The sequence below is a fragment of the Arachis ipaensis genome, chromosome B10 (genome assembly GCF_059453495.1).
Source record: "Arachis ipaensis isolate K30076 ecotype BB chromosome B10, ASM5945349v1, whole genome shotgun sequence".
NCBI classification, from domain to species: Eukaryota; Viridiplantae; Streptophyta; class Magnoliopsida; order Fabales; family Fabaceae; genus Arachis; species Arachis ipaensis.
In genome coordinates this window covers 150,835,702-150,957,597 of record NC_142435.1, presented here as the reverse complement: position 1 = coordinate 150,957,597, position 121,896 = coordinate 150,835,702, and the positions used below count along the sequence as shown (strand labels likewise).

General features: G+C 31.5%; 10 protein-coding genes and 3 pseudogenes across 21 annotated transcripts; 4 read left to right on the top strand and 9 right to left on the bottom strand.

The window, feature by feature from the left end:
- Positions 1 to 7,919: 7,919 nt before the first annotated feature.
- Positions 7,920 to 9,188, bottom strand: LOC107634037 (uncharacterized; annotated as a pseudogene).
- A 711-nt stretch (positions 9,189 to 9,899) lies between these two features.
- Positions 9,900 to 11,043, bottom strand: LOC107634038 (bidirectional sugar transporter SWEET2a-like; annotated as a pseudogene).
- A 1,008-nt stretch (positions 11,044 to 12,051) lies between these two features.
- LOC107632148 (Translation elongation factor EF1A/initiation factor IF2gamma family protein) lies at positions 12,052 to 17,570 on the bottom strand. Of its 2 annotated transcripts, XM_088487652.1 has the most exons (12): positions 17,184 to 17,570; positions 16,964 to 17,074; positions 16,468 to 16,629; positions 15,596 to 15,814; positions 15,287 to 15,364; positions 14,743 to 15,191; positions 14,544 to 14,654; positions 13,973 to 14,460; positions 13,201 to 13,369; positions 12,792 to 13,031; positions 12,549 to 12,683; positions 12,052 to 12,454 (listed from the first exon to the last, which is right to left on the bottom strand). In XM_088487652.1, exons 2-12 carry the CDS (start codon positions 17,049 to 17,051, stop codon positions 12,323 to 12,325), a joined length of 2,271 nt encoding a protein of 756 aa, XP_088343778.1. In that variant the 5' UTR covers positions 17,052 to 17,074; positions 17,184 to 17,570; the 3' UTR covers positions 12,052 to 12,322. The 2 variants fall into 2 exon arrangements, with proteins under 2 accessions (XP_088343778.1, XP_088343782.1); XM_088487656.1 differs by lacking the exon at positions 15,596 to 15,814 and having other exon boundaries at positions 17,184 to 17,569.
- Positions 17,571 to 18,311: 741 nt separating this feature from the next.
- On the top strand, positions 18,312 to 22,542 carry LOC107634826 (5'-3' exonuclease family protein). Its single transcript, XM_016338240.3, has 14 exons — positions 18,312 to 18,625; positions 18,712 to 18,831; positions 18,916 to 19,039; positions 19,117 to 19,254; positions 19,347 to 19,556; positions 19,722 to 19,897; positions 20,005 to 20,077; positions 20,309 to 20,432; positions 20,747 to 20,958; positions 21,071 to 21,125; positions 21,229 to 21,587; positions 21,677 to 21,728; positions 21,920 to 22,139; positions 22,205 to 22,542. Exons 1-14 carry the CDS (start codon positions 18,465 to 18,467, stop codon positions 22,278 to 22,280), a joined length of 2,100 nt encoding a protein of 699 aa, XP_016193726.2. The 5' UTR covers positions 18,312 to 18,464; the 3' UTR covers positions 22,281 to 22,542.
- On the bottom strand, positions 22,501 to 31,267 carry LOC107632149 (alpha,alpha-trehalose-phosphate synthase [UDP-forming] 1-like). The gene is made up of 20 exons (XM_088487598.1): positions 31,076 to 31,267; positions 30,915 to 30,967; positions 30,291 to 30,594; positions 29,357 to 29,747; positions 29,060 to 29,157; positions 28,465 to 28,853; positions 28,154 to 28,268; positions 27,884 to 27,985; positions 27,612 to 27,762; positions 26,889 to 26,977; positions 26,535 to 26,583; positions 25,804 to 25,904; positions 25,270 to 25,457; positions 24,804 to 24,921; positions 24,368 to 24,541; positions 24,166 to 24,288; positions 24,000 to 24,087; positions 23,715 to 23,845; positions 23,515 to 23,613; positions 22,501 to 23,219 (listed from the first exon to the last, which is right to left on the bottom strand). Exons 3-20 carry the CDS (start codon positions 30,291 to 30,293, stop codon positions 22,821 to 22,823), a joined length of 2,808 nt encoding a protein of 935 aa, XP_088343724.1. The 5' UTR covers positions 30,294 to 30,594; positions 30,915 to 30,967; positions 31,076 to 31,267; the 3' UTR covers positions 22,501 to 22,820.
- A 17,145-nt stretch (positions 31,268 to 48,412) lies between these two features.
- Positions 48,413 to 50,555, top strand: LOC107632150 (GDSL esterase/lipase At5g45670). The gene is made up of 5 exons (XM_016335818.3): positions 48,413 to 48,712; positions 49,248 to 49,372; positions 49,452 to 49,697; positions 49,785 to 50,040; positions 50,120 to 50,555. Exons 1-5 carry the CDS (start codon positions 48,472 to 48,474, stop codon positions 50,341 to 50,343), a joined length of 1,092 nt encoding a protein of 363 aa, XP_016191304.1. The 5' UTR covers positions 48,413 to 48,471; the 3' UTR covers positions 50,344 to 50,555.
- Positions 50,556 to 52,393: 1,838 nt separating this feature from the next.
- On the top strand, positions 52,394 to 54,628 carry LOC107634827 (GDSL esterase/lipase At1g29660-like). Its single transcript, XM_088500929.1, has 4 exons — positions 52,394 to 52,628; positions 53,626 to 53,750; positions 53,840 to 54,360; positions 54,436 to 54,628. The coding sequence occupies exons 1-4, from the start codon at positions 52,394 to 52,396 to the stop codon at positions 54,626 to 54,628; spliced, it is 1,074 nt and encodes a 357-aa protein (XP_088357055.1).
- Positions 54,629 to 55,005: 377 nt separating this feature from the next.
- On the bottom strand, positions 55,006 to 59,466 carry LOC107632151 (floral homeotic protein AGAMOUS-like). 2 transcript variants are annotated; one of them, XM_088487575.1, is made up of 7 exons: positions 58,994 to 59,466; positions 56,634 to 56,715; positions 56,482 to 56,543; positions 56,310 to 56,409; positions 56,166 to 56,207; positions 56,023 to 56,064; positions 55,012 to 55,655 (listed from the first exon to the last, which is right to left on the bottom strand). In XM_088487575.1, exons 1-7 carry the CDS (start codon positions 59,245 to 59,247, stop codon positions 55,434 to 55,436), a joined length of 804 nt encoding a protein of 267 aa, XP_088343701.1. In that variant the 5' UTR covers positions 59,248 to 59,466; the 3' UTR covers positions 55,012 to 55,433. The 2 variants fall into 2 exon arrangements, with proteins under 2 accessions (XP_088343698.1, XP_088343701.1); XM_088487572.1 differs by having other exon boundaries at positions 55,006 to 55,655; positions 56,166 to 56,409.
- Positions 59,467 to 76,407: 16,941 nt separating this feature from the next.
- On the bottom strand, positions 76,408 to 78,234 carry LOC107632153 (cyclic phosphodiesterase). Its single transcript, XM_016335821.3, has 3 exons — positions 77,765 to 78,234; positions 77,610 to 77,664; positions 76,408 to 76,816 (listed from the first exon to the last, which is right to left on the bottom strand). The coding sequence occupies exons 1-3, from the start codon at positions 78,044 to 78,046 to the stop codon at positions 76,611 to 76,613; spliced, it is 543 nt and encodes a 180-aa protein (XP_016191307.1). The 5' UTR covers positions 78,047 to 78,234; the 3' UTR covers positions 76,408 to 76,610.
- A 393-nt stretch (positions 78,235 to 78,627) lies between these two features.
- Positions 78,628 to 80,708, bottom strand: LOC107634040 (protein NRT1/ PTR FAMILY 4.5-like). The gene is made up of 3 exons (XM_016337625.3): positions 80,591 to 80,708; positions 79,724 to 80,513; positions 78,628 to 79,652 (listed from the first exon to the last, which is right to left on the bottom strand). The coding sequence occupies exons 1-3, from the start codon at positions 80,706 to 80,708 to the stop codon at positions 78,770 to 78,772; spliced, it is 1,791 nt and encodes a 596-aa protein (XP_016193111.3). The 3' UTR covers positions 78,628 to 78,769.
- Positions 80,709 to 82,883: 2,175 nt separating this feature from the next.
- Positions 82,884 to 86,476, bottom strand: LOC107632152 (MACPF domain-containing protein CAD1). The gene is made up of 6 exons (XM_016335820.3): positions 86,102 to 86,476; positions 85,156 to 85,394; positions 84,683 to 84,878; positions 84,295 to 84,478; positions 83,817 to 83,971; positions 82,884 to 83,639 (listed from the first exon to the last, which is right to left on the bottom strand). Exons 1-6 carry the CDS (start codon positions 86,369 to 86,371, stop codon positions 83,022 to 83,024), a joined length of 1,662 nt encoding a protein of 553 aa, XP_016191306.1. The 5' UTR covers positions 86,372 to 86,476; the 3' UTR covers positions 82,884 to 83,021.
- Positions 86,477 to 96,794: 10,318 nt separating this feature from the next.
- LOC107634041 (dynamin-related protein 4C pseudogene) lies at positions 96,795 to 98,816 on the top strand (annotated as a pseudogene).
- Positions 98,817 to 98,922: 106 nt separating this feature from the next.
- On the bottom strand, positions 98,923 to 105,763 carry LOC107632155 (putative LRR receptor-like serine/threonine-protein kinase RFK1). 10 transcript variants are annotated; one of them, XM_016335825.3, is made up of 25 exons: positions 105,611 to 105,763; positions 105,311 to 105,351; positions 104,952 to 105,120; positions 104,680 to 104,751; positions 104,500 to 104,568; positions 104,349 to 104,420; positions 104,157 to 104,228; positions 103,998 to 104,069; positions 103,845 to 103,916; positions 103,676 to 103,747; positions 103,520 to 103,591; positions 103,357 to 103,428; positions 102,537 to 102,605; positions 102,398 to 102,463; positions 102,206 to 102,268; positions 102,057 to 102,104; positions 101,915 to 101,958; positions 101,392 to 101,777; positions 101,123 to 101,321; positions 100,816 to 100,965; positions 100,430 to 100,548; positions 100,127 to 100,337; positions 99,811 to 100,045; positions 99,576 to 99,726; positions 98,923 to 99,446 (listed from the first exon to the last, which is right to left on the bottom strand). In XM_016335825.3, the coding sequence occupies exons 1-25, from the start codon at positions 105,658 to 105,660 to the stop codon at positions 99,078 to 99,080; spliced, it is 3,015 nt and encodes a 1,004-aa protein (XP_016191311.1). In that variant the 5' UTR covers positions 105,661 to 105,763; the 3' UTR covers positions 98,923 to 99,077. The 10 variants fall into 10 exon arrangements, with proteins under 10 accessions (XP_016191311.1, XP_088343660.1, XP_088343663.1 ...); XM_088487534.1 differs by having other exon boundaries at positions 99,811 to 100,337; XM_088487537.1 differs by having other exon boundaries at positions 99,811 to 100,337; positions 105,550 to 105,621.
- Between the last annotated feature and the right edge of the window lie 16,133 nt (positions 105,764 to 121,896).

The window sequence follows — 121,896 nt, the reverse complement described above, 5'->3', positions numbered from 1 at the left end:
GCCTCCTTCTCCACCTTCTTCTCCCTCTCCATCACCAATCTCAACCCTTTCTCCATTGACGTTGGCCTCACCTTCCTCATCTCCCACAACGACCACTTTCTCGGTGATCCTAGCCTCTCCTTAGCCCTCAATGACAACCATGTCTGCATCGACTTCAACGGCGTCATTTCAGTTCTAGCCACCGCCATCAGATCGTTCTCCATCACTGTCATTCCTATCCTCAGCCATAGTTGCGACAGCGCCAGCAGCAGTAGCTTCCCACACCATCGTTCCTCCTCTTTCCCTCAACCGCGACGGCGACGGACGGCAGCAACACCACCCCTCTTCTTTGAGTTTTCCTCTTCTCTCTTCTCTCTTTTCTGCGTTCTTCTCTCTTAAATTTTCTGTCTTGAATTTGAATTGGTGTTATTGTTGTTAATGGATTTTTGAATCTAAATATATTGTTGTTGTTGATTCTGTGTTAGCTTTGTTTAATTTTTTTAAATTAAAAAAAAAATAGTTGTTGCTGTTGAAGATTTGGGTGGAATCTGAATATATTGTTGTTGATGCTGCGTTATTTTGTGGTAGTTTTGCTTGATTTTTTTGAAATAAAAAAAAATAGTTGTTGCTGTTGAAGATTTGGGTGGAATATGAATATATTATTGTTAATGCTGCATTAGCTTTGTCTAATTTTTTGAAATTAAAAAAAATAGTTGTTGTTGAAGATTTGGTTGAAGAGAGTGGAGCAGGGAAGAGAAGAGGAAAGAGGGAGGAGGGAGGAACCCAGGAGGTAAACAGAGGAGAGTAAAGGGGAGAGATGATGATAAAGGGTAATTTAGTCCAAAAATTTAAAAAATGACGATTTTATAACGTTTTGTAATGTTGATGATGATTTTAATAAAAAAAAAAAAGTCGGTGACGATTTTGATTTTCACCCAAGAAGTTAGGGACGGAAAAAATACTTAACCCTAAAAAGAATTATGAAGATGATGAAATACGCGAAGAAGAAGAAGGAACGCGCTGAAGAAGAAGGAGGAAAGCAAAAGAAAAAGGAGAAGAAGAAGAAGGAGAAAGAGGAGGAGGAATGACGTAATTTCATACGTTCGTCGATCATGTAAGTGGGTTTTGTTGAATTAGGATTTACTTGTTTGAAGTTATTTGTCTAAAAAATTTGTATGTGTACCAGGATTGTACTTAATTTTAGTTTAATTTTATTTTAGATTTTATAAAATACTATATAAGTATTTATGAGATTAGTGCTTATTTGGGCGTCATTAAAGTAATAAAAAATAATTTTTTCAGTGAAAAATACATTTTTAATGTATTTGGTAGTTTTTAATAATAAAAATAAAAATATTTAAAAAATAAAAAAATATTTTTTTTTGATAAATTATTTTTTTTTTAAAATATTTTTCACATAATAAATATACAAAAAGTACTTTTATACTGTTATACTCAAACATAATTAATAGATAAAAATTTTTTTTTATATGAGATATCCAATCATAAAATTACTTTTATTTTTCTATAAGATCTTTAAAAAAAAGATAATTAAAGAAAAATCTTTCTTAAAAACTTATTCACACAAACCTTTGATATTATTATAAAAATTGATTTAAGATTTAATATGAAATTTGCCACTTCAATTTTTAATCTCATTTCAATTTAAATTTTAAATTATTTGTAATTATTTAAAATAATTTTAATTAAATTATAAACATTTAATTAAAATAAAAAATAAAGTTACAAAATTAATAATTATATACTATATTTAAAAATAAAAATGGACTTTAAACATTAACTAATTAAGAACAACAATATTAAAAAAATACATATTTAAAAATAAAACACATTATATATTTAAAATATTACATAAATAAAATAATAACAAAGATAACGTAATAGAAAAATTAAAACTTTATGGATGTGAAGATTGAAAATTTTATACATTTGGATTGAAAAAATATAGGAGTACAAATTGAGTGTAGCTTATTTATTTAAGTATATTTTAATTGAGTCTTATTATAATATTAATGTTACGACATTTATTTAATGAATTTAATGTATTAATAAAATAATATAATTTTTTTATTGATATTAATATTATTTTAAAATTAATATTCAGTACAAAATTTAATTTTAAATTAATTTAATTACTGTAAAAGTTAAAAATAATATCTAAAAAGTATTATACTCTAATGATTATGACTTTATTTGACAACTATTACTCACTTACGTTTTTTTTTACCTTTTGTCGCTAAATATTGTGATATCTAATTTTTATACATACTTTTGTTAATATTTTTGTGGACATTTTAATAATTTAATATGAAAAACAGAAAAAATAAAGGTATGCATTTTTAAGTTTCTGAACAAATATTTTCATTAGAGGTCTTTAAAAATATAATCTCATCTAAAATTAGTTTCAAATGGCAAACTTTTAATTGAATTGGAATGGATAGTAATTTTTACAAGCATGTTGGTTGAATTGATTATGGATTTACCTTTTAAAAAGATGAAATCAAATTTAAACCACAAATTATGCAATCAAAACTGGTTAACAATAATAACTGTCCATAAAAAAAAATATACAACGACTAAATTGTTTTTTTTTTAAATTTATAACCGGCTCAAACATTTTTTAACTTAAAGATTTAAAAAAAAACAGAAATACTTTGAATTTAAGTAATTTCATTAATCAAGTCTAATCAAGTGATTTAGAGTCACGCGTTATTTATAACAGATTTTTAATGTAAAACTTTTCATGTTCGTTCCTCTTTAACATAAACCTTCCTTTTGTTTTTTATTTTTCTGTGTTTTTGTTTGATTATTGTCTCTTTCTCTTTAGATTTTCGTTTTTTTTTTTAATTTCCTTGTATTCTTCTCGGATTTTATTCTCTTTCTTTTCAGATTTTCGATCTGCATTTGCTTTTTTAAAATCGAACAGTGTAATTAAAATTGTTTAGGTTTTTGCGTGTTCCAAAACAATGAATGATTTAAGTTTAAGTCAGTTGAATGAGGACAATTTGAATTATTCTTCTGAATCGAATTAAGTGGACAAAGTTTGGATCATTCTTAATTTTATCTAGTTTCATTCTTCAACAATTTTGAATTGAATGGAATGAAATGGAATCTCATTCAATTGAATAAAGTGATAATGAATAATTTCATTCTTCTTTGTTAAAATCAGTGTTGTTTATGAATTTGAATTTGGATAGAATGCATAAGTTTCTGAATTTATAAAATGCACAGTTTTCAGTTCACTTGTTATTACACAATGGTGTTGTTATAATAATATTTCAATTCATTTATAATCCAGGTGTGTTGTCGATGAACAATTTGTCCCAAAGGTTGGGATGACTTTCAAGAGAAATTGAATAGAATGGAATCTAATACAATTGAATAAAGTGATAATGAATAATTTTATTTTTCTTTGCTAAAATCAGTGTTGTTTATGAATTTGAATTTAGATAGAATACAGGAGTTTTTGAATTTATAGAATGCACAAATTTCGGTTCATTTGTTATTATACAATGGTGTTATACTGTTATTATAATAATATTTCGGTTCATTTGTAGTTCAGGTATGTTATCGATGAACAATGTGTCCCAAGTTGGGATGACTTTCAAGACAAATTGAATTTAAGGCAGTGCATTTTTTTTATCTTGGTAGGGATTATGTAGATTTTCTCATAGCCTATCTCCAAGAATCCTTTAGAGTTCGAAGGAAAGTATCAATTCCCTCAAGAAGAGCTTGTGCGAAACATTCAATGATGGGATATGTCTCAATGCACCAAATTTCATTTCCTCGATGATAGCTTTCTTTCGATCATTCATGTTGGCGAATACGTTAGCTATCATTCTCGTTGAACATCTCAAATCGTGAGTTTTCTGCAAGAATTTGAAAAATTATGTTATATGATATATTTATAATACAAAAATAGAGTTGATTTAATGGGTATATTCTTACATAGTAAAGTGGCTTTTCTTTTTTTGAGATGGTCTTTTTTGTCATTTTGATTGTAAGGAATAAAAAATTTGGTCAATATTTAACAGTAGTATTAAGTGAACCTCAATTAATTCACAAATGAACTGAAATTAGTTCAAATTTAAACAAGTAGTAAAAAAAAACTCAATCATCAACAAAAACGCATCAAATTCATTTCTAAATCCAAATGAAGTTCAAATAAGCTAAAAAATGAACCAAAATTATTTAATGATGGCACCAGAAAAAATTAGAAAGAAAAAGGTGAACAAAATATTACAATAAAAAAAAGTTTTATATCCTAACATTCATTAAAAAAAGAACAAAAATAGTTACCAAGTATTAAACATATCACTTAACAAGAATTGTGCATTATACACAAATCATGCTTCTCTGCCGTTATATGAAGCATAACAGGACTACAATGAAAAATAAAGTTCACTAAGACCATCACAAAAAGGTATAGTACTTAATTGACAATGAACATTAAAATGATCCCAAAGCTTTCACTAAAATATACTCACATAATTAGCAACTATTAGTAAATTCGATTAAAAATAATTTGTATCTAATTGGCTATTCATGTTGTCTTTTGTAGCTGCATTTACATAGTTACATTCAGCTATTGTGTAACATAGTACAAAATTAAATCAATGAAAGAATATAAAATTAAAATAAAGTATGCATTCACAGTGTATGGGAGTAGTAGTGAATCTGTAAGTAAAATACTCACAACTTAATTGGTCCTAAGATTCTTTACTCACATAAATAATACTATTATATTTTTAATTTTTTAGATTCACTAACACTCATGATACTCATGAAACAAAACACTTTTTATAATCATATTTTCATTTCAAGGAACACAAATTATAAAACTATGATGCCACCTATTTATAGATGTTTATAGGAAGTGATTTTATAATACAAAAGTACTTTCTAACATAATAAACTATTCTAAGTATTAGTCGCAAGAAACTTATGGATATACCACTTGCATGCCTTCTTCAATTTGAACTTTAGTTTTTTTTTTTTTTTTACTTTTTCAAACTTTTCAGCATATATATTTGGACTCATGTTTTTTAGTTGTTTCTTAATTCTCGTATCCATGCAACTCTAGCTAATTCATGATAATTCCAATGGCGGTAATATAGTGCAAGTTGATTTAAATATCTAATATTGCCTCTCTTAAATCAAGCTTGTAGAGTTTATCATTCCAAGCATTTTCTTCAACTTGTAAAATAACTCGGTTTTCAATGGCTTTGTAAATATATCTACAACTTGTTCTTCAGTTGGACAGTATTCGATCACAACTTCTTTTTCATTCACTAACTCTCTGATTTTGTGAACCCGAATATCAATATGCTTCGATCTTCCATGGAATACTAGATTTTTACAAACTGCAATAGCTGACTTGTTATCGCAAAATATTGTTGTTGGAGTACTTTGTTTCTCGTTCAACTCCTCAAGAATTCTTCTAAGCCAAACTGCTTGAGTTGCACAACTTGCTGCTGCTATATTTTGCTTCTGCAGTAGAGAGAGCAACTACTGGTTGTTTCTTTGATGACCATGAAATTACACCAGAACCAAGATGAAATACAAATCCTGAAGTACTTTTTCTTGTTTCTATATCTCCAGCCCAATCACTATCAGTATAACCGACAAGATTCACTTCAATAGTATTTTCATAATAAATACCGTCATTTAAAGTACCTTTGATATATCGAAAAAAAAAAATTTTGCCGCTTGCAAATGGTTGGTACAAGGTTCCTCCATAAATCTGCTAAGTAAACCTACTCCAAACACAATATCTGGTCTAGTCGCAGTTAAGTATCTCAGACTTCCAATCAAGCTTTTGTAGTATGTGGGATTTACTTCTCTTCCTTTATCTTCTCTTAGCAACTTGAACTTCTCTTCGACAGGAGTAGGAACTGGTCTTGAATGTTCCATCTGAAATTTCTTCAAAATATCATTTGCATATTTCTTCTGAGAAATGAAAATACCATCATCTCTTTGAACCACCTCAATACCAAGAAAGTAAGACATCAAGCCCATATCTGTCATTTCAAAGTGCTTTATCATAGCCTCCCTACATTCTGCAATTATCTTCAAATTGTTGCCAGTAAAGATTAAATCATCAACATAAAGACACACGATCAAGATATCTCCAGGTTCAATGAACTTGATATACAGCGTATGTTCAAACAGATATCTTCTAAAACCATTCTGAATAAAATAAGAATCAATCTTCTTGTACCACACTCTTGGTGCTTGTTTTAACCCGTAAAAGGCTTTTTTCAACTTGTAAACTTTATCTTCTTCTCTAAGAACTTCATATCCTGCAGGTTGCTTGACATACACTTCTTCTTCTTCTAAAGTGCCATTTAGAAATGCAGATATAACATCTATTTGATGTATCTTCCACTTATTTTGAGTCGAGAGTGAAATAATCATACGAATAGTGTCTAATCTTGCAACAGGAGAAAATACTTCAAAATAATCAATACCTGGCTTTTGCTTGTATCCCTTAGCAACTAATCTTGCTTTGAAACGATCAACTTCACCGTTGGGTTTGTACTTAGTTTTGTAAACCTACCTTACTCCAATCGGCTTCTTATCTGCTGGTAAATCTGTCAGCTCCCATGTGTCATTCTTCTCAATGGCATGAATCTCCTCATCCATTGCTTTCTTCCAATTGTTGTCTTTAGAGGCTTCTTCAAAGTTCAACGGCTCACAATCTGAAAATAGAACAAAGTTTATGATTTTTTCATCGGACGGATCGTTGTCATTGCCAACTTCATAATCTGCTAATCTAGCAGGTAGTCTTCGCTCTCTTTGAGGTCTTCTAGATGATTCTGGTTATTCAGTTGTGTTAGGTTGCCTTTCTTTTACTTCATCACATGTATTTGGAATTATAGTCAGCTGCTTTTCTGTCTTTATGTTCCAATTCCACATGTCTTTCTCGTCGAACGTCACGTCTCTGCTGATGATTACTTTCTTTGTTTCTGGATTGTACAACTTGTATGATTTTGAGTCTGTGTTATAGCCAATAAAGATACACTTCTCGCTTTTGTCATCTAACTTTTTCCTTAATTGATCTGGTACATGGGCATAAGCAATACACCCAAAGACTCTAAAATAATGGATGGAAGGCCGCTTTCCACTCCAAGCTTCCTCTGGAGTTTTATCACGAACACTTTTTGTTGGACACCTGTTTAAAATATGAACTGCTGTTGCGACTGCTTCTGCCCAAAACTCTTTAGGCATTTGTTTTGACTTGAGCATGCATCTGACCATATCCATGATGGTTCTATTCTTTCTTTCAGCAACTCCATTTTGTTGAGGAGTGTATCTAGTTGTTAGTTGGTGTTGAATTTCTTGTTGCTTAAAGTATTCTAAACACGCAAGATATTCTGTTCCTTAGTCTGTTCTGAGAATTTTGATTTTACAACCACTTTGATTTTCGACAAACGCCTTGAATGTCTTAAAGACATCACATGCTTCTGATTTCTGCTTCAAAAAGTATACCCATGTATATCTACTAAAATCATCAATAAAAGTGATAAAGTACCTGCTACCACCATTGCTTAGAATTTCTACATAACAGAGATCTGAATGCACAATTTCAAGTAATCTTCTAGCTCTCCATGACTTTCCTGTAGGGAATGGATCTCTGTACTTTTTTTCCAGTTGACAAATCTCACAAACATAATTGGGAATATGAATCTGTGTTAGGCCAGAAACAAGTCCTTTTCTTGACAGGTAGTTTAGGCCAGAAAAATAAAAATGTCCAAACCGCATATGCCACAACTAATTATCATCAAGTATCATAGAACTCATGCAAGAGGGATTAATATGTTGAATTTTTAATGGAAACATTCTATTTGAAGTCATCTTTGCTTTATCTATAAACCTTCCGTTGTTGTCAAACACAGTGCAATATCCATGATAAGTTATCATCTTATATCCTTTTCAGATAATTGCCCCATACTCAGTAAATTGTAGTCAAGTTCAGGAGCATAAAAAATATCATAAATATAACTCAGAGAACCATCCTTCAATCTAATTGGTATGTGCCCTTTTCCTTCAATAGGGGTCTTTGTACTGTTATCAAACTTCAATAATAATTTAATTGAATCATCTAGAGAAGAAAATAACTCCTTTCTACCAGACATATGATTACTGCAAGCATTATCCAAGTACCATATATTTTCATCTTCAGCACATGAATTACTTGTAAAAAATAAAGTTTGAGTACCCGAATTATTATCAATATTATGATGCTGATTTTCTGCAACGTGTGCTTGATTGTTATTCACCATTTTGAATCTACAATCTGCTGCTTTATGTCCATACTTTCCACAATAAAAGCAATTGAAATTGGTTCTTTCTTGATAAAAATTGCCTCGACCTCTTCCTCGGTTGACAGGCCTGAAATTCGTTCCACCTCTTCCTTGATTAGGTGGTGTAAAATTATTATAACTTCCTTGGTTGTAATTGCCACGACCTCTACCTCTGAAACTTCCTCTGCCTCTACTTTGAAAATTAAAACCACGACCTCGTCCTACTTGTGTATGACTTGATTCTGCAACATTGTTTAAATTCACTCGACTTTTCAGGGCTTCCTTAGTTGATTTTTCTGACTTCTCCAATATTCTGCTGATGTGGCTTTCCATGGTTCCTTGCAACTCTGCAATCGTCATGGTGTCCATATCGTGGGACTCTAGTATCGTAGTCACCACATGGTCATACTTCATCGGCATGGTGCGAAGAATTTTCTCCATCACTTTGCTATCGGGCATATCTTCTCCATAGACTCTCATCTTATTGACAAGGTCTGTAACACGAGTAAAATATTGCTCAACAGTTTCTGAGCTAGACATCTCGTACCTTTCATATTCTCTTCTCAAAGACTGTAGCTTTGTTTTCTGAGATTTATCTACGCCTTTGTATGACAGTTTCAACGTGTTCCATGCTTCTTTTGCATTTTTGACATTTGCTATTTTGTCAAACACCATATAATCTACTCCTTGATGAATTTGAGATAGCGCCAATTGATCTCTCCTCTGTTGGGCAGCATCTGCTCCTTCTTGCAAATTCGGTTCAATAAAATTTCACAGGTTCTGGGCCTTCAAATGGGTAGACATCAAAGTCTCCCAATAACTATAATCAAGTTTTCCATCTAACTTGGGACCGGACCACACAATATTGAAGGTGTTTGTCATACCGACTCTATGAACAAACAACTATGTGAGAACTCTCCCACACCTCATAAACTCTCAAACACCAAGCACTGGATTAACTAGCTCTAATACCAAATGTAAGTAAAATACCCACAACTTAATTGGCCCCAAGATCCATTACTTACATAAATAACACTATCATATTTTCAATCTTTTAGACTCACTAACACTCATGATACTCATGGAACAAAACACTTCTTATAATCATATTTTCATTTCAAGGAATACAAATTACAAAACTATGATACCACCTATTTATAGATGTTTATAGGCAGTGATTTTATAATACAAAAGCACTTTCTAACATAATAAACTATCCTAAGTATTGGCGGCAGGAAGCTTGTGGATATACCACTTGCATGCCTTCTTCAATTTGAACTCTAGTTTTTTTTTTTTTTGGTGAATGCTATGGTGCCTAAAAGGTGGTGCCTATTTACTAAAAAGAGTTAAAAGATTAATATTTAATTTAAAAGATATAAAAGTAAATAATTTTTAAAAATTCAAAACTTACTACAAAAAGAAAGTTAGGCAAAATTTAGGCACCATAGAATTGGCCTTTTTTTTTTCAAACTTTTCAGCATATATATTTAGACTCATGTATTCTAGTTGTTTCTTGATTCTCGTATCCATGCAACTCTAACTAATTCATGATAATTCCAATGGCAGTGATATAGTGCAAGTTGATTTAAATATCTAACAGAATCTTCTCAACTTCCAATCATAACAATATAAAACTATTCCCAAGAATGTTCCAATGCCATTTGGGATCTGTTAAGAGATTCAAATGCAACAACAATGTTTTGTAAGTATGAGTTTAGGATATATTGTGCTGATTCAAAATTCAGTTTTTCCTTTTTTTTTTTTATTGTGATTTTCCTATATATGATAATAACAAGGGTATAAAAAAAAATGGATTAATTTCATATGACTTTGTCAATGTGTCAAGTTTTGATATTTTAGTTAAGGTGGTACCAAACACAAAACACAAAAATATCTATACATTAATGTGATAAAATCATGTGAAATTTTTATACGAAATAATCTACTTTCTAATAAATATTTGACTCGACTGTTTTCTTGTCTTAACCTTAGAAATTATATAGTTACTCTCTATCTAAAAGTTCAAACTGCTGCAAGTACATATGAAGTTAATGATTTAGATGATTCTAAACTTTTAATTTCAAGAAACAAAAAGCTTACATAAATGAAAGGATCATCCTTGAGCACTCCATAGGCAGAAAATGAGAGGCTCATTAAGAAGGATGCAAGAGGCAGATAAAATGGCATGTATTCAACGCTACTTGTTTTGATAACCAGATTCTGTCATGCATCAACCATAAAAGATAAGATTGCAATACCTTGGAATATTTGCTAAGCAGCAAGTTAATAAACATTGGAGATGATTGGACTTATGAGCATAAGCAATGAATATGGAAATATAAATAAGCTGGAAGAGAGCACCAATGGAGTTGACAGAAGCAACCAATATGATTCCAGGTGTCACAAATGGCAATCCATACCATAAACAAATCAAGCAAATCAAGAAGCCATATACATAAGGCAATCCTGAGAATTGTTCTGTTGAAGCATTTCTGATAATTCTCTTGAAAGTTGGTCTGAACATAATCAAGAAAATGATATAAACACTTGATTCTCTCATGTCAAACAATGCTTCTCATTAAAGTTTTGAGTTCTAGCTAGGCAACTTACAAAGGGGAAACAAATAATGCAAAAGCAAAGATGTTTCCTGCAATATAGAAACAATATAAATTATTGTACCTGCAATTCCAGCTACAACACCTGCAACTTCATAGACACTCACAGGGAACAATAACATCTTGATCAAACCCGAGAAAAGCCAAAAAGCATAGAAGAATTTCGAAATCTTCTGCACTTCTCCCTTGTCCTCATGTGTATAGCAAGTGTTTGGTTCATCCAAATTATGAGTTGTTACTGAAAAGGGATAATTATGAAACCATTCATTTGTCTTCTAAACTAAAGATGTCTAATCATTCGAGAGTCTGTCACTATTACTTTGTTTTTTCTTGTAATATTTGGACTTTGGTTGATTACTTGGTTTTTTTTTTTAATTTGATTAATTAAGTCTAGATTGTACCCGTCAAAAGAGAATTAGATTATATATGTTAATATTTTAAAAAAAATTAAGCTTAATTACAAGTGACTAAAGAGTACATTAAACTGTTTGTAAATAGTCACAAAAAAAAAACTGTTTGTAAATAGAAAATTTCTATTTTCATGGTCCCGTTAATTGATTGACTGTGGATCTATTCTTTAGGTCCATAACCATAAATAGTAATGGTTGGGCCAAGCTTGAATTATCTTACAGCTGATTTACTAATAGTTATTTAATCAAATTTATAATTTAGATCATTTTTTAAATAATAAATTTAAAAATTAATTATTTTTACTAATATGACAATAAACAACAATTAAATTCTTATTTACAGCTGTTTTCAAAAAACAAAATTTCTTATTTACAGCTTTATTCAATCAGCACTTGAGAAAAAGGAAGAAAAAACCACAATTTTGGCTTCGATCCCACATTCACACATATCATCAAATAGTCAAATAATATAAAGTAAATGCCCTTTTCGGTCCCTAACCATTTGCCCGATAGACTTTTCACCCCCTAAAAAATCTAAACACCCAAATCGATCCCTAATAATATATGTTTGCTGCTATGATTTTACTGTTAAATTCAAAATTTGAGTATACCTCTATAACACGCTACTTTGTTTATGCCTGTATGCTTTTTTGTGTATAATCCAAAATGCTGAATAAATCAGAAAAATCACGGGAAATATAACTAGATGAAGAATAAGAATGAAAGCTAATACATCCAACTTCATTATAATTAGATTGCTATTGTACACAAGTCTAAAAGTATTCAAGAGCGAGCCGCTATCATATGATACATTATCTGGTGAAAAGCATGAAAAACTTCACCATTCTTGCATAACTTCTATATAGTTTCCCGTTGTCTGCCAGCATAACATAATCTAGATTAGATGGCAAACAAATACGTAGTTTCCTGTCATTGGAACAGTGTATTTAGTATGCTGCTGAGTACTATAATGCGAAGAACCCTACACCAACTAGTGTAGCTCTTCAATTATTCTCGTCACAAGTCCCACAGCGATTGTTCTACCTGAAGATCTTAGGGATACCCTGCCAAGAGCTTTACAAATTGAGACATCTACTACACAAACTGGCTCCTGCAAAGTTACCTGAAATAAGAAACAAGCAAAGTCATTCAAGTTTTCTGAGTCCCTGAAGTGATTGACACCAACAGAATTAGGAAGTTCTCTGTTATTTATTCACCTCAATTACTGCACTTTGCTTTGCAGTGAGACAGCGAGGTGACTTTTTGGTCACCTTACCAGTCTTTGGATCAAGTATTGATGATATTCTTGAAACCCTTGCAGGCTCCTTTGCATGGTGTATATGAAACTCCAACTGCATATATGGAAAAGGATGGTTCACTTTTTTTCCCCACGAAAAACAGAAGTTGGATAATAAAGTGCAAGGATATGCCATATCACTAATCATTATTATAGCACACACCTGAGAACCCATCAATACAGGGCTTGCACCATCCAAAACAAGCACTTTCAACTCCAAATGATTAGAAACTGCAACAGGAAAGTCAGGATGGCATAACACACCTCCTGCAATCACATTACTTCCATCAACACCTTGCAATGTTACAGATACATTATCTCCGGCCCTTGCAACACTGCAGGCATTAGAGTCACGCTCCAATGAGCGTACTGTTCCCATGACGGCTGCAGGCATAACTAAGACCTACAATTTATAAAATAGTTACAGAAAGGAACATTGTTTAAATTCATGTCATCCTAGCAGAAATTCAGTGTGTTTCAGATAACTACAAAATACTTCTGATTTAGAGATAATTAGATGTGTTCGTTCAATTTTTTTCCGCTGAGGTCCATAACACTACCCAATTTTATACCTTTGATCCACTCCGAAGAGCTCCTGCTTCCAGTTTACCACAAGCAGACACCTGTCCAAGTGTGGGTGATTTGATGACATCACATATTGGCATTAGCAGAGGTTTCAAGTATTCTCTAGTAGGTGGTGGAAGTGAGTCAATTGCATCTAACAAATATGGTCCGTTATACCTGTTTCACAATTGACACAACATAATTTCTTAGAACTAAGGCATACAATTGAAAAAATAAAATCAAAGTAGCGTGCTAAGAAAAGGTTATCACACCAAATACAAGCCTAGATTGTGAGGAATGGAAGTATCCAAATTACACCAAGGATGCTACCAAGCTATGGCAGTATTCATAAGCCTTCTGACTAAATTAAATAAATAAAATACAATACCAGAGTATCTATTTGATTGATCACTTACTTTTTCTCGTCTCAACTTCTTGCTTTTTCATTATTCTCATTAAAGGTTAATGCTAAATTCACAAAATCATGCCAATCAGCTTAATTTCATATGGCATTTGATATTTTTGCCGTATTAATCTATCATTATATTTTCAGCGCTAAAATTTGCATAATATCAAGGAGAGGGAATAGATTTAAAAAAAAAAGTATTACAGAGAAAAACTTGGTGCTTAATCATTTTTTTTTTGGGTGTACAGGTGTTTAATCATTTATTTATTTGAGCAAGTATTGCTGCTTCAGTGCCTGTCAGCATTTTATTTTCATACTCAATTTGTTGCCTGCCAAGACAAATCAAGATCAGACAGAGTAATCAGAAGGCGTACCAGCTTTTAAAACTAGCGTCAGAAGGGGATGCGACCAAATTTTGATTTTCCATTGCACTCATAGGAATCCATGACACACAAGAATCTTTGAAACCACAAGTGCGCAGAAACATTCCCAACTGCTGTCTTATATAATCAAATCGATCTTTGGCATACGCTACTGTATCCATCTTATTCACTGCAACTATAACCTGGTCAACACCAAAGCTTCTAATAAGTTGTGCATGCTCCCTAGTTTGTCCCTTGCCACCATCCATACCAGCTTCAAATGAACCACGTGAAGCATCTATGACAAGAATTGCAGCATCAGCCTGTGTTGCTCCAGAAATCATGTTTGGCACAAAATCTTTATGCCCAGGGGAGTCAAGAACCACAACATGATATTTCTTAGTGTCAAAATAAGCAACAGCCACTGTCATAGTTATTCCCCTTTCCCTTTCTTCAGAGCTTTCATCAAGTGCCCAAGCATAAGCAAAGGATCCTTTGCCCTGATCAACAAAATAAGGGAACAGATGCTGGTGCATCAGTAACAAGCTTTATGACTACAAAATGAAGCTCACCATGACCTTACCTGTATTTTGGCCTCCTTTTCAAATTTGTGCATTTGTTTTTGGGAAATCCGTCCCAATAGGTGAAGTAACCTACCTGAGAGTGTTGATTTCCCAGAATCAACATGTCCAACCTAAAATTGACAAATTTAACCATGAGATATTGGTTCCCACAAATATTATTTTTCCTAAAACATACAAAAGAATAGTCCATTGACATACAATTGCAAGATTCAGCTGAGTCAACGTATCTTCAGCTTGTTGAGGTAGCATCCATTTTTCAGGTTTGTAAGAAACTTGTGGACGAGATCCCTTAGAGTTAGTATTATCTGAACTCCCAGATCTTACGTCCACAGCTATTTTGTTGAAACTGCTGGAAAGACTTTCGGATTTTCCGTCTTTGATAGAAGAGAAATTAATTGCATCACTACCTTTGACTTCAGGCATTGCAGATGAACTACCAGCCTTTCCTTTGCTTGAGCGAATATCAAGTGTACCATTTTTCTTATTCACATTTGAAGTTTTATCACTAGTTTCCAGATGAACTGCTGGCTTCTTTGAAAGTTTGCTCTCAGCTGACCTATCCTGCCTACCCTTTTGCATTAGTGATGTTAAATTCTCTAAACTTTCAACATTTGATTGAACAGAATGGTCATTATTCATAATTTTGTCTGCAAGCATAAGAGGAAGACGAATGACTAAATATAACACTTATGAACAAGAAACTAAAATGTTAACAGAAGAAACCTGGTTGAAGGATGGATACCTTTTGAAGCTGTTTTGGAAGAACGTAGACCAGTATACACTACATCATCAGGGGATGGAACATCAAACTTGAAAGGAGCTGCATATAAAGAAAAAAGAGCTATATAACTGCTACTTAGAGAAAAGGGGTAAAAAATAATGTTTGCTCTCATGATAGGAGATGCAAGAAGTAAACATAGCATGAATCATCAAACAAATACTATACTTCAAATAATAAAATTTCTTTTATTTTAGTTCTATTACTTAACACCCAAATATCATAGAAACTGTTCTAACTCTACACACATCCTGAATCAAGACTTGGGAAGACCTATGTTTAAATGGGAATGGCTTTTAGTATTAAAAGCCTTATGACATTCATGAAATTCTCCTTGAACATTCCCATGCTTGCACAAGTTACTGGCATCTGTCTGAAAACCATCATCCTGCTTGGGAAGTAATACAACCTCTTTTGGATTCTGTTTTGGTAATGAAGCAAAAAGAGACCTGGCCAACTTGGATGCTCCAGATGTTTTGCTTATGTCTTCAACTGCATCACAGAGATTGTTCAATGGGTTATAGGTATATCATGGCCATTGTGGAAAACCTAGCACTATGCAATCAGGGGTGTATAGAGGAAGGCATGAGTTATATTCTATGGCTCTCCCCCCCCCCCCCCCCCCCCTTTTCTTTCCCCCAAAAACCACAAATGAAAGGCAACTCCTTTATCAGAGAGGCATCCTCCTTAAGGTACTTAGACATGGCCATACAATGGGAGTTTCCTTTTCTAATTAACAAAAACAGGAAACCCTTGATCATTCATGGTTTAATTTCTCCATACATCTAATCCTACCATCCTAGATAGTTGAGAGGAAAGAAACAAATTTAACCACTCCAATTTTTCGTCATCCACTAGCATGCTTGGTCTTCAAGGTTCACATATTAACTTGTTTTTCAAAGTGATAAAAAGCTAAAAATTTTAAACTTCAAGATATTCCGATTCTTCTTTGAATATAAAAACAGCATGAAGCTAGGCATTTTTGTCGTCACCCATACTATGTCATACAGGAGAGGGGAACAGACAATAACTTAGGCTGTGTAAAAGAATTGTTCATCATACCAAAAGACATTAAAAAAACAAAATAAAAAACCTGGCTGTAAACTAAACTATTCTATTCTTCAATTGTCGGAATACCGAATTACCTGTTTGTTTAATATTGGATGTACCAGTGTTAACAAAGTCACGGCGTATAACACCACAAATATCACAAGATGTCATACTCTCATCATTGTCATACGTGCAAATGGTGCATCGCCAAACCCCAGGAGGTCTCGGTGTCTCTTGCTTTGTTTCAGGTACCTCTCCTGTTGGAGAAGAAAAACATTAGGACTTCTGCAAACCCAAAATAATTCAACAAACCACTCCAGAAACCAATCTATAGATCTTAACCGGAACTAATTGCTTAATTCATGCCACCCTTCCTTTAGTTTGATTTTTTCTCCTTGTTAATTATTATAAGTCATATGATATAACACATTAAAGTCGCTGCCACCAACAGCATTGAACATGCAGGGAAAAAAATGTGGAAATGTCAAATAATTACAACTAAATAGTTACTAGCTGAACCCAACATACTCAAATTGCAAGAACATGCATAATACGCCAAAACAAACCGAAAGAAAATATATATGAACTAACCATAGTCTTCATAATAATCATCATAGTCGTCATATTCATCGCCATAATCATCGTCGTAATCGAGTCCGTAGTTTACCTTACGAGGCATGGTTCCAGGATATAATACTATTACTGACCACAAAACCACACAGAACATCAATTAGAAAATAAACAAATTTGAGAAACCTTGAAATTCAAATAAAAAAATCTTGCTTTCAACGTAACTAAGCTCGCTTTGTACCTGTATTAGTAGGTAAGAAAAGAGGGAGGGAGGGTCAATAAAGAGTTAAGAGTTCGAGGGAGTAAAAAGAGCCATGTGAAAAGGCAAGGCTTTAGAGGTTATGACGGCAGCTAAGGCCGCATTAACGGAAAGGAGAAGAAATTATACGAAGGATAGAGGAATTGATGTCTCGGAAACCCTTAAAAGGGGAATGAAGATGAAGAAGAAGAGTTGTGGAGTGAAGGAAACAGACAAGGGAAAGTGGTACAGAGAAAGAGATAGAGAGAGGGTGGTGGTGTTCCGTGGATCGGAGCAACCACGCTATGCGGCGAGCGAGATAGAGCTGTTAATCTCTGGTTCCCATATCACTCTTCCTCTTGCCTTATTTTTTATCTGCTTTTTCGCTTTTATACAACTCTTAAATTTACACTTAAAAATATATTTTGTTTAACAAAAATATTATTTTTAGTTTTAACGGACTGAGTGTAAAAACTTTGTATACAGTTTAATTATATGTTTTTTTTATAATTATTTATGCAGAGATATAAAAAATAATTATTTTTATTAATGTGAAATTATATAATTAAAGACATATTTAAAATTATTTTATACTAAATTTTTATCTATTATTTTTATTAAAATATATTTTTATTTATACTTTGTTTGGATTAAGAGAATATAAAAATATGTAAAAAAAAGATAAAAATATAAATTTTTCATTGTTTGAATGAAAAAAGAAAATGAACTGAAAAAAAAAATAATGTGAGATTCATCAAAATATTTTTTCTAAAAAATGAGATAAAAATGAAAAAAAAAAGTGTAAATAAGTATAAAATTATTAATTTATCTTTTGATTAATTAAAAAAATAAGACATAAAGGTTTTTTTTTCTCTTATTTTTTTTATTTAAACAAATTTTTTTTTTCTTCTTATTTCCTTTTTTTTATTTTTTTCTTTCATTTTTTATTATTTATCCAAACAAAGTGTTAAATATTTTTTTCTCAATGACGAATGAGCTCTTAAAGTAAAGAATCAAATTTGATTGCATTAGAAGTCACCAAAAAAAAAATTGATTGCATTAGGGAAAAACATGTGTGAATTTTTTGTTCGAGATTTTTTTCTTTTAAAAAAATAAGAAGGGCATAAGAGTAATTACAGATTTGAAAAAGAATGAAAGTTGGAGAAAATGGAGAGGCAAAAGCAAAGAACGTTCACGTTCCCGCCTAATTTGCTCCCTCACAGTGGCTCTCGCTCTCTCTCGCATTTTCTGTTCTGTGTCGCTGGAAGTGGAAGGTAGGGCAAAATGGGAATACAGGGTTTGTTGCCGCAGTTGAAATCGATAATGGCTCCGATTCACATAAAGGAGCTTGAGGGGTGCTGTGTTGCGGTGGACACTTATTCATGGCTCCACAAAGGCGCACTCTCTTGCAGCACCCACCTCTGCAAAAACATTCCCACAACCAGGTCGCTCACTCACTTACTTCACTTTCTGTACGGCTTCTGCCATTTATTTATTGATATGGTTTCACTCAGATTCTTATCTATATCAGGCACATTGACTATTGCATGCATAGAGTGAATTTGCTGCGCCATTTTGGTATTAACCCCATTCTTGTATTTGACGGTGGACTTCTACCCATGAAGGCCGAACAAGAGAATAAGCGTGCCAGGTACCTTTCATATCTCTACTACTTAGGAACCTCACATTTCCATTATCCTATTCCTAATTTGCCACTGCAACTATACAAGCACAGGGTAAGAAAGGAAAATTTTGCGCGAGCTGTTGAACATGAGTCAAATGGAAATAACACTGCTGCTTTTGAGTGCTACCAGAAAGCTGTTGATATTTCACCTCTCATTGCGCGCGACCTAATTCAGGTAGTTGCCTGTTATATTGCGTTTGGTTAACATAACAGAAACAATTACATTCTTGTCCTGAATGTTTTATGCCATAGGTATTGAGGCAGGAGAATGTGCAATATATTGTAGCTCCTTATGAGGCTGATGCTCAGATGGCTTTCTTGGCCATTAGTGGACAGGTTGATGCAGTTATAACTGAAGATTCTGATCTTATACCATTTGGATGCCCAAGGGTCAGTATATTATCCTTTGATTTATTTAACATTATATGTGTTACTGATTTCTTTTTCTTCCTACTTTGATATGCTTACTTGTTTTTATTTAGATTATCTTCAAAATGGACAAGTTTGGACAAGGAGTTGAGTTTCGGTACTCCATGTTACAGAAGAATAAGGAGCTTTGTTTTGAAGGATTTGACAGGCAAATGCTTCTCGAAATGTGTATCTTGAGTGGCTGCGACTATCTTCAGTCCCTGCCAGGTATGGGCCTGAAAAGAGCTCATGCAATCATTAAAAGATTTAAAACTTATGACAAGGTAAGTCCGGCTCATGCACTTGACAGCATAATTATTCATTGGGAAGGCAAAAAAAAAGAACAAAGAAAAGTATGTTCTGGTTTCCCCATGTTTACAGTTTAGACCCTCCTAGCCAGTCAAGCCTAACTACTTAAATTCTACATGAATCTGATGACAATATTTCAGGTTCTTAAGCACTTGAGATACAGTGGTGTTTCTGTGCCTCCCTTATACGAAGAGTCATTCAGGAAGGCTATATTGACTTTCCACTTTCAACGGGTGTATGATCCAATTAATGAAAATGTTATTCATTTGTCGAATATACCTGATGATATTTGCGACGAGTTAGATTTTTTAGGCCCATATCCTTCAATTTTAAGGGGTTCTGTTACCATGTTATATCTGTATAGCACTGCTCTGTTATATTCAATTATCTGATACACTGAAATCATACCTTAACCTGGTATACATCACTGCCAAAAGATATAGCACAAGGCATAGCAAAAGGAGATCTCGATCCATTTACCAAAATGCCATTTGAGGTACTCCTTAGTTTCTTCCTTATCTGATGTTTCCTGACTTTATACTACAAGGGAGGCAAATCATTACCTTATATGTTTTCCATGAGAAAAAATGATGTTACTTTCAGCCGATATTATCACTCAGCATATTCAGTCAATATACTGTGATGAACATTGTTATGGGCACAAAAAGTGTTAAACAGAAAGAATTGTTTGGAGGTCCTTTTGGCTGATATTTATTTCCTATGGCAGGGGGCGATTCTTAATCCCGGATTAGCAACTGCTGGAACTTCACAATTTAAAACTATTCATTCTGAAAGTGTGAAGAAAAAGATTGATCTGCCTGTGCAAAAGAATCTCTTGACTAAGTATTTTTGTATCCTCCTATCTGAAGTATCTTTCTTTGTGAATTTCAATCGATTTAGCATATTTCAAACAGTTGGAAGCAAGGTGTCATTCCATAGCTCACAGGCATACTGCCTGATGATTTAGCTTCCAATTAAAAAAAAAAATAGATGAGAATACATAACATTCAATTCAAAGTAGTTGTGATGGGGCGACAAAGTTTATATAAACTACAAAAAACTGGTGGAATTTAAGCTCAAATATTTTTTTTACCCCGACATAATGCTAATGTTTTCTACCCTGTTTCTTTTACTCCTTAAGTTGTTTTTCCTTAACCTTGAAAAGGTTTTGCATCTGTTGAAGCAAAAAGGAATTTCAGAGCACCTCGGGTACAACCCACCCCTGCTAATCATGGTACATTTGATTCCTCTTTTATCAATTCTATGGATCATGAAACTTCAGAGGCTACAGCTAGCAAGACAAAGAACTCCACTGCCACTTTAGTTGACTCCGAGAATTCGGACCCTGACAGTAGCCCTCCTCCTGCAAATGACTTTGTAAGTTGCCTGACCTAACTATAAACCTGTGTTCATATGTAGCCTGTAGTTATTTCTTTTAAATATATATACTTATCACTTCCTTTCTTTCTTTCTTTCTTTCTTTCTTTAGATTGAAAACAGCTTAGCAACCAATTTTTCTGAGTATATGAAATCTCCATCTCATGGTATGTATATAGACTTGTTAATTTCCTTTAGATGCAAAAATGTTATCCGTTATGCCTCTCCATGTGTTAGTTGATACTCATTTCATTTTCTGGGTGTTTTAAGTTTCTATGGTGGATGAAAGAAACAGAAGTCCTGAAAATACAGCACTACGACAAGTTAGGCAGCCAATTCATAAACCCTGTGTGGGGTTGCATAAGGAGCATGAGCGTACACTTGTTCAAGACACGATTGAGTCAAAAACCAAGGAGGTTACAAGAAAGGTAATTGTAAGGAGTGCTTATTTTCAGCACAACAAAGTAGAAAAGAATGATTATGATGATAAACAAGCTCACCCGTCTGAAGCTGGCACTTTAATTGGTGAGGAAAAAAATTCCATATCCGACGGTGATTCAAGTGGCAATCTTGTGAAGAATAATAAAGACTTGAAGAGGAAAACCTCCCCTAATGACAACATTCAAAATGTATAGTTTTCGCATTTTGAACTTTATTTTGTTTCCTTTTATTAGAGTTTGCTATTATATTAATATACTGGTTGTTCTAATTCATCCAGGAAAATTTGCTGCCGAGGTCTATTTGTCCTACATCACCCCCTCATGATAATGGTAACTTTCACCTTTATTTTGCCAACTATATATTCTTTACGCTGTGAATTGTTTCCTGAATTTCAATGAGATCCTGTCTTATGTGATTGTTACCATTGTATATTTAATTATTTATTATGAGGTAGTATTGATTATCACGCTATTTCAGCAATTAATTTTTTGCCTCTATATATATATGTACATCTTTTTAGGTTACTCTGATCACAATGTTGATACATCACATGGAAAAAATAATAACGGTGAAGAGAAATTCGGTGTAAACATTTCCCATCTAGGCCATTATTCAGAAATAGCTGAGAAATCTGTAGAAAGATTTGCCTCCGTGATCTCATCCTTCAGATGCTCTTCTGGCTCTCGTGCCAGTGGTCTCCGTGCTCCTCTAAGAGATGTTCGGAACAGTTGCAATAACAGGTAACGTATGAATTAATTGTCCCTTTGACTTTTGTACTTTATGCTGATATACCTGCTGACCTCAGGCCAACAAATGTGGATTTCGGACAATATGCATACGTGTCAAAACAAAGGAAGACCAGCAGAATTAAACTTGATTGAAGATCATGTTATCCTTTCAACACCATCCTACCTTGCCCAGGCCCTGTATTGAATTGATTTTCATCGGGAACTGTAAATTGTATTCCTGATTTAATCACCCGTTTTTTCTTTTCTTTTGGATTGTTTGCATTGTATTCCTTCATTTAGTATATGACGGAGTATATCACTCTGTCCATCATTTTCATTTATTCATACCAACTATGGAATACAAATGTTAACCTTTTCTGTTTCGTATTCATAGTCATACTCTTGATCTTATTAAGTTCACTATTCACGTACAATTGCCAATCTTAAATCTGACTGTCATCTACAATTTGTAGAATGCTGTACTTAGCTTTAAATTTATTGGTCCCTTGCCTCCTTTAAATTGGGTAAACAGTTCAGGTTACAAGTTGAAGACTTAACTGATACATACAGTAGGTATTAGCAGACAATTATGGTAGTATGGCAATCACCTGAAAAACATAATATCAATATCAAGACAAGAGCTTCCAAAACTTTCTGGCCTACAAATAGTTAAAGGTGAGAGAAGGGTATCAGTTAAGTTGATCGTGTTGATGAATGATCTGCCATGTTACTTAAGAGATTGACAACATCATCTGAGGTTTTGAGTAAGTAGCGTGCACTTGATCTCTTGCGTGCAACAGCACAAGAGAAGTAATTATCGCCTTGAAGATCGAGCACTGAAGAGCCCTCATGTAGTGATGTTCTATCATGATAAGTTGGTATCCATGGATCGCCCCTTGCATGATCGATTTCTAACTTTTCTATGGTTGACATTGAACGTTGCTTCTTATAGCGAGCTGCCTTGGACCCATTTTTGCTGACTGGAAATTTTGTCAGAGGTGATGACCTTAAAGAATTGGAAGGCATAGCTCTTGCTAATGGTGATGATTCACAAGGAAGCTCTGGTTCAAAAAATTTATAGACATCTTCATCCTGAAAATAGTTATTTCCAGCAATAAATTTGTAAATCATCAATTTTCTTTCAAGGATTGTAATTCATCACTTTAATCTTCTAGATTAGCTATAACACATGTCATTTTATCTCAAAACAATATTTCCCTAGAGATTCTCATTTCAAGAATAACAAACAGTTTCATGGAAAATGTTAGATTTCTGATTATGGCAACCAATCTGCAGTCAAGATTTTTCATCTTCTCAATTATTAACCCTAATAGATCCCAAAAACACAATGTCACAACTAATGACAGAAACATCAAATAACAAGCACCTTTGCTAGAAAGTGCCCGATGCATAAGACATAATCAATTGGAGCCTTCATTCCTTTATCATGAACGATCTCTCCTAAGATGCGATCAATAGCTGCTCCCTATATCAAAGTTGGAAAGCAAAAAATGAGTGCCGAGAGAAATAAGGCCTCTGAACAGAGAAAGCTAGAAGGGAGTCCCACTAGCCAACGGAATTTTGTACCTTTGAGACACCAATTGCCCTGACCTCAACAGATCGACCACCTTGGACAACGTCAAGAGATGCATTGGATATCGGTCCTGTCCAAAGATGCTGAAGCAGATCTCTTGCTTGAAGCCTTCCAAACTCAATATCTGACATTCATAAGAAATTAGAAATTTAACCATTAGAGGCTCTCAATCTCCACGGAAGGGGTAGAGAGATGATTCTTGTCAGCATAAATATATTGTTTGAAGAAAATCAGTAAGTTGAAATTGAAAAGGGAAGAAGGCCAAGTTACTGACATACCTGCATACTTGTAATTCCATACAACTGAAGTCTCACGAAGCTCAAAATGAGACCGCGGAGTTCTTTCGGTAAAATACTCAAAAACATGCTGCATTTTTTTATATAGTTATGAAAAATCAAACTTGGAATAAAAAATATAAAATTTAAGTGTTGTGATACAATATACCTTTACGCTATCAACCCAATCCATATGTAAATTTTCAGGCATGGTTGTCATCCATTCACCTGACGTATGTCGTAGAAACATCCCATTTTCTGCTGCTAACCACATATTGTATTCCCTGAAATTCTGTAGAAAAATGTAGTTAGTCCACAAACAAATGTTGCTGCCGATAATCCTAAAACAGATGAAATATTCTGGAGAATACTTTGTCCAGGACAGTTCGATCACTCCCACTCAGAACAACAATTGTTGTCTTTGGATCATCAGACAACTTCTTTAAAGGCTTCTTTATATTTGGGTGCAATTTAAGTTCCATTTCTCTAATTTGACCACCCCTTCCAAGGGCATCCACTGGTTCTGTCAAAGTGGCATTGAAACCCTGCAGTAAAGCAAAATGGTATGCTGCTGAAAAGTATTTCACAAGGATATCAAAAATAACTTATCAAAAGCAAGTTTTCTCAACTTTACAAAAGACAAGTGGAAGCAGATGTGTCTTGATGTCTGTATCTCTTAACATATGCAGTGCACTTATATTTGTGAAATCAAGTTGATTTCTATAGCAAATTCAAGCATAAAATATATTGCACAAAATAGGGTGAAAATTCTGGAAGAGATTAGTGTTGGGTGATCTAACAGACTACCAGTATAATTAATCGGTTATTGGATTTTGAGTAACAATCAACTGCCACTTCCTTGGGAAGTAATGGTGGAACTTGTCTTGTCCTAAGCTGCGCTTCGACAATCGTATCATTCAGTTCACTGAGTAAAGAAAAAATGAGCTAGGATGAATAAAGATTCAATGCAAAAGAAGTGGTCTTGAACACTAGTTCAGGTCAAATACTTCCAACTTATTTACTTCTTACATTTAATAATGCATGTATCTAAAAATAAGAAACTTTCAACTTTTGCTGTAATGCATTAGACCATTGTCCTCATCAAAACAGTATAGAAAGTAGGTTATTAGCAACTTCAAGGTATCAAATGTTGGCATCTGTGACTTTTCCACTTCATTTTTTCTATTGCGGGTAGGAAAGCGGATTTAGAAGGAAAATGAAGAACAAAAGAGAATTGATTCAAGAAAATAAATGCATTGTTAAAGGTTAAAACCTCACAAAAGTTGCTGCCCATTCTTGTGAAGTGTGAGTCGTCACGTGCTTGAAGTTAACTAGATGCCGTTTTTCTCTTTCATCGGCTGGCATATCCAGTGCATAACCAATAGAAGCAGCAACCTCTGTGACATTCCATGGATTTACCAAGATAGCACCAGCACCAAGAGACTGTGCAGCACCTGCAAACTGATAACCAATAAAGAATTCAAAATTATTTGAATGGTACTGAAGGATTAGTGACCTAATTATGTTATAATAAAAATGAAATAAACCCTTCTTTATGAAATGTTTCCAGATAGACACTAATTGTAAAGAAGATAAGGTGTTCTTATTTGATCCATCAAGAAGCTGAGCATCAACTCTGTTCTTAGTTCATACCCATCTGTCAACGCCCATTTATCACATATGTACATATCAACACTCAGTGGTCTACATGGAAACTACTAATGACAATATATATATATATATAATTGAGAGGTTGATAATTCACATAGGACAAGTGTGTCATGCTTCATTTAAAAACATAAATTACCTCACTTAAAATGAGAACCCCTTTCTTAGAAGCTTGACATGCAACGAATTCATAGCTGACAAGATTCATTCCATCCCTTAGAGATGTAACAAGTGCTACATCTATACCACATGTTAGTTAGAGTGATACTGATACATATCATTGATGCTCAATCCTTATATTAAACTAATTAGGATAACCGTCACTACATAATAGTGATTGAAAAATGTCAAAACCATCTTTTAAGTAGAGAAACATGAATAAATTTCAAATATAACATATATACACTGAACCTGATTCAATATAGAACCCAAATTCTTAAATGCATAAATAAAGAAAAAGGAGAACCAAAAATCCTTGCATTTGTATGACAGGAAGTATATTATGTGATCCCTTTGTACAAATTTTTATTCTTTTTCCTTTCTATTTACCATGCATTTATTGCCTTAGTTTTAGGGGTCTTGTTCAAAATATTTCAAGCAAATATGAACTTCTTGCACTGAAGTTATCCTTTATTCTTGATGAATTCAGTACAAAAAATATTAAATATTAATAGATTCTATGTGTTAGCGAGAAGATACAATATATTATGAGCAGAGAAAGAGTTTCTCAAGATAATGAAATTTATTTTCAAATTTGGATCTTTTACCATCTAGATATCATACTGCTTGCTAAAATAAATAAATAAATAACTTAGAAAAAATAAGGACAACATGGGATAAATCTTGTATGTTATTGCAGAAAATGAGTACCAGTAACAGCATAAAGTGCACATAATGCATAAAAGTCAAGCGATCGATCCTGTAACAACAGAAATAGATGGTTCAGAAATCTTCACATGATCTGCTAAATAACAGCAGCTTTATGTTCTCAAAAAAAGAAAATGCAAGACTTTGCTATAACTAGTGTGTGCAAATAAAGAGAAGAAAGCAAGTCAAAATGCATGAGCAGAGTGTGCAAATAACAGCTAGAATAATTGTTTGAAAATTGTCCAATAAATTATATTTGAATTTTAAGGAAGAGTGGTTTTCTAGTGATGGAATTGTAAAAAGACTAATTGATCGCGTACTATAAAATCTTGTAAGAAGAGATCTCATAAGACTAACCAGATGGTGTATTGGAACAGCCGTAAGGGTTCCAAATCTTCCATTGATGCGGCCAACAATCTCATGCACCTGACTTGTAAGCTTTTGATCTGTCAAAGCATTCAGTAAACAAATCTTAATTAATACAGATAAAGAAGATACTGGTATGCCAAGAAGAAGAAGATACAAGAGGAAAAAGAAAGGAAAATAGAAGGACTTTTTGTTCATTTCCAGTTTACATTTACTGTATCACATGTCTTCATAATTTTGTGAAGGAAAACTGATAACAGGAAACAAGAAAGGTAGAATGGAAAGAAGAATGATAAACAACAACCAAATAGGCCCAATATGTGAAAACAGGAAATAACATAATTTTAGACAGAAAAATTGTAACCAATTAAGATCACAAAAGTGACCATAGAGAGCAATGCCTTTTAAAGAAATAAAGAATTATTTGTTGTTAATGTTTATTAAAAACCATACGGTATGATAGGCAACATTTGCCTCAGCCTACAGAAGTTGAATCCAATTCTTACTCTTTTAGAGAATATGACAAAATGTCCTAAAGAAACTCCAAATATGAACGGTATCTGAACCATAAAATATAAGTGGCAACAAATAAAATAAGATGACAAGCAAATTAAGACAAAAATGCATGTATATATGTATCTAAAGAGTAAAAATATAAATTAATTGATAAATACGATTCAAGTAATAACTAACATGCCTAAAGAAGAAACATACAATCAGGAACATCTGTCCTAGTTGGTACAGCAATTTGCAACAAGACAACTTTATCACGCCAGCGTGGGTTCTCCTCAAGGAACTTTTCAAATGCCAATATCTTCTGCGGAATTCCTTTTATCATATCAAGACGATCAACGCCCAACATTACCTGATTATTAGATTATAACATAAAGTTATTCAAATTATGCACATTTATCAGCAAAGCAAACATGGAAATCAAGGAATGGTTGCAACAACTCCAAACTATTTTTGGCATATAAAGCTCTCACCTTTCTGCCTGCAAATCTTTCTTTCAGTTCTTTCATGTGCTCCTGGACTTCAGGGAGTTCAAGGGCTCGAATAAATCGATCAGAATCAATCCCAATAGGAAACTGAATTTCCAAACTCCCAAAAAATAAAAAAGTTCATCATGAGAAGGAAATTAGTGAGTACATATTCATTTGTATTTATTTAATGCAGGTGAACATTCTGCAGAATAGATGATATTCTAGCTATGCTGTGAGATGTATAGAAAAGATAGAAAACATAAGAATTTTTACCGCAGCCACACGAGTTAGCTTCCCTTGATCTTCTACTCCTTCAGGTGTCCCTTCAAGCCCAAGAATGCGAGTACAAGCACTTACAAAATGTCTGGCATAATCATAAGTATGGAATCTGGGATGCAGGCAGATGCAAATATTAAAATCACAATAGAAAGACATGGGTCTTGAAAGTCATAAGATACACAGCCTCAAATAATAAATAGATAAGAAAGTTTAATTAATTTTATTTTGACAGTTTTGCTTAATTGCCTTCAGAAAACTAGTAAATAACAAAAATTTGACAACACTGAGATGCAAAAATAACTTACCCCACCAAGTCAGCAGCAAGTACAGATCTCAATAGCTCTGTTCTTGATGGCAGAGTCCTATGTATTTCCGAGGAAGGAAAAGGAGTATGAAGAAACCAGCCAACTTTCATTTTGTCATTGTATTCTTTTAAACATTTTGGAAGGAACATTAGATGGTAATCATGGCACCAAACAACATCTCCCTCCTTATAGTACCTATTTACTACATCAGCAAACATCTGGTTTGCCTTCTTATATGCATCAAATTGAGATTGGAAGCTGCGAGTGGTAGCAAGTCTGTCTTCTTGTGGAAGCCCAAGATAATGAAAAAGAGGCCATAAGATGTTGTTGCAGTAACCGTTATAGTATTGATTCACAATCTGCTCATCAAGAAAAACTGGAATGCATCTCTGCAGTTGACAATGCATAATTAGGAGGAGGATGACACATTAAGATATCGAGTATTTTCTTATCTTTGAGAATTATAAATTTAAGAAAAATTCAATGTGTGTGTGTGTGTGTGTGTGTGTGTGTGTGTGTGTGTGTGTGAGAGAGAGAGAGAGAGAGAGAGAGAGAGAGAGAGAGAGAGAGAGAGAGAGAGAGAGAAATTCATTACCATTTCAGCTAAAGCTTTAGTCAATGCTTTCTGCCCAACACCATCAGATACATTCACACCAGCCCACCCAATCCATCTAGTTTCAAACTCCTTTACACCTTCAACAGAGAAAAAGACAAAAAGCTTCATATATAACCTTCACGTTGACAATAGAAAGTTAGAAAGATTCTTATCATTGTTATGACCTGTATGAGATCATCAACAAAGGCAATTAAGCTGTAGGAAGTAAATACATAATAAAAGAATTAATTAACCACACTAAAACAATTAACGCAGAGATGACAAACTTTTTCTTGCCTAAAAGTGCACTGACTAGGCCGCCAACACTGATCTCAAGGTGGAATGAGTCCTCACCCTCCCTAACAGCTGAGACAGGCAACCTATTAGCTACCACCAACAACCGTTGTTTGCGTGGCCGCTCATCCGGCCTTTGACTTCTATCTGGAAATACTCTCGCAACAGCAAGTGCTTCAGAAATGTCTTCCTCATTGAGAGAATTAAAACTGTCACTCTCTGTTAACGAGTCACTATAAACTTGTTCCGCTTCTTTGTTGCCATCTCTTGTCTCCTCAAAATACTTGTTCGACTTTCTTAGCTCTCTCTCCCTCAGTAGCCTCTCTAATCTCGATCTGGGTGTTATAGGAATGCAGTTATAATTGTTCCCCCGCATATGCTTGGCCTGGAAGTTCTTCAAATTAAGGCATTTAGTCAAGTGATTTCCACAAAGCAATACAGTCATTTTAAAGTAAAATAGTAATTTTCCTACACAATATATCAAACAATTGACAGTGCTCAATCACATACTCAAACAAATCTGTTGCATTTTGATTTCAAACACAATGACATTCTAGTTATTTATCAAATGGGGAAGTCTCACTCAAAGGAACTAACAAGCATGCTGTTATAGTGTGATCCACGTATAATGCATTCAGTGAAACAAATAGCCTTTTTCATTATGCAATGAAAGAAATGATAAAAGAAAAATTACTGTTCAATAACTGAATGTGTACAAACAACCGATCCAAACTGACATAAATATAGAAATTTCGGGTTCTGCATTTAAAAGTCATAACTCGTAACAAACTAATGAGGACCAAAAAATAACGCTGTTTCCAAACAACATCCATTGTCACAAGAATAAACTAGCAGAGGCATGGAATGAAATGAAATGACAAGGTAAAAAAATGGAAATTCATTGTGAAATTGAAGGGGACAAAAACGAAAGCTTTACCATGGCCCATGTATCGGGAAGGTGTAACCTGATGAAATGCAAAGTGGCGATCTCTTAAGATGATATCACATGAATATCCGTTCCACAAGTGATGGAAATACGTGATGACCATAATAACGGAACATGAAGCTTATCCATCATAGTGTATGAATGTGATAAAAGGCATGCATGAGTCAAAGGAATTGAAACGAAAAAAGGAAAGCATCTAAATAAACTCCTGAGGCTTGCAAATGAAAACACTTGAGATGCATTGCCATTGACAATGCTCCTTTGTGGACTTTGAAATCAGACACCTCGCTTACACCTGTTTACGGCCAAAAAAGAATCATTGATATTGAAACAGAAACAATGGGTTACAAGCGCTGCATAATAATTAATAAACAATGATATGGACCCCACCAAGATACGATATTCTTGTTTCTTCTTCCCCTTTTCTTGGCCCGACTTCAGCAACTTCATTAATTAATAAATTAATTATATAACTATTGAACAGCGTGGAAATATGTATCAATTTTTTAATTACCAAAAAAAAATGTAGCGTTTCATAAAATATATATTATATAAAAAATAACAATAATTATAATATATAAAGTCTATAAGAGTAGGAAAAGATTGAGAAGTTACCCAGTTGGAGAGTTTTCAAAAGCATCAGCTATAAAGTGGAGGAAGTGACGAATCTTGATCACCGAACCAAAAGAAAAAAAAAACGGATGAATCTTGATGATATCTTAAAATATGAATAATTAATTTATAGCTAATTAAAAGTCTGCGAGGAAACGCATTACTTGATTTCTGTTTTCCTGGCAACAGTTCTGGTTCAAGAAATTGAATAGTGGATTTTCCATGATCTTCATGACACCGTTCTGCTTATGGCTATGTTGCAGCTACTTTCTGAAGTCTGAAGCGTGAAGGAATCTACGAGCGCAATATGTGAATTGAAGTAATCGCATAATGGAAATGTAGAGAAAACGAAGAACCCTAATAGCATTGATGTTGAGACTTGAGAATGCAACTACGCTATGCTCTGCTATGCTTTATGCTTATGCATGCAGAAAGCAGAACTATGGAGACCGAAATAGTAACTGAAATTCTCTCTCTATCTCTTTTTTTTTTTTGTCGTAATAGAAAATAAACGTGTGCAAGGGCCAGAAATGAGAGGCCCATATATAGGTTCTGAATGTTGGATATTGGGCTTAAATTGAATGCTAAATCTAAGCCCATTTAATGTTAGCCCAAGTCGGTAGGTAGGCCTAGATACCTTATAATTTAAGCTTGGGAAAAATAGAAAATCATAAAGGGCTTACTTCTGCCCAAAAATAAAAAAATAAAGGGTAAAGTATATTTTTTCTCCCTAAAGTTTGGCAAAAGTTTTAAAAATATGCCTAAGTTTTATTTTGTTTTAATTTTGTCCCAAAAGTTTTAGATTTGCATCAAATATATCCGTGACGGCTAAATGTTCAAAAAATTTAAGACCAATCTAACAATAATATATGAAAAATATGCTTGATTTGCTTGTGTTGAGGGTTGTTCTTATGAAATTGTTGTTAATCGGTCTTAAATTTTTTTGAAAAATTAGCCGTCAGGGGTATATTTGACGCAAATCGAAAATTTTTGGGACAAAATTGAAACAAAATAAAACTTAGGTGTACTTTTAAAACTTTTGTCAAACTTTAAGGACAAAAAATATACTTTACCCAAAAAAAAAGCGCTTATTAATCACGTGTCCTATGCTAAATAAAATAAAAATTAATTGGACCTAAAAACGAAAATTGACTGCAGGAATATTATATCTTTTTTTTGTACAAAGGAGACTTAAAGTTGAAAAAGGAAAAAACTAGCAAGCTCTAGGAAAATACGTTCCACAACAATCAACTAAAAGCAGCAAGAAATTTGACAGGGGGATTGTTCATAATAGGTTTTTTATTGACTTAAGTTCAGAATGAGGTTGGCTAACCCATCAGCTATTTGATTGGCTTCCCGGTAGACATGTCTCAGCTCCACTTTCTAGTTACGACTAAGGAGATTAGATATCCATCTAATAATACGCGTTAGAGTAAGATGCTTATCAGAGGAGTTTCTAATCATCTCAATAACACCTTTGGAATCAGAATCAACAATAAGCTTCTTGATCCCCCTCTTCCAAGCTATTTCCAGGCCTCGAAACATAGTAATAATCTCTGTTTCAATAGCCGTAACCTTATCCTTTTCACAGAAAACCCATAGATCCATCCTCCAACCTCGTTCCTCATTACACCAGCACAATTGTCGGACCAGGATTACCTTTAGACGCTCCATCAGTGTTCAGCTTGTACCAATTTTTAGGCAGAGGTGTCCAAACCATATTCATAGTATGGTAAAATCGGTCCTCCTTTGAATCACTCCAAACAACAGCCATATCAAGCAAAAACTTATTAATATTTTTCACCAAAATTCATTTCTATACTTCCAAATCATCCAAGTTGTGATCATGAAAACATCCTACCATCTCATATCATCGTTCTTCCCAAGATCCTTCTCAAAATTAACTTTTATCCAGTCCTTTAAGTTTAGAATAAAAAATAGGTTTGTGGCCTGGGGATTTAGAAATTGCATCCAAAGCTAGATGCTCTGGGCAATCCCTGATAGCATGCAGAGGTGTCTCGGTTTCATTGTTGTAGCAAAAGCAGGACGGGTCACTACCATTGTTCCACCTGGAATCTCTGGACATGGTTAAGAGATTATTATGGCACAGCTGCTACATACAAATCTTAGTCCTTTGAATTCCTTTTCAATGACAAATCTTTTTCCCAAAGAGAGTTATTTTGGAATTGATTCACAAACAAATGGTTATAGGTGTGTTTGATAGTGAACTCACCTTTAGGGTTAGGTCTCCAAAAAAGGACATCAACACCATCAGTAGGATTCGGCAGGAAAAAGTTAGAAAGCTTGCCTATCATGATGTCGGGAAGCACATGATTCAGCTAACGGATGTTCCACTTTCCATTATCTTTAACATATCAGTTCAGGTTTTTTTTCAAGTCTTCATTAGTAACTAAAGTAGAAGCAAAAATATCAAGCTTGACTCCCTATTCCAATCACTCATCTTTCCAAAAGTGAATTTTAGCTACATCTCTAACAATGAAACTTGTGTTGCAAAGGATCTTAGGCCACCATTTAACAATATCCTTCCAATGTGTCGAGTCCCCATTTTTGCACATGATTCCCTGGAGAGGGTTGACTAAGGTTGTTGACTAAGGTGTGATAATTTGTCCATACAGATCACAAAATATATAAGGGGAGAGGGGTCCCCTTGCCGAATTTCTCGGGATGCCGTAAACCACTCAGAATTGTTGCCATTCCACAAAACAGAGAATTGCGAAGAGTTGATACAGTGCATTACGATGTTAGTAAGATGCCAAAAAACACCAAACTCCTTCAAAGTATTCTCAATAAACTTCCAATTAATCCTATCATAAGCCTTCATCAAAACTTTAATAAACATAAAGCTTCTATTACCTTTGATCCTTTTTCATAGAGTGAACCATCTCCTGCACAGTCATAATATTGTCGTGAATATTTCTATGGGAGACAAAGCTAGAGTGGAAGGGGGAGATGCGCTCCTTCAAGTACGGCTTCAGCCTATTAATGAGAATCTTAGAAAATTCCTTGTTTATGACATTGCACAAGGAGATCGGCCTGAATTAACTAAGGAATTCTGGCTTTTTCTATTTTTGGTATCAACACTATCAATGTTTTCTTCACCTCCTTAATCATCTCAGCTGTCTCCAGAATTGATGTATGATCTCCTCAACTTCTTTATGCACCATATTCCAATTATTATGATAAAAAGCACTAGACATACCATCTTTACCAGGGGCCTTTAGCGCTCCAATGCAAAAAAAAAGGATTTTTTAATCTCCTCAGGCCTAATATGGTCAATCGAACTTTGCACAATTCCTTCATTCATAGGTGGAAAGGAGATGTTACTTTCAATCACTGCTCTACTTATTCTGTCTTCTTGAAAAATCTCTCTGAAATAGTTTTCAACCATTTGCTTCAATTTTTCAAAGTCTTCTACCCAGTTACCTGCTTCATTTCTAAGGCTAAGAATTTTATTCCTCCTCATCCTAATAATCATCTTAACATGCTAGTAACGTGTGTTTCTGTCTCCATCCTTAATCCACGTTGCTCTAGATTTTTGAAGCGAGAGCCTTTCTTCATGGTCTAAGGCTTGGGCCAATTGATCCTATAAATCCTTTTTCAAAGCATCCAATCTCCTGGCCATAGGAGGTGCACTTTTGAATACCATCTATTTTAGCTATAAATCTTTTTTTCCTTCTAAAAGTATCCCCAAACACTTCTATCTTCCAACTTTCTAAATTAAATTTTAACTTTTGCAATTTGTAGAAGTATTTGTTATGACCTTCCCAGCTCTGATTGAGTATTCTTTTGAAGTTTTCATGTTGTATTCAGAATGTTTCAAACCTGTAAGGTCAAGCACTGGATGATGGTCATAGTGAGTTCTTGTAAAGCACGAAATGGTTGCCGCCAGAAAATTGATTCTCCACTCAGAGACTTTTATCTAATCTCTCAAGCACTCTATCCCTGCCATCCATCACAACTCCTTTCCAAGTGAATTTTGATCCCTTCACTCCTACATCAATAAGCTTACAACGAAATATCCAAGTAGCAAACTCTAAGCACTTCCTCACATCCGTAGGGACCCCGCTCTTCTTCTCTGAAGGATCCGCAATGGCATTGAAGTCTCCAATGAAAAACCAAAAAATTCTAGTTTGATTAGCTATATTTTTCAATTCTTTCCAACCATCTTTTTTTTCTGCCTCTCTAGGGTTACTATACACAATGACGAAGAGCCAGGGAGTTTTATTAGGTTCTTCCTCCACAGTGTGAACATATCGATCCTAGAGAGATATGGACCTAATTTTAAGGTTCATTTTATTCCAAAGGAGCCATATGCCCCCACTGAAGCCTCTAGCATGGACAATAATAAAGTTTTTATACCCTAACTCCTTAATAACCTTATCAGCAGAATTTCTGTTGCACCTGGTCTCTAAAAGAGCCATAATGTCGTGTTTATGCCTTCTAATATATTCTTTGTAGGCCTTTTTGAAAGGTTGCCCTGCTGCATCTCTTGTGTTCCAAACAAAAATTATCATAAGGATTAAAAATGGGATCTTAGGATTGCATCAAAATTTTCTCCTTGGAGGAGTCCACACACATATCTTCTCCTGGACCTTGCAAGATGATCTACTTGTCCTCATTTGGCACATTAGATAATGGGCCCTTACATGCACTACAACCCATCATATTATTTCCAAGGTCAGGAGGTTTGAGCTCCTTGCTAGGTCCACCAAGCAGTAGCGTATTAGCATCTTGGCCTCCTTTCGCCACATGTGCCTCTCCATTCTCAATGCTTGTGGGTCCATTTCCAATTATTGGATGCATCTGTGCCATATTCCTCATGTTGCCCTCATTCTTAAAAATTTGTGTGATTCTCCTCATACTATTGAAAAGTTCTGGCTGTGTCTCTGGTACACACGTAACAGAAGATTGAGAATCATTGTGGCCACCACTAGAATTGCTGCTTTCTCCCACTACTTTTTCACGTTCCTGCCTCGTTTGGATCCCTGTTAAAAACACTCTCTTTTCTTTCACGCCATCTCCCCTATTGGAATTTTCTTGGACCGTAGGATCCTTCATCTGATGATTGCCATTAGGCACATCTTCCTCACTTTCTTGCAAAGTAGTGAATCTTGATCACTTCTAAGCTTTTTCTCCTTCGCTCTCATTCTCTTTTCAGGTAATAGCTTTTTTACCCTTATCCGATTTTTGTACAGTCATCCATTCTTCATACAACCCTTGGACATTCTGGCTACCCCCCGGTGGCTCTCTCCCCTCGGTTTTGCCTTCTCCTTCCCTATCCATACATCTTCCATTCTTACTTTGCACCACTTTCATGCAGTATTTCTTCGTGTGCCCACTTCTATCACATTGAAAGCATATAGTATGCAATCCTTCATACTATATGAATAACATCCTTCCTTTGATTCTAAATTTTGACCTCAGTGGTTTAGTGAGATCCAGCTCCACGCACAGCCTTGCAAATCTACCCCTTGCTTGTTCTGCTGTGTTATAGTCAATTTTCAGCGTCTTGCCGATGAAGTCTCCTATTGTCTTTAAGACAAATTTGTCGTAGTTTTCAATAGGCAAGTTTGGGAGACGCACCCATGCTGTAATCTTGGTAAGCTCCTCTGCGATTGGATTAAAATTTGACCTCAACCATTGAGCTGATAGGTAATTATAAAAAATTAACCATGGCCCTCCCTTTAATGCTAGATCAAAGTCAACTCTCGCCGTAAACCTAACCAGGAAAACATCATTTCGAACATCAGTGAGACTGATTAGTTCTTCTTTGTTCCACATCCCCTCCAACCTCTTCTTCAACATATTATATCCTATTTTGCATTTGAGCAACTTGACTATGAGTGTGTTACTCCACATTTTATTTAACCTTTCATGCTCAGCTTTATTGGGTATCAAGTCGGGATAGTCATCTTCATCCCAGATAAACTTTCTTCTTGGCAGCTCCCTCTTAGCTTTCCAATTTTCACTTCCTGATACTTCACCCTCTCTGTCCGAGTACTCATATTCTGAGTCCTCGTCCGAGCTATCCTCCTCAGTCATGGGATCCTCCTGTGTATCTGACTCATAGATAAAATCAGGTCCCTTCACTATACTTGTATAAGACTTCCTTACTAATGTGGCTTCTTTTCCTAGCCCTTGCTCTATTGCTACCATCTTGTTTGTCGCTCTTCTAACCATATTTGATCCTTTAGTATCATCGTTGCGCAACTTTCTCTTGCTATGCCTCAGGTTGTCCTCTTCCTCCACCGAGAGTGGTTCCTGAAGCCTTTCCCCTCCCACTGCAATACTTGAAAGCATTTTTTTTTCGGTATGGATGTTTTTTAGTATTTTCAATGTGCAGGAATATTATATTAATCATTTCATTTTTTCCTTTTATTTTTCATGGTGGATCCTTGGTTTTAACTTCTAGGGTTCAAAGTAAATTGCACTAATCAATCAACATTTTGGTTTTAATTTTTTTAAAAGATATACTTTTAAATTAAAATATATTAATAGTTTGTATAAAATATTATGCTGAAAATATATTATTTTTACAACTTTATCTGTTTAGATACCATGCTAAGTTGTTAGGATTTTTTAATAACTATTTTAAATATTTTATTTATTAATATAGGTAATTTTGATACAATTTATTACTTATCTCATTTACAATATAAACAAATTAATTATCACAAATTTTTAAGCAAATAAAACGGGTACACTCATGATACATAGGAGTTGATGTATTTAACATATATCATTTACAATGTAAACGAGATATATTTACAATAAATTTGTTTACATTATAAATGAAATAAGTAATAGTACACAAAAACATAAATGGTATTGAAATCACCTATATCGGTGAAAAAGAATATTTAAAATATTTATTTAAAGAAATTCCTAAGTTGCTGACATAAATAAAAGCTAAGCTAAATGAAATAGATTGTTATTTTTCAAGAAAAAACAAAAAACATAATATAATTATCGTGACTTTAACATACTTTTTAGCTCTTGTGAAAATTATAAAATGAGTAAACTAAACGACAAAAATTTAACTTATTATTGGAGATGAATTAATTTAACTTTTTTCCCTCAATAGTAGTAGCTAATATATTGTAGTGACTAATCGTAAGCTTAGGCATATTGAAGCTGTTCATGAAGAGAGCAATGTGAATGCGTATGAATTTGGCTCTTTAATTGGGAAGGCAGAGTTAGTTACAAAAGTAGAACATGTGGCAAATAAATTCGTATAATTAGGGACCAAGGCATAGTAATAGTGAGAGAATTACAAATAAGAGATTGGAGGAATATGTCTGCAAGCTTTGAGTGGAATATTCTTCTTCCTGTTTCTCAGAAATTCCCTCTCTCCTTCTCCTTGAGTCTCAGTTCTTTTCTTTTGTCTTTTTCAACCCTTCACTTCTCTTTTTCTCAGGTGCTTATAGCAAGTTAGATAACCCAGCTGCCTTGCCAATTCTTCGTGCATTTCCAATCTGTTTCTATCCCTTATACCATTTTGTGTTTACTGAACTTGTGTTTTGTAATTTTTACTATTTCATTGTAATTGGTTATTTTTTCCGTATAAAACTGTACTACAATTTATCATATAATATATATATATATATATCAGAGCATCACCCGTTCATTTGGTACTTTCATTGTTCCACGGCAGTGGCTGATAACACCTGTATGAAAGATCTAGAAGCCCATATCAAACGGCTTTATCAGCTGCTAGAGTCGGTGACAAAGGAGAACCGGTCTGAATATGCTTGAGCTTCTAAAGCATCGAATCTAAAGTTTGATGGCCTTCAAGCTTCCATCACTCAACTACTTTAAAATAAAACTATAGGTAATTCTCCTTCCCGCAATTTCTCTCATGGATCGAACTCAGAGATCGAGTAGCCTCGTTTTGGCCAGCAGTATCGAAAGGTGAATTTCGACTTGCCGAAGTTTGACAGGTTAGATGTGTTAGGCTGGATTTTCTCTATGGACCAATATTTTGATTTTTTCGATTGCCTAAAGATAAACAGATTGCTATTGCTACTATACACATGACTAGGTCGATGATTCTTTAGTTTCAAATGTCTCAGAGAGGAGCACACTTTCGTTATTGGACGCAATTGAAGCTGGCGATTGAGATCGAGTTTGGGCCATCCCTTTTTGAGTTTCCTCGTGAAATCTTATTCAAGCTGCAACAAATTGATTCGGTGTGTGCCTATTATGCTAAATTCATGGCGTTGGCCAACCGCACCAGCATCGATCTACCGGATGCACTTCGAGATTGTTTCATTAGTAGACTACAACAGGACATTCGTCGTGAAGTTAGGGCTCAATGCTCTCTGAGATTCATGCAGTTTGTCACTTTGGCTCGCCTATATGAGGATAAGTTTGCTTTTTCTCCAAGGCACACATCTGGTTGGGCTAGCCACCATTCACAATTCTTGCCTCTAACCAACAATACTACTCCGTGAATTGTTAATCATGCCAACTTACTCCCCATTGCTACTGACTCCAACTCAGCAGCCATCCTCTAACCTCACCAGAAATCCAATTCATCTCTTCACACTTGTTCTTATTCAGAACAAAAGGGAGAAGGGGTTATGCTATTGGTGTGGTAAGAAATTTTTAGCCACTAACTATTGCACTAATAAGCAATTTATAAATTTATAGTTGGAAATTGATGATGCATCAGAGCAAGAGCCTAGTATTGAAGAACATCCATCAAAGGAGAAGTATCTTCACCAACTGGAACAACAAGTAGTCCAACACGACCTCTCATTTAACGCCATGTTTGGCATTAATAGTCTTGCCACTATCTGTATTCGAGCTCTAATTGATGGCCTAGAGGTACAAGCATTGATTGAGGGGGGGGAGGGGAGATCCGATAGTTTCATCCAATCTCGAATCACTTAGTTTATGAACCTCCCTGTGGAGCTAGTACCGGGTAGTAAAGTAATGGTTGGTGACTTTGCCATATTAACTACTAAGGGTCATATTCCATCTTTAGATGTTAATTTTAATGGCTGCATTGTTAAAATCCATGATATTTTTATCTTACATGTTGCTGGGGGGATTTAGTCATGAGGACTATTTGGTTATAGACGTTGAAACCCCATATAGTAGATTATGATTTTTCTTTTCTTCATTTCTTGCATGAGGGCAAGTTCAACATAGTACATGGTGACAAATCTCTGCCGACTGCTCAAGCCCAATATCACGTTATTTGAAGATTAGCGAGTACAGACGCTATCGAGGAAGCTTATACACTTGGGGTTCAAAAGGCTGACGATGGGTTGTTGCCACAGTTGCAGTTCCCTAACACAACGGAACCTGCACTGGTTATACTCCTTCAAAATCATGTTGGGGTTTTTGCTCAACCGTCTGGTCTTTCTCCAACCAAAACTCATGACCACATCATACCTTTAATTGCTGGTGCAGCATCAGTCAAGGCTCAATCTTATCGTTACCCTCTCTGCCAAAAGACACAAATCGAGATGATGGTTTAAAACATGCTAAAGGAGGGCATCATTCAGCCTAGAAAGAATTCTTTCTCTTCTCCTATTCTTTTGGTTAAGAAAAATGATGGAACATGGCATTTCTACACGGACTATCGCGCACTGAACAACATCATAGTAAAGGACAATTTTCCTATTCCCACAGTGTATGAGCTCTTAGATGAGTTATTTAGAATGAGAGTATTTTCTAAGCTTGATCGTAGGTCAGGTTATCAACAGATTTTGGTGCAGTTAGAAGACCGTTGCAAGACAGCCTTTCGAACACATCAAGGACTTTACGAGTGGTTGGTGATGCCATTTGATTTAACGAATGCTCCAGCGAATTTTTAGAGCCTCATGAATGATGTTTCCAAACTTTACTTGTGAAAATTTGTCTTGGTATTTTTTTATGACATCCTAGTTTATAGCACTTCTTGGACACTTCACTTGGAGCATCTTGAAGTTGTTCTGCAGATTTTGCAGTAGGGACAACTATTCGCTAAACTCTCTAAATGCTTATTTGGGACCCATGAAATTGATTATTTGGGATACACAATTAGTGAGAATGGAGTGCACATGGAGACCGATAAGGTGCATGTTGTGCAAGAATGGCAGCGACCCCAAAATCTTAAGCAACTTCGCGACTTTCTTAGCTTAATCAGTTATTACAAATAGTTTATTAAGGGCTATGCTTCCTTGGCTGCGCCTCTCATCGAAACTCAGGAAAGACGCCTTTGTTTGGGCCCTCAAGCTGATTCTGCATTTCAGCAACTTAAGGATGCCATTTCGTCCAAACAAGTTCTAGTAATGCCAAATTTTTCACTGCCGTTTGAAGTGAAAACTGTCGCTTCGGGTTCAGCCATTGGTGTGGTTTTATCACAAGCCAAACACCCTATTTCCTACTTCTCAAAGAAATTTTCCCTCACCATGCAAAAGCAATCAGCTTACACTTGTGAATTCTATGCAATCACATATGCAATTGCCAAATTTTGGCATTACTTCTTAGGTAAAAAGTTCATTCTCCGCACCGATCAGCAAAGTTTGAAAGCTTTACTCGAGCAGAATCTGCATACTCTGGAGCAACATAAATGGTTGCACAAGCTTTTGGGCTATGATTTTGAGATCCGCTATAAGCCTAGCCCTGAAAATGTTCCTGCGGTGCACTATCCTTACCGTATTTCACAGCTTGGTCCTCCTAAAAATTGGATTGGTTTGTTATTTTTAGGGAGGATATAGAGAAAGATGCCTCACTTAGGGACATAGTTCAACAACGCCGCAGCAATGGTGCAGCGGACCCGAGTTATTCTTTTAGGAGCGGACTCCTACTCTGACGTGACAAGATCATTATTCCTCAACAAAGCGGTCTCATTCGATTAATTCTTAAAGAATTTCATGACAGTGCTGTGGGGGATAATACAGGTATTACAAAGACAGTTCAGCGAATTTGCTCAACTTTTTTTATTGGCATAATATGTAGAAGCAAATTAGAAGTTACGTTTTGTCGTGTTGCACTTGCCAGCAAGCAAAGGTAGAAACCAAGCTACCTGTAGGTTTATTACAACCACTTTCAATTCCTACAAAGGACTTTAGTAGCAAGAGTGTGGCTTAGGCTTCTGTAAGAGATGTGGTGAAGTTACACGGATTTTGAAGGTCGATTGTATCATATCGAGATAAGATTTTTGTCAGCAAGTTTTGGCAGCACCTCTTCAAGCTTCAAGGTACTACGTTAGCCATGAGCTCAGCTTACCACCCATAAACAAATGGCTAGAGTGAACTCTTTAACAAGACTTTAGAGATCTACTTGCACTATTTCTATTTTGATAGTCCGAGAAAGTGGTTTAAGATGTTTCCGTCGGCAGAATTTTGGTACAACACATCGTGGCACAACATCATAAAAATATCCCCTTTAAGGCTTTGTATAGCACGGATCCTCCAGTTTTGTTGAAATATGAAGTCTTCCAAAAGGATGAGTCATTCTTACAAGGGATGTTATTGTCCAGGGATCACCTTCTTGAACAACTAAAGCACAATTTGCAGCATTCTCAGGAAAATGTGAAGCATTTTGTGGATAAGCACAGACACCACGTTGAATTCAAAGAAGGTGATTTGGTTTTGGTGAAACTTCAATCCTATCGCTAACACTCGGTTGCCTTGAGAAAAAATCAGAAGCTGAAAATGCGCTATTTTAGACCGTTTCGAATCAGCTACAAACTCAATGATGTTGCTTACAAGCTAGCTCTTCCATTGGAGGCCAAAATCCATGATTTATTTCATATATCTGCCTTGAAGAAATTTTGTGATGAGCATGTTGATCACTATTTACCTCTGTCATTCCGCATTATCAAGTTTGGGCCAATTTTGGAACCACACAAGATCATTCAAGACCGTACCATTCTTAAAGATGGGAGGGAGATTCACCAGTAGCAAATTCACCCCAACCACGAAGAGCAGGCTAAGAGTACATAGGAGGTAGCCAATCATTTTCGGTGAGCTTATCCCCATTTCAACTTTGAGGACAAGGTTGTAGCTGAAGGGAAGGGTAATATAATGACTAATTATGAGCTTAGGTAAATTGAATTGTTCATGAAGAGAGTAACAGGAATGAGCATGAAATGGGCTCCTCAATTGAGAAGACAGAATTAGTTACAAAAATAGAATAGGTGGCAAATGATCCGTATAATTAAGGACCAAGGTGCGGCATAGCAATAAAGAGAGGATTACAAATAAGAGATCGAAGGACTATATTCGCAAGCTTTGAGTGGTATGTTTTTCTTCCTATTTCTCTCTCTGAAATTCTCTCTCTCCTTTTTCTTGTGTCTCAATTCTTTTCTTTCGTCTTTCTCAATCTTTTACTTTTTTTTTTCTCAGGTATTTATAGCAAGTTGGATGACTCTACTCAGTTGTTAATTCTTCATATATTTCTAACCTATTTTTATCCCTTATACCATTTTGTGTTTACTAAACTCGTATTTTACAATTTTTACTGTTTCATTTTAATTGGTTGTTCTTTTCATATAATATTTCACCGCATATATATATATATATATATATATATATATGAGAGATCACCCTTCCATATATATTTGCCTTGTTTGCTTAAACTGTGAAGCTGAAATCTTAACATTTGCGTTGATATTCAACATTATTTAAATTGAACCACTTTAGAGTATTATCTAGAATGTAGGTGAAACTTATCAAGTATGAATTAGAGTAGGACCTGAAAAGCATTTACAGGTTACAAGACAAAATTCGAAGGTAACAGGCTAGCATGGTGGAAGAACACAGTTCTCAAGTTGCAACAAATTTTCCCTCATAAATACCACCATGTGGTGGGTGTTCAAATCAGATTCAATTCCTTCATTTGTTCTTTTATATATCTATTTTATTCTTTTCCGATAATAATTCGTTCACTTGTTTTTTATATATATATTTTTTATTCTTTCGGTATAACATTAAATAATTCCTTCACAAAATTAAAACGACGGCCTAACTTTTTTCACCCTTATTTTAAGAATCTCCTTAAATATATATGACCATTATTCACTACCTTTTACATGGATCGGATATTTGTATTGACAAAGTAGAGTTTAACAAGAGTAATAATCAAATTTCATATATAAAAATTTTCTCAAACGAGAAAAAAAATAGTGATATTTTAGTTTTGCAGAGTATTTTTCTGTCGGCAAGCCAAGACTAATCTGTCGTGAATTTGAACTCCATTTAAATGTTTATTGTTGGTTAATGAGTAACCTCATGTAAAAGACAGAATTAAAATTTTTGACACTTATTTAATTAAACTAGTGAATTTTACGCTAAATCAACTTAAGTTGGCTAAAAAAATAGTGATATTAGTAGTTGTTAATTGTGAAGCCATATATATGTTATTATTGCTTGGTAACATCATTTTCAGTATCTACTACTACTTTGATAGAACAAACTTACTTCAAGTTTTATTTTTCTTTGACGTTGACCAGCATATCCTAGCTTCCATATTCAGTTATAGTTCGATCCAGAATGAGTAATCTAAATACAAATTGTCAACGACAACTTGACAAGAAAACTAATCTTGTATACCATCCATTAATACTAATTAATTAGTACTAACCCAACTACTAATAATAAATGTAAGGATTTATCTATTTTATTTCCTAAAGATACATGTTTAGATTATAAAATTTGAAAAAAAATATTGAAAATACAAAAAATTTAAAATATTTTATCAATAATAAATTTATGATGTGTCGAACACATATTAGCTAAATGCTAAATGTAAAACTACTGTTTTAGTAGAGTTTTGTTAATCGAATTGTTTAAGGACAGTACTATGTATAAAAGAGTTTAGCTAATTTATGTCCTACATATATATATTAAAATTACAAATTGAAGCTTTTTTTATTGAAAATACAAAAAAAGATTTTTAATATATTTATTTTGTATTTATTAAAAAAATATTTAAAAATTTTATTAGCAGTAGTCTTATCATATATTTTTAGGACATATATTAGTTAAATTTTTATACAAATGAATTTTTCCGTAAAACACTTGTTAAGAATTTAAAAATAAAAATATTTAAAAAAATGAATTTTAATGCATTTGAATACCACTAGAAACTTTAAAATCTAGTATTTTTTTTTTCTAAAAACGTTTTAGAAATTTGTTCAAAACCCCTTTAAAAATATAAATTTAAGATTCCCATGCATTCATCGATCAATTATCAATGTTTTTCATTTTAACTTTCATTACTATAATAATTTGTAGGTATTATATTGTAAATATTACAGTAGACAACATACATTATAAAATATTTGAATTAAAAAGTTATTACGACTTTCTAACCTAATAAATCGTTATGGACAACATTTTAAGAAGGTTTTAAAAGCACTAGATAGCGGTTAGGAAGTTAATGAGTTTTTATGAAGATTGAGGAGAGTGAGAAGTGTGGACTTTATGCTTTAAATGCACAACAATGGAGTACTCAAAACCAAGCATGTTACTCGGTTACGATTTGGGCAAAAGCATTGAATTTTTCTACCAACTCATATTAATGATCTTTGCATGGCGACTTCATCAAAAATAATAAAGAAAATTAATTAAAATAATCAAAATTTATCTTAGTTTCTTTAATATTTATTAGTTAATTATCGTTATAATTAATAAATATTAAATAAAATAAATTTTGACGATTTTTTTTTTCTTTCAAACGTTACCAATATTATTAAGCCTATATATAGGCTATATATGGAGCACTTGTCTTACTCTTAGGCTTTCTAGTTAGCTTCAAATTATGTTGTCCATCGCTGGAATCATAAAATGTTTTCGTGTCAAACCAGCTGTTTACATGCCAACGTTTTGTTTTGTCAATTTTGTTATCCAAATTAAAGTATTTGTAATAATAATAAAAACACATTTAGTTGTTAGAAATTAGAAATACAAAACATTAGTCTTTAATTTAAAAGTTTTGTTAGGTAGACAATGATTTTTGTGAATAATGTGAATAATAAATTTTAAAATTGACCCAATAAAGTAAAAAAATACTTTACTTTTAAATTATCCCTTAAACCCTAATATTAGGATAACCATCTGCATACCTAATAAATTGAGCATCCACCCATTGTTAATTGTGCATGAGTAAACCGAATAAAAGAATAATCATCTAATTAAAAATAATGAACATAATCATCTGCATACCTATTCAATCAAACATCCGACATATCTATTATTCACGTTATTTAATATTCTCATTGCCTAACTATACTTTTCCTTAATTTAATCAATTGAACCAAAAGGTAATCCACATAAGGAATTGAAGTTGCGAGTTATTAGTATTAGTATATCTGTATAGAAGTCAACTAAGTTTTCTTTTCTTTTATTTATTCTTTTGGTTCTGACAGTTAGCTATGTTTGACGTGAACATGTATTTATTAAGAGGACAGTGATATGAACTATGAAGATAGCATCATTAACAATGTGCTAATGAAGTAATTAAAAGCTACCTACCAACGAAGTTCCCCCCTCTGCGATATATGCTTAGAGAGTAACACTGTAATTAACGAACTTGTATGACGAAAATGATAACCAAAGATAGATAAAATTAAGATCCTTAATTACATTACACTGTTATATATATAATATGCTATTTGAATTCCACATAACAGAATAGTAACATACTTAGCTTGATGCTATTCTTAGCAAGTAAAGTGGATTTTAAAAAAAAAGTTGGATATTTCCACCGCCCTTAATTAGAATATCACATCTAAAACATGAACTTGGGGCGTACATTGAATGACATCACGTAAGTTATATAAAATCTACTGACTCATCATCACTACTTACTACAATTCCTTGGCATTTTGCATAGAAAAAATGAAGGATGTTACGTACACTCATGAATATATAAGCATGCAGTTCTGATCATAACGAAGACCAACAATCCTACATGCATAGGTACAGGAATTTATTATTAGTCACTTCATTCTTTGAATCGAACGAAGATAGATGAAGGATAAAATTCCCATGGATGATTCTTATTATCAAGGGAATAAAAAAATGATCATAAACTCTAATCTTATAACTTTTGAGTTGCTCCTGCATGACCCATTAATGTGATGTTATGCCATCCGGTCCTATGTGCGCTGTATATGTAGCCAATTATACCAGAAACTTTTCTTCTAGCAATTTTTAGTATTTTTTATCATTTAATCAGTATAAATATTAAATTATTTTTAATAAATAAATTTTATTTATATATAAATTTTAAAATAATGTGAATATAAATTATATTAATTCATATATATAAAATTTTGATAAATATAGATGTAAATTATATATTTTTTATATAAAATTTTTTTATGAAAAATTATTACTAATTAAAAATGATAATATTTGATGGCCATGTAGCATTGTTAGCATTGTTTGAATTATATACGCAACTCAAATTAAAGCATACTAAATTCAAATATTTACAATTAATGTTTAAATTTGTTTATCAAAAATAGATTTTGAAAATGAAAAGTTTTGTCCTGGAAAATTAAATATTTAAAATTTTTAATATTTATTATGTATTAAAACAATTAATTTCAAATCCTAAATTTTAATAAAATCATTTAAAAAATAAGTACTTGATTCAAACTGAAATATCATTTGTATTATATTTAGTTCGTTAAACTACATATATATATATATATATATATATATATATATATATATATATATATATTATTTCTAGTTAGACTTTATTTGAATAGTTATTTGATCACTCTTTTGTATGTCTAGTTAGATTATATAAATTAGTTTTTGACCTGTAAAATTTTTATCTTAATAAAATATATAGTTATTATTTATTAAGTATGTTTTTATAATTTAGAATACTTGAATACACACAAGAATACTCCTATTATAAGTTTGCTTCATCATAATAAAATACATTGTTTTAGGATTTTTTGTGCATATAATTAATTGTAATAATGAAATTTTAAGAGAGTTATATACATATAGTTATGTAGATATTATTCTTTACTACAAAATTATTTTGGTGTTTACGTAGTAAATTTAAAAAAAAAAAAAACTTAATAAAATTATTTTCTGTTTTTACCTTTTTTTCTCTTTTTTATTTATAAAAATTTAAAAATAAAAAATAAAATAGAAAATAAAAATATAAATTAAACATAGGCTAAGATATTTTTAGTTTATTTTAAATAAAAATATTAAATATAAATACATACATAATTTAACTCATTTCTAATTTTTTATATTATAAATAGACATAGAGTAGACTTACAGGCGAGGAGGGGAGATTTGAAGTTTGAATAAAAATAATTAAAATTGAATAAAAGAATTTGTAAAGAGATAGAAGTAGCTATGAGTGCATGGTAGTGTTGTGAAATGTGAATAGTTGGTCTGGGTCCATTTCATTGAATTTCACATTATATCCGCGTCAATTTAATGCACCCAACAAACACTCCCAACCGTATAAAAGTTAAATAAAAGCATTACTCTATTCTATTATATATACTATTAAACAAAGTGCTCCTCATTCACTCACACACACTTCATTTCTTGCTTCAATGGCTGCTTTCGATCTCTTGCTTCTTCTTGTGGTGCTTCTTGGCCTGTGGAGCAATAATGGGGTTAGAGGTGCACCACAAGTACCTTGCTACTTCATATTTGGAGACTCTTTGGTTGACAATGGCAACAACAACCAGCTCCAATCTCTTGCTAGAGCTGATTACTTGCCTTATGGCATTGATTTCCCTGGTGGTCCTTCTGGAAGATTCTCCAATGGCAAAACCACTGTTGATGTCATTGGTAATATACATCTTCCATGCATGTTTAATTTGTGTTTATTACTCATTTCATATACTACATTATACTAACACATTTTTGTGTGTTCTGCTTGCTATTCAATGTGCATGCATCGGTTTTTATTATTTCTATTGTGTAACACATCAAAGAGAGGACCTTTAATGTTTTTCAGGCTTTAAGAAGCATCAAGCATTTGTATTTTCTATAACACAGAATGCAATGAATAACAAATTTACAGAACAGAACAGAACAAGAACACTGTTTTGGTGGCACACTTAGTACTACTTGCTATAATAACTCTACATATATGAGAGTTACACCTTTTGAGGTGTGTTGCTAGCACTTAAATTCCATTCACATGGGATTGTTACATAGCATTTATGATAGTCTTGTGGTAGTGGTACTTCTTTGACTAATAGCTACAAATGCAACTAAAGAAAGAAATCAACATTTACTGTGTTTAGCAAATAACAAATAATTAAGAAGAGGGTGCATGCAAGTCTTAACTAACATTGATTTTGTTTTGAAAATGTGACAGCTGAGCTTTTGGGATTCGATGATTACATACCACCCTTTGCAACAGCCAGTGGTGATGACATTCTCAAAGGTGTCAATTATGCTTCTGCTGCTGCTGGAATTAGAGAGGAGACTGGCCAGCAACTGGTTCGTAGTACCCTTCATTATTATTATTAGTTTGATGAAAGAAGAATATTGTGTTTGAAAATTGTTGATATGAATGCAGGGAGGGCGTATTAGTTTTAGTGGACAGGTGCAGAATTACCAAAACACAGTGTCCCAGGTGGTAAATATACTAGGAAATGAGGACTCAGCTGCAAATTACTTGAGCAAGTGCATATACTCAATTGGGTTGGGAAGCAATGATTACCTTAACAACTATTTCATGCCTCAGTTCTATTCTAGCAGCAGGCAGTACTCTACAGAAGAGTATGCTGATGTTCTTCTTCAAGATTATACCAAACAACTTCAAGTTAGTCTCTCTTTATATCCTTTTTCATTAAAGTATAAACATAATTAACCACAATAATTAATATGATGATCTAATTCATTTATTCAGAGTCTGTATAACTATGGAGCAAGGAAAATGGTGCTGTTTGGGGTTGGTCAAATAGGGTGCAGCCCAAATGAGTTGGCCCAAAACAGCCCAGATGGTGTTACATGTATTGAAAGAATCAATGATGCAAACCAAATATTCAACAACAAATTGAAATCTCTTGTTGATCAACTCAACACCCAACTCCCTGATGCAAGATTCATCTACATAAACTCCTATGGTATCTTCCAAGATATTATAAGCAACCCTTCAGCCTATGGTAAATTCTTATTCCAAATTAAACATGCTATATATGATATGCTTCATGATATATGAATGAATTTGATTGAATGATCCAGGGTTCAGTGTTACAAATGCTGGATGTTGTGGTGTGGGAAGGAACAATGGTCAAATAACATGTTTGCCAATGCAAACACCATGTGAGAACAGAAGGGAGCATCTGTTTTGGGATGCATTTCATCCAACTGAGGCTGGGAATGCCGTTGTTGCTCAAAGAGCTTATAGTGCTCAATCTCCATCTGATGCTTACCCTACTGATATCAAGGGCTTAGCTCTGATCTGATCTCAAGCTATAAATGCATATATATAAATGTATGTGCCACAATTAATGTTCTAGAAATATGTTATTTCTTTCTTTCTTTGCAAGGCATAAGAATATGGAAATTTCCTTCTAGTTTGTTAGTACATATATAGTACTAATATGATGTAACTTCTCATAAGGTTTTGGAAGATTGCATATTGCATAGTGAATACTATTACTAAGTTATTGGATTATTGATTATTGATGCCCATTATAAAATTTACTCCAATTATTGATGTCTGCTGGTGGAATTGACACAGAATTATAATGGGTAAAAAAGATGTTTCCAATAAGCATTATCAACATGGCAATAGGTGGTCCAATAAGATAGTTACACCTAAGGCCAAGTCTGTACTTTTTTTTTCTTTTTCTTTTTCTTGGTCAACAGAATTGAAGTTGATTGAATATATAGATATTGCTGGAACCAAAAAAATAAAAATGAAATTGGGTAATTACTAATTCTTATTTTAGATGTAAATATAGTTATGAGTAGGGGTGACAATGGGTAGGGTAGAGTTTAGAATCAATTCTAACTCTGTCTGTATATTGAGATTTTTATAAAAATTCAATCATATTCTATTTGTGGGTTGAGAATATTTTAACCCTAATCTTATTCGTTCTTAATCTGCGGGTATCTAATCCTACTGCGGGTTATAAAAAAGATGCAATATTATCATATAATTTGATGATAATTTAAAATAGAACTGATTTTTATGTTAAAAAAAGTATTAAATTATTAATTAATGATCTTCTTTTAGTGGCTAAGAATTTTTTTGCATTTAGTGAGAGGTTTTTGGTTCAACATTCACTTGAAACATATTTTTATATAAGTATATAACATATACATATATAGAGTGCGGGTTAGTCGGGTAGGATTGAGACTCGACCCACACCCTATCCGACCCACACAAGAACATTACCCGCACTCTACCTTACCCACTGTGGATCGAGTTGGCAACCCGATCCGATCGGATGGGGTCGAGTTGGGTACCCGCGAGCATGGACGAATCTATATACATTGTAGTGGTGGCACTTGCCCCCACTACAATTTGAAATTTTTTTGAGTAGTATATGATAATAATATTTATTTGCCCCCATTAAATTATTAAATTTGACCCCACAATAATTTTTTACTCAACTTTTGGTACTTAATTGTCAATTTAAAAATTTCATATTAGATATTTATTAGAAATATCAATTCTCATTTTAAATAAAATTAGTGTTCTTTCTTAAAAATAAACTCAAAAGATATTATTTATCTTTTTTTAAAATTAATTTTAGTTTTTTGTATAGCAACTATATTAATTGAAAGAATTTTTTTATCTATGAATATTACTGAGAGTTTATTTTTTATTGTATGAGAAGTAAATTTTTAAATAATTGTTTAGTGATATATATATACATATATATATATATATACATATATATATATATATTATTTAAATTATTGTTTAGTGTTTTAATTTGTAAAATATATATTTTGAAGACTACAAAAAACTTAAGTTTTAAATGTATTTATTTTGCAGTTATTAAATGAAAAAAATTTAAAATCTTTCACTAATATTAAGCTTGTCATGTCTCTTTAGGACATATATTAGCTAAACCTAAATTATTATTATGTTATATACTTATATATATTTTATTTTTGTGGATCCGTCACTGACACGAGTAGGGTGCATGTTGCCACTCCTAATTATGAGTAATGGTAGGCCTAGTTATAGGAGGTTGTTACGGTTTACTTGTGTTTGGTTTTATTGGATTACCGATAATAACTGCCACAGAGTTAGTTAACCTTTGTTTCAATGTGTAGGTAGTTAATTACATGCACTAGAGTATACTAGTGTGTGCATGAAATCTCCCAAATCAAATACACCACAAAAATGTATCAACATTTCCATTAAACTAGGTCATACCTCATGATGCCTCTTTTTCTCCTCTCTTTCTCTCCCTATATATTTTCTGTTGCTGAAATAGTAACATTTTTTTCACAAAAATCAGAAACAACATCTATCGATCTTCATCACACGACGACATGGGTTGTGAGAGTAAATTATGGTTAGTATTTTTGTTGATGAGTGGTGTAACAATTGTTGTTGGGGAGCCCCAAGTGGCTTGTCTCTTCATATTTGGGGACTCTCTAAGTGACAGTGGAAACAACAACAAGTTATCCACCGATTGCAAAGCTAATTACTTCCCTTATGGCATTGATTTCCCTGATGGCCCAACTGGAAGATACACTAATGGCCTCACTATTGCTGACTTTATCAGTAATACTACTACTTAATTATTCCACAAATTAATACATTCAAATTCATTATTATTATTATCGTGTCACATGTTCTTATCTTCATGGCTAAATTCTCTTATAAAGGTTATGACTTTTATCATTTTAATTATTATGGTTCAAAATCTACCGTATTAGTTCTCAAGATTCAGCTCTATCAGGAATCATATTAGTTCTTAGATTCTTTCTAGTATTTAGTTAACGAACGGAATGTTAAATTGTCTCTGACTTGTCATGCTAGCTAGATACCGAATAAAACAATATCAATTTTTTTTGTGCTTAAACAAAGTAAAAACGAGATCGTTTTAAAAAAAGAAAAAAGAAAAATACTTTACATATCATATAATTTTTTTTCTCATTTTTATCTTATTTAAACATTAAAATAAAATGACATCATTTAGTCTTGTATCTAACATGACATGTCAGAATTAATTTAGTATGAAAAAGTATAGGGTACCAACATATTATCTGCCAACTTCTGCCAACTCTTATTTATAATTGTGTTTCATAAAAGTGTGTTCGTGGATGTGTCTAATAATTAATATATTTTAAATACATATATAAAGAGACACATCCAGAAAATATATCTATAAAGACACTTCTATTAAATATAGCTATAAAAAAGACATTTTTATTAGGCACATCCACGAACACATTTCCATGAAACACAAGAGTTGGCAGAAGTTGGCAGATATACTGTTGGTAACGTAGCGGAACCGATTTAGTATTTCAACGCTCATTCAATGTTAGAAAGAATAAAAAAATTAATATATATATATATAGTATCTAAATTTAATTTTGAGAATCAGTTTTAGATTTGAGAAATTAAAATAATAAAAAAATCATAAGTACGAGAGACCACTCTAAGAATTTAGCTCGTCTTGGTTATTCAATAATTGAGTATTTTGTATGCATGTCATGTATATATTAACAAAATTGAAATGAGTAACTAGGTACCTGAATATGATTGATTATTGCAGCACAACTATTGGGATTTGAGCATCTTATCCCTCCCTATGCTAATTATGGTGGTTACGATATCAAGGAGGGTGTCAATTATGCATCCGGCTCTGCGGGAATTCGCTATGAGACCGGAAAACATTTGGTATATTATATATCAACAAATTAACAAACTTATATCAATGAATTAGTAGTGTGTTATATAAGCATGATTTATGATGATTATTAACTCAGGGTGATAATGTGGAGTTGGAGAAGCAGCTACAAAATCACAAGGTAATTATATCAGAAATCACTAAGCAAGTTGGAGGAAGAGTTGAGAATGTGGAAGAAAGACTAAAAAAATGCTTATATTATGTGAACGTAGGAAGCAATGATTTCATAAACAATTATTTCCTGCCCCAACATTACCCTTCTAGTGCAAAGTATTCCCCTGAAGAATTCGCTGCGGAACTTGTGAAACAATATTCGCAGCATTTAAAGGCATTGCACCAACTTGGAGCAAGGAAGTTTGTTTTGGTTGGATTGCACCTTCTAGGGTGCATTCCACATGAAATTATTACTCATGGCAAAAACGACTCCCTATGTGTTGCTGAAGTGAGTAACGCATCACTTATGTTTAATAACAAGCTTGAAGCATTGTCTCAGCAACTCAACGAACAATTCTCTGATTCAAATTTCATCTATGTCAACACTCCTCTTATCGCATCTCATATCCCTCAATTAAACCACCCCCGGGGTAATCAAATCGTCACGTATTATATTAAGCACTTTAATTAATTAATTAATTAATTGATTTGGATTATTTCAGGTCATGGAGGTATTTTTAGATGCTGCAAGGTAGGATCCAATGGACAGTGTAAAGAAGAGCATGAACCGTGTCGGGACAGGAGCCTTCATGCATTCTTTGATGACTTTCATCCAACTGAGATTGTCAACCGTTTCTTTGCACGTTATTCTTATCACTCTCCTTCTAAATCCTACACCCTCCCAATGGATATTAGTCAACTGGTTCGATTGTAATCTATTACAATTAATTAGATTAATTAGTATTATTTAATATATTTAAATATTTATTATAATTGCCATCACTAATGTGAACCTAGCTGTATTCTACGTGCATATGATGTAGTCTTAGTACAAATTAAAGATATATACTTTTAATTAGGTGATGATCATACATTAAATTAAATGTCATATGGGGTTTTTCATTATTTTAAATAATTAATTATTTCCAAGCATATAAAAATTACGCGTCTGATACCTTAAACTGCATTTCGCACGAGAGAGTTGCAAAATCAACATGCTTAATTCATGCAACTATATATAAGCATTGACTTGAGAAAATTGACTTCATTTTTTATGCACTTGTTCCACTCATTTAACACGAGGATGGTTGAAAATGTCTTTATTTTTATTTTAAGCTAAAATTCTATGCACGGAGAACATGTGGAATTCAACTCATGTAAGACATGAGAAATGAGTAGAACAAATGTGAAAAAAAATTAATTCAATTTTCTGTTTTTTTGTGCAAAATGTGAAAAACATGTTGATTTCACAATTGGTTGGTGTGAAACGCAATTTATTTTTTCAAAGCAATATCCTATTGCAAAATGATATAATATAAGTTGCATATATATACTTGCAACTTCTTTCTACAACTTTTGAGTATGTTTGGAAATAATTTTTTTATTTATTTAAATAAAAAACCTTCATATGCTAAGACCAAGATCACATACTAAATCGGATGATTCTGAAAAAAAAAAAAAAAACACACCACATAGAAGAAGGAAATAAATTATTGGTAGGTATGTAGATAGATAGAGGCTTAGACTAATTGAAGGGACATGTGATCTTGCCTAGCAGCAGTAGCAGCATAGTGGTTTTCATTGTTATTGGGTTGTAATGCAGTGACTTGGAAGTAGCCACGAGACTCAAATTGATGCTGCTCATTGTGATGAGATTCATTATTGTTATAGTTTGTTCCTCCTCCACTCAACACATTATTGTTGTTGTTATTGCTATGTTGGTTCCTCTCACTTTCTGCTATCTACATACACACAATAATTAAGCAATACCCATGAATGTTAATCATATTATACTAGGAAAAATCTTTTTTTTTTTTTATAAAATTTGTCAAAAATTTTAAAATTTTTATTTGTATCAAATATACCACTCACAGTTAAAATTTTAAAAAATTTAGGACTAATTCAGTAATAATATATTACCATTATTTCTGGTTTTCTTGTATTAATTATTGTTCTTGTAAAATTATTACTGAATTGATCGTAAATTTTTTTTAAAATTAACTATTTTGAGTAAATAGAAAACTTTTGAGATAAAATTAAAATAAAAAATATTCTTTACCCACGGTATTACATATGTTATGTGAAATATGCACATCAGCACATGCATACCTTAGCTCTAAGAAACTGGTTGTTGTTATGCAAGTCTACCTCCTGTAAATTAAAGTAGTTTAGTAAATTTTGTTATTACCAACATTTGAAAGCCATATAATAATCTAAAGAAATAATAATCAATGTTACAAATAAGCATTTACCCTCTTCTGCATGTAATCTATCTCTGCAAACAGCAGCTCGTTCTGATGTAGAACAAACATGAAGTAATTAATTAATTTGAAAGCAATTATATATATACTCTTAGCTTCTAAAATAATAATAGAAAGATATATGTATATAAATACCTTCTTGGAACGAATTTTGCTAATCCCTCTTTCCAATTTGGTCTCAAGGTTTTTGAGATCCTTGACAGCCATATTGCTCAAAGCCTCACCCAAGATTTGCCTGCATCATGCAATAATTGTTCAATTTTTCTGTGATTCAATTATTTAGTAATAATTGGTTCATTCAACTTGCCTGTTGTGGTTCTGAAGGTTACTGATTTGCACACGCAGTTTTGCAGATTCTTGCTGGTAATGCTGAAACAATATATACATATATTTAGTGATGAAGAAGCTATATATATATATGATGGTGATGAGATTAATAATGAATTAATAAGTAATAACCTGAGCATTAATCTCAGAAGTGGATCCACCATTAGAAGAATCTGAACTGGCTTTCTTGTACCTCTCAATAGATGCTTTGACACTGTTAAAACGTTGAAGAATTTGAAGGTCAAATCATCCAACTCAATGAGTTAACTGAACCTTAAACGCAACTATTCAAATGCCTCAACGTCAAAGTCTGATTGGATTTGATCAAAAATAAAATGTTAAAATAGTACCCTACTACCTTAATTTCCTCGACCCACTCATTGGCTGCACCTGCCACCGTGGCACACCTTCCCACAATATCATTGGTTCAACCATTTCTAGACCTATGTTTTCTCTCTCCCACTACCACCAAAACCATTACACACCGGATTCTTCGTTTCATTAATTACTCTGCAACTCCATTCATCTTAACTAGTCATTTTATCATTTATAAAATGTGATAAATTAAGAATTTACATGTTTAAAAAATGTCATTTTATTATAATATAATAATGGTTTATTAAGTAAGTGTGCTCTTTTATGCGTTTTCATTTTTCAATCATGTAAACGGTTCAAAATTGCTTCTTTTTTTTTTTGCTGTACTAATTTGGATCTTTGCTTGTTCCTTCTTTTGACTTTTTTTTTTTTCAAAAAAAAGGGAAAAACCCCACATGATTTAACTTTGTTCGGAAAAATGTTTTCTAACAACAAATTGTTTTGTGCAATAATGGATCAACACTTACTTTACCAATCTAAATTTCAAGATCATTTCCATATTAATAAAACAATGGTTTATTATGCAAGTGTGCTCTTGAGAATTGCAAGAGCAAAAATTTTTTAAAAAAAAGTTCAGAACTTTCAATACATCTTTTGTGGTAAATATTTAAACTTTCAATCAAGTAAAGGGTTCAAATTTTTATAAGGAAAAAAAAAACTTTATCCATTGTCTTGTACTAATTTGGATGTTTGCTTGTTCCTTCTTTGAATTTTTTTTTTAAAGAAACAACCCCACATGACAAAATAAACTTTGTTTGGAAAAATGTTTTCTAACAACAAAATATGTTGTGCAATAATGTTTCAACACTTACTTTACCATTCTAAATTTCAACATGACTTCCATATTAATATTCAAATTTTTTTTTTCCCTTAACTTATATTGAATTATTGTAATACTTTACTTGATAATCATTTTTAAATGGAACTCAGAAGTGTCCCATTGGATCCATCACTCACATTATCGTACCTTGTCTCTTCCACACTCATCCGTTCACTCACTCACTTCACCCTCTTTCCCTTTAATCATATCAAAGAGAACCATTAATTTTCATTGATGTATATTTCTGCAAGTTGCTGAGCAAATAAATTGCAAAACCTCAGTCACAGTGATGAAATGAAATGTTCAGGAATCAGGCCTCTCGTTCTCTCATTGGCTCATGAATCATATCAATCTCTTTCACAGTCTTTTCATCTTTTCAACTTTGCAATATATATATAAAAAAAATTATTTTCCAAGGGGAATGGGAAATTAAGGAAGAAACTAAAATAACTTCACATATAACTAGAGGATGTTAGAAGTTAGAAGCATAGTTACTTTTTAGGGTTCAGATGCAAGATTTAAATAGAGATCCAAGTATGGGAATCATGACATAAACACACTTGTCAGAACTGAAAAATCATGTGTGACGTGACCAAAGATTCTTTGAACCAAAGACAACAAATTAAAGTCATTCGTAACTCTCTCCAACTAGATCACTTTAATTTGTTGAAGCCCTAACCACAATTAACCAACTTGAAACTTGGTCTTTCCTTAAACGGCGTTTAAATAAACGAAAAAACTTCAACTTTTGACACCCTTCTTGGCCATTTTCAAGTCGGAAGAAAAAAGACATCTTTTTTTATCCCTTGATTGGTAGTGGATACCCAAGTTGTGTATTATTTCCTAATAAAACCCTAATTTCTAGGGTTACTCTTCACCTTCCCACGTGGAGTGTGCGGCAAGGTGAGATTTTTGAGATGGAAAAAAACTGTTTGAAGTTTGGAATGGAAAATCTTTATCTAGTCTCAGTATTTCTGTGCAGATTTTGTTGTGATGGGTTAAAAAAGAGAAATTTTCTCTATAATCTGAGACAACTAAGTTTTAGGCTTTTTACAAACCCTAAAGAACCTTTCCTTTCTCTTTTCTTGTCTATTTATAGCTCGATTTAACTTATTAAGAATATTTTCTTGTAGCCCAACTTTACTTTAGTGTCAAAGGGTTTGAGGGATTAGACTAAAGGAACCCATATTATAGATGATTAAGAGAGAGACAAGGAAAAAAAATGGAACTTTAAGCTGAGAAGAATGAAAAAGGAGTTAGGGATTTGGGTGATTCACAGATCTATATGTATAGGTACCTGTTATTAGCATATTCATAGAGGCGACCACGGCTTGAGAAGACAATAAGAGCAACCTCAGCATCACAAAGAACAGATAACTCATATGCCTTCTTGAGCAAGCCATTCCTCCTCTTGCAGAATGTTACTTGCCTGTTTGTTGTGTTCTCTATCCTCTTTATCTCTATCTTCCCTCTTCCCATGTTGTTGTTCTTTTTCTGTTGAGAACAACTCTCTGACATCGATTCCTGATGATGGTGGTTTGGGAAATCCATCCTTTCTTAGCTTGCAACAACCTGAAATATCAAAATACAGGGTAGGATCGGAGAGGTTTAATTTCAACCTCTTATACTAGTGCCTCAATATATATATAATTTAGCTAGCTTCTTCTTTTGCACTTAGCAGAAGTAAGAGTTTGTTTTATCAGAAAAATGAAAGCCTAGTGACTAAAGATGGAGTATTTATAAAAGTGAAAAAACAGGTCTTTCATCTAACAAGGTGTTTTTTTTGCATCTGAAACTATATATATTAATGTACTCAGATATATCTATCTATATTGGTGGATTCTAGTATAATTAAATTAGCTACAGTAATTTAAGTAACATTTTTAAAAAATATTGTTTAACGATAAAAATTTATTATTTTAATTTTAATAACCCTTTTTAATATATTATAGTTACCGTACGTAGTAATATAATTATATTAAAATAGTCTTTTTTTTATATATTTTATTTTACTTTATCTTTTGTCTTTGTTGCCTTTCCTTTTCTTTTTTCTTTGCCCTATAGTGATATGTGATTGAGATGGATCAAAAGAGAGGGATAAAGCTGGAACAAAAGCCTTTAAAATTAAGCTTCGTTAACAATTTTATTTATTTCCTTATTTTATTAAACAATAAATCAATTGAATGAAGTAGGACATGAGAGAGAGAACTTTTTTTTTCACTTATTAAAACAATATATATATATATATTATAACCGTAGTCAATTTGGATGGATGAAATAGTTAATTTATTCGTCTATTTAATTAAATGTTAAAATTTTAAATTTTATTTGTATATATAATAATTTATTAACTAATAATAAACACTTAAATAAAACTCAAATATACTACAAATTAATTTTATTGTATTGAATTGGTTAAAAATCGTTAAAAAACTATATATATATATAACCATGTTAGATATATATTAAAACTAATTATCAATATAAAATACACAATAAAATATAAAATATATATTAAAAATAAATTAAGTTATATATATTATATTTATACATAAATATATAATAATTAATTTTAATGTATAAATAATATTCTTGATATATATAAAAAGGCGTAGAGATTATTGTCTGCTAAGAAAAAAATCTCATTTCATCCACGAAAAATAAATATATATTCTTCTAAAATACTATTCGAAATTATAACTTATAAACATCCTGATTTTGATCGGCACGTGATTTTCCATCCACTCCTGTGTAGCAGTATAGCACAGAATAACTAGTTTCTTTCGTTCTTTAATTTGACTTTAGTAGTATTTTCGATACAAATTTCATTATCATAAAATATTCTTTATATAAGATATGTAATTGCTATTAATTAATTGTATATTTAGATTATTTTGTTAATTGATATATATATATATATATATATATATATATATATATATATATATATTAAGTACTTGTTTCAAAATAATTTTTAGTATAAAAAATATATATATGTAACGAAAATATATATTCTAAATTAGTTATCATATATTTATATATAAGTATGTATTGGTGTTTAACATATATATATATATATATAAATTATTGATTTATTAATTGGTTTTTTTAATAAAATAATATGATTAATTTGAATTATAGTTTTTTTTTGTGAAGTTTATTTTGTATTATAGATAGTTTATCCCATTGACAAAGAAAGAGAACAGACCAAGAGAAGAAGTTCTCCTTTTAACTTGTACGTATATTCAGAGAAAATGACGAATCAATCCTTTACTTTTTGGTTTTCGGATATTTAAATTTTAAAAATTTAAAAATATATTTAAATTTTTAACCTTTTAAAATTTGGACATATTGATCTCTAAGTTTAATTTGTTCAATTTTAAATTTTTTTTTACGTGTGCATTTGTATCAACTAAGTTAGTACAACGAGAAGTCGAGAATCACATTTAATTTTTTTATTAAATCTGACAAACCTAAATGAATATGAGATATATTAATATGTTTAAGTTTTGAAAATATTAAATATTTAAATATATTTTAAAATTTTTAAAATCTTAAATATCTACTGATCAAAAGGTTAAATACCTATTTGTCCTTTTCTCGTATATTTAATTCACTACCATGTTCTTCATTTTCCATTTTGGGATGCCGCTAATACCTAATAATGCCCTAGAGAATTCGCTTTCTTCAGAGCATTATTATGTTAATTAAACTATTCTTATTCTAACAAACTGACAATCATAGACATTACATACACTTTTATACTTTTATTCTTCTTTTTGCACTTTTTGAAGGTTGCACATATTCTAACATTATATTACAATAAAAAAAAAAATACTAGACGGAAAAAATAGTTGTCCTAGTTAAATCTATGAAACTTAGGAACTAGGCTTCATTGCATAAATTGAAGAAGAGAATAAAATCCAATTCCTTTTTCAAATCAATCATTACAAATTAATCACTGGTCATTTATTTTTACAAAATATACATTAAAAATATAAAAAAAATAATACATAAAATATAAATAGATATATAATATTACTATTTTTATTTTTTAATACTCAGAAATTTTATTTCTTTATTCTTTCATTCATTCATTTAGCATATTCACATCATTTTTTACGGAATGGAAACTACTCACATTAAAGTGGCTGCAATTTTATACTCCTATCATCTACATGAATTTCAATTTTTGTAATTAATAGTTGATTGATTTGACTTCTTTTTTATTGCACTGGTTGCAACATGCCAAATTGCCAACATAGCTACAATTTTAGGTTGCCCCAAATTCTGGAGTTTACCTCCTAATTAATAATTACTATTAATAATATTTCACTTCATTGGACCTACCAATTGCAGAGGAAATAGGTATAGTTTGTTCTATTCATGGATTGTGGCAAAGGATGTGTCACCTAAATCGATGGCTATTTTGGAAATGCATGTCAAATCACTTGTTTAAATGGAAATTATTGCATGCATTTCCTTTTCTTATCTTATTTATTAAGTATTCTCCGTTTATTAAACACTAATTAATTTAGCTTTAGCTGGGGAGAAATTCTTACGCCATCATGATGAAAAGTTAAGGTGATATATTTGACTTGAGCACTATGCTAAGAAAATAATAATTTAAAATTATTTTATTTAACTTAATATATATAATTTTATGTATATAATATCTAAAATTATATATTTATTATATTTAATATTATATATTATTTTATAAATAATTAATAAATATAAAATAAATTAATTTTAAACTGATTTTTATTATTTTTTAAATATTTTTTATTTAACTTATGGCCTTATAGGTGTAACAGAATGAATGATACATTTATAATCTAATAACTCGGTCTATTAGGAACAATAGCAATTCATAAAGAATTCTGCTAGGAAGATAATGAAAGATTTTTGACAATATGTAGAATGAGATTTAAATTTGATCCAAGACAAAAAAAAATTCAAATAATTATTTCAAAAAATTTACCATCTCAACTCTAATTTACCAATAGAATTTATTTAAACACCCTTTCTCCCAATATTTGCTACCCCATTCTTATCAATTATCTCACCTCTTTGGTGTTAGAAGTTCTCTCACTGGCCATCAAACAATCATTTATGTAGTTATTAAAATAATCCTCCGACTACCTAGTGAAATGACCATTCAACATTTGTTAATTGTATATACTTAAACTGAATCAAACAAAATAATCATCCAATTAACCATCTACATACCTAGTGAATTGAATATCCAGCATCTAAATTCATCTGTTGATATATATACTTTGAAGACGTAAGGAAAGCGAAAAACGTCGTTGAAGGCGGCGGCAACCATGGCGGTCTTGGACTACGCGAAAGACGCAATGTGTGCAAAAGGAGTGTCTCCATTTACGATTTTGCGAGACGTGATGGACGTATAAAAACAACACTTGTGTGTCCCCTATACGTCGCAAATAATGACGTTGAGAGGGAAAAATCGCCGGCACGGAAGAGGGGATACACGACTGGCGCGATGCGGGACTACAGAAATAACGCAAACTGTGTGACAGTGCTGTTGGGCATTCATGGTGCACACGTCGGCGTGAGCTATGGACAACGGTAGTTGGTGTCTGTAGCGGCGCGGCACCAATAAAAGAGGAAGAAAATGAATGAAAAGACAGTCACATCAGATGGAAAAAAAAAATCGTTTTTAAAATTTTCGTAACTATTACAAATTCTTATTTATTTTAAATTTTAAATTGATAATTATTAAAAATTAATTATTTATTTATCATTTGATATTAATTTCAATTTTATTCTTATTATACAAATTGTACACTAAGGTTTTAACAAAAAGATGTACAATTTGGCCGACCTATTAAAAAAATATTTATTATTAAATTTAGTTAACAAAAAGATTTAAATGTACAGTAAAAAATTGCGTTCTTGTTATCTCATCATATAAGTACATATATATTTATTATAGGCTAAAACGGTTGGACAACTTTGGTTTGGTAGGAGAAGACAAGAAGAAGAAAGAGTTAAAATTAGGGATTTGTGGAAGATCAGAGTTTTAATGATGTAGATACCATTTTTGCATTTAGATGCAGGGATTATGTAGGTACGGATTGTGTTAATGAACACAATTAATATGGAAAATAGCAATATCCCTAACATGTCCCTACTCCTACAGTCCATGTGATCATCCAATAATATAACCCATTCAATTTCGTATCATTTGTCATACACTGAACTTGCCCATATTATCAACTTTGTGGTAACTCTAGCTACGTACCTTTCTTCAATATGCACTAATGCGTTTACTGATTTTTATTAGAATTTTGGTAGGGAGTTAATGAAGTATCTATATAATGTGTATAATGGGTTATTTATTTGGTTTAATATGAGTTAAAAAATAAATATTTAGGATAAAATATTATTAATTTCTCAAATATAATACACTCATACTATCCAGAATAACCATTCAGGTATGAGGGATAATAAACATCTGATATCCTACTGAATCGAACATTTCTAAATTCCCATTGTACACATTGTACAGATATTTTATTGGCTCCTTATACTTTCTCTTTTTATTATTAGTTGGGATAACAAATTAATTATTGGATAAAGTATTAAATTAATCTCTTATATTTGAGCGTAATCTTGTTTTGGTTCTTAAGGTTTAAAGTGTCCTATTTGAATTCAAAAAGTTTACATTTAGTTTTAATATAGCCCCACTATGAGATCAAAGTTAAATAAATAATGAAATATCCTACATGACAGCAGTACAAGTTCTAGAGACACAAAATCAACTGTGGATGCATCAATACATTTATTTATCATTCTTCTTACAATTTAAATGAAATATTTTCTATAGAACTAAAGAGAATAATAAATAAATATATTAATGCATCTACGGTTGATTTTATACTTTTGGAGCTTATACTTGTTCTTTAGATTATGGACCTTGTTCTTATACTACTGTTATGTAGGATATTCCATTAATTATTTAAGTTTAATTGACCTCACGGTGAATTACATTGAACCTAAATGATTTTTTTTTTAATTCAAATATGATACTTTAAACCTTAAGAACCAAAACAGAATTATGCCCAAACGTAGAGGACAAATTTAGTATTTTATCCTAAATTATTTATAACTTGATTAATTAAGAAATTGTAGGTTTAAATCTTTAAAATAATAATTTTTATAAATTAAATATAATGAAAGATATTTTAAAAAATAAAATTGTTCACTATTCATTTTCACATCCTCATTATAAAAAATATTTTGAAAAAAAATAAAAAATTAATCCATATCAGTTCAAAGTTATCTTTAATTATCGCTTATTTGATTTTGTATTTTATAATTATCGTTAAAATAATTGAATAATATTAATTATAATAAATATATAATTATAAATATTATATATATAAAATTATAAATATTAAATTAAATAAAATAACTTTGATATATTGTCTTTCTAACATTTTCGTCTCATTATATATAGTATATGCAGGAAATCGGTTACTCTCATTTAATTCCTTTTAAAAATATATCTTTAAGTTTCTTGAATGAACATAAAAAAATTAAGAGCGTAAAAGAAATATTTATTTTAAGAAAGAAATAATAATATTCTACAAAAATCTATTTCAATTTTCACAAAAGCTTAAATACCAAAAACGCAGTCAATTATTTTCTTTTTTCTTTTTTGTTCAACAATAAAGTAATTATTAGTCAAACTCTACCTTTTATCTCAAAATCTATATAATTTGGGCTAAAGAATATAGTATTAAAATGTTCACATCTATTATATTATATTAAAATTAAATTTTTGCACTTAATAATAAAATTGATATTATGGTATATTTTTAAAAATATTTTTTTATTTTTTTAATTTATTAAATTAAATTAATCATAACTAACTAATGATACTAATTAATTAATTTAATTATTAGATATTTAAATCTTATATAATTTATTAAAATTTATATAAAAATGATTTATTATAATTAACATTATCAATTGATTATAATGAATATCAAATTATTTACTAAATAATAAATAAGACGGCAAAATACATAACTTAATTTAATTTAATCTATTCTCTTATTATCTTTTATATATATATATATATATATATATATATATATATATATATATGAAATCAAAATGTTAATTTTGCTATTTTTTTTATCTATTCTCTTTTTTGTTTGTGTCTAAGGTATAATTTTTGAAAATTATTTTTATCTCTATGATTTCATTCATTTTTTTTGGGTCTTTTCCATTCTTATTATTTAACTCGTGTTTTTTTCTAGCTTCTGATGAATAAAAAAAATATGTGCTTTCTACTATATTTTCGAATAATTTTGCTATTAAGTTTGTTTTGCAATATTCCCTTTTGTGATGCATATTTCAGCTTATATGTATATTTTTTTTTTGTTTTTCTTTTTGTGATCCATGATTAATGTATACATTATGCTATGGTTTATATGCATATTTCTCCCTGTTGATGGTTTTTTTAGTTGCAAACTATTTTTTATTTTTTTTTATAAAATTATTACTCATAAGATTAGTTCTTCTAACGATCTAAATCCAGATAATTATATTTTCACTTTTTGTTTTGGTCATCATATTATTAATAATAAATAATAATTAACTACTCATATTTTTAATCAAGTATTTTGATGATCATTTTTATTTATTGATATTAATGATTTATTATTTTTTTTAAAATAATTATATTGTGATTTTATATTACTTCATAATTAATTAACAATTAATTTTTATGATGTTAAATTACTCTAAATTTTTTATTTTACAAATATTTATTTAAATGTTATTTTTTAAACATAAAATTTATTATTTTAATAATATCATATTTTTGCTTTTTTTTTTATTTTTAAATGAATATTTTATCGAATACACTAACTAAGGTTATTCTACCATTTGTTTTTGCTAATCTATTATCTGTGTATTGTATACAATTAAAATTGGATTGATGTATTTAATAACGAAGTTGATTTGGCTTTTTCTTTAGAGTATCTTTTGATTTTTTTTTTAATTTTAATACACCAAAATTAATTAATTATGAATAATTATTTCTATCTTATTTTATATTAGTTTAACTAATTAAAATTAAATTATTTAAATTTAATAATTTAATTCTAAAAAACTTTTGTTCTAATAATAAATTTTTTATATTCATTAATATATATTTTAATAAAATTATTAATACTATTTTAATATTTTATATAATTAATATTAATAATATTTTTAAATGATGTTTGTTATTTTTAGAAATTATATCCTTTGATTTGACACATTATTATATTCCTTTAGTAACAAAATATAGGCCAAGTAGTACAAATGCTATATACTACCCACTGCATTTAATATATTACTAGTATTTTTGTCCGTGATAATATTATGGAAATATAAATCTTTTGAAATTATGGAAATATAAATCTTTTGAAATTATGTTAATTTTATTCTGATATTATAACTTATGACAAAAAATATTTATAAAATCAAACTACTTTATAAAAAAGTTATAAGAGATAAAAGTCTCTGTTGACTAATTAAAAATATCACGATCTCTGTAGATAAAAAAATTAAATAATAAATTTTTTAGTTATTATTATGTGAAAGAGTTTAATTTTTTTACTAATAATTAACTTTAATATTTATTATCTAAAATTTGAAAGAATTTAATGTACATACTTTTACATTTGATTAAATATTAAGTCTGTTGCACAAAAAAATAATTAATTTTCATATTCGTTATTTAAAAATAATATTTTTTCTCTATATATAAATATAATTAGTTTTTAGTATAAAAAATTATATTGATACTTTGATAGCTATAAAATTAACTCAAAATTAATTTTTTTAAATAATTAAATCTTAATTCTTATTAATTAATTATTAATTACAATATTAGTATTCTCAATTATATGTAATAGATATTTAAAAAAAGAGATGTGAAAATATATATTAAAAAGATAAACAGTAAAAATTTGAAACTAAACAAAAAAACTAAAAAAATATGCAAATAATAATAATAATAATAATAATAATAATAATAATAATATATTTTTTATGTAAATAATATTACAGAATTATTTTTAATTATATTTAATTATAAATTTAATTTATTTTTTTATAGTTTTATAAATTTATTTGAATTATATTATTTTATTAATTTTATTTTTTGTAGAACGGAAATGTAGAGAGAAATAGAAAATGATAGAAAAAGATAAGAGGAAGAAGAAGAAGAATTAATTTTAGAGAAAAATATTTTATTTTAATTGTAATGATAAAATATCTTGTGACATATTTTGATTTGTCAAATTAGTAATATAAAATATAAATTATAAGTTATATAGAGAGTGAAAAGATAGAGAGAAATAGAGAAGGAAAAAGAGGTAAATAGGAGGATGGAAAAAGAAAGTTTATTAATTTTGGAAGAAAATATTTTATCTCAATTTTAATAAAAGAGTGTCATGTGATATATTTTGATTATTAAATTAGTAATATGATGTGATATATTTTGGTTGTTAATTTAGACGTCATATAATATAATTATATTTTAATTTTAATATTTTAATTTTAATTTAATTTTAATTGCAATTAGAGAACATGATGTTGCCCATTTTGATTGTTAAATTTGTAATTAGTCATTGATAATGATATATAAGAGAAATAGATGGGTGAAGAAATGAGAGAGATAGATAAAAGAATAAAAGAGGAGAAAACACTCTAATTTTGAAGAAAAAATTGGATTTTCAATTGCAAGAAAAAAATTAGATTTCAATTGTAATAAAAAAGTGACATGTGGCATATTTTAATTGTAAAATTAGTAATATATAATAAATTTTAATTATGTGCAATATTTATGTTTATTTTTAGTCATTTGTTTCAAATTATTCAATATCTACTCATTATGTATTATATATGTAAATCCCGCTAAAATTAATAGATAATTAGTCAATAAATTGAATTTTAATTAGAAAAATTAGAAATGTAAATCTAATATCAAAATAGGACAGAGCTGTTTAAAACGAAAATTTTGACACTAATTTCAAAAAATTTAGCCTAAAATTAAACCGAACAGATCAAACCAATCGAACTGGACTCAAAATGGGCCCAAGGCCCAACCCACCTTTAATTTCCTTAACTAAATGAGCTGAAGCTCATTTCATCCCTAACCAAGGAAACACGTTCCTGGAAAGGGGAAGCAAAGAAGAAGGGTTCCAAACCTTTGAGTTCATTCCAACCTCCATAATTTTTCGCTCCGAGTTTCGATCGCTGCAACGTTTGCGACTACGCGTTCACCGCGTCGAGCTCTACGATACTATCGGATCAATTTCATTGGTAAACTTCTCTCTCAATCCAGTTTATCTATCCCTCTTGATTTTCAAAAATTATGTATGTGAGTGTTGAGATTTTGGTCCTTTTGTGTTGTAGGACCCGATTAGCTTGAAAAAAAATGCTCACTCTTGCTTATTTGGCACTTGGATACGGTAAGGATCGTTAACCCTAGTTAATTCTTTGATTTTGTGAGTTGAAAATTAAATTGGGTATGTGTATATATGACAATTGTGTTAGGTGTATGAGTATATGTGAGATGGAGTAAGAATTGAATATACTAGAGGCTTGATTTGAAACTTGAGAAACTGAATTGTGGTAAGGAAGGCTTGAAAGCTTGCTTTGTGGAGGTGTCTCGGGTTATACGTGAAAATCGGCTAAAGTATGGTTTAGGTTTCGCGTATTTAATATATAACGTTTTGTGAAAACTTAGGTTAGATGACCCTAGGATAAGTTGGAATGTAAAGAAACGTTTAATATTTAGTATCCTTGTTGTTGAATTATACTATGAGTTGTGCATTCGGTTATTGTGGTAGATAGTGATAACAAAATGTGAATTGATGAATTTATGAGTAAGAACTTGTTGAAGGGATATATGAATGTCTTGGATTGTTGAAGAACAATTTGTTGATATATTTGCAAGGTCGATATCTGACATTGTAGAATTGGGTTATAGTAGTTATGGAAGAATTATTGTGGTAATAGTAAAGTGATATTGTGTTGATTTTGGTGCTTATTAACTAGTTGGTAATTTGATTAATTGATAACTAATGACTTGGGTACATGAGCATATGAGCTTAGAATTGGTAAATTATAATTTTGATTAATGCATTTGGGAGGTGTGTGTATGTGTTGTTGATTTGAGGAATGATTTATTATGGTGGCTGTGGTGGTAACGATATAGATAGGTTATGCTGATGGTAAGTTGAATTTTAAAGAAAATGGAGGTTTGAGGTTTTGAACGAAAACTTGATTTTTACGAACTTTGGCAGTCCATAACTCGAACCTCAAATGTTGGATGAAGATGAGATTTGTTTCAAATCAAAGAGGGTTTTATAACCTTGAGAACAATATAAATTTTGCGAAAAACCGAATTCTGTAGAGAAAGTTATGGACACCGAAAATCTGGTGCAAAAACTGAAATCTTTTAAAATACAGCAGAACCAGAATTTCTGGTGTGTGCCTACGCACACCGATGTGCGCACGCACCCAGCAGTAGCAACAACTTCACTTGTGCGTACGCACGCCATGGTGCGCACGCACGCCATGGTGCGCACGCACGCACCAGGATATGTTTTCTGCTGGTGGCGCTCGCATAGGTGAGGCGCACGCACACGCTCTGCTTTTTACGAATTGTGTGCACGCACACTTGTGTGTATATGCACACACTGTTTTTTCAACACTTGTATTTTTATGATTTAAACATTGTTTTGGACCTCTAAACCTCTATTTTTATCCTTTTAACCCTATATCTTATTAGTAAGCTTAGTAATTAGTTGAAGTTAGGAAATTGAGGTAACTTGAAAATGAAGAAAAGAGGTAAACATGATGAATTATAAGAAAATGATATGAAGGTTAAAAGAAGTTATGATGCCATGGCTATGATGAATGATTACATGATGGATATGAATGGTTATGAATATTATGCGGCTTATGAAATTAATGATATCTAAGATACGAGTTTTCCTGGGTAACAGAACCGTGGCTTGCCACCACGTGTTTCAGGTTGAAACTCGATACTCTATTGACCCTACGTCATAAAGGTGACCGGGCACGTATAAATTCCCGGGAATGAATATCCCCATTAAGTGAGATATAAATGAATGAATGAATGAATGTATGAATTATGAATGAATGAGAAAATCTATGCATAGACTCGTAGGGATGCGCGACGAGGGATAGTTTAAGGTTTTCGGACTTGTCGGGTTGGCTAGATAACCGACAGATGAGCCTCATCAGCCATAGGACAAGTATACATCATGTGCATTCTGTTTGTGTTGTCTGCTATGCATTTCTTAGGATTGTCTAACTGAATATATATTATGCTATTTGTTATATTTGCTACCTGCACTACTTGTTTTCTACTTGTGCTTGAATTTGTTTGGTTGTTTGTCTCTGCTAAGTCATTAGTGATGGAGGAATGGAGGAAGCTAGGGTGGACCGATTTGGTGATAAAGTTAGGGTTAAGGAAGTAAGTTTAGAATTCCTTAGAATACCTACCCTTTTTATGGCTTCTGTTTAGAATTTAAGTTTTATAACTGAGTGTTGGCGTTCTAAGATTGCCTCTGGCATTCCCAGGACCTTATATCTTATGTGCGTGGCACCTTTACCATGTTGAGAACCTCCGGTTCTCACCTCATACTGTGTTGTTGTTTTCAGATGCAGGTCGAGAGGCTCCTCGCTAGACGCTAGGCATCTAGATTCCTGAAGCGGAGTGGTCCCTGGGTTCTTTTGATTAGTTGTTTATGTATATATGTACTTAGGTACTTAGCTTTCTCTCCAAGAAACTTGTTTATTTTGTTCCTCTTAGAGGTTTAAGGAGAGTTAAGGTTTTATTTCTGTATTTTGGGATGCTTATATATGGATGTAAATATTCTCTGGCCAGCCTTAGTTTCGCGGGTTGAGTTAGGAGCTTGTTATTTTGTATTCTTGATCCTCTATTCCGGCTCTCTGTTTACTTATGCCTTTGAACCTTAGTTTTCTTGGTACGCAAGTTACGTTGTTCTGAGCGTTGTACTTTTTATTTTACGAATTTTGTTTAATCCGTTTTGCAAGGCTCCTAGTATACTATATCCTTTATTATGTATTATTATATATTTTTATTTTAGAGGTCGTAATACCACACCACTTCTGTTTTACATTCTAGGTGTAAAGCTCTGTGTGGTAGGGTGTTACAATATATCTCTTCTAATCATGTGGTATTAATTTGTATTATTTAATAGTTTGATTTTAAAAGTCAAATAATTAAAAGTATATACTAGATTAGAGTCTAATATTTAAATTTTTAATTATACTTTAATTAAAATTAAAAAATTAATAGTCAAATTTTATCTTTATTTTTAGGGTTAAGCACGATTTTAGTCTTAAGAAATAGACCAAAAAATTTGTTTATTTCCAACTTTTTTTTCATATAAAATCGTCCCTAAAATAGTACCAAACATAACATGACTTTTCATAATTCAAAAAAAAAAAAAAAGTGTTACTTCCCAAATAGACTCTTAAGTCTACTATCTATATATTACACCTTATTAAATCATATAGTGTAGACATAGTTTATCAATTTGTTATTCAAGGTTTAAAATATTCTATTTTTATTTCAAATATTTTATTTCATCTTATTTTAATCTTTTAAAAATATCACTTTTTATTTATTATTATCTTTTTCTTTTCTTGTTATTTTATTATTTTTACTCTTAAATCACTACAACTATCACTATAACTACTATAATTATGATTTTTTAATTTGCTACTATCTAAAAAAAAATCATAATAGAAAAAAGGGTATTTTGAAAAAAATAATTTTCACCAATAGACTAAAATAAGATGAAATATGACAGTTGAGATAAAAATAGAAAGATTCAAATGTTAGTGACAAAATTAAAACTTAACTCAAAGATTAAGAACTAAAACAATACTTTATCTTACTATCCTTTGCCATGATAATTAAAAATTCTAATTTTTTTTATCTCAAATTTAGTCGTACTTATGCAAATCAGTTTTTATAAATAATCAACTATATATATGACACTTTTAAGAGTTAATAATATAAATGATTAAAAATTTTGCTTATGAATTACAAGGAGATGTCTGGTAAATTTATTAATAATATTTTTTAAGAATAATAAAAAAGTAATTTTATTAATGAGTAATTTATCAAACTTTAAACACATGTAAAATATTTATTTTTTATTTAAATTTTTTTAGTATTAAAAATATTTAAACTTTGCAATTGATTGTGATTTTATAAATTAAAATTTTTGTAATAATGATTTTTTTATATTTTTCTCAAAAAATAAATACTTTATGTATTTTCATATATTATTGCAAGACACAGGTAGATATACTAGTTTAAGTCAAATTGAGGTTGAAAAATTTATCTCATTTTTCAATTATTACAAACAAACATAGTACTAGATGAAGAGAAATATCTGAGTAATATAATGGTCTTCTCAACTCTGAAGCTATCTGAATTTATTATTTCGTTTGTGATTAGACTTTAGTTCAACAACATCAACAAATGTATCCCACATGACATATATTCGATGTTTTTCTTTGAATTGCCAAGGCTTTTTTTTAAAGAGTAAAATATCTTTTTCTGTCTAATTTTTTTAATTCAGGCAACTTATACTTTAACAATTAAAAAATGATAATTTATTTTTTTTATTTTTTTCATTAAATGCATGAGATTTTTATGAGAATTTTTTACAAAAAATGATGAAAAATGCTTACATGTAACATAATTTATATGACTTTACCTTTATCAATTCTACGTGAATGATAACTATTTGATGGTGATGACTTTTAATTTCTATATAATCATCAAAACGATGTTTCAATCAAATGGTTATTATCCTTGTAACGTTATTTTGATAACTGTATAGACGATAAACAGTCTAAATCAAATGATTACCATCCATATAAAATAGGTAAATGTCAGATCATACAAGTTAAGCTAATATCACATATAAGCATTTTCAGCTACTTTTTGTTGAAAATTCTCATAAAAGGGCTAATATCACATATAAGCATTTTCAGCTACTTTTTGTTGAAAATTCTCATAAAAGGGCTCGTGCCTCTAATAAAAAAAAATATAGAGAACGAAATATCATTTTTCAATCATTAAAGTGTGAGTTGTTTAAATTAAAAAAGAAAGTCAAAAAAGGGTTTTACTCTTTTCTAAAGCTTCCAAGTGACCTTCTACATATAATGGGCTGATTCATAGTTTGCTTAGCTCTGAAATGGAAAAGGCCAGAGAGATAAGCCATGTTCTCATGGGTCAAACTCACAACATGAAAATCTTGCCTATATCTGCCATTAGGAGTTAGGACCACAACTTTGAGTGGTTCCACATGCCACCTTCCTTCAACCATCCAAATGCTATTCTTAAAGTTCAGAAATCTGTCATAATCATCCAGCATGATGTATATAGATTCTGATCACTTAATTATTATCAACAAATTTCTAATTAACTTGTCACTTGTCGTACATTTTATACATTTATTATTAAATGAGCATAAGCTAATTACTAATTAGGTTGTAACAATGAAAATGCAGTTAAAATGGTTAATAATGATACTATGTTCTAGGTATAGTTTTGGCGGATTCTAATTGATGGTCTATATACTATAGGAGACACCTAAGATATAATTCCTCGTCTAATTAACTATTATTATTATTATTATTATTATTATTATTATTATTATTATTATTATTATTGTGAGTTTCTAGGAGTGTTCAAATTCAAACCGATCCAAATTAAACCGTTTATTCAATCCAATCTAAACCGAAAACTGATTAAAATCACACTAATTCAAATTTGATTGGATTCTATTTTTTTCAAATCGCTGGATCGGATTTCGGATCTACTTTTCATAACTGATCCGATCCGATCCAATCCAAACTGCACAATGTTCTATAATATTATTATTTTATTATTATATTTACAGTTATACTTATAACATGTTCAATTTATTATGTATTTTATATTATTCATATATTATTATTATTTAATAAATATTTTATATTTAAAATATTATTTTATTTATTTATTTTAACTAACCTATAATTTTATTTCTATTGCTATGTTATCATTGATTTTTTAAGATATTGTTGAGACTTATTATATGTATTTAATATTTTTAATTTACAAAACTGCAAATTCAGTCAAACCGCTTGAAATTGGATTGAATCGGATCGGATTTATTTTTAATTCATCAAATCTAAACTGCATTGTAAATAAAATTAATGTTAAAATCGGATGAATTTTTGACTCAAAACCGTAGCGCAAACACTCCTACTTCAGTTGGAAATGTAAAGCACGAAGACACTTTTTTTCAGGTTAAAATTTAGAGCGTCAAACTAACTTCTAGTCATGAGAAATATTTAACTAATTAAGAGTATGTTTGGGATAGAAAGGAAAAAGATTATCTAAAATAAAAATTAATAAAATAATAAAAGTAAAAAATTAATTATTACTAAATTTATAATTTTTTTATATATATTTTTTATTTTATCAATTTTTTCACTTGCTTGATTTTTAAAAAGAAGTTGAAATAACAAAAGAATGGAAAGACAAATTAAAAAGGGTACTTACATAAAGTGACTAAAGCTCAATGTTTTTTAGCGGTTTTCATGGGAAGATTCCAAAGAGTGGAAAGGTTAATGTGCAAGGATTCATTGTCTTCATTTAATTCTTATCCTATTTCTCTAATGTATCAAATCGATAATCACTTTCCCGTTGTCTAGAATCACCCTCTTTTAGCTCCATCAAGCAGTTTAATAATTGTACTCTGTTCAATTATTCATAGATTGCCCTTTAATTTGTGTTGTCGTATTATATTGAAGAACTGTTTCATCAATAGAGGAATGCAGAATTATCTTTTTCCTTAGTCATTGTTTCACTTAATAAAGACAAAATTACATGTACAAACACCCTATTAATTCAACAATATATTTGTACTTTTATGTGATTAAGCAATATTACACATGGCACCAAGGAACTTGGTGTGTACAAAATATGCGAAACAACTATTTAATATTTAGAATTTAGATACAGTAAAATATCCTAACTATTTTTAAATAATAACCAACGAAAATATGAAAGGAAATAATTTTTTTTTTTTTTGGTGTACTGAAAGGAAATAATATATTAGCTGCAGTAGGGGACCATAAAATTGGGCTTTCAAATAATGTTACGGGTCGAAGTTTCTTCAATGCTAGTCCATAATATTATAATAATAAATGCATTGCACAACACATATATTTAGGTTGCTACATTGTCAACTTGGCGTCATGCTATTGTAGTGAGTTCAAGCTAGGTGGGTCAAGTACAAGCCTTTCCCACATAACTTGAATAGAAAGTTGGGCCAAAATGGGAACTAAATTAATTTCAACGAATGGGGAAACCCTAACAAATTTGCTCTTCTTGAACTGCTATTGTCCACCAGAATTCCGAACCCACTATGACGCTTGATTGCATTTTAAACTAAACCATAAAATTCATCCACAACACCAAGTCAATTATTTGAGTTTATGCCACCTAAAATGATTGAAGCATATACCATAAGAGCGTATTACATCAAACAAATTTGATAGTATAATACTATAATGTTTACCCCCGTCTGCTACAACTATAGTAGTGCATTTCTTAAGGTAAATTTTATTATTAGAAATTTAGCAGCAGAGAAACAACTAAAAATGAAAGAGAAAGGGACTATGCAGTACAAAAAGGAAAAAAAGAACAAGTAAATATAGAAAACGGATAGTTTATAAAACGACGGCAGAGGTCAAACTATTTGTTATTGGTTTTTTGTACACCAGAGGCAGTAGTATCAAAGTTGACCAGGCTAATTTGAGTCAAGGGTGCATTCAGCAATTTTCTCCCAAGACTTGCAAGTTTTGTCTTCAGTGTCAGTTTTGTATAATGCAAGGCGATTGATCTGAAAGCTCAAGCCATTGAGACTTTCATCAAGAACATTAGCCTTCTCTATAGCCTTCTGCTTCTCTTCCTCAGTTAAATCGCCATAAATAAGACTCAAGTGTGGCATGTAAGCTGCACATGTAAGCAATATATCAACTAGTTTTTTTTATTATTATAAATAAAAAGAAAAACAAAAAGGGGTAAAAGTCATGTTCCATGAATCTCCCACCTACCCTTCACTTCACATTACAGCATTGTCACTTGTACCTAAAAGCGTTTGCCTTTAAGATACTGCCTCACAAATCATTTAACCCATGTAAACTAGATAGGCTTTCTGATCTATAAACCCTTGCTGAACAAGTCAACAAAAAGGGTGAACAATGAACACAGTATATCTCTCATCAGAATAGCAGACCTTAATGATTGGTACTGGCACTACAAAGTCTTAATTAACTGCATGTTAGCTTAAATCTCACACAATTGATGAATGACTTACTAATTACTAGCTTAAAGGCTCCTTTTTTTTTTCTTTTCTTGATATAAATTATATACAGTAGTACTACGGAGCAAGTACATTTTGTGATTTGTATTCATCAATTAGCCATTATTAATATTTTTAATGATGTAAGATTATATCTAATGGCGTGAAATTATACACACTTTTCTTGATGGTTAAATACTAGCTAGATCTTAATAAAAGTGCTGGCTCATGAGACTTTCTCATCACCATAAATGCAACACTGTGATGTAATAATGTGTGGAGCCACAAAGACATAAACAATGCTGATAAATTGAAATTGGTCCCATGTTTTAATGATCATACCTACTATCTACAGCAATCTTATTCATCAATTTATTATAACAATATATCTTATTCAAAAAAGGACTAAATTAATGGTAGGAATAATTAAGATCTGTAACTTACGAGTTGAACGCTCGTAACCAAAGTGGTTGCAGCAGTGTGAGCTAGTTTCCATAACCTAATAATTAGTTCGACGAAAAAATAGTTTCAGTTTCCCTTCTTCCTTTCCGCAATAACAGAAATGACGAATTGAATTACGGGAAATTGAAAAGAATAACCTGAGGATGGGGATGAAGGAGAAGATAAACACACTGATAGAAGAAGGTGCCAGAGGCGACGCGGTCAACGGTCACATCGTAGGCCTTGAATCCTTCACACGCCGATCGGAGCTTGTTCTGAGCCTCATCGGCGGTCAATCTGATGGCTCCGACCACCGTGATGTGCGGCTCGAAATGCGGACCACCGAACTCCGATCGAAGTCCCGCCATGAGGTTCCCCAACCTTGCCGCCACGTCAGGCGGTGGAATCGCCCACACCGAATACACTTGCGTCGCCATCATTCACTTACACTAGATCGAAGAGTGTTAGTAGATGAAGATCACAACTCTTTCGGATTCAGTCCCTCTCTTGCGTTGCGTTATCTATAAGCTGATTCATTTCGTAACTCTATTCTTTATTTATGTCTTAATAAATTCTTAACACTCCTAAGTTAATTAAATTATTAAATGGCACATGTCCGTTATATTATTGAAACTTACATATCTATCACAAATATAATTATTTTAATTGGAATTAATTTCTATATATTGTTGTTAAAACCTTATTTATATATAAAAATTAATCATCAAAGTAATTATTATATATTTGTGTATAAATAATGTGGTATTTCACATGTATATATTTTATACAGTTGGTGTTAAGTCTTTGTGTATATTCTTATAACATAATAGTAATACCCATGCTTCTAATTAATTAACATCATATTATTTTTAAATTATTCTAGAAAATTTTAATTAGTTAAGTTTAATCCTAAAAAAATATTTCATATCTGTTACAAATAATATTCGTCTGAATACTGTTTAACTCAGATCAATCAGTTTATGTTACACGAAAATAATTACAATTATTATTACCTTTATAAAACAAACTCAACATTGAATAAGCGTTTCAGAGAGTTGTATCCTCCTGACCCAAGATATGAAATCAACTTATAAAGAAAGAAAACATACACACATCAATACATTCATTCATTGATACGATAAATAAAAGGGAAAGTAGAGAATTCACAAGTTTTCATTCATTGGAATGGCCCTTCTGGTAACTGTAACTGAAGCCGTAGGTCCTTGAGGTCTGTACTGGTACCTTGTTGAAACCACCAAATAGACAGAGAAGTTAATCAAACTCAGCACCGAAAGTAACAAGAAGAACAAGTTCAGATGGTTCCTGTTAATGTTATTCCCCCTCAACCACCCTCCACTTGCAGTGATATTCTTCGTTGCACCATTCACAATCTGAACCATTATGGTACTAAGAAAATAGCCAAGCGCCATGGAGCACCAAAGGAAGCAAGTGGACGTGGACTTGAGCGCTTTTGGCGCCTCCGAATAGAAGAATTCAAGTAAGCCGACGTAGGTGAACATGTCCGCTATTCCAAACACAACGTACTGAAAAGAGAGCCAGAATATGCTGAGTGGCAATGGCTCAGTTGCATCGAGCATGTTGTTGTCTCTTGCAACGTTCTTTCTTTTGACTTCTATGGCTGCAGCAATTGCCATTGAGATTGAGGAGAGGAGGAGGCCGACGCCTATGCGCTGGAGGTGCGTTATGCCGGTAGGGATGCCGGTGATCTTGCGGAGGAGGGGGACGCAGACGCGGTCATAGAGAGGGATGATGATGAGCAAGAAGAGGACCGGGATGATTGGGAGAGATGCAGGGGGGATGTTGAAGTGGTTGGTGATTCTTGTGTCCATGGTGTAGCCTTGTTGGACTGAAAAGGTTTGGAGTTGTGCTAAGCAAAGAGTCATTATTATTGTGCACAGGAATATTGGCACCATGCTTGCAATCACTTTTGCATTTTCCACTTGTGTCACTCTGCATACTTTCCATGGACCCCTTTCTGCTTCCGCGTTCCATCTTCTTTCTTGGATTGCAGCTTTGTCCAAGAATCTGCACAATTACTCTTTTTTGTTAGTATTAGCAGAGAAATTATTATTAAATCATTGCGGAATCGGACTTACCTGTAAATATTTCTATGTGGTAGATATTCCAAGTCTAGGGCTGCTTCTTTGTCCTGTTCAATCTCGTAGAGTTCCATAGGATCTGCAGGAAGTTGAAGGTTTCTGTTGCGAATTGCAGCAACATAGACCTGAATGATCTGAATGATGGCGCTTGTTTCACTTAAAACATGGATTCGGTAAAGTGGAATTCCAAAAGCAAAGATTAGGAGGCCTAAGAAAATAGCAACAGTGGAGATTCCAAAGCCCCAATCCCATCCTTTATGGTCTTCTATGTACACAAACAAGGTTAGGCTGACGGTGCCACCAACACAAACAGCAAATAACAGACCGTTGAAGAACGTGGACATCTGCACGGATTCCTTAGGGTGCTTCTCATCAAACTGATCTGCACCGTGCGATGGAAGCGAAGCCTTCACCCCTGCACTCCCCAAGGCCAAGACATAAAGGCCGAGATAGAGAAAAGCTTGATTACTGCCAGCGAGTTTGTCACACTTTGCAGTTGGATCCAGCACGTTGCAAAGTGGGGGTTTGAGGGTTTTGCTGTGTGCTTGAACTGTGAGCAATGAGAGGCCCAAGAACTCGAAGAAGGCAGAGACGAGAACGGATTTGCATCTGCCAATCCAGGTGTCGGCCAGAACGGCCACAAGAATGGAGAGAATGTAACTGACACCCATGTAGTTTGTGACCATGTTAGCCGCGTCTGATAGCACGTAGTGCATGGTGCGGTTGAAGTATGTCACCGAGTTCACTGCTATTGAGAGTGTTGCCATGTTCTCAAATGCAAACATCACTGCATGCATGCAACGTGCGTAAGTGCATGCATGTATGTAAGTGTAACATTCACTAGTTATATATACGTATACGTACCTAGTGCGAGCACAGCAACTGTGAAGCCACCATGCTTGTTTCTCACAGCTCTTCTTCCTCTCCAATCAACTTTTCCATCCACCACCAACTCTTCTTCCTCCTGCTCCACCCACTCCATATTCCTTCTCCTCTCAACAGCTTCAGAGTTTTCCTGCATATAGTATATGTTTATCTTTATCAACATATATGCGTGTGAGCTAGCTTGCTATATGTATATAAAGGAGTGAAACTCCCTTACAGTTGTCTTTAGGTAAAGTTGACAGTTGAGACTGTTCGATGACAATTTAGTCAAATTTATCAAATTATTTAACAGTTCTTAGTTATCAAATTAATGTAAAAACAACTGTATGTGAATCTCCACCGTATAAAGAATTACGTACCATGGTTAATTACTGATCAGAATGTAACAAATGCTTTAATGAGCTAGTATATCGATCTGTCCAATTAAAGAGAAAGAGAGGTGGCACGTATATGTGCTTTGTTTCAACTTATCGTTATCATTATATATAGTGTTATAGGTGCTTGTTGCTTACAAATCATGTGTGTGTAATGAGACTGAATACATCACACATACAAATTGAAGGTAGTTGATGACCAGTTCTATGAGAGAGCTGTTATTGGCTGCTAGCAGAATTGAATGTTATGCGACTTGCCGGCTTTAACAAAACTAAGATTCCAAAACACTCACCATCAACACTACAAATTTGGATGTTCCCTATTTTAATTTCATATACCTTAATGAAAAATATTAGGTGATCAACTCTTTTTCTTTATTTTTGTCTTACATTTAAATCTAACAGACTAACACTAATCACTGTTGCAGAGTATCGAAGTAATTGTTAAATTATATATAGCTGCAGAACTATCTAGCTTTCACAGTACATTGAAAATATCAATTTTATGACAGGAACGTGGTTTTTTGGTGACTTAAAAGAAAATAACAAAAACTAAGAAAGAAAAAAAAAAAACAAGAAACTGCTTAAGAAAGGCAGTTCCGCTGAATACTACTCTCAAACTCCTTCCAAGGCAATGGAAGCTCCACTTGGGGAGAAATAGTCCTCATTGCAGTCTTTGCCATGATGTCTGCTACTGTATTTGTATCTCTCAAGATCAACCGAAGATCAGCACGCCATTTCCAAGACATGATATCTCGGATATTTAACACCAAAGGATTAATAAACCCAGAGCAATCTTGTAAATTATTGACAAAAGTAAATGCCTCCACACAGTCTGTCTCACATATAATGTCTCTTTGTCCCGAGTCCCATGCTAAAAGAAAGTCTCTCCAAATAGCAAACAACTCTCCTTGCAAAATGCTACGACTCTCAATTGTTCCCAGACAGCCTCGTTGCCACCTTCCCTTCCAATCTCTGCTAACACAAGCAAAACTAACTCGAGCACCACTGCCAGGATAGCTAGCATCACAATTAATCTTAAAGGTACCCACTGAGGGGGGAATCCAAGAGCCACTAATGGTTGAGGGGATAGATAGCAGAATGTGGTTTAACATGCACGTCATAATGCTAAGAAATTTTTTTTTTTTCAAAGTTAGGAGTGAAGTTTGAACCCAAAACCTCTAGATGGATGAGGAATTCCATAAAAATATTCGAATCTGAACTCTTGTTATGTTTGACTTTAGTGCATGCAAGTGAAGCAAACTATCCGTAAAGAAAACAACTAAGAGATAGTCCAAAGATACCTTCTAGAGTATATGCGTATGTCTATTCTATTCCTTAGCGAATAATTTTATTCTCTTTGAAGGCGACTCCTAACACTCTTTTAACGATCCTTTGCAATCAGTTAGGCTTAAAGTATTAATTAGCACTCAACATTGAAACATCACCACCTTTTGGTGATAATAACTTATAGTGTTCCATAATGAGTGTCACATCTAAGAGAAAATTTTGATGGTACATTTTACATACAATCCAGAAACAATAATGCAAACAGATTTCACATCAGACTATACATAAATTTGGAGGATGAAGAAAAGTGCATGAGTTGCTATTGCTACCCCACTTGCCACTTGTTGATCCTAGTTTAAGCTCTCAACTGGCACTGATGGCGTCTCCAATTAATTAGATATTGGATTATTTGCCGGCTAATGATAGCTTTGCTGCCAATTATTATATTCAACTAGCTAGACTGATATTCTTACATATTCAATTAAATAAATAAATGCTCATTTTCAAACCATATATATATTGTATACCTCATGTCCTGATGATTGCGTTTAATTTATTTTATCTTGCATTGAACAAAATATCTTAGGATGAAAAAAGGCATAATCTGTTAACAATATCATTATATTTTAATCAATCATTGAATGGCTTATAAAACTAAACTCACAAATAAACAATTCTACTAAGAATAAAAATGAAAAAGACCCTGTGCAGGGGGGAAAGAATAATTAAAAGAGAAAGAATGTTAATCAGTAGTTAAGCAAAGAATACTTAATTCTGAGTACAATTTTTCCCTTGTCCACTCCAAGCTTAGCCCCTGTGACTAACCAATGACCAGGAATATCTTGAGGCCCTTTACACATCTCTGTCATGTCCACAATCTTTGCATGTTTTGCAGTCTTGAGTGAATTCTCTTCCTTTCTATCATCAGAGTTTTTCTTTGTCATCGACGATGAAGAACCGTCCTGCTTATGATCCCAAACAGACCTCCTTATGGTACATCCAGGTACCTTAGAGTAGAGGAGCTTGAGGTGCAACACATTCTTGGCACCAAAGTCCCAAACACAAAGCTGAGCCCCAGTCACAATGTGAACACCAGAGAGCTCCCCAATACTTGTTTCTGTGTACTCAACTGGTGCAGTGCTTACATGGGAGAACTTCTTCCATTTGATCTTTTCGAACCAACGGCTGTCTTGCTCCTCTGGACCTTGCCACTTGGGAGCACCTATGGCCATGTCTGCATCCCAGTGGGGTACAAGGATTCTTGGCAGGGAGACTAGATGCTGCAAATGAATTGCGAGTCGGTTCTGTTTGATGCCTTCTAGTCCAAGCCTTAGCCCAGTGACTGGTTTGCGTCCAACTGTTACCTGCAAACAACATGTCTAGGAGTGTAACTGCAACTTATTACCAACAACACTATAAATTGATCAACAATGTTAACTGAATCCATATATGGTTTCAGTTCAATTAAAGTTTAGCACTTTTCTCTGAGTTTTGTATTCTGAATTAGTTAATTCCCTGGATCAAGGTTTGGTAAACAATACCTGATCTGTAGTAATATAAAGCTTTGGTCCCATCAAGCTGAACTGGAGGGATGGACAGACAGGCTCCTTCCTTTGTACATTGCCCTGCTCCGGTGCCCAAACTCGAGATATTTGGAAATCTAAGAATTGCTGAAGATCTTCCATAGGGGGTTTGTCTGGTGGATTAGCAGACAGAAGAACTATTAAAACTAGACAAAACTACTACTAAAACAGTTAAAAAAAAAAAGGGAAAAGAGAAAAGGGTATTTGCTGCTTTATTAAGTATCAAACTTGTAATGTTAGGTATGAAGAATCTCCTAAAAGCTTAAGTTATTAAATAAAACTCTTGAATAGTTTAATCTGTATCAATATTTTTAACTTGTATATTTGATAGTTTATGATGTTAACTATTTGAAGGACTAATTGAGTTGCATTATCTCTTAATACATATCCACAAGAATAATGTACAGCACAGTCGTAATAACTATATTAGACTTACATTCTAGATATAGATCAATTGCACGGGTCAAATGATTTACACCAGCCACTCCTTCAAGAAGAGAAACAATGGGTGTAAATGTCATGTTAATGATATCTGGTGCTAATTTTACTGTCTCAGCCCATTTGGCATGATCTTGCTCAAGATCATTACCACCTCTTCTTCTAAAAATGACAGTAACATCCTACACCAAGAAAATGAAAGGTCGTATATTGACATAAGTTTAGTTAATCTATGGAATCATTGTCAGCATAATTTTCAATTAAATATATATAGCAACCAAAATGATGTAGCACATGACAGCCAGAACTTACACCTGCTTTTCAAAAGCATAGCCAAGTTGTATAAATGATCATGGATTAATAGTAGGAAAATGACATATACTAACCTTCTCCTTGTATTTTAAAGGATTAGGGACAGGCAGGTTTTTCACACCAAGAAACCTATCATCTACAATGTCATTTACATATTTCCCAATGTCTTGGTAGCTCAAACTAGATGTTTGATGCTGCTTGATATAGATGACATCTCTGCCACCAATTGTTGCAGATGTGACAATATGTGTGCCGTAGTTCTCAATAAAACTGTGGTGGAGTAAGGGATGAAATGTTGAGTCAGAGTATGTATAGGATTAGATCCTTTTTCTACTCTAGAATTAAGTCAGATTACAAAAAATGCCTTATGCAGTCTATATTGTTACTGACTTACTGTACAACTCAGAAAGTATCTGTGATTATATGCTTACTACAAACATTTAGTGGTTAGTGGTTCAAGCATATCAAACCAAAACCATTTTCTACAAAATGAAGTTGAGAACTAGAAAATCATTCTTTACAGGCAAACAATGACAACGTAATTTACCTTGCCAAGGATGCTGGATCCCAAGAGTGAGGAACAGAACACTTGATTTCTTCATTCAAGACCAAATTCAGGCTGGTTAGTCTAACCTCGAAAAGTGGAATGAAATATCCAACAATGGCAAGGGATTTTGTAGCTGTTGCGTCGACTGTGTAGGAGCCATTAAAATTGAACATAGAATTGAAGCTTCCATTTGGAATTTCCCCAGTTAAGCCGGATTTCTCATTGAAATATTTTGCCATCTGCAAAAGTCGATCATCAAATAAGGTTTCAAGTACTCTTCTGGTGAGGAGGAATACTAGCTAGAGAACCATCAGAATTTATTATTTTTAGCCATCAGTTAGCCATCAATGTTTAAAAGTATGGGATAAAGTATATTGTTGAATTACTAGACTAAAAGAACTATACTAAAAAAGAATTGAGTTGATGGCTAAGTGATTGCCAAAAATAATAAATTCTAATTGTCCCCTAATATTTTTCTTCTAGTGAGTCCAATGCGGCCAGAGGAATTACAATGTATGTTTCATGTAAGCAGAACCAAAAGAAAATAACTCATCAACAAGAAGAAACTAAAAACAAGGACTAATGTTTATAATGAATGCAGGTACTAAAAGATGAACAGATTGTAGCAAAAATGGAAATATAGGTTTTGAAGTTCAACACATCAAGAGAGCTACAAGATTATTATTATTATCCATCAAAACACTATATTTCCATTGCAGCATAAGACCAAACATAATGCATGCACTTCATAAACTACTCATTTCAAAATAAACAATTCTTGCCACCTTGCCACCAAATACACCAAGTGTCGCAAAAGCAAAGATTATTTAACAAACAAGAAAACAAAACTACATATGAAAAGTAACTGAAAAAAAAATCTTATACCCCGACTTCGTTTTTATTCATCAAAACCAGGAGAGAGCTATTGTGAAAGCAAAACAATCACCTCATGGAAAGTGCAGACAGGGAGCTTCTTCACGTGACTGTTCTCTGCGGTGCAAGTGATGATGCCAATGTCAGCATGCACATTTGGAACAACTACGCCATCAGAGACAATAAGATCCTTCTTGGCATGTTCCTGATGAAGAAGCCTAGACCCTTTACAGTAGAGAAGGCGAAAATCATTAGAGACATCAAAGCCTCTACCAAGAGCATGGGTTGTGTTGGTGAGAGTTGCAGTGAGGGATTCAGAGCTCATTGTACTTGGATTCTCCATTGCTGATTCTCATAATAAGGATTAGCCAATGGACTGCTCGGATCGGTTGTGAATTGCATCTTTTTATGTGGAAAGTGAAGTTCTTTTTGTGATTCTTATGCGGGAAAATTGGTGGGGTTGGGATTGGGAACCTTGGACTTTGTGATTGGTGGCCTTTTGTTACATTCGTTGTTTCAAAAACATGCGTTTGACTTGAATGATGATAATGTCTGAAAAACGCGTGCTCCATGCAGATGTGCAAAACTTTGTTGACAATCAAAGTTTGACAAGAATGAAAATTCATTAATTTTAATTTGAACTGTGACCAAGAGTGATGATGACACACTGTTTGAATCATGTATCAAATGTCATTCTCGGAGCACATGTCAATGCGATCATACAACGTACTTTTTACTTTTATTAGTGTATATTCCCGTGCAGCATATAAATTTTTTTTGTTAAAAAATTAAATAGATATATATATATATATATAATAAAAATTATTATAAATATTTTACAACTTGACCATATTAAAAATAATTAGTTTTTGTTTTAATTAATTTGAGTTAATTAAGTGGTCATCTCACTAGCCTGCTTAAGTAAGTATTAGAAGTTTGGATTTCATCTTGTGTGCGATTCATTGACTAGTGGCATAATCTTGTCTTCAATCTGTCAAGTTAGAAAATACTGTATAAAAAAATATAGTATTTATTTTTAAAATAGAACAATCTATTATTGATGGTAATACTTATAGAAATTTGTTTTTGTAAAAATTTACCTAAAATATTTTCATTTGTTAGTATCATATTCATTTTTAAAGTAAAAAAAATATGATCAATATTGTTATCCGTTAAAACTTCACATTTTATAACATGATTTTCAAGTTTTCAAATTTATAGACTTATGTCATTATAAAAACTATTAGATTAATCAATATTTTTTTGTAACATTACCAGAACATCATTGTTAAGTATTAGTTAGTATGAAAAGATATCAATAACAATTTTTATTATTCAATATACAATTTATTCTATTAAAAAATAAATTAATATTCTGTAAATCGATAAATATATTTTCTTTTAATTTTTTATACCATTTTATTTGATAATATTTGTCATTAAAAAATAATAAATGACCACATATTCTATAATATAATGTACAAAATAATTTTTTATCTTAAAATTAATTCTAACTAGTGAGATAAAATTTAAAATAATATTTTTATTTTTTTACTCAAATTTAAATATGAATTCAGAATTGATTAACAACTCATCCTTTTTTAATTTTAATAAAAAAAATAGTTTAGTATAAAATATTCAGCATTTAATGATTTCGATCATTTATATTTCAATTACTAAAAATTGAATTAAAAATTAATTATAATTTAATAATCAATAATATATATGTAAATACATAAATAATAATATTTAATGTATTAATTATTTATTTTTTTAACAGGACTAATATACAATTTATTATCCAAATTTTTTTTATAAATTTTATAATATGTGAAAATTGTGATATTATTATTATTATTATTATTATTATTATTATTATTATTTAGAACTATTCATAATTTTTTTATTATGTAATTAACTTAATTAATAATTTTTATTATTTATTTTCTTAGATGATAATTTAAGTAATTTATTTTATATGTTAAATAATATAAATAATATCTTATATCTTAAATTCATTAAATATTAAAAGGAAAAAATCATGCAATAAATCATATAAATAGTCATTACAAAAAATAGAAAAACTATTTATCATATATAATAATTTTTTATATAAATAGTGCCATGTATATATTAGGATTATCTATTTTAAATATGTGAGTGATTATTATTAATTTTACTTTTTTATTATATTAATAAATAATATTTAAAACTAAAAGAGAGAAAAAATATAATTAAATTTTTTTTAAAGAGATTTTAAAAAATCTCTTGTAAACATATCTAACTTTTACATATACTAAATGTTATAATATTTAATAGTATAGTATTTATTACCACAATCAATGACTCAAAATATTAATGAGATAATAGTCAAATTAGTCCCTTAAATAATGGAACATTCTTTAAATTCGTCCCTAAAAGATTTTTTCAATCAAATTGGTCTTTCAAAGATTACCAATTAATCATATTTGTCTTTCAGTGACTTCATTAATAATTTTTGTCAATGATTGATGACATAAAATGTTAACTGATAGCATACATGATACCTAATATATCCGATTATACACTGACCAAGTGCATGTTTGGGCGCCATTATTTTGTTAAAAAAAGATCTTTTTTCCAATGAAAAAAGATCTTTTTTTATTTTTTAACGTGTTTGGCAAATTTCTAGTAGTAAAAGTAAAAGCACTAGTAAAATCAAAAAAAGATCTTTTTTGAGAAGTTGTAATTTACATCTTTTTTTTAAAAGATCTTTTTTCCTTAAAAAAAAAGATGTTTTTCATGTAATAAATAAACAAAAAAGTACTTTTATATTGTTATACCCAAACATAATTGATTGATAAAAAGATCTTTTTACATGAGATATCCAAACATAAAATTACTTTTACTTCTCTATAAGATCTTTTAAAAAAAGATAACTCAAAAAAAGATCTTTTCTTAGAAGCTCACCCAAATATTAATAAATTAACGTAAATTAATAAGGTCTTTTCTTAGAAGCTCACTCAAAAAAAGATCTTTTCTTACATGGTTATATTGGGAATATAATTTATGTAAATGGAAAAAGAGACTAAATTAATAAATTTTTATAAAAATATAGTCAATATTCAATTAGACATGTCAAATATTATGTATGTTGACAATTAACGTTTATATTATTAATTGTTGACGAAAATTATTAATGAGGTCATTGAAGGACAAATATGATTAATTCGTAGTATTTGAAGGACCAATTTGATTGAAAAAAAAATTTTAAGGGCGACTTTAAAAATGTTCCATCTTTCAGGGATTAATTTGATTATTAACCCAAATATTAATTTAAGATATACTTAGATCCAGTAAGACCTCAAAACAAGTAAGATCAATCTAGGCCCATTGTTAGAATTTCAAATCCGACTTAAGTTCATTACCTTAAGGCCCAATGCAAAAGAAGTCCACGTAACCTCTCTCAAATTGGCTCAAATTATATCTCCATTACTAGTTAGGTATGGTAATAGGGTACTCAGGAGAGCGTGACGGGCCCTTTTCTGTCTCTCGTTCCCGTTTAAAAAAAAATGTCTTTGTCCCCTCTCCGTCTTCGCAAGTTCCCATTTAATTATTCCCGCAGGGAACGTAGATTCCTTCGGGTATCTATAGATATTCTTTGAAAATTTTTGAAAAAAATTAACAAAAAATGGTATAATACAATAATCATAAAACAATCAATTTAGTATAATTCAACACATTTCATAACATATTAATTATGAAAAATAACATTTCAAAAGAAAAATATAAAAACATATTCCAACACAATAACATAACATAATTTTTTAAGGAGATACTAAGCGACGTAATGACGAACTTGAGAGACAGAAAAAGTGAGTTAGAGAAAGAGAGGGGAAAAGGGGGGGGGAGATGAGAATGAGTTTGAAAGAAAAAGAAAAGATTCGAATTGAAAGTATAAATTAAGGTTATTAGATTTAAGAAATAAATTTATACATATATAAATTAGGATAAATAAGTAATTTTATATTCACGTGAATTTAACGGGTCCCATGATGAAGTCGGTACCTATGTCTCCGTTCTCATCTATTTTATGTGGGTGGATTGTGAGAATTTCACGGGTCCTCATCCACTTAAGGTTGGATTTGAGTCCTAACACTAAGAGAACAAACTATTACCCGACCTTATAATAGTTTGTTAAAAATAAATTGAGAAAAAGAAAAGTAATCCAAATAAGTGTCTGACCTTTCTCAAGAACAAGAGGATAATATCCTCAAATAAATTAAAGTTTATTAAGTGGTATTTGAAAAATCATGAAAAAGCAAACAAAGCCACAATTTCTACATGTAAATCAATCAACAGCTATAAAATACTTATAAATTACAAAATAAGTATAAAAAGCAGAAACTAAGACATTTCAAAGGCCCTCAAAGGGACAAATAATATAAACAAAATATTCAAAAAGTTCAAAACAAAGCGACGAGTACCTGACTACTCAAACTATTACAAAAATAAGTGTTCAAAAGATTCACAGATGGCGCTGTCAAAGATAGAAACAAAAGAGTTCCGAAATAAAACTAAGAGAGAGGAGGATCCTGTTCATCAGTAACCATGTTAGTCGCTTCATCAACTTGGATAGGAGAGGGAGATTTTCGACAATAGGAGTGAAAAAATCCAGGAAAGTCTCATCAACTCGGGCACCAAAAGTTTTCGGGTCCTTAGAAGGGGTAGCTTCAACATCGGAAGAGACTATCTTCCCATTTACCACAATCCTGTCCTGGTCGACGAGAGAAAAGTACACCTCGGGGGCAAGAAGTCGGAGTTGGGCCTTCACATGTTCTCGGCCATTTGGTCCATATCCTCAGCTATATTAAACTCCAAGTCCTCATGGCTCTGTTTAAGCTATTCCAATTCTTCTTAGAGTTCTAACTTCTCTCCAAAGACCCGTGTGTAGCTCTTCTCCGCCTTCTCCTTCAAGCCCTCAGCCATGGCACAGGCTGTTTGGAAAAGTTTCAATTTTTCTTTAAGTCCTACCACGTCCAACCTCAAGGTCGTCCTCTCAGCCTCAAGCTCTAGTTTAGATTCCGTCAGCCTAGCCACTTCATCCCGCAGGTCAGTCACTTCCTTTTGAGTAGCACCAAGAGAAGTCACTCTAATGCTTTTTAATAAAGATGTACAAATTCCTACCGTCCGAATTTCACCTCGAGCAAGCACCTCCAGATATTTCTCCATTGAACGATCATCCATAGCAATTGAACTATGAGAAAGGATGTATTCCTCGCTAAACCCAATAGCGTCAAACCTGAGTGTCTTCCATTTACGGGGTTTCAATTCAGTATCTGATTTTGGACGCTCCTAGAAAGGGGAAAGTGAGCTCTTGGCGACTTAGAGGGAGAAGAGTCTGATTAGGGAGAAGAGGCAGCTGACTTCTTAGCCTAAAGTTGTGGGCAAGTTGGGACAACACGTTCTTCCTAGCCACTCTTAGCTTGATAAGAGAATTACTGTCATTGGTTATTTTTGCGACAAAAGGGAAAGAAAAACAAGCTTCAGAATGTAGTAGTAAAAATACACTTGTCTACAAAATAAAGAAAATAACTACTTAATTTGATCCGAACATAACTCGACTTGGCTACCAAAAATTTTTTTGGTATTTAGGTGAGGAGAACGACCCTAGAAATCCTAAAAAAAGGCAATCGTACACTGCTCCACCTCGTCCAGATCCTCCAAATTATATTTCACAACATTTGAGATCTCTTCTCAGAAAAAGACAGAACATATACTCTCCCCTCTCGTTTTGGTAAAAAGGTCGGACTTCACAGGTCGAACTTTGAAGAAATAGTTTTTAAAATCGTGAAAGAAATTTTCGAAAATCAAGAAAACTTTCCGACCTTGGGAAGCTAAAAAAGAAGCCCATTATTGTTTCTTTAAGCTTAAAGGTTTGGTAAGTTGGAAAAGATAAAAGAAGACTTTGACAAAGAGAGAGATATCAATCTCTCGACATATCAGCTGATAAACTTCATAAATCCCAAGAGTTCGGGTGAAGCTGGTAGGGAGCGACCTTTGAAGCCAAAAGGACGTCCATCTCAAAAGTGGTAAAAGGAATCAAGACTCCTAACCTAGTAAAAAGACACTCATACATAACAAAAAAAATGCTCTTTCGACTTATTATAACGGGATAGCAAATTCTCTCTTGGGGTCAGGGGCCTCTAAAGTGTACTTCTCATCTTTCTGACTACCACAAATCCTATATTGAAGTCATAATTTTTCTAAATATTCCCTATCAAATACAGAAACAGCTGACAAAATGGAACTATCAATCCAGTTTAAATCGGCAGAAACGTTAAAAGACATTATGTGAACTACTGAACGAGACATAAAGAGTTACACCTACAAAAAATAGCAAACAAAGTTATGTCACCACTAAAGCTCACAAACTACAAGTTGGGTACAATAGCACAAGATTTAAAATACTTAAAGAAGTCGGACCATCCTCAAGGATGAAAATTTCAACCTATTCTACCATAATACGAAACCATTACTCAAAATAAAAATGACACCATTTAGGGACAAGATAAAGCCCAAAAATTCAACACAAACCCAGAATTTACAAATTTTGCAAGTTTTTACAACAATATCAAAGTCCAAAACAAATGGATAACTTATAAAAATCTACTACTACAAAAATAGCTAGAAGATCATTGCAATGGCAACAAACAAGAAAATCTCTACAAGCAAGTGGTAAGAAGCCAAATTTTTGAAAATACCATTTTCACAAAAAAAAAACATCAAAATTATAGCTTCACCTATCTTAACACATCAACCAGCAAATGATAATAATGAAAGAAAAATCAACTTTGATGAAGAATAGAAAGCAAAAAGGAACATGTGCAACAGTAAAACAAACGGATGATCCTAAACGTCTTAAGTAACACGAACGAATATTCGAAGTAGAATTCTAAGAGAGAAATCTTGAAAGAAGATCAACGAAAATGAAGTCACAGTGAAGAAAAAGAAAATTCTTGAGAGAAAATGAATTAAAATTTCAGGAATAGAAGCAAAAAAGAAGAAAGAGAAAAATGATTATGTTTATATAGCCATTAGGGACAAAATGGTGAATTTATCCCTACTATAATGGCATGCACGATTACAATGTAATAGAAAAAGCGCACAAACGGTTACAAAAAGGCGTAATATTCAAGATTCGAAAATACGTTGAGTACCCGACTTGCTCTCCAAAGCATATCACAAACTTGACATTTAAGAAAATCACCCATTCAACTACTCTTGAAAAGTGTAGCTAAAAATAAAAAAAAATTATGCCTTTGGCTAAGGCTACGCTTTTTTGGCTTTGGAATCGCTTTAGTGCGGATGCCTATTTAGCCGTTACCTATTCTCAAAGACTACGCTTTTCTGTATCAAAAACTACACTTTTAGTGTTCAAAAATAAAATGCATTTTTCAAGTGATGTTGTTCATAATCAAAGGCTACGCTTTTCAACTTCCATGCATGATCAGAATTCAAAGAATAAATTACACATATTTTTGCTATTGCTTTACCTCAAAAACATAACAATGTTATATACCTATAATACTCTATATAAGCTTAATCTCAAGTCCTTCACTTTAAAAAACATTATTAGAATATATATATTCTAATAATTTTTTTTAAAACCTAATATTTAAAATATATATATATATATAATTTTATACTTTTAATTAAATTAGTCAAATATTATAAAATAAAAATAAATACATAATATTACGATACAATATTTTTTAAATAATAAAAATTATCCTTAATAACTACTTGCTTCCATAATAATAAATACATAATAATAATATATATATACACAATATAGCGTAAATTCAATACAAACTCAATATTTTTAAGATTAGAAAAATTCACAGCTACGACAGCTGTTACAGTCTCATTAATAGCTACTTGCTTCCAAGTCTTTATATTTCTTTGTTTTTTCTCGAGCATTCTTCATTCTGTCATTTGTGCAACTTGTAATAGGTCATTAGTAGTAATCTGCTTACAGTAAAAATTATAAAGCAGTAAATACAATTATGCAAGCTACGAAAATTGGTGGCCCAACTATTAGGGTGTTTGTTTATAGAGATAGGACACTGAAATAGGGATACAGATACACAAAATCGTATTTGACAAAGGAGATATGGACAGAGATAATATGTCCAGAGACACTAAATTAATGTATTTTGTGTCCATCCTGACAAGAAGGACACATAGACACTAACAAGAGACATAACTTATTTTTTATTTTTTTTCATTATTTTTATTAATTTTTTATAATTATATTTTTTTATTATATTTTTCATCTCAAATTTTTTGAATGAAAAAAATAAGAATAAATTGAATTTTCATAATTTGTTTTAGTTTATCGTCAAACAAAATATAAAAACACAAAATTTTGTGTCTCTATTCATCAGTATCTTATCCTGTCCTGTTCTCAGTGTCTTGTTCTATCCTATTCTTAGAAACAAACAAACCTTAAATCCTTTTCAATAGGAGATATTACCTCAGTTCTTGAACTCTGCATCATGTTAATTAATAGCAGCAACCTCAATTATGTTAGCTAGCTCTATACCAACCATGCTATTAGCTGTCGAGAATGATTCCTCTTAATTGTTAAAAAGAATAATTGAGAGTGTAAAGTGTGATTTTTAATTTTTTATTATTCTCTTTTTTATATTTATTTTTTGTTTAATTTATAAAATTAATAGTGAGAAATCAAACTTTACTCTCTTAATTGTTAAAAAAATTGAGAAAATTTATTTTTACCGTCAGTCATATTAACAAAATTAATCATTTTTAAATTAAGATAATAAAACACACATTTTATAAAAATTACAAAATTAATAATGATTAATTTTTTATTTTATTATTTTATTAATTTTTTCACTTTAAAAGATTCATATTCTTTTATCCAACATTTTTTTAATATTTTGTGTTAAAATGTATCTTAATAAAATATAAATATTTTTTTATCATATCCAAATATTTATGAGCATTAAAATGTATTTTTTAAATGAGTTTAATTAAAAAGAGTATATATAAGTTTACACGATGATCTTAAGTGTATTATATAATTAAATAAAAAAGATATTAATGTGAGTGGGAATAAGAAGGATGAGTGTATAACTGTATATACATGTGTACATTGTAGAGACTAGACAGTGAGAGAGAGAAGATGCATGGAATAAAGGGTCGTTTATCTTATAATTGAAGCAAGAAAAGTCTAAGAGACAGTAATTTTTGTATTTTTTGGCCAATATTTAATCACTAAAATAAAAGTGAGTGATTTTTTATCATTAGATATAATTTTACACCATTAAAAATACTATTAATAACTAATTAATAATTACAATACACAAAAATTACTGGCCCTGTAGCATTCCTCAACTAAGCATGCATGCAACCTTGTTAATTAAGGGGAATTGAGTTACGGTTCGCGCGTGCAGCAATAATTGGAGAGTATTGGAGTTACGGTTCTTAGTGTATACTTTTATAATCATACTATAATCTATGGACCTACAGATAGATAAAATAGCATGGATGAATCTTATTCATTTAAACAATAAAATTAAAAATCATAAGACAATATTTCTTTAAGTTAATTAATAATTTTTTTATATCTTCTGTTACAAAATAAACTGAAATATTCTGAAATAAAACTTTTATTCTATATTTTTGACAATTATTAATTTATTTTTTAAATGCATTTTATAGTGTCCGTTACACAACTACACTGCTGTAGTATGTATCAATAAATTTCTTTTTATATAATTAAATCGGATAATAATAAAAAAATTTTAAGGACCAATATTCTTAATTAAAAAAAATAAAAAATAAAGCTAGTATTAATTTAAATATAAAAGAAATATAAGAAAAATATTAGTAAATACTAAATAGGAATTTCTTTATTTCATTTTATATGTTATAGTACCAATGTGCAATAACTTGGGAGCAAGAAGAATATATAAAACAGTAGTGTTAAGGAGAAGTATATTTAATTAATTTGTAGTCATTAATTAGTTATTATTAATATTTTTAATGATGTAAAATTATGAAATAGATCATCATCAGTGGAAAAAACATTTAAGAAAATAAAGTGTAATTTTTTACCTTTAATTCTTTAAGTGGAACTAAAATTAAATAAGAGAGAGAAAACAATGAATAATTAGATTCAACACTTACAGCATCTAATTTTTTTTTTACTGAAAATGATCCACTCCGATAAAATTATATCTAATGATATAAAATTGGAAGAGTTTCAAGTGTACCAGGAACATCGGTGTTCCAGTTGTTTTAACCGTTGATCTAAATTATAAAAAAATATATAATATATATTAATTAAAATTAACGGTTAAAACAACTGGAATACCGGTGTTCCCGTTACACCTGGAATTTTTCCTATAAAATTACACATTTTTTTCTGCTAGTTAATGAAAACACCGACTCCTTAGACTTTGTGTATATAGAAAACCGTGTGAAAATAAATGAAAGTAGAAGTGCAATTCCCCTTGAAATTAATTTTGGTGAAGAGCCCAAGCAATAGCAGCAGCATTTCAACTGTAACTCCAATTCCCCTTAAAAACTTTGCATGCTTCAATTCCCTTTTTCTTTGATAAACCAAACGCCATTTATTCCATGCATCTTCCCTCACTCACTCTCCCTACGTATAAATACACACACTTGTTCCTTATCCCCACTACTCGCATCTCATTTTACCATAACCATTTTGTTTACACTTGAGAGAAACTAATATGGTGGGAACAGCAAAGAAAACCAGGAGAACCAACAAAGATGACTCACTTGCAGTAGTACATGGAGAAAACCCTGAACCTGTTTCAACTATTATTGCTCCTATTGTCTCATCCTACAATGAGAAGATTCGTCCTATTCTTGATGCTGTTGAGAATCTCAGGAGACTCAACATTGCCAAGGAAGGGATTCAGCTTCCAACCATTGTTGTTGTTGGTGATCAAAGTTCTGGCAAGTCTAGTGTGCTTGAATCTCTTGCTGGCATCAGCTTGCCACGTGGCCAAGGCATATGCACCAGGGTTCCTCTTGTTATGAGGCTCCAAAGTCATCTTTCAAATCCTGAACTCATGCTTGAGTTCAATGGCAAGAGCATCTCAACAGATGAAGACAATGTGTCTGATGCTATCAACATTGCCACTGAAGAACTTGCTGGAAATGGCAAAGGGATATCAAACACCCCTTTGACATTGGTGGTGAAGAAAAATGGTGTTCCTGACTTGACAATGGTGGATCTTCCTGGTATTACTAGGGTTCCTGTTCATGGCCAGCCTGAAAATATCTATGATCAGATCAAGGATATTATCATGGAGTATATTAAGCCTGAAGAGAGCATTATTCTGAATGTTCTTTCTGCTACCGTTGATTTTACTACTTGTGAATCCATAAGAATGTCTCAGTCTGTGGATAAAACTGGTTTGAGAACCTTGGCTGTTGTAACAAAAGCTGATAAGTCTCCTGAAGGCTTGTTGGAGAAGGTAACTGCTGATGATGTTAACATTGGTCTTGGTTATGTCTGTGTCAGGAACAGGATTGGCGATGAATCTTATGAGGAGGCGAGGATTGAAGAAGAGAGGCTTTTTGAGTCTCATCCAATGCTTTCAAAGATTGACAAATCCATTGTTGGTGTTCCTGTTCTGGCACAGAGGCTAGTTCAGGTTCAAGGCATGATCATATCCAAAACTCTACCAGAAATTGTAAAGAAAATCAATGAGAAGCTGACTTACAATTTATCTGAGTTGGATAAGTTGCCTGTGAATCTGACTTGTGTTGCTGATGCTATGACTGCATTTATGCATATCATTGGTTTATCCAAAGAGTCATTGAGGAAGATTCTTCTGAGAGGGGAGTTTGATGAGTACCCTGATGAAAAGAATATGCACTGCACTGCAAGGTTAGTTGATTTGCTGGATTCATACTCTAATGATCTTCAAAAGTTCTCTGAAAAAGAGGCCACGAAAGATTTTCTCATGGACGAGATTAGGGAGCTGCAAGAAGCTAAATGGATTGGTTTGCCCAACTTCATGCCAAGAACTGCTTTTCTATCAATACATCAGAGGAAGGTTAAGGCAATTGCTCACATGCCAATTGATTTTGTTCGTAATGTGTGGGAATATTTGGAAACTGTTGTGAGTTCTGTTTTGATGCGTCATTGTGAGAGTTATTATCAGCTTCAGGTTTCTACACGGCGTGCCGGCCAGTCTCTTATCTCCAAGATGAAAGAGAGTTCTATTAAGCATGTCTTGGTTGTTGTTGAAATGGAGAAGCTGACTGATTATACCTGCAACCCTGAGTTCATTGGAGAGTACAAGAAGTTGATTTTGCAGCAAGATGGTTTTGTAAAAGCTGTTTTGGATCATCAGAATAATCAGACTTCAAAGGTGAAGCTTGAAGGTGTTGGAGAAATCGATGTTGCTCATCTGAAGCAATATTCCAGTATGCTTACTCAAGCTTTTGACTTAAAAGTGAGGATGATTGCTTACTGGAGGATCGTACAGAAGAGGTTCATTGATAGCATTGCGATGCATTTGATGCTAAGTATCCACAATCTTGTGAACAAAGACCTGGAAAAAGAAATTGTTCATGACTTGATGTCACCAAAGGGTGGTGGAATTGAAAGGCTGCTGGAGGAGTCACCTTCCATTGCAGGGAAGCGTGACAAGCTGAATAGGAGTGTCAAGGTGCTCAGGGAATCCAAAGAAACGGTTGGAAATCTTATGGTTAGGATTGGAACATATGGTGATTAGATATGTTGGCCTTTCTTGGAATGGAGCACTTTTTGTAATTTGAATGTGTCTTTTAATATTTGTGTCAATGAAAATAGTTTGTAGTTTATAATTTTGAAAGTTAATGTTTTCTTTAGACAAAAATATACTAGAACAATATTGAAGATTTCAAATGCAGTATTCATCCTATACACAAGTTTATACTAGAGTGAAAAATGGCCAAATGCAAGTCTTCTATATGCTAAAAAAGCCTAAACTATTGATCATTAAAATTGTGCTTCCCTATGATTTTGAGCATATTTCATGCATGTCATTGCCAGAGACTGAGGAAGAAGTAGGTACAAAATATCCTATTAAACTGCCTGTTTTGCTTGAAGACAAACTTTGATTTTCACCGTGTTGATAGATGTCTCTTATGGCTCTAAACCTTAAATCTTCACGAAAAAAAGATTCCGGTACAACATCTGGGATGCTAGTTTTTTCTTCAAGCATGTTCACAACCTCTGACATTGTAGGCCTAAGAGACGGCGATACATTCGTACACAGCAGAGCTACTTTCAACATGTTTTCTGCTTCGGTTGGGTTCACCTCTAATCCCAGCCTTTCATCAACCAGTGCCATTATGTTTTCAGTGGATTGAAGATGAAATGCCTGCAATGTTAATAATTATTATCTTTGTTATACAAAACTGATGTTTGCATTGGATAGCTATCAAAAGAACAAGATGGTTTTGGTTTACAATGACAAACATGGAAAAGAGATAGTAACATAGTAGAATACCTTATCTAAAAGACAAAGACAATCATCACTTGGCATGTAACTTTTATTGTTCTTTCCACTGACAATTTCCAAGACCACAATTCCATAACTGTATACATCAGCCTTGTAAGACAGGTGACCCCATAATGCATATTCCGGTGCCATGTATCCTCTGCAAAACAAAAAAGAACAAATTCAGTTCATAATAATAAAAACATTACTCAGATTTTGTATTGCCAGGTGACAGATAACTCACACTGTTCCTGCCACTCTGGTGCTGATGTGAGTCTCTTCCTCTTCATCAAGCCTAGCCAACCCAAAATCGGATATTTTAGGGTTTAAGTTCCCATCCAGTAACACATTAGTAGATTTGATATCTCGATGAACAATCTTGAGTCTAGATTCTTCATGAAGAAATGCAAGACCTTTTGCTATGCCAATACAGATTCTATGCCTTGTTGACCAATCAAGTTTAAGCTGATTCTCTGAGCCTACAGAATGAACAAAATGAAGTTGTAAAAAATTTCTATTTCTGCTGCTGAATTTGTTGATTGAACTGCTGGTATACTTACTGAATAAAGCATGAGCCAGGCTATTATTTTCCATGTACTCATACACCAGCATTAGTTGATTGTTTTCAATGCAAAATCCATGAAGTTTCACAAGATTAGGGTGTTGCAAACAAGATATCATGGCTATCTCATTTAAAAATTCACGATTCCCCTGCCGTGACTTCGAAGAAAGCTGTTTGACCGCTACCCAAGTACCATCGGATAACTGACCCTGAAATCCAAATGTTATTCAGAACTTTACATGCTGAGTCCAAACAACAAAATTCTGTGTGCCTTGCAAGAAGTGTGTTCACTCTTTAATACCTTGTAGACAGGACCAAAACCACCTTCCCCAATCTTGTTAGCAGGAGAGAAATCATTTGTGGCAGCTCTAATTTGTTCTAATGTATATGTCCCTGTCTGATTATATTGTCCATCAACACCTGTCCAATAAGTCAACCAAAAAAATATGAATGTGTGCCAGTGAAATAAAATATTGTAGTTTGGGAAATCTTTTGCACTACCTGACCTACTTCACCATGCAATATATCTCATATGGTCTATCATTATTTCATTACCAAGCCGGGATCCCTTAGCCAGCTTCCCGGATGCTAAGGCTATGTGGTTGATTTTAGATGCTTAAAGTCAGATATCACTCTAGCAAATTAAATGAACGAATTTTGGAATGATGTGAAAATGAAGGTATTCACCTTTTTCTGTCCTAATTATTCCTTTGAAGAAGTGTTTCCACCAAAGAATCCCTACTATAATAAGGACTAGGCAAAGAGCTGTAATTCCAAATCCAACTCCAACTATTATATAATTCACTGCTTTCTTTTGGACTGAACAAGGTTTAGAATCTGCAGGAGAAAAGAAGAAAACCATAAGCGAGTTGTCCTTATCAAACTTTCATGCACTAGCACTAAAAGGGAATACTGTCAAAGTATTTAGATATGAAGCCTCCAGTTCAATGTGAAGATGTTGTGATCAAATGTTGCTTAGGCTGATATGACTCACTAGAAACAATAGAGAAAGCTGATATGAGGGGACCATAAGCTGCAGGATAAGGAACCCTTTCAGTTCCCTTGCCAGCATAGTAGAGTCGGATCTCTAGAATATTGTCTGTTACGCTGACATTAGGAATTGTTGCTATATATGGTTTTTGAGCACCATGTGCTTTCTCTTCAATGTTAAAATCCTTCAAAACTAGTCCATCCTGAAACAGACCAATCTTTTTAAGTCCTGATTTGGACAACAAAACATATTAACTTCATTTTGACTGATACCTGGACATAGATATCGAATAAGCGTTTCCCAAGACTGTTACATGTCCTATCATTAGTAAACTGTATTTCTGCAAAGTGGAGCTTTACTGTATAGTTCCCATTTTCCAAGCAATAATGGAAATAGGTGAGCGAAATAGGGGACACTCGTGCCGTTGCATATAATTCAGACAAATTTGAAGGTGACAATGTCTTGGTGTAACGTGTATTTTGGATGTCATCATCATCCATGAAGTCACCAGTGCTGCTAAACCCCCAAAGCTTTTTAAGGTCATTATAATATTCAGCAGTACCACCCGGCACACTATCCCCTATATAAAGGATATTTTGACCATTTTCTTTCATCATTACATCCTTTCCACCACTATTCACATGCAAACAGCTTGAGTCTGATACAGTATTAAATTGAAAGTTACATATATATAGAAATGAAAAATCATAGAATAACTAAGAGCATCCATGATAATGCATCTTCTGAGATGATCATCATGTTAACATTCCAAAGTATTAAAGAGCCCATACTTACATCTAGGACACTTAAAGGTCTTTGAACATGGGAGAACATCCTGTCTGTCGAAAATCAAGAGCAAAAATGATATCACCAGAACTCCATTTTGCAACATAGTTGAACAGTAAATTATTGAAAGATGAAAGAATTGAAAACTTACAATTTTGTGGTCCCCAAAGAACTCCGGAACAAGTTTAAGTTTAAATTCCTGACAAACTCAAACAAGGTGAAACCATCATCAGTTTACTACTAATAGCATCAAATTTGAAGATACTTTACTAATACTTCAAAATATTTTGCATTTCTAACAAGTTATCTTGACAAGCAGATTGCCCAGGTCCTTGCCACGTAAGGTTGTTATAAGAAAGATCACTGCATAAGAAAAATGAGAAAGAGATGTTATCAGTAATGAAATGAACAATTTCATCATACCAACATGCACACAATTCATATTCAACTAGCGAAGAATTCATCCAATAAAATGACTGTTAAGAGACATACACATTGCCTCCCGCCGCCAAGATTGAGTCAGGTACATTACCAGTTAGTTTGTTGCCAGTTAGGAAGCTGGGGAAAAAAAGTGTTACTATTTACATTTGAACACTGCAGTATATTCTAAAATTTATATAAGCATACTCACATAAAAGTCATTGGTGCTGCAGGTTTGATAGTTGGAATTTCGCCAACCAACTGATTAAAACTCACATCCCTACAAAATTTGAAATAAATTTCCAAACTAAGAAGCTTGTGTGCTTACTATTCTGAAATACAGTTATGGTAGTATACTACTAAGTTTTGTTCTTGTGAATCACCAAGTTATATGAAGCAACGTTATGTAATTTGCTCTTGAAAGCAAATACTAGTTAATGAATATGCTGTTTAAAACAGCATCCAAGAAACAGTAGATGCAGCCTAAAATGATAAAAATAGGAAAGCAGGGAAACCATTTCATTTTACACTTAATTATATATGTTAATATAAGCTGTGGTGGCATATACATATGTATCTTTCATGGACATTTATCAATGAACATGTTTTGATGTTACCCCCCTATTTATTCTAGCATACTAGAATTTTCACTTCAGAATTATCACAGAACTCTTTAAAACTAACACAGCTTTGCATATTACCTTAATAACTTTTAGATTCCTCTAAACACTAGTCCCATTTCTTGTGGACAAAAGGATCCATCTCCTTATACAACAGCATTTTATCAGGTATGAAAAAATGAATAGGATGCAGGAGCATAATATTTTTATATACCAATCTATGTGTGTCTGTGTCTGTGTATGCATCTATATATACATGGGAAAGTATGTCCTATTGATGTATCAAGGGGTAGAGAGTTATGATAGTTGAATTTGATCCCAGTAACAAAAGAACTAAGAAGGGAAAAAAAAAAAAGAAAAAGAAAGAAAAACCTTAGGCATCAAAAAAGAAGGGGAAATCAAATGTCTTACAGCATTTTCAAATTCTCCATTTTCCAGATGTCACTAGGAATCTCTCCAGTAATATTGCAGTTTCTCAAAACCCTAAATGAAAAAGACTGGATTAGTTTAAATCAAACAATGGTAGATAATGTGGCATCTACTTTAAACCCATAGAAGATTGAACTCAACATACAATCTTCTCATTTTTTTCATGCTGCTTAAAACTGGAAAATCCTGACTTGGACCATCTATGTCACTAATCCTCCTGTATAATATTCACCACAATGAGCTAAATATGATGAACTGGAGGGAAAACATTACAGAAACTAACAGTATAAATTTTACTTACAAAATAGTTAAATTACTCAAAAGAGATATATTTGATGGGATTGGTCCCTCCAGTCCACTTGCATGCATCTCTCTTCAAATATGTACATATTTATAGCATATTGTGAAGACTTGCCACATAGATAGAATATTTTGTAAAAAGAAAAAAAAAGAGCTAAATGCAATCTCACAGTCTTTGAAGTAGCTTCCAGTTCTGAATGAAGCTGGGTATTTTTCCACTGAAACTATTATCACTTATCCTACTGCAATGCATGATGAGAAGATATTTATCAATAAAAGTGACAGCATTTATTTTATAAAGAAAAATATCAATAGAAACTTACAACTCTGTCAAATTATGTAATAGAGCAAATGTCTCTGGTAGGGTCCCAGACAAATTATTGGATGATAGAACCCTGCATGATGGAGTATGACATAAAAACATTGTTCTTTGCAATAAAATACAAGGGTCTTAGAAAATAAATAGAAATTCATTGTCTTACAATCTTTGCAGGTTAATCAGATTTCCAAGTTGAGAGGGTACATGACCAGATAATTGGTTTGCTTCAAGGTCCCTAATTTGAGGTGAAAGAATGATAAATGCATTATACCCTTAATAATGCTCAAAGAAATAACACTATTGGACTTCAATCAAAGTAAATCTCCACAAGATAAATGTATGAGAATAATCTTACAGGTTCACTAGAGTTGTAATATTTCCCAACTCCTTAGGAATCTCCCCCGATAAACGATTAGCCATTAGAGCACTGCATAATTTTGTTGCATTCATTAAAAGAAAAAATACAAGTTGTTGGATGCAAGCTTAATTAGTTGATAAGAACTTACATTGTAGTCAGTTTCATTGAAGCCCATTCCTTTGGGATGGTACCATTTAGGTAGTTGAGAGAAAGATCACTATAATGAGAGAATTTTTTTTCATTTAAATTAACAAATCAAGAAGTTAAAGTAACTATATTTTAATATAGAATAACTAATGGAGCATTTTAAGGTGTACATAGTTCATACATTTCTCTGAGGTAAGGAAGCTTAACCATCTGAGGTGGAAGAGTGCCAGGAAGATTGTACCATTTGAACTCACTACAAAAAGGGGAAAAAAAAGTATCAAAATGAATATACATGTTAGACTCATTCTGATTGTGTTCCAACAAAGTTGACAATGAATTGGATTCCTCATATCCATGACCAAAGGGAAATTAAAAATTTGAACACATAAACAGCTAGCTATATCAGAATATAAATGACTCTGTAGCAATCAGATATGAAAAAGAGATTTTTACATCCTTACTACATGAGAGAAGTTGTCCTTTTCAGGATGGTACTCACAACCAATGCTGCTTTTAGCTTCACTGGGTGGCTCTAATGTCACCTTTTTAATTTGACAAGTATCACCATCAAATTCCCAGTGGGTGACACCCATCATGGTAGTGATTTCTCCAAGAGCATCAACTGGAAAACATTTCAGGATGATATAAGAAAAGGAAACAAAATAACAAACAATGTTTGAAGTCCACAAGGCTGGATTAAGGTATCTCCTTAATTATGATGATCCAACATTATAACTAACTAACATGGCTGCAGAGCAGTTAGAACAAACAGATGATCCCAGTTAGATAAAATAAATGTTCTTAGTTCTTACCTTCTTCCTGTGGTAATTTGGATTCTGCAAACCTCATCCATCTGAAACAACTCAAAGCAATGATTGATAAAGCAAAGAAGATTCTGAATTCCATGCTCTCAGATGCAAAAAGTGTTGGTTTTTATATTCAAAGTTGGTTCCTTTTTTATATGAGCTATCTAAGAACTGTGCAGTGAGGACTTAATCAGAAAGAAGCCACAAAAAGACACATGCATTTGTATTATTATATTGTATCATACATTTGAATACAATGCTACGAACTAGCAAACAAGCAACCTTCTTTTCCAACAAAAGCATTACCGGCCATAAATGGTGTAAGAGGAATTGGATATTATCTCTTTGTATATCATGGTGCCACAAACTGTAGTAAATGCAGAATTGTGGGACCTCTATTCCATTATTGCAATTACAACTTTCTATTCTACCATGTAATGATGATAACCAACACTATCTTGGATGGCATACTTTAATTAATTAAATAACTTTGCTATGGAAAATATTAATTTTGATTCACATACAAAATATGATACATAGGAGGGGTGTTTGCATCGGTTTAAAAATAAAATAAAATAAAATAATTTGATGTAAAGTATATAAATTGGCTTAAGGTTTTTATTAAAAATTAAAGTGAATTTAAGTTAATAAAATAAATAAATAAAATTTACATTCACAAATATTCATTAATAATAATAATGATATTCATAATATACGAATACGATAAAAATGTGTGATAAATTAAATATATTATAAGTAAAATTTTAAATTTATAATAAAAAGATATCATATTATGAATAGATTAAACTGGTTTTGAAAAATAAATTTGAGATTCAATTTCTGTGGTTTGTAAATAACGAAATTCAATTAAATTTAAATTAATACAATTTTGATTTTTTTATATTTACATCAATCTAGATTTGAACTTCTATTGTATAGTTCCATCAAATTTATATTTTTCTGCTTTTATTTTCTCTATCCACTTTCCATTAGTTCTTTCTATTTTTTAATTTTCTATTCTTATCTGCTTGGGAGTATATATATATATATATATATATGAGCTGAATTGAGATAGGGCTAATTATTTAGGATTTGGATCCTCTAAATTTTAGATTTTCACTTTAGAAGATAAAGTTAAATCTCTAACTATTAAGGTCTAGTTTGGGTAACCAACTTAATTAAACTCCTTTTAATAAAATAACTTAAACAATAAATGACTCTGTTAAAAGTAACTTATAAATAAGTTATTTTGTGTTTGAATTTTTAACTCTAAAAGTGCTTATTTTATAGAAATGTAATGAAAAGTAGAAGTATTACGAGAGAAGTCATTTTTTTAACTTCTCTATAAGCTTCAAAATAGCTTCTTAAAAAGTTGCAATTTGGTTTTGAAAATTGCACCAAACATTAATAGTACTATTTTTCATAAGTCAAAAGTAAAAAAAAAGATACTTCTAGAGTTTCCCAAACGGGCTCTAAATGTTTTCTCTCATGTTTTTTCTCTCTCACCTATGAAATAAATAGTGATAGATTATATTTTATTCTCTAAAATAAATTTCAAAATTTAGAGGATCAAAATCCAATTATTTAGATTATTCTATTTGTACATTTGATCATTTGATGCAATTCATCATTTTATCCAAAAAGAGAAATTAACAATATTCTAAGAAAATAAATCCTCTTAATTTGTTTATTTCATTTCATTCGCTTATAAGATATTCCCACCAAACAAACTTGTTAGAGGTACAATACAAATATACAATAATGGCCCCAAATGCTTAGGTGTCATAAAAAATAGCATTTTGATGAAAATGAGATTCTTTAATTAAGCAATAATGTTTTATTCTTAGAGTGTGACTCTGTTGAGTCACTATCTATTTGTGTGTGTTGGTACGCAACCCATTTGTCATTTGTCACTTATCACTTGTGACTTGTCCCTTTTCCCTTTCTTTTTTTAGCTCTCTTGGATTGGATCCTTCATATATCATCATATATATACCCATGTTATGCATGTGAGTGTATAGCTCACGTGAAAATTTTTCCTAATTTAAGATATTTTTTAAAAGAAGATTGTCTTTTCAAGAGTTAATCTCTAGCACTAATAAAATATCATTTTTGTGCTCAATATTTGAGATAAGTTCTAAAGTTATCTCTAATATTTAAATTGTCCTATTTAAGTTCATAACGTTTTTGTTAGAAATAAGAAACTAAATTGGAGGAAGAATTTGTGTATTATTGAGTTGTGTCCAAGTTGTCTATTTAAGTTGTGTGGAATGATACAATATAAAAGAGTATTTATAGGTACTAAGAGAATTGTAATAATAAAGACGTAATCTCGTATATTAAATATTCAGATATACTAAATAATACTAATTGATCCTAAGCGTAGACAGAACTGCCGCTTGTCTGAACGAAGCGCAGACGGAACTGCCGCTATCTGAAGGAAGTGCAGACGAAACTGTCGGAAAGAAATGCAGATGGAACTGCCACAAGGAAACACAGACGAAACGCAAACGGAACTGCCACGAGAAAATGCAGACGGAATTGCCACGAGAGAACATAAACGGAACTACCACGAGAGAACGCAGATGAAACTGCCACGAGAGAACGCAGACGAAACTGCCACGAGATAACGTAGACAGAACTGCCAAAAGAGAGCGAAAACGATATGATTTCTTCATGAGAATAGGTAAGCAGCGGATGACAATGGTGTTTGATCATTCAACTCAAAATAGGCTAGTCAGTGAGGTGAAACAGCATCAAAAGAGTGACAAAAAAGAAAGAAAAATGGCATAGAAAAAAAAAAGTGAAAAAACTACGCTGATTTCATTACAAGGAAAACAACATATTCTCTTCAAGGAGGATACCATAGCGTTAGAAATAAGAAACTAAACTGGATGAAGGATTTGTGTATTGTTGAGTTGTGTCCAAGTTGTCTATTCAAGTTGTGTGGAATGATACAATATAGAAGGGTATTTATAGGGGCTAAGAGAATTGTATATACTAAATAATTATAATTGATCTTAATTGATCCTAATTATATTCTAACATCCCTCCCAAACTCAAGTGACAACTTGAGTTTGAAACATATTTAAAACAACGAAATAGAAAAAAACTGCATAAACTGATAAAACGGTGCAGACAGAACTGTCGGAAAGAAGCGCAGATGGAACTGCCACTTATCTGAAGGAAGCGCAGATGGAACTGCCGCTAGTCTGAAGGAAGCGCAGATGGAACTGCCACTATCTGAAGGAAGTGCAGATGAACTGCCAGAAAGAAACGCAGACGAAACTGCCGCAAGAAAACACAGACGAGATGCAGACGGAATTGCCACGAGAAAATGCAGACGGAACTGCCACGAGAGAACGTAGATGGAACTGGCACGAGAGAATACAGACGGAATTGCCACGAGAGAACGAAGACGGAGTTGCCGAAAGAGAGCGAAAACTATATGATTTCTTCATGAGAATAGGTAAGCAGCAGATGACAATGGTGTTTGATCATTCGACTCGAAAAAAAATAAGACAGAAAAAATAGGCTAGTCGGTGAGGTGAAAAAATGACAAAAGGGAAAGAATAATGGCATAGAAAAAAATACAAAAAGTACGGTGATTTCACTGCAAGGAAAACAACCTATCATCTTCAAGAAGAATACCATGGCTCTGATACCATGTTAGAAATAATAAACTAAACTGGAGGAAGGATTTATGTATTATTGAGTTGTGTCCAAGTTGTCTATTCAAGTGGTGTGGAATGATACAATATAGAAGGGTATTTATAGGGGTTAAGAGAATCGTAATAATAAAGACGTAATATTCTATAATAAATATTCAGATATACTAAATAATTCTAATTGATCTTAATTGATCCTAATTATATTCTAACAGTTTTAAAATTGGCTCAATGTTGTCTTGTCGTTAGAGATCTATTAAGAGAATTGATGGCGAGACAAAATTGAGACAATTTTGAAACGTTAAGGACGTAAATAAGACGAAAATGTTGGGGACAAAAACGATATAGAAATAAATTTTAATTTTATCCTTCAATAATATCAATTTTTTACGGTACATAGTTATTCAATTATTTTTTAATCACATTTAAGTAAATTACACTTAACCGCGTTACTTTCATTCTAAATAAATTTATTTTTTTTATAATTTTACTTTTTAAAGATTTTTACTCTTAAACATTAAAGAATTTTGATACATTAGAGACAAAAGGTACAATTTATACTTTATTGTATATGTATCATTTTTTTTTTTTCACAAGTTTATGTACTAGTCATTCTACAAACATTTCATGATGAGTAAAAATTTTTAAGAATAAAATTATAAAAAAAATAAATTTATTTAGAATAAAAGTGATGTGATTAAGTTTAATTTACTTAGATGTGGTTAAAAAATAATTGAATAATTATGTACCGTAAAAAATTGATATTATTGAAGGATAAAATAAAATTTATTTTTATGTATTATTTTTGTCTCCAACGTTTTCGTCCTATTTAAGTCTCAAACGTTTCAAAATCGTCTCAATTTTATCCTGCCGTCAATTCTGTTAACAGATCCCTAACGGCAGGACAACATTGTGGCAATTTTGAAACGTTAGGTAGCGTTTGGTAGAGAGACAGAGATTGAAAGACTAAGACTGAGAGACAGAGATTAAGAGACAGAGACCGAAATAAATTTCAGTATTCTGTTTGATACAAAATGAGAGACAGAAATTAAAATAAGAATAAAATTCTAATTTAATTTGCACAATGAATAAAATTGAAATTAATTAATTGAAATGAGGGTATTTTAGGTATAAAATGTTATTAAAATTTCAATCTCCGTCTTTACAAATTTCAGTCCCCTGTGTCCCTACTTTTTGGAGGTACTGAAACATGATACTGTGTCTCAGTCTCTCAGTCTCTGTCTCAATACCTCAAAACAAACGCTATCTTAGAGACTTAAATAGGATGATTTAAACGTTAAAGACAATTTTAAAACTTACCCCAAACGTTAGAGACAAAAATAATACTTTACTCTTTTTATTTTCTCTCCTTCATTTGATATTCTCCCTTCTTCTTTCAAAACAATTAAGCTTATTGTTATTTGTGTTATTAGTTATTTATTGTTATTTGTGTTATTAATTAGTTTTAGCAAAAATTTCATTTTTGAATTGATGTTTGCGGAGTTTTTAATTTTAATATAGATTTAATTATGATTTTATTGTTTTTAAAATAATTTTTTATTATTATGTTTATCAAATATTGTATTTTTTTAAATATTATTTTTATGAGAATAAAATTGGATAAGATAGAATTAGGCGTAGGATTTAGAATGCAAGTAAAGTTTGAAAAGAAAAGCCGTTATTACCGATTAATATGTTATTATGAATTACACTAAAAGACAATTAAATATTGATATCAAATTCTATGTTGTTAAAAACGTATTCATTAATTCATATACCCTTTATATTGATATCAAATTTCCAATTCATTAAATAACACTCATCACATATAAAATATTTTTACTAATTTCTTCATCTGAAATTATATCCAATCTCAAATTATTCTATTTTTGTAAAAAATTAATAATAATAATAATAAGTATAACATGACAATATATGTTACTTTTATTTTTGGTTGCCAAAGTATAAATCATATTATTTGGACTTAAACCAAATATTCAATTATGAAGTAAAAGGGTTTTAATATTAAGCTCAACTCAAATATCAAAAATTGACTAATGAGTTATAACTCAAATGACATAGTCTCTCCATATTTAATTAAGAGATTGCGGGTTCGAGTATTTTATCTTTGGTATATAAAAAATAAATAAATAAAAAAAAAAACCAAAAATTGGCCAATCATTATATTATTCCGGCTCAATATTATAACATTATTAACCTTTATTATTTATGTTTAAATATAAAATTATTAAATACCTAATCAACTAACCTAAGCAAATTCTATACAGCTGCCGCTATTGTCCCCTAAAAGCACACATCATGTAAAGCTTATTGCAGATACATTTATTTTCTAAGTGTATTATTGACATGTGTCTTTTTACATGTGTAAAAATTGTTTCTTTTTTACACAATAGCATTTACCTACATCTGTTTATAATTTATCAAGTTATTTAATGTTGTTTGTCTGCTCGGTTCGTTATTAAGATTTATTTAAATAATTACCTGCATGAAGATGTTTTCTATATAAAAATAATAATAATTAAGACAAAAAGTATTATTTATATATTAAAATTAATTATTATGTATTTATGTATAAAATATATATAAAATGTTAATTTAAGATAAAAAATTTTAAAGGACGCATGACATATTTGTTACGTAGTTTAGATTTTTGGTTTCATATATACTTAAATTCACATTAAAACAATTGAAACAATAATAATAATATAGATTCATGGTAATCATATAGCTTAGTGAGAGTGATGAACAGTGGCATCTTAGTTATTCTTTATGAAAAAGTCTAAGAATTAATATATTTTTGGGTTATGCTAGATGTACATCAAAATTAGTCACCAAAATCAGTCATCAGTATAAAATATATGCTAGAATATAAATATACATTGAAAACAAATTAAAATACACATGTATTTATACATAAATATATTAGTGACTGATTTTAGTAGCTGATTTTAGTGTACAAATAACATTTTTCAATATTTTTTTTTGTTAAAATCTAACTAGTATTTAACTAATATAAAAAAGATATAATTTTATATTATTAAATATAATCTCACACTATTAAAAATATTAATAGTGATTAATTGATGATTATAAATTATAAAGAGAAAGTTTAGGGATCAGCATTTTTTTTAAATTTGGCCAATACTTAACCATTAAAAGAAAAATGAACAATCTCACACCATTAGATAAAATCTCACACCATTAAAAATATTAATGACAGTTAATTAATAGTTACAAATCAAAAAACTTGCTAACTCTCGTCACTCTTCAATTACAAAATGTACTGTCCCTAGCACCGCTGACTCTTTTATTCCAGCATGCTTCTTCTACTCTGATCATTGTGACTTTCTCTTCTACATGCAGCCATAACTTCAGTAAATTTAAAAAGTGAAAAGCAAAAAAATGGTATATACTTTTCCATATACATATCTGAGATCGATCTATGAATACTGATTATAATATATAACTCAAATACTTACCGAGATACTAATGTCTTGTGGGTGGGTAGAGAGTTATACACATTGCAATGCATGTACACAAAGTAACTTCTTTATTCTTATACAAAAATTCACAATCTTCTACACACTCCCTAAGTTCGTCGTCATAATAATGTGGAGGCAAAGGGACTTCAGGAATATTTTTTGTGTGTGGAAGAGAAGGGACTTTATTAGAAGTAATGTCATAGAATTTAGAATGTGCAGAACAAATAAACGTTCCAATAATCATCAATATGGTTATTAATACACATGTCACTTTGCTTATTATTGTAGCCATAGGAGTTTTCTCTTTTGTCTTGTAATTAGAAGTTTACCATCAACTAATTAAGTTTAATATATATGCAATATGGTTTTATAATTAAAATATTTTTTATTTAGTTCGTGTCCTCTTCTAACACTAAAAGTTATGAATTGCTAATATAAATAAAATAATTTCATTGTATCAAAGAGTTGTTCTAAAAATAATTTATTATTTTGGTAGGTTAAACTCACAATTACCTCTTACAGTACATTCAAGAAATTTCAATAAACAATAATTTTATTGCATCTATATGATATATTGGATATGGTCATAAGGTATCAAATATTAAACATTATGAGTTTATGACAGGCTGCATATGTTACTGATGAGCTTCCACTTCAATTGTCATGTTTTGCAGTTGCTCAATATTCCAATTATTAGCCTAGAATATATTCTGCTTTTATGTACTTTCCATTTTAAGTGACAAATAAATTTCAATTAAGAATGTTGCAATTTTGTGAGCCAAATATAAGTCGATGCTACATACTTGGAATATATTTCTACTCGAATATGTATTAAAAGTTAAAACCAGTTAATTAAGCAATCCAAGTTTAGTTTGGATTTGCCAATGAGTAATAGCTCAAATAGCATAATCTCTTCATACTCATCTAAGAAGTTGCGGGTTCGAGTCTTCATATTTTTGGTAAAAAAAAAAAGAGTTCAGTTTGGATTTAATTTTAAAAAAATCTTAAACAAAAGAGTAGAAGGGCAAACAAAACAATAAACGATATATAGTTCTTTTCTCTTATGATTGGTTTACTTTTCAAGATGAAGTTCTTATTAAAGTGATGACCAGCTGCTTCTTTTAGAATTGTTTTTAACAGGCCGCTTAATAGGCTTCATATGCTTTATTAATGGTGTGATGGTTGTTCTAAAGCGTCTTTGCACAACATAATGCATTTCTTCATTCATTCTTTAGTGTTGGTTTAGATTGGTTTTTTTGGGTTAAAAAAATATTTTTTTTAAATAAAATATTTTTATTTAATTTTAAACTTATTTTAATACATTTTTTTAAAATTATTTTTATATTTTAATACATTTTTTTAAATTTAAAAAGTATTTTTATTAAAAAAATAAATTATTTATTTTTTTAAAAAATTAATAATACCTTATTTAAAAAAAATAAAAGACGCTTTTAATATTTTTTGTAATTTTTTCAATTTTTTTAAAAAAATTAATTTAAATATAAAATAATTTTTGTCTATTAAAAAAATTTTAAAAAATAAAAAAAATAAATACTTTTTTAACAAGTCAATCTAAACTGCACTGTATCAGGTCATAGCTATAATAATAAAGAGGAAGATGCATTTTAGGTTTCAAGAAAAAAAATATTTGTTAATCAAAATCAGTCATCAATATATTTGTGTATAAATATATGTGTAGTTTAATTTATTTTTAATATATATTTATATTTCAACGTATATTTTATACTTATGACTAATTTTAGTATACCTATAACATAGTCGTTCCAACAAAAATAATCAATCTAATTATCAATATTGTTATTAATACAAGTGTATCACTATTTCTAGTGATAGGTTTTCCTCTCCTTTTTGTCTTCTTTTGTTCTTGCAATCACAAATTTTTCATAGGCCAATATATATATAAATGTTTTCTTATTTGGCTTACTTTTTCTCTCTTCCTTTAACTAAGAGCTATAAGTTATACATATAAACAAAACAAAAGGTTTTCATTGTAATGAAGAGTTACTATAAAACAATTTGTTATTTTCGTTAAACTTGATTGTCTCGCCTCTGATATTATAAAAACTTACATGCTATATGTTAGATATGATCAAGCGGTGTTGAATGTTATTCATAGGCTTAAAAAATGACAAGCTACATAATTATAAGAACATTCAAAGCGTGTGTACTCTTATTAGTAAAACACATATATAGTAATATTAGAAATGCCCATATATATATATAATTTTTCAGTTTAGATTTATACTTTTTACTCTTATTATAAACCATTATTTTCTTATGATGCATTTTCCATACATATAAGTATATAACCTTAAAATTTTCAATGCCACACCAAAATCATCAATATTGTTTTTGTTTTTTTCACTTTTTCACTCTTTAAGAAAATGTCTCTCTCGAAGTAGTTAGCATAAATCCTTAAAAAGTTTACCAGACTTTTTTTTGTATTAAATTTAACAACTAATTTGTACTAGTTACTAATCATGCACAAACTACTCTTTAGTTTAACTAATTATTATAAGCTTAACAAAGGAAGCATGATAGATTACACCGGCATAAAACAAGGTGAAGGATTCGATGGTCCAGAATGTTTGGACCATTAAATGGTTTCATAATAAAATATGTTTTTTAAATTTTTTAATAATTATTAAATAGTCTATTTTTAATTTTAATTATAATTAGGCAAAGGATTTGATAATTCCAGAACGTTTGGATAATTAAATGGTCCCATAACAAAATATGTTTTTTAAGTTTTTTAATAACTGTTAAATAGTCTGTTTCTAATTTTAATTACAAATTAATCCCATATATTTTATTTAATCATAAAAACTATTTTTTATTTTATAAATTATTATTTTATCATTCATCTATTATGTTTATTAATAATCAAAAACAAAAATAACAACGAATTAAATCTTCCATTGATCGTAATAATTTTTTGGCAATCCCAATCAATTAAAAGTTTATCTTTGATCAATTGCATCCGTGAAGGATTTTAAAATCGTGTTTCTTAGAAAATCAATCTATTGGATTAACAAAACAATCGATTGAATTTCAGATTTCCCATAACTCAATCGATTACCACAAAACAATCGATTGAAAGTTGCAAGGCAATATGGTTTTCGCAAAAATCAACTGATTGGTCATATTACCCAATCGATGGAAGGATGACTAGAATATGGGTTTTTTATAATTCGATTGTTTATATTACCCAATCGATTGAAGGCCGCTATTAAAATGATATATGAAGGTTTAATTGATTGGTATGATAATACAATCAATTGAATTTTGTACGTGACTAATGGTATATTCCAATTCAATCGATTGAATTGGTAGGATAATCCAATCGATTGAATTTTGAATCGCGCCGTTCTCAATTTTCATATCGTTTTTATAAATTTTGAATCGCGCCGTGACTAATGGTTTATAAATCGATTGAGTTATGGGAAACGTGAAATTCAATCGATTGTTTTGTTAATCCAATCGATTTAAGAAATACGATTTCAAAATCTTCGACGGATGTAATGGATCAAAGATAAACTTTTAATCGATTGTGATTGTCAAAAAGTTATTACGATCAATGAAAGATCTAATTTGTTATTGTTTTTGTTTTTTATTATTAATAAACATAATAGATGAATGATAAAATAATAATTTATAAAATAAAAATAATTTTTATAATTAAATAAAATATATGGGGTTAATTTGTAATTAAAATTAGAAACGGACTATTTATCAGTTATTAAAAAATTTAAAAGACATGTTTTGTTATGGGACCATTTAATGGTCCAAACGTTTTGAGACCATCAAATCCGGTGCCATAAAACAAACATAAATAGAAATAGAAATGAAATAATTGAAAAAAATAAAAAAAAATGACTGACTTTTAATATAAAAAAAGTAATAATAAGTATAAATTTAAAATTTACTTTAATATCAAAGACAAAATTAAATTAAATTAATAATTAAGAATTTTTTAAAATATTTTGATTTTTTTTAAATATATTTTATCCAATTAAAAAAAAAAAAAACACGATACATATATTCTCTTGGAGAAGTTCTTAGTCGTTGACTGTGTTGCAATGGAAAGCATTTGGAAGGAATAAAATAGGATATAGTGTAAATTAAGGATATGGGTTTGATGCTCTTCTCATAGTTGGAACTTGGAAGAGGTTCTCTTATCTTATATGATTATTAGTTTTCTTTTCTAGGTAATAGAGATCTTATTAAAGTGTTGACGTGTTTGCTTTAGAAGCTTCTTTACAATCGATATTATTAGAAGAGAAAGTCTAATATATAAACAATGGTCGCTTAATATATAAACTTCGTGTCCTTTATTATTTCACAGTGCTTCTCCAAGTAATTTTCTCGGATAAAAAATTAACTTTAGCAAATGCAGCAAATTAAAAATATATTATAAAAAAATGAAAACTTTTATCATAACTCATATATATAAGATACTAAAAATTTTTAGGCCAACGAATTATACCTCAAATTACATAATCTTTTCATCATTACCTAAAAATTTCGAATATCAATCTCACTCCTAATTTTAGAAAAATAAAAATTTTCAAAAAAAAATTCACAAGTATTCATTGAATTTTATAAGTAAACGATTTAGATACTTATCACTACTATTGGAAAGTTGGTGGGTAGAAAAATCTGTAATCTTCAATGCATATCTTCATATCTTCAATGTTCATGTTCATATCTTCATATCTTCACTATACGATGTAGATTATTGGATTTAATTAATAAATCTAAAATAAAAGAACAATATAATAATAATAATAATAATAATAATAATAATAATAATAATAATAATAAAATCACAAATATTCAGTAAAATCTACAAGTAATAATTAGGTTTTTTTTTATTAGTGTGCCACATTTTTCGAAACTTAATATCAAAATATTCTTCTTTTAAAATTAGTTACTCAAATGCCACTTTTTCTTTATTATTATAATTAATTATAATTAAAAATAAAATAACAAATCAACTACTACCTTAACAAAAAAATAGCATTTAAGTAATTAATTTAAAAATATGATATTTTAATAACAAGTTTTAGAAAAAGTAGTGTTTTAGTGAAAAAAAAAAGAGTCTAATAATTAGATACTTACCATTATATATTAATGGTGTGATGGTCGTTCGAATGAATTTTTGCACAATGCAATGCAGATCTTCATATCCACTTCATTTAATTCCTTAGTCCTAAACATATCCTCGCACTCTTGGACGCACTCCATCATTTGTTGATTATAATAATCAGGAAGCGAATGCTCTTTAGGAATTTTTCCTCTGGGTGGAGGAGGCCTACGAAAACTGCCATCCAAATTAAAATTTTCAAGAAAAATAACCAATCCAATAATCAATATTGTTGTTATTAATACAAGTGTATCACTATTTCTACTCATAGTTTTTCCTCTCCTTGTTTTTCTTTTCTTCTTGCAATCACAAATTTATCATAGGCCAAGTTTTATATGGATTTACAAATGTTTATTCTTTTTTTTTTTTTTTATCAAAGATAGGAGACTCGAACTTGCAATCTTTTAATTGAGTATGAGGAGACTATGCCATTTGAGTTATAACTCATTGGCAATAATGTTTATTCGTATTTCACTTAGTCAGTATCTCTTGCTTAATCTAAGAGCTATAAATTAGCAAAAAGTATTAGAGAAAGAGAACTAACTTTTAAGTAACTAATATTAGCAAAAAAAAAAAATTTAAAGTTAAAATTTAGTGTATAAAATTTAAAATTTAAAATTAAAAAAAAAAATTTGACCGACGTTGATAGAAAAAAAAAAATTAACTCCTTACTTGAACATATACATTTTCCATATATAAAAGATTTTCATTGTAACAAAGAGTTGCTTTAGAACAACTTGTTATTTTGGTTGAATAATTAAACTTGATTGCCTCTATGATTGCTTTAAAAGGACTATTTAGGTTTATGATGATAATGTTAGAAAAATAAAAAATAGTCAAAATTTATTTTATTTAATTTAATATTTATTAATTTTTATAATAATTAATGAATATTAAATAGAATAAGTTTTTGTTATTTTTGTAAAAGTTTAATTATTATATGATACATTAGATATCATAAGGCGGTGCTGAATGTTATTTATACGCATAAAAAAATGATGAGCTACATAATTAGAATTTAGAAGAACATTGAAAAATAACATAAATAAATAAATGTTCTAATTATTTACGAAAATTACATGAAAAACAATAGTTATATATATATAGAATAATAATTTCTTCTTCATGATTTTTGAATAATCCAAAGCAATATGACACTATTTCTATGGTTACGTAATTTATATCTTGATGATATTTGACTTTGTTTGTTTATAGATATGAGATACTAAAATAAAAATATATAAACATAAAATTGTATTTGGTAAATGAGATATAAATAAAAATATATTATATTTAAAAATATTGAATTAATATATTTTGTATTTATTCTAATAGTAATAATACAAAAATATTAACAAAAAAATACAATTTATTTTTTTATTAATCTTGTTAATTTTTATTATTATATTTTTTTTGGATGAAAAAACTGAGAATAAATTGGACTTTCATAATTTGTTTTAATTTATTATCAAACAAAATACAAAAATACTAATTTTTGTGTCTTTTTCATTTGTGTCTTGTTTTTATTATTGTCTTATTTTATTCTATTCTCAAAATCAAACACAAACTATATAAAATGGCAAACTAAAGTTGGAGTTATATTTATTTACTATGACATTTATTTAAATGATATGTAATGTTTTGGTTCTTATGGTTTGGGGTCAAAATCAAAATCGCCCCTAACTTTATTTTTAATTCAAAATCGTCCTCAATGTTTTATTTGATATTAAAATTATCCTTTTGACATTTTACCCTTATCTCACTAACCCTATCTTCATCTCCATCACCAACAGTCACACACACCCAGACGAAAAAAAGAAGAGAAAAACAAAGAGGGTGGAAGAAGAAGAAAAAGAAGAAAAAAGGAGGAGAAAGGCCGGCACTAGCAGGGGTGAGGGTTGCTATCGTCGTCGATCAAATCTCTTTCTTTGAAGTAAAAGAGAGAAAGAGAAAGAGAAGCAGAGGTGGCAACGTATCAAAGCGGCACCACACTAATAAGGAGAACGAGAAGCGACGAATTCATGTGAAACCAGGAAGAACAAAGGCGATGTGAAACCAGGAAAGACATAACAATGGAGATGGGTTGTGCATGGAGATGGACCTCTCCGTTACGATCTCGGTCTCTCAAGGTGGCATGGATGAGCAGCGGCAGCCACAACGGTCAAAGCGGTGGCTTCTCTAGTCTTTGAAGTTCTCTTCATCAAAAGTGGTGAGATTGAGTGCAGTCGCCATCGTCGAAGAGCAATGGTTTCAAATCTCTCTTTCCTTCCTTTTTCGGCGACAATTTCGAAGACAAGCGGCGGCAACAACTTTGACGGTCGTGGCGGTTTTGATGGTTTCGACGATCTCTCTCTCTTTTTTTCTCTCTCTCTCTTATTTGCATTCTCTCTCTTCTTTCGACAATGGTGGCAACGGCGGTAAATTTCTCATTGTCACTGCCTAATCTTTTTTCCTATCTTATTTTCAAAATATATGAATTACTGTGATGTTATTATTGAGTTTGAAGGATTGAATTCTTGAATTCACTACAAGAAAAATATTGAGTACCGTCGGATTTATCGTTGAAAACAATTAGACGGTATAAACCTCGCCGGTAAATGTTTACCATTAGAATTTTTTCGTCCGATGGTAATTACCATCGGATTCTGCGACAGATTACCTATTCGAAAAACCAATTGGTTACCGAGGAATTTTTCAAATGGTATTGTTGGCGCTAAAAAATGTTGTTTCATGCACTATTACCATCGGATTATTTCTACAGTAAATCCGATGGTAATGTCAATTTTTTTAAAAAAAATTTGAAATAACTGGTCAATTTTATTTTAAATTTAAATTTATTTTTCACACAATTAATGTTGAATTCATAAATAATGAAAACCTATTATTTAAAATAAATAATACAATGTTCAAATAAATTAAAAGTCAAGTATATCAAGTAAATATAATCAAACAGTAAAACAAAACACTAATCACTACAGATCCAGGTAGTCCTCGTCGTCGTCGTTGTCAGTCCTGTAGCCCTGAGTCGGCGGCACAGAATGTGGTGATGTCCGTGTGCCACCATCAGGACCTCTGCCACCAACAGGGTCGATGCTAGCAGCGCGCATCTGGGCCTAGTACATCTCCATCTAAGCCTCCATACGCTGAAGCCACTCTAGCAACTCCTCCACTCTAGCCTGAGCTTATCCGTAGATGTCACGCGGTTGAGGATCTCCTAATACCTTTTTCGATAATTGTTTAGCTCCTGAGCTTGCCGGTAAAGGCTGTGTTAGAGCTCCTCCACTTGCAGCCTCAAATCCACGCCTTCCTCAGGCTCGATGGATCGGCTGGTGGCAGAGCCTGACAATAACCTCAACATAGAGGTGCGGATGCTGCTAGCAAAGAATGATCCCAGCCCGTATACGCGATTCTTGTACGACGCCGAGGCGGTCTCATGCCAAACCGCATCAGAATCGACGACCAAAGCTGCAGAGCTATCGACGGCAATGTCCTCCCCACTTTGCTGAGACTGCTGAGTCGCAGCCTCTAGTCTTTGTGTGTAGGACTCCTGTGTAACACAAGTAGTACAAAAAATATACAGTTAATCTCCAAAAATTTTATAGCAGAAGATAATCAGATGTATATTTACTTACATAATGGTCCTGAGATCGCTTATCAGCAAATGTCTCTTTGTTCTCCTTCAATTGTGGGTGTACTTGAATGTCTCTGTCAATGCCGCCTCATGATCTAAGGACTTCGACTACACATGTTGCATTAAAATACAAAATGATTAGGATGCCTAGTAATGATATACGAAATAGTATCTAATTATCCTCTATCCAGTTTCGTTTTTCCCTCTAATTTCGATTTTAGTTTGGGTTTTGAGAAAATATTGTGATTTTGGTTATTTAGGGGTGCTTTAGTACGAGCTATTAATTAGTTTTATCAACTATTTTATAAACCCTAGGTTGATGTATGTATAAAATTGTGTATATTAGAGTATTGGGTGCTTTTGAGTACACATTTGAAACTTGAGATTAGCTTGTGGAGTTTTTGGGTGAGCCTTGAAGTGGAGAATTTAAGTGTTGGGTGTGAACCACCGTCACTAATGGTACGGTTTAAGTTTCATTTAAGTACCGTGTGGTGTGATGAGAATTCCTAGGCTAGATGCCCCTAGGATTAAGTTTGAATTATGTTTTTTGATGGATTTGATATGTGTAGATGATATCTTGTGATAATTGATGATTTGGATGAGAATAGTGTGATAATGCATAG

Excerpts from the sequence above, each read along its gene's own strand:
- LOC107632148 (XM_088487652.1), bottom strand. The coding sequence starts at position 17,051 with ATGCCTCGTAAGGTAAACTACGGACTCGATTACGACGATGATTATGGC. Across the intron at positions 16,630-16,963 it reads TGATTATTATGAAGACTATG|GAGAGGTACCTGAAACAAAG; the intron begins GTTAGTTCATAT and ends CTTCTCCAACAG. Across the intron at positions 15,192-15,286 it reads TTCCAAAACAGCTTCAAAAG|ACAAAATTATGAATAATGAC; the intron begins GTATCCATCCTT and ends TTATGCTTGCAG.
- LOC107634826 (XM_016338240.3), top strand. The coding sequence starts at position 18,465 with ATGGGAATACAGGGTTTGTTGCCGCAGTTGAAATCGATAATGGCTCCG. Across the intron at positions 19,557-19,721 it reads GATTTAAAACTTATGACAAG|GTTCTTAAGCACTTGAGATA; the intron begins GTAAGTCCGGCT and ends ACAATATTTCAG. Across the intron at positions 21,126-21,228 it reads TATGAAATCTCCATCTCATG|TTTCTATGGTGGATGAAAGA; the intron begins GTATGTATATAG and ends GGGTGTTTTAAG.
- LOC107632149 (XM_088487598.1), bottom strand. Across the intron at positions 27,763-27,883 it reads AAAGATTTGCAGGCAGAAAG|GTAATGTTGGGCGTTGATCG; the intron begins GTGAGAGCTTTA and ends TCTAATAATCAG. Across the intron at positions 24,088-24,165 it reads ATTGGGTTGATAGCGTAAAG|CATGTTTTTGAGTATTTTAC; the intron begins GTATATTGTATC and ends AAAAAAATGCAG.
- LOC107632150 (XM_016335818.3), top strand. The coding sequence starts at position 48,472 with ATGGCTGCTTTCGATCTCTTGCTTCTTCTTGTGGTGCTTCTTGGCCTG. Across the intron at positions 49,373-49,451 it reads AGGAGACTGGCCAGCAACTG|GGAGGGCGTATTAGTTTTAG; the intron begins GTTCGTAGTACC and ends ATATGAATGCAG. Across the intron at positions 49,698-49,784 it reads ATTATACCAAACAACTTCAA|AGTCTGTATAACTATGGAGC; the intron begins GTTAGTCTCTCT and ends TCATTTATTCAG.
- LOC107634827 (XM_088500929.1), top strand. The coding sequence starts at position 52,394 with ATGGGTTGTGAGAGTAAATTATGGTTAGTATTTTTGTTGATGAGTGGT. Across the intron at positions 52,629-53,625 it reads CACTATTGCTGACTTTATCA|CACAACTATTGGGATTTGAG; the intron begins GTAATACTACTA and ends TGATTATTGCAG. Across the intron at positions 54,361-54,435 it reads CGGGGTAATCAAATCGTCAC|ATGCTGCAAGGTAGGATCCA; the intron begins GTATTATATTAA and ends AGGTATTTTTAG.
- LOC107632151 (XM_088487572.1), bottom strand. The coding sequence starts at position 59,247 with ATGGATTTCCCAAACCACCATCATCAGGAATCGATGTCAGAGAGTTGT. Across the intron at positions 56,544-56,633 it reads CTTCTGAGATTAATGCTCAG|CATTACCAGCAAGAATCTGC; the intron begins GTTATTACTTAT and ends ATATTGTTTCAG. Across the intron at positions 55,656-56,022 it reads ACCAGTTTCTTAGAGCTAAG|ATAGCAGAAAGTGAGAGGAA; the intron begins GTATGCATGTGC and ends GTGTGTATGTAG.
- LOC107632153 (XM_016335821.3), bottom strand. The coding sequence starts at position 78,046 with ATGATGGCGACGCAAGTGTATTCGGTGTGGGCGATTCCACCGCCTGAC. Across the intron at positions 77,665-77,764 it reads TCCTTCATCCCCATCCTCAG|GTTATGGAAACTAGCTCACA; the intron begins GTTATTCTTTTC and ends ACTAATTATTAG. Across the intron at positions 76,817-77,609 it reads TGGTTACGAGCGTTCAACTC|CTTACATGCCACACTTGAGT; the intron begins GTAAGTTACAGA and ends TTACATGTGCAG.
- LOC107634040 (XM_016337625.3), bottom strand. The coding sequence starts at position 80,708 with ATGGAGTGGGTGGAGCAGGAGGAAGAAGAGTTGGTGGTGGATGGAAAA. Across the intron at positions 80,514-80,590 it reads AGTTGCTGTGCTCGCACTAG|TGATGTTTGCATTTGAGAAC; the intron begins GTACGTATACGT and ends GCATGCATGCAG. Across the intron at positions 79,653-79,723 it reads CCACATAGAAATATTTACAG|ATTCTTGGACAAAGCTGCAA; the intron begins GTAAGTCCGATT and ends GTAATTGTGCAG.
- LOC107632152 (XM_016335820.3), bottom strand. The coding sequence starts at position 86,371 with ATGGAGAATCCAAGTACAATGAGCTCTGAATCCCTCACTGCAACTCTC. Across the intron at positions 84,479-84,682 it reads CTTTAAAATACAAGGAGAAG|GATGTTACTGTCATTTTTAG; the intron begins GTTAGTATATGT and ends TTCTTGGTGTAG. Across the intron at positions 83,640-83,816 it reads TTTATATTACTACAGATCAG|GTAACAGTTGGACGCAAACC; the intron begins GTATTGTTTACC and ends TGTTGTTTGCAG.
- LOC107632155 (XM_088487530.1), bottom strand. The coding sequence starts at position 105,404 with ATGGAATTCAGAATCTTCTTTGCTTTATCAATCATTGCTTTGAGTTGT. Across the intron at positions 104,421-104,499 it reads TCAATGAAACTGACTACAAT|TGCTCTAATGGCTAATCGTT; the intron begins GTAAGTTCTTAT and ends AAAATTATGCAG. Across the intron at positions 103,429-103,519 it reads ATGAAAAAAATGAGAAGATT|GGTTTTGAGAAACTGCAATA; the intron begins GTATGTTGAGTT and ends TTTTTCATTTAG.